Source organism: Aquila chrysaetos, chromosome 7, assembly GCF_900496995.4.
Source record: "Aquila chrysaetos chrysaetos chromosome 7, bAquChr1.4, whole genome shotgun sequence".
In the NCBI taxonomy this organism is placed as follows: Eukaryota; Metazoa; Chordata; class Aves; order Accipitriformes; family Accipitridae; genus Aquila; species Aquila chrysaetos.
In genome coordinates this window covers 28,416,880-28,561,058 of record NC_044010.1, presented here as the reverse complement: position 1 = coordinate 28,561,058, position 144,179 = coordinate 28,416,880, and the positions used below count along the sequence as shown (strand labels likewise).

The window sequence follows — 144,179 nt, the reverse complement described above, 5'->3', positions numbered from 1 at the left end:
CATAAGAAAACTTTCAAGATAATCAACAGGAAAAATATCACCTCTCAAACATAACTTACTAATGGTTAAAATAGGTAGGCTATTTGAATATTTGATGAATAAATTCTACCCTAGAAGGTTCTCCTCCCATTTTTCATTTCCTTCCCTCTCACCACCACCACCACCTTTTCCATACAAAAAAGAGAGTGCTGCAAATAAAATCCTTAAGGTGTTTCCACTATATTCTCTATATATTTCTTATACTTCACATAAACCCTTTAATTGTAGATTATTTTGCATCTTGTCATGTTTTGTCCTGTTTCAGTGCCTTCCACAGCAACTTCTGCATGTAAGAGTTAGAACATGTGATCTGTTTTTCTTTCCATCACAATTTCTTGTGATTAGAAAATGGGATCAGACAATATAATCTGATTAGTACCCTGTCCCCAGTGATTAATTACTGTGTTTCTCTTAACATCTCTTGTCTGTGCAGGCTCCTTACTCCTGAAGTGGAGAGACTGTCATGAGAGAGATTGTTTTACCACTCCTTAAAATTTAACCTGTAGTTAATAATGTACTCCTATGAGAGACCATGAAAATTAGTCTCTACGGTGGGATAAAACTGAAACCAGTTTTGAGTTTCAAAGTTACCAATGAATCAAGAAGAGTGAGAAAATACATTTGAGGAACCATTTCCTTCAAGTCTTATTCTTGTACGGAAACTAGTTTTCTTACAATATATCTGCAAACTTTACTCCCTTGATAAAATTAATCAAAACTTTTCATAGAATTCTTTTTCATGCATTTATAGTTTGGGGGTTTTTTGACTGCAACTTTAAGTGGGAAGAAAAAAAGGGGAGAATAAATTTTCCTCAAAACTTTTAACAAAGTTTTTATTAATATCATTACTTTTATTAATTTTTTTGTCTACAATTTTAACTAAAAACATCTGTGGTAATGGATTCAGTTCAAAACTAACAGAAAGGAAAGTGCTTTAACATATTTTGTTAGCATCTCTAGTTTTGCGCACACTTCAAAAACTTGTGTTGTCTCAAATTAAGCACTGCAATGTTATCTGAGCCTTACATAATACATGTGTTTCTTTCCCAAAAGGGTTTTGGGTTGGTCTTATGGTTTGGGATTATTGATAAAGGAATAGTACTTATTTTGCACAACAGCTGGTGCTGGACTATGTTGATAAGAAGTGTTTGTATAAGGGCAATGTATGATGAGGTTGGGTGGGTTTTTTTTCTTTTCATTTTTAACTGCTTCTTATCCATCTTCTCTAACGATAAGACTTTGTCCATGTTAAATCCCAGAAAAGCATATTTTTGTCCAGGCTTCTTTTCTCTGTTGAGCAACATAGAACAGCTGCTAGGGAATTCTAACCCAGCATAAAAGTGGCTTGCACTCCCTCCTTCTCCCTTATTCCTCCCAAGAAGAATTACTTTTCTTTGAAAGCACACTAATTATTCTGGAATAAAGTAATATATATTCTATGATATTGTGTTCCCATGGGGGTGAGGTTATGCTGAAGTTATTACTGAAGAATACTGCTACAGTTACTCCAGTTAGTTTTCCAATTCAACTTTACTTACTTTGGAAACAAATCATTTCCCCCTTCCTTTTAGAGAAGAAAATAATTATGAGCAGGTGAAGAGGGGGGAAATGGAGGTCCTCCATTTTAACAAGAAGTCTGGCATTTTCATGAGTTACATCTCATAAAAGTGGGAGTTACGAGTTTGCCTCAATCACCAACTTGAAGGGTATTTTTCTTTTCTCAAGAAATATCAGCTCCTTATGATAGAGTAAAGCAGTGCAAGAGTGAGGAAATTAGTTGACCAGGTGAATTGTTGGTCCACAGAACAAGATGAAAGATTTTGTTTCTTTGCAAATGGCTCTAGGTAGGGAAATCCTCTATAAAGTCTTGACCCCTTCTCAACTGATAAGAATTGTTACTGAAGCAATGAAGATGAGTCATGCAAAGCTGCCATATGGCATACTGAGTAGTTTGAGGAAAAGGATTCCTATTATTTTATGAAAAAGTATCTTTTGATTGTCCATGGTATCTTAAGCTCTCCTGAACTGGATCATGTTGATCTGTGCTCCCTGCAACAACCTGGAGTTTTGTAAGACATTGCATTCCAGCTGAAATTAGCAGAGGTGCTACACAGTTTCTACTGATTCAATGTTCAATTCCAAGTTGTTGGGATCTTGGAATTTTCCTAAATGTGGTTTTGGGGAAAAAAGAAAAAATTATATGTAGATGGCACATGTCACCTTGCTGGGATATCAGAGGAGACAGGCTTCCTCCTTAGCACCTGTAACATGTGGATGAAAACCACATCTTACTGGATCATATTTTGCAGGAATACACTGAGCTGGGAGAAACCACTGCCCTAGAAGAAGTTTTCGTTAAGATTTCTCACATCACTTTTATTCTTTTTCTTGTCCATCTTCTTTCTCTCTGCACAAAGTTTAAAGATTTTTCCATTGATGTGAGAAAATGGTGGAACTGCTATGTACAAGCTTATAATATAAATTGAATAGGGATTTTGACACAATGTTTGTGTTAAATCCCACTCCTGAAATTGCTGTCTGATTCTGGTGGTGTGCTGCTATGTGTTTTCCACTAACAGCGCTCCCTCTAAATGAAGCTATCAGTATGAAATTGTGGAAGGGGTATCACAAAACCTTTTATGAGCATGGGTTCAAATTATTTCTCTCTACTACTTCATTTTCACCATTCCATGCCCTGAGGCTGATCCGAAAGATTGGAATAAACCTCATAAATGGCATAATACTGTTTACTGGCAAAACTGTTAAGCTTCGAAGACACATATCCTGCAGAACACTTGATCCCATGGAAGACTTCACAAATCCCATGCTTAGGCTGACATGAGGCCAATGCTTTTGACTTCTAAATGGCAAGTAGCACATGCATTCTCTGAACTGCATAGCAGAACTATGGAAAAATAAAGGAAGCATGTGTGATAGCAGAAATAAATGGAATGAGGGCTCAGACGACTGTGAGGGAAAAATGCCAACTGTATTTTTTTCTTGGTAAAATTAACCTTTTATTATTTTGAAATATGTCAGAGTTTTTATGTAAAGAAACCATGGGACACAGCATTAATAGGGCTGTAGGTCAGTCAGTTTCAAATTCAGAGTGTGATTTTTAGGTGTTGCCTGTTTGACTTTTCAAGGGCTCATCTTCCAGTTTTTGTGCCATGACAGCACTGAAAGGTTTGGTGATGCCAGCACCACAAGATGGTGCTGATGGCTGTCTGTCTGGACATGTTATTTGGCTATGATGGAGATCAGACATGAGGACTTCTTACGCAGTCGGGCATGCAAACTATGCATACTCAGGAAGAGGTCAGCCAGAGGCCTTTAATACCTATGAGACCTTGACTACATGAGCACTGAGGAGAAATTGCCAGGCAGGCTTTGGAAGCAGAACTATAACCTGTAATTTGATGAGTCTAGAAAATCCTGAACATTGGCTCCAACTCAGGTAAGAAGCAGTAAGATATTAAAAAGTTACCAGAGTCAGAGGACTGTTTAATTTCTCCCATTTGGGGGTGGATTTTGATCATGCTGTTGTGATTCTACTGATCTCCATATATTTGCTTCTTTCAGTTCTTCCCAGCCCTCCATAAGCTGGATTAAAGGCTAGTATGATTAATATATGCAAAAGGTTGAATTCATCAAGCACCAGATTGGGGTCAGAAGGAATTTCCATTAAAAGCAAACTGGAACTAACCTGAGGAAGCCTGGAGGAGGAGCTGAGGGGGAAGGAAGAGGGGGCTGAACAATGAAACATTTCTCCAGAGCATTTGGAATGGATCACTCTCATATTCAAACTACAAGCAAACCACTCTGACACTGCAATTTGGATGACTTTATTCCAATACGGTTTCTGAGGTACTCCAGTATTCTTTCTTAAGACATGTAATGCAGCATGGAGAGGCCATAATTTCAGGTCTTATTTTGCTGAGGGAAAGAAAACGTCAGGAACCAGAAATGTGCAGGGGAAATTAAGAGACAAGACACCTATGTTTTATCAATTTCCACAGGAAGTAGAAAGCTCCAACCACTCCTTTTATTGGAAGGTGAAGGGAGGAAGGATTTTTTTTTTCTTTATTTTTAGATAATTGCTTTCATGGGTTTGTTTTTAATGGTTTTCTGTGATGTTTCACAGCTGAGTAAATTACAAATATCCCTCTAGCCAGGTAAGTCTTAAATAAAGATACGGCCTTTAATTGTGATATTATTATATGGCACATTCATTTGAAAGAGTAATGCACAATCCCTTTAAAGCTCACTCACTGCTTAATTTCCTTCACAGAAACAATGCCTTAGACAGGAGACATATGTGGAGTGAGATACTGGACCATATGTTGAGCTGATCTAAACTAACACAACTTCATTTACTAACAATGCTAATGTAGTGTGCAGTAGATGAGAAACCAGCCATCAAATATGACTAAAACATTGTCAGAACTCTTTTCAATTCTCCATAGTCATCCTTACACCAGTTTCATGGCAAACTCTAGCAAATCAACCAAGGAGACGATTTCCCAGTATCGTGATCTAGTGCAGTCATTGTGGTTTAGTATGTGGAAATGCACGAGAACACAGCTGAGAATATAGCCTACATGAGAACAAATAGGGTCTGTTAAGGCTACTGAGTGAAAGAAATCTGTGAAGTTCTTGACGTGGTTCACTTTAAACCATAACCACAAAATATTAAGAATAGATTTTTTCCATTTCCTTTTTCATTGTCATTGGGGAATTTCAACAAGAGTGCTTCCTGGATACTCCAGGGACCAGTTTTTGCTGGAATGTCTATTCTATACTGCACAATACATGGCAAGTACTTTGTATGAACGGCCTTTTGCATCTATAGCATGTGGAAGCAGAGGTTAGAGACAAGTTAATACTTGTTTGATATTATCATTTGTGTTATCACCATCCAGTGTACAGTTAAGAAAGTACCTAAAAGTATTCTCTGTTACCACCTGGCATTTTCTGGCAGAGTAAAATGTTGAATTTGGCCAATATAAGAACTGCACAGAGAGAGTTTAAACACATTCTGAGATTCAACTGATGCTACACAATCTGAAATGTCTTTGGTACTTTATATGCATCCCAAGTGGAAAACCTGGGGGGAGGGGTGGAGAGGAAAGAAAGAAATTTTGAAGAAATAGATTTGGAACTTCAAAGATTATCATTACTGGTTTTAATTTGTCTGCAGAAGGAATTTAAATAAACAGAAACATAATAAAAGTAAGACTTGAAAAAGATGCAGTACATTAAAAAAAAGCAGTATCAAACATTGGCTGTTTTCTCTCAAAAATGCAATAAATCAGTGACTGATGAAACCAAAAAGCTCAGTTTACAGATCAGATTAAGCAGTCAGTACAAATTTATTGCTTTTGGATTAAAAGTAATCATGCAACATTTGTAATCAACAGATGAAAAAGAAAATGTGATGCTTGTGACCAGGAAGGAGCTGAATTAATTGCTACATATGTTTATGCACCCTCAGTGACACTAATCATTCCTGACACACAGGTATCAGGTCACGGATGTTATTTATTTCCAGTATTGCTACCCCCACACACACTTTTGTTTTTCAAATTAAAAACTCCTTTCTGACAAAGTTAGTAGTGAAGAGAAAAAGCATAATGTTTCATTTTAAAGTCTGATAGGAAGCCAGTTTAGGGACATGACTGCAGCACATTATCCTGTGAACTTGGAGACCTCAGCTGTGGAATGAATCAATCTGCATTCCTCATCCCCCTACTCAGCACAGGGGAAGGGTGGGACTCCATTGCTTCACTTTCAGCATCCCTGGCAAAGGGATCCTGGACCAGCCTTCCTTTTGGCTCTGGGGAAAAGGCCCTAGCAGTGTCAGCCTTTGGAGGAGAGGAGCAGTGCTCATCAAAATGCATAAGTTAAATAATCAAGTTAATGAGAAGCAGGGCTAATACAAAATGGGGAGATGGTCACTGGCACAAGCAAGTGGTCATGCTACGCATCTTACATACAAAGTGACACTGTGTGTCTCTTGATGGAGAGAAGTTTTCAAGGAGATTTACAGTCATACACCTTGCTTTCATAACTCAGTAGGTGTGATATTTTGTGTGGTCCTTGCTTGACCTCTGTTACTAGGGACACATGCTGTGTAATAAATAGAGACCAATGTTAAATTTATAGGGGGAAATTTTTTTTTTTTTTTTTTTTTGTTTAGCTCAAAACAAAGGGCAGTGAATGAGGGAATAAGCTTATGTTAATATTGTATTAAGGTTAACTTTTTTCGACTGAGAGACTAGCAGACATAAACAAATGAGTTCTGCCTGAAATGAAATTCAGCAGGTGACTATTAGAGAGTTCAGATTTTTCCTGTTTGGTTGCAACTTCTGCTATGGAAATAGAGAACATAAATTCATAACTACTTCGGAATTCATGAATCTGATTTAACTCTGTGTGATTTATTAAGAGCTGGAAATTGAAACAATTCTGCTGACTGGCTTATTTTGATTGGTACTGTGAAATTCCTTCCCTGGGTTTAAAAAGTATTTGAAAAATGTAAGGTAGAGGAAGAATAGCTCAAGTTTGACATGAAGAAGTCCATTGAACTGTGATTCTGCACTGATAAAATTAGGATACACATCAAAGGCACCAAGTGAATTACCTTTTAAAATCAGTTTAACGTGTGAGAGAATGGCATGTCACTGTCCAGAGGTATGTGACCAGACCACTGGAGCCTGAGGGAAAGCCCTTGCTTGAAATGCTTTCACTGAGGTGCATTACAGATAGCTTGGAGAAAACTATCTGTTGTTTGGGTTTTTTTTTTACTCTGTTTCAATTGAAATTTCTGGCTTCCTTCACAAGGAATAGTAAAAACTCCAGAAAACTCTCATGTGGAATCCAGGGCAACTTTTGAGTTTGTCTTAGTTAATAAACTATCTAAAAACAATACTGCTAGGAAGGAATTATGACCACTGTATAGTACCATGAAGGAGGATTTGAAGAAAAATTGAACCCCGATACTTGGGTATGAACCAGATCCTGTAACCCAAGTTACAGGATTTGCTTATGGACTGAAGTTTAGCTTGATGATGCAGCAGGTTCCTAGGAACCACCCTCTAAAAAGCCAACATGGTCCTCTCTGTACCCCAGGAGCTCAGCAGGCATTTGCAAAACAGCAAAACCAGGAATTATGCTGAAGTTGTAAAAGTGGAAAAGCTACTAAAAAGACCATAAGATGAACAGCAAAGTGCTAGACATGTTTTATTGGTTCCTATTGTCTGAAAATATCACAGAAATAATTTTCAACTGATTTATGGGAGTTCACTGACACAGGCCAGAACAGTTAAGATAAATGTGGACTTGTGGAGTATTGTTCTTTCATTCCTTGGCCTCAAGTATTCTGTCTGTTGATGGGTCCTCCACATGGAGATGGACAGTCCTTGGGTCTTGCAACTCTCTAACTATGGAGCTGGATTCTGCTACTGAAGTAGCACTCTGGAAAAACAGGGAACATAGCATTTTATATATATATATACACATAATATTACATTAAAAAAATCCAGATCAAAACAGATGCAAGAAAATCCGTGCATACATGTCAATTGTTACAGTAGGACTGCTGGCTTGGAAGTAAAATGAAATAACTGACCTTTTCCTTCCACATTTACATTGGTGCCAAGATATTTGTATCAGCAGACGTAAAAGAAAAAGAAACTTTTTTTTATTAATATACTGATTATAGCAAAAAACAGCATTTATTTGTGTTAGTGCAGAGACCCATGCTGACAGCGCATGTTCTGCTGTGCTAGGAGCTGCACAAACACTTACTGAAAATCCCCGAAAGATCTATTTGGAAACATGTGGTTGGGGTTATGTGGTTTTTCACCACAGTTTATTTCAAATAACGGAGAGAAGGCTGGATCTTGCTTCTTTTTTATGTGCTATAACAACCAACATACTTTGGGAGATGTGCTGCTTCAAGTGCATGGTAAGGTTAAGACAGCTTAAGTTGCTCATATAGAGAAGCCCAAGCCCAGTCCTGGATCCACAGACTTTGCAAGCTAAAGGGGTGAGATGGAAGTGGGTGGGACAAAGTGAACAACTGGTATCCATAGTTAACAGTGGAGAGCTGAGGAGACTTGCCCTCAGTCTTTAAGTAGGTTACAGGCTAACCTGTTGAAATGCCGGGACTGCTCACAGCAGTGAAGTTAAAGATTTGCATAAGTGATTTCAGGAACAGGGCCTGAGCTATCTACCCAGCACCACGGAGGAAATCGGTAGCAGTGTTGTGAATTGAACCCAGATTTCCTGAACTTCCACTCAGCCCCTCAAACAGATCACTAGGCCTCCTCCTTCAGAGAGAAAATGTTACTTTAAAATAAATCCAGAATTTATGTCATTTAGTATTATATCAAGAATATTTTGAAAATTTATTGAATCACAATTTTTTTCTTCTGGACACTTTTACACTATTTTCTACCAACAGAACGCTTCTTTAACCCTCCAGTTGCATGGTTTCTGACCTAACATAACAAGAGGCAATATTGCTTGAAACTCTTTCATTAGCAGCTAGAGAGCAATGGCTTGCAGCTCTCAATCTTCTTGAAGAACTACATTCAAGCAAGCTAACAAATAGGCTGAACAAACAAGGGAAACATTTTGAAAGATAAAATATTTTTAATATTAGCAGATGAAACACTTACTGTGAAAACAGAAAAAGCCTTAGGAATAAAAAAAAAAAAATCCAGTTTGTTGTGTCATAATTATATTATTGCCTCAGAACAATCTATCTATTTTCTTTTTGAGAATATTTTCAAGCAGTTGTTTTTGAGCAATTTTCCTCATATGAATAATCAGTCTTTTGAACCATGACTCCAGTGTAAGGTCAAAGTTGTTTTTTATATTCTCCAAGCAGCTGAATTGCTCTCTGCTTATGTAATACAGATGTCAAGCTGCTTGAAATACTTGTGCACTTTTGTGACTGCTAAGAAAAAGCACAAGTACTTTCTACAGCATTTGATTTAGTCAATTTGAAATTTTGTTCCCATTTAAAATGAATTTTTAAGTCTCACCAAGCTCATGCTTGTGCATGAGCTTGTGTATGGCATGAAGGCAGTTTTTACTGCCTTCCTTACAAACAAAATGCGGTAATTGCTAAGCTTTTAGCAATGCCTTTTTGTCAGGATTTAACTGTGCTCACAGTGGGGTGACAACACCCCTCAATTTTTAGTGAGCAAATTTCAGGCAACCTGGAGTCTTACCTGAAATACTTTTGAATCTGGCAGGCAATTAAAAGTTTGGGTTTTGTCTTGTGAAACACGTACAGGTAATTCTGATCTGAGGGAATGAACTTTGGGTCCCACTGAGCCTATGTAGGTTTTGTATCATTGAGGTTATGTAAGTTCTGTCTTTTAAAAGACATAACAATAATAACTATAACAAGATTAGGAGTAACAGGGATAGTGTATAGCATGTTTCAGCTGGGGTGAGTGGGACAGGAGGGTCAGATATGTAGGCTATATGCACTGACTTTGTGTTAAGCTTTGGAGTTTGCCTGTAATAGATCAAGACCAAATTTACAGCACAGCTTTAGAGGTGGGCTTGCACAGCCCATGTATGCTGGGGCAATGCAATGTCTACATGACCAAAAGGCTTAATCTAAGATAATCATTGCTATTGTTAGGGGTCCAGACCCAGCCTCTGGCAAATTGCCATTTAATAGTGGTTAGACTGCTCCCAGTCACACAGGGCTATTCAGGATATCACATGGAATTACTGGCTCAGATTTCCACTAGCTCAAGGATCTTTGCACAGTTGTCTGCTGTTCTGTGTAAATAACTCTAAATTTTGCAGTAAGACAGTAAATATTTTCCCCCCTCTTCCCAAGTAATGAAATTCTAGAAAAACAGAAGTAAGAAGTTTTCCAGAGTCTCATAGATATCACTGGTTAGAGCTGGGAATAGAAAACCAGTTTGTTGGTAGAGCCACCAAGCTTTCAGCTATACAAAAAAAAAAAATTCCGTATTTTTCATGACTAGAAGTCACGTAGTAATGTGTTGTGTGAACTTTACATCCACATTAACAGCACCTTCACCTGTTTCGATGGTAACAATTTGACCTAAGCAACATAATTGTAAATTACACCTTCTCAAGAGGACCTAAGAGTCACCTTTTGTGAGAGATCTGTACATTTAAACTCATCAACAGTCACAGAAATTGAAGTTGCTTTGGTAATCAGTTCTATTCAACTTCACCTCATCTTTGCCTCATCTTCCTTTTACCATGTGTTTGACTTTGACAGGAAACTAAGGAATTTGAATTGGAAATTGCTGCTGCCAAATTTCTGTGTTGTAATTTGGGTGGTTCCTGTCCTCTTTCTAGTTAATATTCAGCTCAAAATGCATCTCTAATGGTACAGAAAATCTCCTTTTTAATTTGGGAAGTAATGCATCAGAAGAGTTTAATTTCATCACAAAGAATCTTATTTAGCAAGGTGTATGCTCACCAAAAAATGTCTACGTTTGGTACCTGAATTGGAGTTAGAATATCTGAACCATCTATCTCCACTTTGGACAAATTATAATCTTTTTCATTTTCTTTAAAGAACATGTCTTTGGGAAAGCAGAATTCTTCATAAACTGAGCTTTCCTATCAAAAGCTTGCAGCTCTCACAGGAAAGCTGTATTTGTATAACAGCCAAAAATATGGCTCATTTCTTAGCAGATGATGTACAGAAGGCAGTATCTGTCCACTCTGGGAAGTCCAAAGAAATAGAATCCACCATAGCTGAAAATAGCCTTCAGGCTGTAGAAGGAAACTAACTTCAGGAATAAAAAGTTGAACCAGGAGGGGCGATGACAGGATTACAGAAGAATCAAACTCACAACTTGAGAATACAGCATTGTTGCCAAAAATAAATTAGAAAAATCAGTTAGATGGAAGGTAGGGACATATGGGTGGATATTCTGAAGGAATATCTAGAGAGATAGGGAGACAATCAAATTGGAAATAGAAAAAGGAGGTGTGATAGTAACACTGCCTTCATTTAGACCTTGAAATGAGATGTGCCCACATTTAAGAGCCTGAATCCTGTATATATCCAATACAAGGAACATTGAAATCAGCTGCCTAGGTAGTTGCCTGAAATAAGACTAAATATAGCCTGAAGTATCTCTGAAAAAGGGTCTTTGGGAGAATCTAGCTGTGAGAAAGAAACATACTTATTCTATCAGCACTAATAGGCCGATAACATAAATTGCTTAATGGTATTTGGTAACTATAATCTTTGCATCTATGGAGGGAAACAGCAGAAGAATAGACTAAATTAAATTGGACAATCAGGAAAGAATTGATGAAAACTAAGGTGATAGAAATTAAAAAGAATATACAGTCAAGAGATTTAAGGGCAACAGAAATGATAGTTTAGGTGCCGGTATGAGAATTGTTGGGTTTAAGAAAGCCATTTGGCTCTATGAAGTGAGAAAGCAGACTCTGATGTTGCCAGAACCAAGAACAGAGAAAGAAGAAAAATTTAGGAGGGTAAAGCGGAGGTTGATATTTGACTCAAACATCTCATTAAAAGAAGACAATTGGGAGGGGAATGGAAACACAGAGAGCGTGTTTTTCTCTTCAAAGCAAACAAAATGTTAATACAATATAAAGGAATAAAAAAAAATGCTGAAGAAAAGCCAAAACTTAAAGGGAACTTATGTTCCCATATTTATGAGATTGTATCATGAATACAATTTGAGCGGGGATATTTCCCACTAAACCCAAAACTTTAAATGATAGTTCTTCAAAATATTTTCCAGTGCTTTACATTTCCTGTAATGGAAAATGTTATCCTTCATTAAAGGCCAGCTAGACTGTCAGTATTTTCCATCATCCTCTATTTTCTACTAGGTCTATATTATAATTTAACAACATTCTTGATCTTCATTTTCTCATCAGTCCTGAAGAACTATACCAATTTTCCCTTCTATGTTTTCATCAATGTGGAAAAGACTCCTTTCCTCTGTGTGGAGTCCAAACCCAGAATACTTGTGAAAAACTCAAAGTACAAAAAGGAGAGGTAAGGAACAGACACAACTCTTCTGTGGTCTTCCCTCCACTCAAGTCAAACTGACAGTAGAAACATGTCTTTCTGAAGTCTTTCCCTCAATATCTCTAGCTGTGACTATCATGTATTCTGTTACTGCTCATTAATCCTGTTAAAGTATCATCTCATAAGCCCTAGTTCATACAAATTCTCCATTGACTTAAGTGCAAAGAGGTGCTTGCTTTGAGAAAGTCCCTTCACCAGACAGTTTTAAGGAAACCAGATACGGAATGAGAGATTAAATTTAAGAGTGACTTAGACTCCCAGGAATTACACTATGTGTGTTGCTTCACAAAACCAGTCCTGATGCTTCAACTACATTAATTCTGGCTTTCCTTGAGCACAACACATTGCATGCAGCATACATGTTCTTCAGTAAACTGCCACTTCTCAGGACACCTCGGCTGCTTAGCCACTGTACGTCATCAGAACAAGTATTTATTTTCCTTTGTCATGCACAGAAAATACATAGCACATGAGAACCACTCTCTCAGCCCTAACAGGGTCCAGAATATTACACACAAGTGGTAAATCATTCCGGCTGTTATACCAGCTCCCTGACATAAGCATCCAGCTTGTATCTCAGTTTGGGCCATGAAGCAAAGGAGCAGTTCTGAATTAAATTCATTAAACCATCCACAGATTTGCCTTTTGAGGGCCATCAGTGGAAAATTCTGCTTGCTTAAGTTTAGGCACCTGTTGTAGGAGAATTGACCTAAACTAACAAGTGGCAGATTCAAACACAAACAAAACAAACCATAGCAAAACAAAACAAAACAAAAATTTTATATTTCTTCAGAAATTACCTAGCTCAGCTGTGGAATCCTTTGTGGATCCTAAGAGTTTATATGGGTTCAGAATGCAACTGAGTAAAGTGCTAGAGTAAAAAGCCCACTGAAGGTCATTAAGCATAAGAACATTAGTGAAGTGTTAGGTGATGTCTCAGCTACAAATTGCCAGAGGCTGAAAAAGAGTCCTGGAGGGAAGTATCCCTACAAACCCATTCTTATGTTCTTTCCTACACATTGGTCAGAATAAAAGAAAGAATTTTGGATAAAGATTTGCTGTCATCTAGGAAGGCAGTTGTTATGTAAGAGAATTTCTCCAAATGGTGAAAATTTGCATGAGGGAAAATGTCTAAATCAAGGAAATTGACCCCCTTCCCATCCTCTACTACATTTTATAATTGGCTGATTTCACAATGTTCAATTTTCTAATACAGTTCCTTTAAAGTAATAAACAACTTTTTGGTAAGGTTTAGAGACAATGAACTGAAAATCATACGGGATTCCTTGTTTCTAGGTCAGTATTTAGATGAAACTTTTAGGGATACAAGCATCAAGCAGATCTATGCCATCTGCTACTCTCTGACCAGCTCCTCTCTTCACTCTCTGGTCTGCTCAGTTGCTCTTATTGCTGTCAAATGCCCACAAGCAAGCTGTCTAAGTGGGTTCAAGTGAGCACAATACGGTATAAAACTACAAGTGACACAATCAGAAACAAATGTAATATCAGCTCAGAAGACAAGGTGCTGATAAAAAGAGATTCTTGCACTCCAATTTTCTTTTCTCTCTTTCTCTCACAGTATCTATAGCCAAAGCTTGAAACAGGAATAGAATTCACGTCTGTTGGATATCCCCTTAATTTCATTCCTAAATTAGCTCAACTGTTTTATATATTATTCACACAGTTAATTGCAGGCATTTCCAAGACTTAGCTGGATTAGTCACCTGTGTTTGTGTGTTTGATTCATTGTCTTTTTTACAGCTTTTACTTAGGTTTTACATAGCAAGATGAAAAACAAAAATTAATATTAGAAAGCATATTCCAGGAACTAAAAATAGGCTACAGCATATATTAAGTTACAAGAACACATCTATGGAGATACAGGATTTCTGTAAGTTGACATACATAAAGTGTGTTTGTCCTTTTGCTTTCTAGAGAGTTAACGTGATTAAACTTTTTATCTGGCATGCCTTTTCACTATTGAATCTGCATGAAATCTGCCTAAATTCTCTTTACGCCTTTCCAAAAAATAATATGAGCTTTCTTAACATAGTCTTTTTTATTGTCTGGAATGTGCTTTCATTTTCTAAGTGCTTTTCAAGGTTGCAATTCATTAACTAAGAAAGTTTCAGTTACAAATACAAATCTCAAGAAATTAACCCAAGTGAGTAGAGTAAGGGTCCACGTATGGCATGTCCTTTTGAAATCTGAGTTCTTTCTAACCAATTTCATTCTAGATGCTGTTTTTGAATCCTATAATGTGAACTTCTTCCCTTTGGCAAAGTCAAACCAAAAAATTATGTCACTGAAATGAAACTCCAGCATGTGTAAGCATGGAATTTCTATTACTGCCCCCTTTAACTCAAAGGGGTTTTTTGCAGCAGAGCCAGGAATGGACCCACACACAGTACAGGGGAAAGTTGAAGCCGTATGTTCTGAATTTTCTCTCATGAGCAGTTTTGTGCATGAAATTTTGTGATTAAAAACCAAATGGAGAATCCAAGTAAAAACTGGATAAGCTGGCCTTTAGCGTATGCAATTCTCTCCTTGCTTGAAGTACTGCCTGTGAGAACTGACAGTGTGGGAACCATCTAGGAACAAACTGGGAATCCTCACTGCAAGACTGGGGCACACCTTGCTGCCCTGCTGTTAGGCACAGTCACTCTAATCTCAGCTGTCCAAGGAATCCTCCCACGGATCCTTTACTGTTGCAGAGTCAGCAGAGAAGAAATATGTGACTGTACTCCTATCTGCACGTATCTATACATGCCCAGTTCACAGTCTAGGATATTCATTTTTGGTAGTGGTAAAGATGTGTTTCAGACAGAGGTGATGGGCAGATATCTGGGAAAGCAGAAGGCCTTCACCTCCTACAGCTCTTTGAATTGCTGAATTCAGGCTGGGGTCTTGAGCTTTTTGTTCCACCACTGTAAGTTCCCATCCAGCCTACCAAGGCAGTAACTGAAGCAGCATGTTGGTTGAAGTGTTTGGACAACAAAGTTCCTTGTGGTACTTGGAAACCTTGTTATCAAGGACTGAACTGAAATTCAAAAATCTGTTAGAGGAACAAGGAAAGAAAACTCCCAGCTTGCTAGTAAATATGTTCCCACTGAAGCAAAGTTGAGCTCCACGGCTGCTGGGGGAAGAGGAAAGCTTAAACCAAGAACAGTGCCTTGAGGTCAAACTGAAGAGAATATTCAGCCACCCTCCTAGTCAAGTGTTGTCTGAACATGTCCAGTACTTTATAATACTGAACACACTATATACTCCCTAAAGCTTAAGCCTATGCATTCAAATGTTTGCTGCACTTTTTATCTTTGCATAGTTTTGAAGAACACCAGCGTTAACTGTATTTCAGTAATGAATTTAGATGTAGCTAATCAGTCCATTATGCAATATAAGCTTGGTGTTTAAAATCCTTAAGTGTGCCAGTCAAATTTTGGCATTTAATTTTCCTCTTTAGTGCATTTTTGCAGTTTCTTTTCAAACCATCTCTCCAGATATACAAGTTCCCCAAATGCTACTTCCAGTGTAAATTATCCACATTTCCACATTTAGGCACTGGAGATCAAGCTTTGCAAAACAGCCGTACATAAAAGAAGGAGAAATAAATCTCTGGGAGCTGCAGAAAAGAAGTGTTTAAACTTTATGTCTTAGCAGCATATTGGGGTTAAGGAAGAAAATATTTTTGGAAACTTTCTTTGCTTGGAAATGGAAAGAAATTGTCGTTTCAGTAATACCTCAGGGAGGAAAAAGGAAAGTTTCTTTCAAATATTCCTTTGGCAATTAGAAAATGCTGTTTTCAACCTGTTCCTTACCATAATCTAATGTCCATAGGAGACAATTTATATGCTGTACTCTAAAACTGTTTTCCCTTTTTTTTGGTGACTAGAAATAATTCCTGTAGCATAAAGATGCTAGAGTTCTCCATGGATGCATCTTGGTGGATGCATTTTCTTATAGACATGGGTGGCATGGTCCACATGAGATACAGATGGGTGTAAAAGGAAGTCAGATTGGCCATGGAGATCCTTTGGACCCAAAAGAATGTTTTCTCATATCCTTGTTTATTATTTGGAGAAAATAAGGAACATCTATGTTTAGAGGAAAGATGATCATTGTTCAATTAGTTCAAATATATATTTTTTATTTATCTTCCACTCTTTCTCCATGTCAGGAATAACATACAGATGCCACAGTGATTGTATAATTCAGCTAAGGTCTAAACTCTCAGAAACATGCTGTAGGGGCTTAGACACTGTATATTTAGCATTATCCTGGTATTTGTCATGGAATATTGTTACTCTGCTGGAAGCACTCAGTAGTAAAATAAAAAGTAAAAATACAGAAATTGTAGTACAGTTCCCTTCTTGGAGAATTTTTTTTCCCCAAAAAAATGCTTTCGGATTTACATTTTATAATTCCACATAATAAGGTTCATCTGAAACTCAGACTGTAAGTGCACTGCTATTTGGAGAACTGATACAAGCATATATCCAGTACCTGAATCATCCCAAACTGGAAGTTATTTGTTGAAAACTTTAGTTTTAGCTATCTACAATATTTATTTCAGGGGCTTGATTCAGTCATCCAGTGCCATTTGAGATGCTGTACAGCATCCATCAGCACTGGGCAGGCAGATGACATATAGGGTTTGCAGGACACCTCTGTCCTCAAGCACAACAGGATGCCATGAAGGACACCCTCTCATACTGGGTAGCCCCCTGTAGGAAAGTGAGTGAAGCCCAGGGCATTATTATCATTAGTAACTCACAGACTTATAAACATATACAGTCAGATGTGAGATTACCCTGTCCAAGCCAAACTGGTCAGATGTAAACAAAAATGTAGCAATGTTAGTAAAAAAAACCCCAAATCATCATTGCAGGTTTCTGCAATAGGTTTCAGTGGCTCTTACAATTTCTGTGATTCCTGAGTCAGAGCGCTTTTTAAAAATTAGCATTTTTCTCTTTGCTGTCTTCCAAGAAAAAGTGATCCTAAATAAATATCTTCAGATTACTTCAAAGTACTGATTTCTGCCGTATCTGAGCAGGTCTAGGGGCACGGAAAAGCACAGCAGGTTTCAATGATAAAATGACTATTAAATTATCAGCACTGAATTTGAGTTATCTCTGTGTCCAAGAACAATTACGAGGAAAATATGACAAGTTGCACGGTTGGATAGTAAGTGTAGTGCTGCATTCATTTCTGTGCTTCTGTATGGGACAAAGTTTGCTTAGGAGTGCAAGTTCTCAAGGTTGGCTGAAATTTCTTCTTGTTCTGAGGGGAAAGTACTTAGGCTAATAAAATAGGCTGGGAGAGGAAATAAGTTACTTTTTCCTATGTAATCACCACAGCCGATCATCAAAACCGATCACCCAAATTTTTAGTGCTTCTGTATCTGTTAGATGACACAGATTTCTGCCATAAAGGCTTCCTGTGCTCTCTGCAGACTTATAATGACTCTGAATTTACCATGTTAATGTCATGGCATTTCTCTGATTTGTGCTGGGAAGATTTTAATGGAAAGAAACAATTATGTATCTGCATAAGATCCTCACCTTAATCTAGATTCAGTATACAAAAGCTTGTACTATAAATTCTGGAACAAAAAGACAATGTTTTATAATGGTGTTTCATCACTCTAAAGTAAGACGTTGCACTTACTCTTAGGTGGTACTGGCAAATGTGAAATCAAAAGTCCAGCTGAAGCACTGGAGCAGTGCATAGAGCCAGACAGACATTTAAACATGCCCTGCTGGAATCAGAGGAAGAAGAAAAGTAGCAGTCTAATACACTGATCCAGTAATTTCCACATTTGGTTTGGCCACTACTTTACCATAGTAGGTTTCTTCTTTGCCTCATAGCTGAGACAATCTTCCACCATCTGTACAAGCATGGAGGCTGTTCAGAAAAGGCAAATATAATTGGGTCAAGAAATCTGAGCCCTAACACAGGATTTAGGCCCAAGTCAAAAGGCAGTTTGGCTGCAGTCCACCACCATGAGGTAACTGCATTTTCAAATTGTAGTACAATTGCCACTGATTTATTATTGATTAGAGTTTTAATGTCTAGAAACAGTTGTATACATGCAGATATACCAGATGAAGCATCATATTCCAAAAGAGCCAATACAGTTGAACTTGACAATGTTCAAAGTCTTAGTACTGCTCAAATATGTATTTCATTAAAGCAGAAAATATTGAAGTAAGCTAAGGAGAATCCATCCAATTCTATAATTTACAGTTTACAGGGGAACAAGGTTGTGAGGGCCTGAGAAAGAGGGCAGGAACTAGCTTGCTCAGAGAGACAAATCAGGCAGGTCTCCACTAGCAGGTTTTGTACTTTGTGGGCTTTGAAGGCTGTTACAGCCTTTGTGCCTGTGCAGTTTCTACAAGGACAAAGATAACTCCTATTCTTTCCATGCAAGGATCATCTTGTCAAGTGCACATCTCATGTTTTTAGGCCCCCATGCATTTTATTCCCATGCAGAGTGTGGGGTCATCTGTTACATGATTCAGATCCCTTTTGTAAGGAAAGCAGGAGCAGTATCTCATGTTGTTTGCAATACTCTGGTTGATCAACTGTTCCTAATTTCGCCAAATTGTTCCTTTTTCTAGGCCTTTTTTCCTTTGTTCTATAATTAGGCCCACATGTTCCTATTTTTAACTCCTCTAGTCCTCAGGCCCAAAACATGTTTCTGATTGCAGATGCTGCCCTTCTTTGAACTTTGCCTCCCTGACTCAGCTGCTGAGTATCTGAGCGCAGAACTACCCCGGTGCCATCAGTGGCTTTGCCACACTCTCTGTGAGCCGAATTCACCATTTCTGTGCTTTGACCACCTCAGCACCCCATCACAGCCAGCAGGAGAGCATGTACATGGGAAGGCAGATGGGACTGCAGTGGTGGAGGCCACTGTGCCCAACTGTCCATCATTTTCATCTCACCAGTAGTTATTGCAGGGCTGATGTGAGCCAGGGCCTTCTCAGGAAGAACAGAGATTCAGATGATTTAAGACCTCTGACTTCATGTAGCATGCAAGTGTTTTTGCTAGTATTTTGCTGTGCGTAGCCATGAAAAGTGACTTTGAAAACAAATAGAACTATTACAGGGTAACTTTGCAAAAACAGAAGCACCACCTGACAGGAATGAGGTGAGGATAACTGAAAAGAGGGAACAGGAGGAATTGCAGCAGAGGTGAAGGAATAAAGCAAAAGGGAGGTAAAAAGAGGAAGTGGGAAAGAGTAGAATGAGGGGAAGAGAGGAAAGTACAGAGGGATGGCAGCACTACAGTGAGCATGGAACAAGCAAAGACATACTGGGAAGAGAAAGGGAAAAGGAAAAACAGAGACAATGGAGGAAAATGAGAGAGAAAAAATCAAGGGGAAATGGATAAAAAGTGAGTGAAAGAAATCACCCTGCATCTTTTCTTTGGAGTAGACAAAATACCTGAAAGATTTTCAGGCTGCTCACAAGGCTGTTCCAACAATGCTGCTAGCAGCACCCTCACAGGCTCTGATGCTCCTCCAGGAGGTGCAGTCCCAGCCATGATCACAGGTTAAATGCATCCTTGTACTGGGACATCTGGCTCAACAGCAGCTGATTTAGGAACCAGCAAGTACGGAACTGCATGGGAATGATCTAACCATATGATTAGAAGTAGGAAAACTGAAAACAAAAGGGAAAGCAGAACAGGAAACCCACAAGACAGTTAATTCAGCATCAGAAACTGCATGGCCCCGTGCTTAGCATTACTCATCAGCCTGTGGGAGGAGTGCTGAAGTTGTATTTTTGTCTGAGAGGTTATTGGCTGGGGATACTGTCACTCCTGTGAGGAGGCTGTGCACGTAGGGAGCGTGGGCTTGGGCCAGACCATGCTGTCCCAACCCATTCCATTCCTGCTGCTCATCCAGCTGCTGTGATCTTCCTCATAAACAAGCTGATTATTTGTTTGGTTTGGGGTTTTTTTTTCACCTCTTGCTTGCTTCCAGATCCACATTTCTTTTAACATAACAGGAAGGATATCAGACACCTTCAAGATTTGCATTTTTTCCAGTTAACATGGTGTTTTTCCTACTTATTTTTCATAGAAGGAATAAGGAAGAAAATTTTCCTACTGCTTTTTCCTATTTCTTTTCATTAGTCACTATGTCATTGCCTGTCTATAGCTGTCCATTACAGCCTTATTACTTGTCTCCAGAAGGGTATAAATAGTCTCTGTTTACTTGTTCCCTACTTTTGTTCCTACTTAAAACATTTCCAGTAACTTGAGGGATGTCTGCATTTCATTGTGGGTATCATACCTGTGTTACAAAGATTACTAATGAAAGACCACATAAAACGAGTCACTTTTGTCTCATCTCGTGGTGGTGTTCTGTAGGCAACCCCCTCATTGCTACTTTTCTAAGATGAGACAGAATATTTGTCATGAATACATGACAGAGGCAGAAAGAACTCATACATTTTTCTTTGAGAGACTGTTTATTAAAAATTGCACGTATCTTTACATTTAGCAAGTCAGGCATATGCTTGATTCTTTTAGAAAAAAAAAGATATTAAATTAGAAAATAATTAAAATTGTAGAAATTCATTAAAAGACAAAGGAAGCGGTAGTGGGGTATTAGTACCAGAGGGCAATTGTGAGGATCTCCATGGGATCTGCATTTTCCATATACATGGTATACACATAAATATACATGAGAAGAAAAACAAGTGTTTGCTTAAGGCAAGCTGCAAGGCATTTTTTTCAATTGTTTAACAGGATAAAACTGTGTTTAATATGGCATCATTTCCATCTTTGCATTTCTGATGTCAAGTTAAGATCATATTGTACTGATGTAACAAGTTGGCTAGAGAGAACAAGGCCTTTATATCATGTGTCTTTGCACTATGATGCAGCATTGCCATGTCATGAAACCTAAAACACAACTGAGGAGGCTAATTTGAACTAAAGAGGTAGGAAATTTTTGTAAGAATTATAGAAATGTTCAGATGCCACTCTGCCACCAGTGATGGAATCAGACCAATTCAAAGAGGATCTAGGGAAATAAGATTTTCAAAGAGACAAATGGCTAATAGTTGTATAATTTCCAGTGTATTTCAGTGATCATTTTGTCCCTTCAAAAATTTTCCTGACTGGATTCTGGAAAGGTACTATACTTCTAAAAGAATGCACAAATTCTTTTGTTAAGGCACATTTTTCTTTGAGGTATGCATAGAACAATTTCTGCATTTATACTTATGATGTTCTTGTGAGGTAGGAAAAATCCTACGTAAAAAAAAGGTCCTGTTTCCCTGTCTATAAATCCAAGGTAAAAAAGTGAGAGTAATAATATATCTGTGCAATGCCATGCAAAGAGAGGAAAAAAGAGATAGTAGTGCAGTGGTTTGCTCAGACTATACAGATATTATCCCCCCAAAAAGTCATCATGTAAAAGTTTAAGACCTGTCTTTTGTTCTAATACTTGGGCATAGTTCTCTATTCATGTTTCCTAAGTTTACTCTAGTATGGTGAAGAAACAGGCCTATGCATGAAATGCTAAATGCAACCATGCACCAACCTACCACTGACTGTGAAAGAATGAACAAATAGAGTATAAGATTTTAAGTAAGTGGAGAAAAACTAGCAGGGTAGAAATGTCATTGAAAATTCTTCCCTTTCTATTTAAAGGGGAGTTATGGAGAAGACAGAACTAAGCTCTTCTCAAGGTGCACAGTGAAAGGGTAAGAGGCAATAGTCACAACTTGCAAGGAAGGAAGTCCTAGCTGGATGTAAGAAAAGACTGCTTCACTATGAGAGTGGCCAAGCACTGGCACAGGTGCCCAGGGAGGCTGTGGAGTCTCCATCCTCGGAGATTTTCAAAATTCAACTGGACAAAGCCATGTGTAAGTCTGCAATTAGCCTTACTTTAGCTGGAGTTTAGACTACAGAGCCTCCAGACGTCCCTTCCAACCTAATTTTTTCTATGGTTTTATGATTCTGGAATTTCTCACTAAAATCAGTTCCCAAAGAATTCAAAGTAGCAGTAGGTACAGGTTAAATCCCACACAGACTACTGGGTGTCCTTTCCTTACACTCCAACAGTGCCATGTAATGGAGGGAGGGCAAGAAAAGTTAATGTTTCACTGCCAGCAGCTGGCATTGTATAATGAATGGCGAAAGTGAATGGTTACTTTGGTTTGCCTAAATGAGCTGTTGGCATATGCAATTTCCCATTTTGAAAAACAGATGTATTTTGTGGACATAATTTAACATCCATCTTATTTCACGTCTGTGTATAATACACTCATGGTCATGCTGTCCCTGAAAAAACCTTTAATGCTGGCAGTCTGTTGCTGAAATACAGTATGGCTACCACAGAGGGACAGAGTCCTTCCTCACCCAGTTCAGGAGGGAGCCATTTTCCAGTGACAGTTGTGCTCTGTAGGGGCCCTCGTTTCCATCTCAGCTCACTGGGACTACTGAGCATTTGCTTCACAGATGGCTTGCACATGCATGACAAATCTAATGTATTCTGGGCATACCGTGCACATGCAGCAGCCATTTGTCCTGGACTTCTGGGTGTCAGGCAGCCTGGTTCAGCTATTGCCCCAGCTGGCCTGCCTGCCATCTGGAAACACCCTGACACACAGCCAGACTCTTTTCCTTCTTTTACCTAACCCCCTACTCCTTCCCTGCCCACCCCTTTCGGTTAGCTGTGCACTGAGGAAGCTTTGGAGGGGTGAGCTCTTCAATTCCAGAACATGAAGAGCCCATGATCTTGGCACACACAGGAGCCAAGCAAGGTTAGGGAAACAGCTCCATGCACCATTTCCTGAAGGCACAGCTGTATAAAGGCTGGGCAAACTTACTTCTGCACCACTGCTTAAAATAAGCAGTAGGCTGCTAGAGTGGCTGTTGGTGTTTTTTATTTAAGGTAAGCGTGATGTGGCTCGACTGTAAGCAGATGGCTGTTTCTTGAAGAGCAGAATTTTTCCAAAGGAGGGAGCTTATCTCTAGTAGACTGGTATGGGTCAACAGTCCATTTTAAGTGAATTTTTCCTTACAGAAAATGATCCTAGTCACATAGTTTCATGAGCATTTTCCGATCTTTTTGCACTAAGCAAAGACCAAGCTTGGATCGCTGCAGTTCTTGACTGTCGGGCTAACAGTGTTACTCTATGATTATACTATTTAATGTAAAATATTGATGACTGAAGGAAGGTTCATTATCAAACCAAGGTCTATGCTGTCTTCTGTCAGCATGTACCCTGGCAAACATCCCAGAGTCAATGTGAATTTCATGCAATTACGTCAAAAACTGGCTAAATCCAAACATGTAGTGCCTTCTCAGCTTTTCTGTTGAGAGGAAGAGACAGAGAGAGGGGTTAAATTTCGAGTCCCAAAATTGTAGGATAAACAAAGCAGGAATCCTCTGATTGACTGTTCCATTTCTGGGGTCTTCTGGCAGCAGGCATAATTTAGAGTATCCTCTGAACTCATCAATGGAAAATTGGCATGTCTGCCATCTAGACTTGTGCATCTGTTATTCCATTTCTTTTGAGATCACTAACCACCATTAGGAATCCTGAATAAATGTGTACCAGAAGAAGTAAGAAAAATTACTTACCAAGTCCTAACTGTTACTTGGAAACCTTTGCAAGTGTAACTAGAGAGAATATTACAAAATGATTGTGGGTTGTTTTACAGATTTTGAAAGTGAAGAAAGCACTTGAGTCACTACCAAGAAGAAAAAAAAAAAAAAAAAAAACCAACCCAAGAGGAAAAGACCACCTACAACTGATGAGGCGCCAGACACCTGCCTTTAATTGAGTGCCTAAAGAAAACAGTATATGGCCACCCTTTAATTTGTAATGAGTTCTGACTTGCTTTGACACAAGCTATGTGAACTGCCATGTGTGCTGTTAGTTGATGGTAAGAAGGAAATTCTTATGCTGGAGCATGTTGTGTATCTGTGCAGACCTGAAGCATGGTCCAAAATGTGAAAATGAGAAAATCCTGCCTGGCTGAACAGAAAATGTGAAAATGTGCAGTACAGGATACACTGGACAGGTATACTAATCCTATTGATTGAAGGATAACAGCATAAGTGCCTTTGTCACAAAACTGCTAATTCTGTCTTTCTCCTCCTTCCCGAAGCTAATGAAGGAGAAGATAGTGATTTTATGATCTAATACAGAAAAATAAATTACTTGCTTACCTGCTTGGAATTGAAGCAAACACAGATACAAGAATAGACAAGGTCAACCTTAGTCCTGATTTTTTTTTTTTTTTTTTTTTTTAACTCAGGCTGTCTCCATTGTTTCCTATGTCATTGTATTTCTGACATTTTCTCCTGAAGAGTTTATTCTAATATATTGTGGCCAAGATCCTAGCCCACTTTGCATTCCTACCTTTCTATCACTGCTAGAAATATTACTGCCTTTCTATCCTACTGAGTTAGAAAAAAGCTATTGTCTGTGACTGCTTTCTCCATCACCCCACACATCCAGCTCTTCTCTGCTCTCCTTTCAAGCTATTTCCAAGATCTTGTTCCACTGCCCAAACAGCTTTTCTCGCTTCCCTCATTTCTCCCCATCACAGCCTTCTCTCTTCTTCTTGCATGCACGAGTGCATACACACTTTCTGCCAAAATCATCTTCATAGCTGCTTATTCTGCCTGTCAAACCTGCCTCCTCAGGGCCTTCTTTGCCTTCCCCTTCACTACCTAATCTGCTCAAGCTCTTACTGAAAGCCAGGAAGTCCTCTCAGCTCTGCCTTCCTGCCCTGCTCCCACAGATTCTCCCCTTGCCAGCCATGTGAACTGCCCTTTTAGCTACTTCTCACACCGGCTCGCCTGTTGCCATTAATGTTGTGCTCCTACACAAGGAATAACATTTTTATACTACTGTACAAAAGCCATGTTCTTGTCCTTCATCTAAAGGGACTAAATAGTAGCTTGACAAATGCTGCCAATATCTGGTCTATTAATTAAATAATTTGCTATGGTATGAAAAGTACATTACTTTTTAAGCCAGTGCCATCACATAACTCAGACAGTGAGCCTACTAATTCACATTAACACCATTACTTCACTCATGGGCCCTTTCCAGTCCTCCTTTCTGCTGTTACTACACATTTGGCATCATGATCTTGAAAATCTTTTTGTGTTATTTTATTGTTGCAGTTATTGTTCTGCAGTATCTGCTACCGGTAGCTCGAGATAAAGACGAGATGCAATTCCTGAGAGAGAAAACCACAACTCTAGAGTGAGCATAGGTCGGTGAGGAAACTTACCATCAGTTAATTGACTTGGGGCCAGATATGCATTTATTTCCTTTGCAGTTTATTTTGTAAACCCAAAATCCCTGAAAGACTACTAGCTTTGATTTGATACAAGGATTTTTAAATCCAGACAATGATGTTACTTTATCATAATTTGTGCTTACAGTCTTGTGTTAAATTGCTTTGGACTTACTTCAGAGAACAAATAATGTCAGCTGTTTATTGTACATCTTGCTTTATATAAGATGGGTCTTGGCTAAATGCCATCATGACATTTCTGGTCTAAAACTGCTCTTCCTTTAAATCAGAATCCATCAGATCATAGTAGTATAGGATCAGGATGAGGAAAAAAAGTAGCCCTAGTTATGCGTAATTTTAGGTGTATAACAGTCACCAAATGACTCACTAGCACGTTGACATTTCTAAGTTAACAAATAAAGCCTTCAGCCTTTCAATTACATCCATTTGGGAAGATCCCTAGGATTGTACAAAGTTGCACTGGAGCTGGAGAAATTATTCTTGTATATATTTAGGTGTAAATTAAAGTGTAGTTCATGTAAGGCTAAGGTTTGTGTGTATTTCCATACCAAGCGAGAAATACAAGCTTAGGTTTTTAGAGTGCTTTGTATTTGCAAGCTGCTTTCATAAAGGTAATTAGTTTGCAAGAGATCTCCAGTGTGCTTGATATGAGAGACACAAACAGGTCTTTCATCATGCTCATTACACAAGAGTAATCTTTATATCAAGTACCCACTGATAATGTTAATAGCTATGATAAAACACAGTATAATGACAAGTGCCTTCCAACAACCTACAGTAAATCATGCAAAGCAATTGACTTAAAAGGGCTATTCCGAATCCTTTCATTATACTTTTACAAAGCAACATCATTGCAAGCTGGATTTTGTAGTAAGTGTACAGTGCAGGAGGCCTTGAGAAGGAGGAAAATTGGGCTTTGCATTCTGCTAGATGAAGACTGCTTAATCTTTCAGAACTTCCCAGCCATGGGCAGAGATATCATGTTACACCGACTATTGTATGAGAAAAAATGCAAAGGCTTTTAGATAGACCTGTGTGTAGCAGTGATGCCAGACGCTATTTTCTTCTCATCTTACAGCATTAAAAGATGATGTAAAACAGGATGTAAATGATCTTAAATCTTCTGAACATACTAGAAGGTAATTTTATTTAAAGAGAAAGCATTATTTTAAAAACAAAGGATAGATTCTTAAGAGTTACATGCAAGATTGGTCTAATTGAAAGACAGGAAAAATATTTTATGTTATCCTTAGTTTGATTCTTTGTTTGACTCTTTCTTAATAAAACATCAGTTTCTTCTGCTGCTGCTTTAGCATCTGGAGAACGGTCTCCAACCATTTCTTCTACGAGTAAAATTGCATAGGAAAGAGTTTGTAGGTTCCGGAATAAGGGTAGAATTATAAAGGAGAGAGCTTGTAGGACAGGTCTACAATTACAAAGTTCTCCCATTTTTGTTTCCATGAAAAAAAGAAAAATACTTTAAAAATGCATTCCATAAACTGAAAAAATAGCAAAAGGGGTTCGGGGCAGATGATTGTCAATGATTCAAAGTCCAGTGAACTCATCTGAGAGACTGCTGCTGACTCCAGCAGACTTATTGTTATCATTTCTTTTGGATTAATTTCACATTTAATTTTCTAATTATTTTGATTTTTTAACTATAAAATATATTTTAACTCAAAATAAACACACTAAATCCCATAAAATTGCTATGCTTTTCTTTTTTTAATTGCCACTGTAGGCTTTGGGTATATGTCATTGTCAAGAGAGGTTATCATTGTTTATTCTGAAAGTTCTGAAAACAGAAAGGATAGGTAAAAAGAAAAGGAATGTACTTTTCTCCAGCTTCCATACTGATGAGTTTTGTTGTACCAGATTCTTTTGTTAATGTTATTCACCTTTGCATTATTTTCCAGTCCCTGTGGCACAAACGCTGTATGGTCCAGATTATCTCCCAAAGAGAAGAATGCTTTCCCACCTTCCAACTATTGAGAAAGAGGTATCGATACACAGAGGAGGGATATACAATAATGAAAGACTCTTAAACTGACACTTCTCAGCAGAAGTATCATAGGAATAACTGAGACAACATGGAGTCCTGAGATACCCTCTTCCTCTGTCCCAGGTTTCTCCAGCATATGCATTTCAGCTATTGTATGTCCGACCCCTCGATTAGTTTCTTAGGATACTCAGACCACGTAGAACTGTCTGGGCCCGGAGGGCACTGTTAGCCCTGCCTGTACCTGCCCAGTCCCCTGGGGCTCCCCCTGCCCTGCCCATGGCCCAGGACCCCATCTCAGCCCCCCGGGGCTGTCAGCCCCTGCCTCAGCAATGCCACAGAAGGGCCAGTCTCCAGCTCCCCACAGCCCTGCCCTGCCCAGCCATGGGTCCTGCTGAACCAGGCCTACGTCCCAGACCACCCCCATCCCCAGGCCCCTGCCCATCAGTCTCTGGACCCGATCCTGGCCCTGACCTCTGGATTGACTTCCCAGCTTGACCCCAGACCTGCCTCATCACCATTGCCTTATGGTCTGGACTCCTGGTCGGATCTGGCCACCGCCTCCGGGTCTGTCCTGCTCCCTTGCTTAGGAGGGACAGGCCCTGCCGGCCCCAGGGTCACTCCTGGCTGCCCTCCCTCAGGGAGCAGCCCTCTCTTACTCCTCCTTGGCAGTAATTCCCACTTCATAAAGCACCTAAATATCCTCTTGCTGCGTGTTGAATTTCCACCTTCCTGAGGTGAGGCACCTACACAGTGACCCACCATCAGCACGGCAGGAGTGGCGGCATGGCAGGCAGCGCAGGGCTTTCAGCACAGCCCGGCAAGCATGAGGCTGCATGTACGCCCTTGTCAGTGCTGGCCAAAGACCTTCAATGCCCATGCACGGTGGGGCAGGTTAAGAGACCCATCCAAATTAAATCACATAGACCTCAAGAGGCAGAACAATAAAGTCCAGGCAATCCTTCAAGGAACATGCTACTGGAATGTTTCATGATGCTAATCTGTTTCACAAAAGGTCCAGGGAGTCACTGTGAGAGGGAGGTATGTGCTTTAATGCCTAATAACCTGTGTTTTCTTCAAATGCACCTGCAAACTGCCAGAAAATCACCAAATATAAAAAATACATATATTCTCATAAAGAAGAGTAGTCATTTGCAGTTGCTGGGGAATGAATTACACTGTCCCATGGGATTGTTTTCCTCAGAAGATGACAGCACTGTTCCTGACCAAGAAGTTGAGTATTGTCTCAAGAAAAGCTATGAAGAAAATGGACCTTTCTCAGAAAACTCTGATGCAGTTACCTTGCCGCTGGGATCCAGACTGTTCTTCTGCAGAGAAAGGAGGTATGATGGGGGACTAGAGCTGCCAAACTGGCTACCTCTGCACCGTGGGGTCTGTTGGACACCTTAACCTGAATTTTTACTGAAAGCAGCTGTAAAAAATGATACTTGCAGGGAAAATAAGATAATCAAGACAACTAAAGCACACTTCTAGACATTTCTAGCTTTCCACGTAAATCGAGCTGACTGCCTTACCAACTACAATTCTCCCAGATTTCTGCTTTGAGTATGTTTCTTTGTCAAAGACTGTTATTGTTAATTACATGTGGAAAGCCTAAAGCTTCAACTTTGAGAAACAGATGAAGTTTGTACCTGACTGAAACAAAATATCTATTCTAAGCAGAACTAAATGAAAATCAGAGAAAACGCATGCATCAACGATGAAGCTACTCCTCCTCTAGCGAGCAGAACATCACTGTTTTTGCAATTATATGGTACCAGAGTTAGGGTTGTCTGCTATAGCCAATTTGTACACAGGATTATTTTTCTTCTTATACCTGTGCTGTGCCGTGTTACATTAAGTGTGTGTAAAATAACTCAGAGATGCAATAGCAAGGTGGCATAATACCCTGCAAAACTTTGAGTAATGGAGTTTTAAAACAGCATGCTAAGTAGTGTCTCCCCTACCTGTAACAAATTTCTTAGATGTTAGCTTTAGAGCCATATTCCTAAGCTTCTGTCTATGCTGAAGGCAAGTGAACCATGTGTGAAGAGTGAGTAAAAGACCATGCAGATATGATGATTTAACTTTTTTATAGCGGTCAGAAATGTGATTCAGTGGTGGCAAGAGCAATAACAAAGTAATGTTACTAACTGTATTGGCTTTGTGTGGCAAGGTTGGGGGGGGGGGGGGGGTTACAGGGGTTGATTCTGTGAGAAGCTGCTGGAAGCTTCCCCTGTGTCCAACAGAGCCAATACCAGCCGGCTCTAAGACAGACCCGCCGCCGGCCAAGGCCGAGCTAATCAATGATAGTGGTAGCGCCTCTGTGATAACATATTTAAGAAGGAAAAAAAAGTTGCTGGGACAGACAGAAATGGCAGCCAGAGAGAGGAGTGAGAACATGTAAGAGAAACAACCCTGCAGACCCCCAGGTCAGTGAAGAAGGAGGGGGAGGAGATGCTCCAGGCGCCGGAGCAGAGATTCCCCTGCAGCCCGTGGGGAAGACCATGGTGAGGCAGGCTGTCCCCCTGCAGTCCATGGAGGTCCATGGTGGAGCAGATATCTACCTGCAGCCCGGGGGGGACCCCACGCCGGAGCAGGTGGGTGCCCGAAGGAGTCTGTGACCCTGTGGGAAGGACCTGAAGGACTGCAAGCAGTGGAAGGGACCCATGCTGGAGCAGTTCATGAAGAACTGCAGCCCGTGGGAAGGACCCACATTGGAGAAGTTCGTGGAGGACTGTCTCCCGTGGGAGGGACCCCACGCTGGAGCAGGGGAAGAGTGTGATGAGTCCTGCCCCTGAGGAGGATGAAGCGGCAGAAATAACATGTAATGAACTGACTGTAAACCCCATTCCCTGTCCCCCTGTGCCACTGGAGGGGGGCGGGTAGGTAGAGAATCTGGGAGTGAAGTTGTGCCCAGGAAGAAGGCGGGGGGGGGGGGGGGGGGGGGGGGGGGGGGGGGAAGGTGTTCTGAGATTTGGGTGTATTTCTCCTTACCCTACTCTGGTTGATTGGTAATAAATTGAGTTAATTTTCCCCAAGTTGAGTCTGTTTTCCCCTTGACGGTAATTGGTGAGTGATCTCTCCTGTCCTTATCTCAACCCAGAGGCTCTTTGTTATATTTTCTCTCCTCTGTCCAGCTGAGGAGGGGGGAGTGACAGAATGGCTTTGGTGGGCACCTGGCATTCAGCTAGGGTCAACCCACTACACTAACTTTCCCAACCCACTGTGCTTGAGAAATCCCACACCCTACACCAATCAACGTTTCTCTTTGCCAGTGTTCCCAAGCCATCCATGGAAAGCATCACAATCAAAAGGAAAAATATTTTCTGCAATAGAAAAGCTGTCAACGCTTCACTGAAAAGTAAGGCAACTCTGATAACTTGCTCTCTTCTTGGAGTTAGGCAGTATCTAGTAAGGCAGGTTGGCAACTTGAGAAATTAATTTTAATGGAAGTTATTTTTTAAACAGTTATCACTGTTTCCAGTGCAGTTTCACATAGCATTTTACCAGAAGATAGATTCTGCTAATTATTGAGTTTTATGAATAGTTCTAAATAGATATTTTTTGTCCCTATTTAATTTTCTCACTGAGAGGTTTTTTGAATAATTCTTATTTTCCCTGCAACTGAAAACACTCTCTCCTTCAGAGATTAGATTACAATCAGGTGACCCTATTTTGTCAGGACCGCCTGCCTGACAAAATGGTTTCTTGCTACAAACACTGGTAGCGAGGTAGAAGTTATAAAGCAAGGGAGTTACTGGGCCTCACTGCCTAACCCTCTGCAGTTTCCATAAAGCCTGTAAATCATCCAGGTTTTCAGTGTTAGTAATTCCGATTCCTCTCTCTGTACTCCAGAAGGCAGGAACCCAAGATCTAACCAAACAGCAGGGGTTCTCAAGCTTAAAACACAAAGCAACTCCTTTAGAGAGCTAGATTACCTGCATCTAGAAAATACCTTTTATTGCCACAAAGGTACACATGTTAGTGCTTGTTCATTTACTCAACTTCTTTCAATGAATTGAAATCAGACGAGAAAGAAAAGTGAACAATGAAGGTTTTAGTAACCAACAATAATTATTAACTTTTTAAATTTTTCCTCATTGAAATACTCTTTCAGATTTTTAGAATGGAATTTTATGTTTTTCTGACTTACCTGCTTCATAAATATCCTTCGTACTTCTGTCACAGAGGTAGTAAATTCAAAGCCAAAAGTGGATGCTGCCAGCCCAAGACTTCTGCAAATTATTCTGCACCTTCTTGAAATAATCAAATCGCAATCAGAAGTCATGCTTAATTAGATCTAATTTCACTCCACTAGAGTCACTTATTTACACTTTACTAATAGCCAATAAAACCTGGAATCTATACAGAGCATAAAGTTTTTGCTAAAACTTCCATAAAACATGCAAGCTTCCCAGAAAACTGTATTCTAACGCATCCAGTTTTTCTAAGACTTGAGCTATACAAAGTCATGTTTAATCAGTATAGCACTAGTAGCTCCAGTGTTGTAAAGACTTGTGGAGTTTTTTTAATATTTCATATTGTAAGTTTTGCAATTTTTCTTTTTTAAACTTGTATCTCCTAAAACCATGTATGTCCTGGAACATCAACAGTGAAAACCAAAAGTTTCCAAACCTTTATAATTATAGAGGGAAGCTGAAAAACACAGTAAGAATCTCTTAATAAATTAGAAAAAAAAATGAGAAGTTAGAACAAGATTGTAAATCACTTTTTATATAGTACAATGATTTCAAAGAAGAAGGGAAGTTGATTTATATATTAAAAAATCTGGTGAGACTTTACCATGGTTTGCCTATTCACTTTTCAGAGTAATCCTTTTCAGCCTGTGGAGTTGAAAAACTGGTCCTTATCTTATTAACTCTATCAGGAGTGGCATCAGTGTAAGTTTAATCAGAATCATACCTCCTGGAATGGGAGTGCTGCATTTCAGTACTAATTCAGTTGCCAAAACACAGGTGTTTAGGGGCATTTAAGATGCCCTAGGGATCCCACCTGGCCTCTAACTGCTGATCCAGAAGGACACACGTTTCCCATAGGACCTTTGTCAGTGCTGCCAGCTCTGCATGGATGTCACAGCTACTCCAAGGCACTTCCAGTGACACAGCATGCTTGTGCTTAGGCAGCTGAATCCTGCTGTTTTGGACTGCCTCTGCACAGCACCAAGCCTTCTGAGTTGCTGTTGTAATCGGCAAGTACAAGTGGAGTTGCTTTTAGCTTTTCTACTTTTTGAGCCTTGAGGTTTTCTTTATGCAGATCACCTGCCTGTTCAGCTACAAGTAAAAAGGTCTCGGTGACCTTCAATGGTGAAAAGAATTAATAGAAGATCTTTAAAATGAAGAAACGTGCGAGCCAACAAAAGATTTTTAAAGTGTGATATATGCTGTATACATCCTTATTTACAGAGGTCTGCATGAGGAAAAAACATGCAAATGTTTTATTGGTGAGGAAAGAAGCTGTTTAAGAAGCTTGACTTCCCACACTTAAGTAAAAGTCAGAAAAGCACAGCTGCTCTGTCTTAAAGGAGAAAAACAGATCCATTTTATTAACATTTCTGAAAGCTTTTAATGAACTTCTTTACGTTAGCACACAAACACAAGTCTTGCACAGTGACTGCACGTACTCAGGAATTGAGGCAGGAACTCCTAAAGGGTTTTTAATTTTTAATGTCATTAATTGGTGTGTGAATTAAAGGAGTGATGTGCATATAGCTTCCAGATATTTTAGTCTCCAGGTTTACATGGTTCTTCTGGGGACCAGCTATTTCTGGGGGGGGAAAAAAAGCTTGGAAGGAGGAGTTCTGTATGACCTTGTTTCACTGAGCCAGTAAACCTCACTGGGACAGTGGCTAATGTTGGCACTCTCCATCACAAGGAGGTATACAATGACATTATAGACTTTTTACTTCACTGGTGGAGGGTGTAACTGCGTAGAAAACCACAGAAGAAAAAGACAAGGAATAACAAGAAAATAACATTTGAAGCTGGAAGGGGTGGTGAGAGGAAAGGCTTCCAAAAGATAGAGACATAAAGCCAGAGAAATTACTCAATTCTTAGGCTGCTCTGGAAGGCATAAAGCAGAGCAAAACTTCCCTCTCAGTCATTACATGCCTGGTGCCACACAACTGCGTTGAGAAGATGTGTTAATGAATTGAAAGCAGTGAAAGGAGACAAGGTTAATTCACAGTAAAATGGACCTGTTGACAAGTACTTTACTTATGACTATGAAAGTGCTTTATAGGGTCATAACTGTTCAGTAGCAAACTTAAAAGAAAAGCAATGGAGGTTTAGTAATAGTAATCATGTCGTTGTTAAAGGTTTTAGCATGTTTTAAATTGAAAGCTTAAACTCCCCAGCAGAGAACAAATTATTTGGCCAATTCTGCAAATACATGTTTAACATTTTCTGGCTACTTTACATTAGTTTGACACTGTAAGGGAAGATGGTGCCCAGTCCCCTCCATGTACATTGTATGCAACACAGTGGTTTTGCCTTGGACTAAATTTAGTGTGGGCTGCTGGACAGACCACCCCCATCGTGTCTGAATCTGCCAAAGGGACACATTGTTGCTCTGGGTTGTTGTCTCCATTAGGAGCTGGAATGTGTTTGGTGTGCAACTGGAACGCATTGGTGTGTAACTGGAACAGACTACCTGCCTTAGATGCCTCTGAAATGAAACCTGTTCACAGGTACTGAAACCACCCTGAGAACAGAAACGAAGTGCAGCAAGTGCTGACAAGCAGGGGAGTTTGCTTCGAAGCTGTACTACTGCTCTGAACCAAAGCAGAGCTGTACAAACCCCTTTGCTCTTTTTCTTTGCTAATTATCTTAAAGTCTGAGCGTGATCCAGTTTAGATTACAAATGATCTGGGGAAAGAGCCATGCAAATTGATGACAATTTAGAATAGTTTAATAGTGTAAGGTACTCAGGATAATGCTTGTGTCTTGTTGCCTTGTGAGATTGGCAGGAACGCATGGAGCTCTGGTCTTCCGCTGGCTACGGGTACAAACAAGCCATGGAGCCTGCTGTGGAAATAAAGATGTGATGGTAAACCAACAGAGGGGAAAGCCACGAGGTGACAGACACTTCGTTAGAGGGGCTAGGTGAGAAGCTGGGATGCGGCAAAGCCATTCTTGCTGCACTGCTTCTGGTTCTCATGTATTTATCCTTACTTCTCCCTTCCTTTTTCCACTGGGAGAGACAAAGATAAATATGGAACAGATATGAGCAGGGCAGGAGAGAAAACTTTTGCTCTCTGCTGAAAACTACTGATGTTCACAAGAAAATTTTTGATTGAAAATGTTAACTTTTCATTAAAAAATCAAATTTAAGCTTTGAAAAATAAATAAAAGCAAGATGCTGGCAGCCATAAAGAAAACATCAATAGTTTAAATTTGTTGAAGCCATGAAAAAAAATTAGTTCTCAGCCGAAATTCTTTGGGCTTTTTCAAATAAATTTTTATTATCCTTTTAAAAGGAAAGCACATGTTCACAGGTTCCAGGTGTGTTCTGTGAAAACTCCCAAGTTTCTGAAGGGATGGAGGTGTGGGAAACCAAAACCAAAATGATGCACTGGTAAATCTTGAGAAATATCTCAGTGACCTATGTCAATGTTATCTTACACAGCTTTGTGACTATGTTAGATGCTTTTGCTACATTTTTTCCCCAAAAAAAGCTTAAGGAAATCATTTCTGAGTCAGATTAAATATCAGGATTTATTCTTTGGTCCTGAACAGCCTCTTGCAAGGCAACAGATTTGTTTGAAACCCACTGCAATGACTGGAAATTTGGAGGGCAAATTCAAGCCAAGATATATGCTTATGTCTGTTTCCATTTAAAATTAAAGATGTATTTCTGTGCTTGCTCTTCCCAGTACTGCGACACTAAGCGGTTCTCCTGTCTACAGATGTCAGGAGTTACTTGATATATTGGGATATTTGTGATGTTCATCTTTAAAGAGTTGGATTCCAGAGCTCTCCCAGTACTTCAAGCAGTGTCACGGCTTCACAGGTACTGCTGCTTCAGCAGATGTCAGGAAGCAGTGTGCTTGTCAGGTACCATATGAAGATTCCCAGAAGAGGCTGAGCACTTTCAACTTTATCGACTTCCTGGAGTTTCAGGTCACTGAGGACCATGAAAAACTGAACCCTTTAGCAGATTTAACAATGATTTTTTTCTTTTTTTTTTTTTTTTTTTAATTATAGAGCCAAAAGAAGTAGTAACACATGTGCTGGCTCCAATATTTCCATTTCAATCCAGTCCAGCTTCTGAGGATGTTAAGACCATGGCCTCTTTTGGACTTTGGAATTAAAAAGAGTATCTGAATAAAGCTTCCTTTTATTTGAGAAGAGAAGCATTCTTTTGAAACTGTCTCAAATATCATACTTGGCTGCCAGCACATTTTAGGAAAGACAGGTGAGAAGTGAAGCACATTCCTTCCAGTATGCCTTTTGCCACAGTGTCCAGCTTTATCATCTAGGCAATCACATGTCTTTGAAAAAAAGCTCAAATACCATTACAGTTTTGACTTAAACCAAGGCAGAAAAAAAAAATTATTTTAAGCTCATTGCATTAAAACTTTATCTCTGCTTCACTTTGGTAAGACTAAATAGTATTTAAGGAAAGCAGCAGATATTTTATCACTATATGGGGCCTGATTTTTTCTTAGACCGTGGGATGACTCTTAACACACCACATTTTCAGTACAAGAGGGTAAGAGATGGGAGCAATTTGTGGGGTTGGTTGAAGGTTGTTTCAATTGTAAATAATTCCTTTAAATTTGTGAGTTACTTTCAACTGGGTTTTGCATGTCAAAGAACCTATTTCCTCTTATTAAAAGTATGAGACAAATACATGTGAAAAACCCCTGCATTGGAACATGCTTTGGAACAATCTGGGCATATAGTGCTCTTCCTTAATTGTTTACATCAGTAACCTATATTGAGTGCTCAGGTACCATAGTTATAGATGATTCCTGAAATGGCAGTAAACCACTGTGCTCAAGCAATATTTCATGTCATCATAACTGCTGCATACACCTGGTCTGATTTTCTTTTCATACATTTAATTGATATTTTTCTTCAACAGTTACACAGTTTTTAATAACTACCTAAATGAACACAGTCTCTATATGAAGTGTCTTGTGCACAAAATACATTAGAGTCAAGCCTGCCTTCGGAGGAGTCTTACAGTCATACGAAGTTTTATCGCAGTGCTCAAGATAGAGACAGCCTTTAAGAGCAGCAGGATGACTCCTACTATTCTACTTCACATATATTGGGCTGGGGGGTTTTTTAGTTTGCTAGGTTTCACTATCACATGTAAGTATTTTCATAGTCCTGTGCATGCTTCAGTTAGTTACCCTGTTTATGGTGCTCATGCTGTTTATGGTGCTTAGTGTCACAGCAGGGATTAACAGGCTCTTCAGGAGGGTGTTCATGTAAGGGGAGCAGACACGGGATTGTTACATGCTGGTTGAACAATGCTTACATTTCATGCCAGCTGTTCCTCAGGCTTTGCAATGAGCTTATACCCATCTTAAACCCCACTTAAGCCCTACTTTGATTTTTTTTGCCTACATCTCCAACTAGTGAAAATTGACAGTGCCATCTCTGTACAATAGCTGAGAAGCTGGTCACTTGATCTGAGAAATGCTAATATCTGTATAAGGAACTAACTTTTTAAGAGTTTGGGAAAGAAATGTAATAACCTCTGGGACACTGAAGTTAAGAACTGTTGTTATTAAAGGTTTTTTCAAAGCAGCCTCGTTGAACAAAATGCAGATAGTCTCCTTCCCTCCTACTTTTGCTAGTCCCACCTCCACTTACATTTGCTGTTCTCCTGCTTATATTACATACCCCTTCCAGAGACAGTAAGTTCCTGACTGCATTCTTCTTAATTACCACTTCATAACACCAGAAGACTCATCTTTTCTGGGGAAAGCTTCTTCTTGAATAAAAAATGAGTATGTGGTGTGGAGTACCTGCTGCTTTTATAGACCTACCCTTGAGAGTTGTTCCTGTTTTGCTTGCAAAACCAAGGCCTTGAACTGGAGAAACTCCTGTGTTGCACGCAACAGATGGAGTCAACATGACGCAAGTAGGGATTGGTGATTATAGTTTTCATAGTAAAATCCAGTTACTGAGTGGCAGTATCCTATATTTTTCATTTTCAAGACAAATATTAACACTTTTTAAAGCTGTAGCTGTGCTAAACATATGCTGTCTTTCCACAAGCTCTCCTCTCCCATCCACACTAGAGGAACTAGTTGTAGATGAAACCAAGGCGATGAAAGGATTATAGGAGGTTGGGGCTATTAGGTTGTTTTCATTTGGCTGGGTTTTTATTTCAATTTACACTTATTCAGAAAAGCAGTTAGACACATACTTAGGGCCTGCCTTTCCTTGAATCAGAACTTTAAAAATATAGTGTTCTTTTAGTCTGTAATTAGCTGTGTCTTCTTTAACTAAACTTTACCAAAGTTCTGTGAGTAATTTTGGAGGATGACACCCTGGGTCTGTAGGATTTCTCCTTATTGTTGACAGATATTCTTGGTATAGTGTAATAATATCTCCTGGAATTTTCAAACCTCTACCTCCTTATGTCTGTCAACAAGTAGCTTGCGCACAAAAGCCCTTTGGCACATGCAAACTTGTAACAAAATAGGGAGTTTGAATGCCCAACTTTCAGTCACGCCCACGTATGCAGCTGTGTTCATTCTGTCCATAGACAATGAATGGAAAACTTGGAAAAAATTGCCATAATAAGGGAAAAAGTTTCCCTGACAGATTCAATTTAAGGTGAGAATGAATGAGAACAAACGGCAGGTCTACATTAGTCATGCCAGGCTGGATACAAAGAGATAGTGTTATTTCACCAAAGCACAGCATAGCCACATAACTGGCTACTAGACAGATAACAGAAGCAGGAGAAGTTCAAGTTTTACTGAATTTTATCAGTACACAGCAGAAGACCTTACTTCTTGTGCAATTAACCGAAAGAATATTCTCCTGCGCACACCTCAAGACTCAGCTTGACACAGCCAGCCTTGAAAGAGAATCCTTTTGAAGAGACTTTGCTGAGAGGAGTTTATATTAGCTCCCACTTGAATTGAAAACTATTCCACCTGCTATCTGGCAGAAAGGCAATGTGCATAATTAAAAGCAGACATTTCAAAGACTATGAGTACTCAGCAGGGTTTTGAATACTGAGAGTAGTGAAGGGTTCTACCTCATCTACACACTGTTTCCAGCCTTTAAGGACTCTGGAGAAATTAGCTAGTGATATTTGGCTATTATTAATCCTTTTTACAATGGAAAGAGCATCTCAAAAAATTTTTGGTGCCAAGAATCTGTTGTTTCAAGCAAGTCACTAGGCGGGCTCAGACACTGTGAGCCCTCCCTAGTTAAATCTTCTATGGTTTAATTTGTTCCAGAGACGGGATCAGCAGTGGTGGGAAGGTGAAAATTCTGTGTTTCAGTATTGTTTGGTGGGACTGAGAAACTGTTTTTCTTTCCAGGCTCAGAAGAGAAGCTGATTGCCATAGAACAAGCTCATCCTAGGGAAAACGTTTTATTGGTATCAGAGACAAATTTGGTTTTAAGGTTACTAATTCCAAATTACTTTTTCTTCAACAAAGGCGGGTTATTAGATACTATAGATTTATAATTATTTCATCCCAAATATAATCTGTGCTTGATCATAAATTATCTGCTCCAAATAACTGATAACATTGCTGCGTGAGGGAGTGTAACTTTTTAATAGAATAAGTAGTGGCAATTAAACGCAAATGAAAATATAATTGCCTGCCCACTGTAGGTTTTCGGTACTAGGATACCCAATCAACAAAAATTTTATTTGGTTAAGAAATGGAAAAGCATTGTATACATTGAAAAAAACCAAGTATTCAAAGAAACCACGTGCTGATGACATCCTGTATCAGCCATATAGTAACAGAGCTGTCTTTTTCTCCTAAGAATGTGAGAACTAATTACCAACTAGTAAAAGTATATTTTATGTTAATAAATTTAATACCAGAGAAAGTTTTTCTTTCATTCTTTCTCATTACAAGCCAGTCCCCAACAGAGACATGGACTAGATGACCACTTTACACCTCTCCAAGGCTTATTTTTATGCCTCTAAATTAAAGTTACCAATTTTTTTAAAGTATTCTCCTCTGACCTTAGAAATATTATATTTGCACTGTTTTCCCTATATGAGAGAAATTCATACATAGTCTCCCATTTGGTCATTTGAGTGTAAGTAATACTTTGCTGTCTTGACTATTTTGTCTGAAAACAATACTGTCTTTTTCTCAGAAGGTCTGATTCTAAAATGTATAAACCATATAATAAAATAGCATTGATTTTAAACAGTTATTCATATGAACATATGTATTTCCATATGAATAGGGTTTAGAATCAGACCAGAATCATGCAAGTCACCACGTAAGGACGGATTATAGGATTGGAGATGGATAACCATATGAACCTGTAAACCCCATTGTATTCTTGATTGTATTTTGAATCTCCTTTTGTATTAAAGCTTTACAAGTTATAAAGACACCCTATGAGAATTGCCAGACAGTGCTTTAATAAACATAGATCCTGCCTGAGCAACCCTTCTACGCACACATAAATCCAATTCATTTCCTCTAGTATCTGATTTCAGATGAAGTTGAAACCTGTCAGTACAAGGAACTAGCTAGCCCCCTACACAACCAGGACAAGAGCAATGAAACAGATTTGAGTTACTCTGTAAATGAATAAATATAACTATGCATGTAATAATAGTGGATTAAATGGGTGACATACCAGAACAGGACTTCCCTACTTCATCCTTTTTTCCTCCACCACCCTAGGTCCCTTTCTACTACAACCTTGTTTTTCTCCCTACTGCCAACTTGGAAATCTCGAATGCCAGAATACTCCCCTAAAAGCAGCACAACTTTCAAACTTGCAGTGGTTCATTCCCTGCTCAACTACTAGGGAGCTATGTAAGAGTGGTCAGTGGCAATGGAAAGAGAAGAGTTTATCCTGGCAATTCAGGGTTGCAGTAAGAACGTAACCACTTGCAGAGGCTCTCCAGCCTTGTTAGCTCTGCTGTACGGTGCAACAGCGCCAGGCAATCAGCAGCCAGAGTAACTTTTGGCAGCCTAAATGCTCTTAGACATATACAAATGAGAGACAAGGTTTATGTAGCTGCACAAGTGGGGAGAGTCCTGATGTTTCTTTTATGGAGTACTTTAAATGCTGGGGCTTATTGAAAAAGTACTCTATGTCTTTAGATATGTGAATAGTAGAATAGTTGTTTGTATATGGCAGTCAAAAATAGGTGGCTGGCTAACAGAAAAGTTCCTGAGTTTTATGAGATCAATAAAACTTGTTGTACAGAGTACTTGGCTTTCACTAGTAGTCTCTTACATCAGCTTTAATCATGTTTCTCCCTGCATCATTGTGGGGGAGGCAGTACTATGAGTTTGTTCAGCAGCTGTTACAGAAAGTCTAATCTAAGTCCAAGCTTAATGGCCCACTGGAGTGAACGGGGCTTATGGATGCACTTGAGTGCTTTGCTGAACCAGGGCCAGCCTGGGTGACAATACCTCACCAAGGAGCCAGGCACCCGGTCTCACTTTCTTTGGAGACATTTCCATGGTGTGAGATTTTTTTTTCCCTTTCATGTGTTGTTTTTTGTTGGGTTTTTTGGTTTGGGTTTGTTTTTTTTTTAAATCAGGAATAAGCTCTCCAGAATGAAAATGTGTGATACCCTCTTGTATATGGAAAACTGCATAAATAAGAACAGATGCTTCTAGTGCAGAGGCATTAGAAAGGCATTTCTTTTGAATATAGCAGTTAGAGACTCTTCATAACTCTCCTCCTTTTCTTGGATGATGAAATGGTTGAGCACTGAGACCTGAGGTGGGAAGGCCCACTAACCAGTTCCTTCCTCTATAAAACAGACACTAAAGAGGAATTTGATCCAGATCCTCTCTTCTGCACATTCCACCACACACCTTGGGTCTGAGCTCAAAACCACTGGGGTCAGCTGGATGACTCCTCTGCAGTTCAGGGAATATTATATCTGGTGTAGACTTGGAAAATGTCAAGGAGGCATTCCTGGTTTTGCTAAGGACATGGGATGCTCTCATTACTCATGGCCTTTGAAACAGACAATCAGTGCTACATTTAAACTAAAAATTTAGAGAAAAATAGAAAAGAAGGTCAGAATAAACAATGGGCCCATTTGCATTCAGATCCCATTTTTCACCTCACCAAAATATAAAGCAGGGCCTAGGAGGAAGAAAGATTTAGTGCTGGCTTCCTTCTAACAAAGCTGTGACTAATGGTATTATACCTTTTTATTTTATTTTTTAAAACAAAGCTAAAATGAGGCAGCAGCAGAAGAAAAATCCTTACAAACAGAGCTTACATTATTCTCACAGCCTCCCAGGCAGCCTGCACAATGGGTACCTCCCTCACCCCTTCCTCCTGTGGGATGGATCTCCTCCAGTTTCCCTGGTTGCTTGTTGTTAAAACAAAGACTGCTGTATGCTGTGCATCTTTTCACTGATGAGGTTGTATTTTTGCATTATTTGGGAACATGGATACAAGTCCACACCTCCAGCAAAACAAACAAACAAATTAAAAAGAAACCCACAATGCTCATTTTGCAGTGTCAGCCTACATAAAACACCCTTTAGAGACATTTTATTCATCCTTTTACTCTGAACAAAAACAGCAGAATGAGGTTCTGAACAGGCTGATCATATACCAATGTCATTTTAATCAGGTTTGTGTTGATAGGTAATAAAATTAATTTATTTACTGCATTATAAAATAAAGCATAGTTCAACACTGAATATAGCAAATTACCCTCCCTTTAACCAAAAGTAAAGCTTATGTTTTGAAGTATGTGAAAATTCTTCTTTTCAATGGTATATGAACACTTAAATTACCTTATTTAGCTGGATAAAAACTGTTTTAGTTGAAACCCTGGCTTAGGTGAGTCAGTAAATATTTGTACAGCTAACATCAGTAAAGGAAAAATTATGCAAGGCAAGTTTGCTTTTGTTTAGGCAAACAGAATGATAAAAATAAAATTGTGCCATGTAAAATTAATGTTTAGTGAAATCTTGCTTTTTCAAGTACTGTTATTAGGCAAAGCTGTAGATCTGTCAGCACAGTCCTAATATCAAATGCATGAAATAGAACATTTTCAGTATCATAGCAATAATATTAACAAATTCAAGAGGCACATGCTTTCAGACATATAATTTTGTATGTAAGAAAACTGTTCTTGAATTGGTTGGGTACCAAAGAGTTCTTTTGTTCCAAGATTTGAGAACAAATTGAGGTAGAGATGCAGAAGAAGAAGATAAAATATGCTAGCTGAGGTCTTCCAGGACAACTAAAAAGAGTCACCTTTTCACAGGTTTTCCACAATCATCTCTGATTTCAAATGATAAATCCACATTGATGGGATTTTCCAAAGTATACCATTCCAAGGAATTACTAAACTTATTCCTAAATTATTTGGGATTTTAGAAAACTCCATAGCCATTTCTCAGTGATTTTCAATAGCATTTAGGATTTCCAGAAAGGCCTCAGGCACTTATCTGGAATGTCAATGTGAGATCCTGCGGAGAAGGTTTTGATGCTATTTCCCAAAAGCTCTCTTATAGGTAATTTGTAGGTGCTGCAACTCCAGCTCATTGCAAGTTTGGATGCTTATGGAGTTTGGTTAAGTGTCTGCCATATTCAACACGTCCTGAATAAGCCTGAGAACTAAAATAAAGAAAAGAAAATCTGAATTCTGAAAGATTCCTCATTTCTCTCAGTTTCAAGGCCCCTCAGCATGGTTCAGCCAGGATGTCCAGCTGACTTGACACCAGCCTGGCACTCACTTCTTTTTGTGTGCTTTGATCACCTGTGAATCTGCAAGCCAAACAGCTGAATACCTGACTCCAAACACAGTAAAAAAAAGAGAAGGACAAGGCCCTGAGTGGTAGGAAGTAACAGGGGTATTCAATCAGGGGTTAATGAGGGGGCCAGAAGATCCTTAGAGGCATCAACATTGTCCCCTTCCCTGCTGACAGGCAGCTGCCCCGCATCTGCCCCTGGGTCTGTGCAGTGGGCAGGGTGACTGGAGGGGCCAAGGCAGCTTCTCGCCAGCCCCAGCCTCGAGGACAGTGTTCCCAACTCTCGCACCTGCCGCGTCCGGGATGGCAGCCCAGCCTTCTGTTTTACAGGCCATCAGTAAGACTCAGAGGAAACAATTTATTATAATGGGAGTCACCGTATTCCCAGTTCAGTCTGACAAATCCATCCTTGGCTATTCACAGAGGTGACTTTCTGTCCCTGCTGAAACGAAAACAGCTTCGTTACCAGGCTCGTCTGGGCTCTAGGGCTTTGTTCCTCCAGCCCAGGCTCTCCGCGTGACTCCGGCCACAACACCTGATGTTACAATACCAGCTTTTCTCAGCTGCTTGACTTGGAAAGAAGAGTAAGATGAACTTCTCTGTGCTGCGGCACCATGCAGCAAATGACTGCGAGAGTCTCAAATCCTCTGATAAGAGGACCTTGGAGAAATAGATACCATCCAGGCTCCTTGCCTGGTGTACGTGCCTTCATGAATAATTTCAACTGTTATTAGCCTGATTTCATGTTTATCTACTGAATCTGTGTAGCTTTCTGCTGTGACTACTTGGTGGGCAGAGAAGGAGTAGAGAAATTTGCAGTAAAAAAGCATAGCAGTGGCAGGGTGTAAAACCTAGCTTTTGAAAGTGCTTATTTACCAAGCACAGTGCTAAAACCAAAATGTCTACAGATTTTTATGTATGGACAAGAGGCACTGGATATTGCAAGACCAATTTCCTGTGGGCCTTCAGCTTGGAGAATTGTCTGGCTTCCAAAAAACCTCTGATCAAGAGTTGCAGTCTCTTAAATCTATGAAAGCAGAAATTAGCCTTTCCAGATAACCAAATCTGTATTTATTTTTAATTTAGGAACTTATATTGTTGTCATGCTAAACAAGAAGAAAAGGTCCCAGTCTTTCAAAAAAACAAATGAGCTGTAGCCATTAAGCTGAAGGCAACTTCTTTATTTAGTGAAATTATTTTTCAGCAATTGGTCTCCTGCTTTCCAACAACATGTAGGTCCCATCTCATCCCTGCTCCCTCCACAGCTTTGTGGCAGTGAAGACTTCCACGTAGAGCAACAAGTCAAACACGTCGTTCCCCGTGGGATGCTGCTGGAGGCAAACAGCTTCTTGGGCATTGGAAAGAGGTGGAAAGAACCAGCCAACCCACACAGCCAGGGCAGCAGGACGCCATGCTACCTGTGCTGCCTGAGCAGAGGATGCTATATGCCTGCGATGGAGAGAAATGGGAATCCAGAGGCAGCACGTTAGTGACATTTTAAGAAAACAGCAGCCAGCTGGAGGTAGGAGAGCTGGAAAGGGCAGAGTGTAACAAACGCTCTGAAAGGTCTCAAAAATCTACCAGCCTTTTTGCAAACGTTTTGCAAAAAAGATCTTGCAGCCTTTCAGAAGGGTTTTCTTGCCTTCTTTAGTGGAGGCAGAGGTAAAACAGAAAGCAAAACAAATACAGGCTGAACATTCACAGACACTAGATAATGTTAACAATCATTAAGCACAGCCACCTGAGTCAGTAAAATACCAGTTGTCTCAGCCCCAGATCAAAACACTACCTAACAACCTTTTGGAGTACACCCTTTTATAGAAAAGAGGTTTCATTATTTCTGTTTTCATTTTGGGGTGGGTTTTTCAAAGGTACAGACAGTATCAGTGTAATGTGAGAGACACAGTCATCCATGGGTCTGACTTTTCAGAAAAAAAAAAAGCAGAATGATTATTCTGCACTTAAAGTGTAACAAAAGTTTCATAATCATTCAGCAAAGCTCCCATAGAAAGACTTCTCACTACCACTTTCCTCCTATTTCTGTAAAAATGTTGTGAAAAAAGCTGGTAAATGATAACTTTAAATTGCACTTCAGCAAGGTAAGTAGGCCACCAACAACAAGGAACTTTACCTGGAGTATCTTTCTGAGTCTCAACCAAAACAAAGCCTATCTTATCCCCACATCAGTTTACATGCTGTAATCCAGAATGCTTCCACGTTTCATTTTGTTTGAAGAAGTAAAACAAAGTTTTACAGGAATTTCCCTTATTTTAAAATGACCTAATTAGTCCCAAAGTTTGCACAGATTTCAAACAAAAAATCAAGTGCAGTGAGACACAGCCGTTCTTTTGCTTTGTTTACCCATCTGTTCCTCTGCATTTGGAGCATGGAGGAAATGTGGCAGAACTATTTAATGCAAATGGTACTGAGAATATGGAACAAGTTACCAGTGTTGGGAGTTAGTGAAGAGCATACATGTGTTCAAATTACCGGAGATTTGTTTCTCTGGTAGGGAGGATTGAGGGATGAAAATGCAAAACCATGGGATTCAGCTAAAGTAAACAAAGGAATTGATACTATATTTTGAACCGGATGCCTTTTTCCTGAAAAGATTTTGCTTCCAAATGGTTCAAGTGCAAACTTCTTGTCTGCCGAGACTGAAAGCCAAGAGCCCTTGATATTGCTTCTGTGTGTGACATGTGACTGCAGGCAAGGGGTTTCTGGTTGTTTTTCTTCTGATGCAAGTATTACTTTTTTTATCTGTAAAGTATGTGCACTAGGAAAGGAGTCCTACAGGCTTTGGCTGAGGACTGGATTTTGGCCAGGCCTGAGTGGGTACAAAGGAAGGGAGAGAAAGATGGGCCAGGGATGGGGGTTGTTGGTGAGCTCCTTCTTGTTCAACAGGGAGGCTGCTGGGTGCAAGGAGGCTTCCTGAAACTGGCTGTAGACTAAGCATCGGTTCTGTAGAAAAATCTGTTGGGCAAGAGCAATGGTTATGCCACATGCATAACAGACAGCAGAAAAACACGTACTCCCTTACATGTTTTTCTTCTGAGGCAAAATTCCTCTGACATCCACGGAGGCAACACAACTCTGAATCACCTGAGGACTGAGGTTTACCTGCAAGGCATCATCTCAACCCAGATGATTGCAAGGGCTTTGATAGTAGCTCAAACACAGAACTGAGCTAACATGTCTGCAGGACTTCTAAATTAGAGCTGGCACACGTCCAGGCTGTTCGAGGCATAAGCAAAGGAGCCTCAGGTCTCTCTGAAATGTCCGTATAGATGGATTCTCGGATAGGATGCTCTGAAGTGTTGCCTCTTGTGGTTACAGTTACCGTGTGGGTGGCTGAGTTCTCTGAATCACACATTGTAAAAACAGCAGTTTGACAGTTCCATTAACAATATAGATGGGTTTGGTTTCAGTATGAAAACCCTTCTTTTTGGAATTCCCCAGATCTGAGGAATGGGTTGTAGAAAAAAAAATAATCTGATTCAGAACATGAAAGGAATTAATGTCTTTCCCACAACATTTACTACTGGGAAACATTACTAACTTTTACTATAAGAGCTATTGACCAATAACTCTCCTAGTGTTTCCTTGGTAGCCCAGCAAAGTGGAAGTAAAGAGGCTGGAGAATGAGAGTGTTTTGCTTTCCAACATTAAAAAGTAAAACCAAATCCCCACCTCATGCAGGCAAACATACATGCACACAGAGTGCCTTCAAATCTGCAGAAAGAGTCTGAAACTCAAAATAATGGCAGAGCTTACTAAAATTCATCAGGCCATGTGAACGCAGGGTACTCACACCACAACATAATGAAAGGCATCAGAGCTCCAACTTCATGTGGCTTTCACGGACCCACAGCGTCTGCTTGCTTTGTTTTGGAATTTTGCCTCTGCCCCATGCAAGTCACTGCTTCAAGAGAAGTATGTAAAGGAGTCACTCTGGGTTTACAGAGCAGCAACAGCAGGAGCATCTGAGCTGAACCATTCCAGGTGCTTGTTAAAACAGGTTTAGCCAAATAAGAGAGGAGAAAAGTCCATGAGGGTTATACTGCAGAGAACAGACAGTCTGATATGCCACTGCCTTGCATTTTGTGCAGTAATTAATTTCCACATGTGCAAACTGGGAGCAAGACTCTACTGCATCATAATACCTTGGCTAGTTATAATGGGGGCTACTCCATATCACTGTAAATGGACATACAAATAAGAAAAAACAAAAAAACAACAACACAACAGAATATAGGGCCCCACTTAGCCTTTACTTCCAAGGAAAAGTACAGCTTATGCACAATGATATGCATTAAGGCTTTTTGTCAAGGATATGCAGATTTTCCTCACCCACTAAATGTTTTCTCCTTAACACTTAAAACCCAACAGTAAGTTACATTGCTATATTACTCTTCACTAGAAATTGGTCTGACCTGGACCAATGAGTGCAGTGATGAGTTAAAGATCACACAAAGGTGTAGACAGATGTTCTAAGTAAGACCAAAAAAAAAAACCTGCAATGAGAATTTACCAAGAAGAGTTCTTCACAAGATGCAAACAGGAAAGGACAGGGTTTTATATGTCTCTGTGAAGTATAGGAGGGAGGTACTATCTAAGCCCTGTAAGTAGAAATGTGTACAAGCAGAAAAAACAGAGCTGGAGTGAGGTCACGTCTTTGTCAGTGCCACTCAGGAAGCCTGACTTTGCTCTGTGGGACCCCAGCAACGACATTCTAGACGGCAGCCCTGGGCCTGAATGACAAACGCTCCAGCAGACAGAGGATAAGGAGAAGGAAGTGACTGTATGACAGAGAACTATTATTCAGCCTTATTACAGTGTAGTTGCTCAGTGTGGTTCATGTGGATTTGCCTAGGCGTAGAAAATATGCAGCAAACATTGACTATATGTGAAACTGATAGACCTCAAAATGTGATTGTAAAGAAGCACTTATTATCAAGAAAGACTTTTCTGCATACCAAAGAACACAATTCTTGGCGCAACACAATTTAATATTTTTATCAGTGACCTGGAAATAGACATAAAATCATAAAATAAGTTTGGGAAGCAGTCTAAGCTTTAAAATGGGCTGGACACTGACATGAAGAATTTAGGATCCTGCAGAATAAGTATTGAGCAGAGCAGCACATCTGGAAAAAAAGACTGTAAGCCATCACCTTAGAAGAGGAGCATTCTCTCCAGAGAAGTAGGGACCCTGCAAAAGCAAAGGGAGAAGCTGCTGCTGTTAATCAGCTAATGTGAGTTCCTGGTGTGGTGTTCTGCCCAACAGAGTTATGGCAAGTCAATTTGTACATGTATTTTACACTGGCATGAGCAGCATTGCTTTGTCCAGCTGCAATATCCACAGCTTAGAGAGAATTTTGATAAACTGAAGGATGCTAAGACAAGGACCCTGAGAATGACTGAAATATTGAAAAATAGATCTTTGCATAGGCATAAAGTCCTTATTGTGTTTTAGCCTCCCAATGAAAATGTTAGAGTGACATGGGTATTATCTATAATTTTACTAACTAGGAAAAAGAAGTAGCAGATTCTTCAGACTAGCAGGCAAAAGTTTAACAAGGTGTGATGCCTGGGCACTGTGGCTAAATGAATTCAGATTAGAAGTCAGATGCAACTTTTTAACAGTTAAAGTTAATAAGCATTGGAACATCTTACCAAAGGCTGTCACTTCTTCCCTGGAAATACCAAAATCCTGGTTTTAATGGGTCAAGTGGGTCAAGCTGAATTTTGGGGTGTGAACAGACGGCCCTTCTTGAGCCCAAACATACATTGACTCCAAACTTAATGTACACACTCCTGCACATACACCTGGAGGCTCAGGTTTGAGAACTTCCCAGCCACAGAAAGGGAAGAGGCTCACACACAAACTATCCCTTAATGTCCTCTGCCTTCCCTCTGCTTTGGGCATAAGTCAGTGACCAAAGAAGAAGGTGGCAAGGCTGACAACAGCCTGACTTACAGCCGGCAAACACAAACATGGTGCTAAGACTCATCCTTCCTCACACAACAGCAGCTGGAACTTCGTGGTAGGCCAGGTGATTGCACTGGTCAGTTTTCCGGGGTGAAAAGGGTGGGGTTTTGTTGGGAAGGGTCATTATGTTTTCTTTTAAAACATGTCACCATATGGTTTCCGTGTTTTGAAGTAGTGAACTCCTGCTCTGTGCAAAGGAGAATGGTTTTCCTACACAGGGGATGGGTGAGTTTTTATGAACCGTGGAAAGTCATGCTGTTCACTGGCAAGGGCTTGAGTACACACATTTTTCAGTTCATATTGGAGAATATAAAACCCAGTAAACATCAGGGAGGAAAGAAGGTTGCCTGATGTGGTTATGATCTGGACCATGACATGCACATTTCAAAATGTCCTCTTGGGAGAAAAAAAATCTGAAAATATTGCAGACAAGGGAGCAGAGAAGCGGAAGGGTTCTGAGAAAGGGTAGGTAATTTGGGAAACAGCCTTGAGGCTATGATGAAATCTCTGTAACTCAGACTACATAGGAAAGCAAAAGTTTGGGTTGATTTGGAGGTTTCTTGCCCTGTTCTCCTAACACTTTGAAAGGTAGGCTGCCTTCATGGGTGCTTGTGTTTTGTATACTGCTTTGTAATTCTATTCCAGGTCACAAGAGATAGGAAAGACATTTTGTAGCATGATGTGTAGTGGAGGTAGTGGTGCTGTCTAGTGGACCTGCTCTGATTTTTCTTTTGCTGAAGATCACGATAAATTGATTTTGAAAGGACCAGTTGTTCAGATCAACTTAAGATCAAGCTATTCTCTGCTCTGTCCATATGTTATATCTGCTAGGCACTTCATTTGTTTATTTCTTTGCAAATTTCTTTGGAACATGGCTGCTGAAGATTTTCAAGACTCGTATTTGATGATATTCTGGGTGTCCAGTAAAGAGGGAAGTAATTTCCTGTGGTACATTGCAGTATCATGTAATAGAGCTCCAGGGACATTTACCCATTCCTTTTAAACACATCCCCTCCCAGAACAATGGTGAAAATGGAGTCATGATACTTAGCGATTTCCACCATTTAACTTCCTGAAATGGAAACCATAATGAAATACCATGCACGCTATAGTACCGTATGGTCAGGAAAACTAGACAAAGTCTTCCATTGTACCAGTCTGCTTGTTACAGGAGAGGATCTGCCTACTTTGGTGTAACAGGATGTACTGCATATTTTGTAGTTTTGCCCAGTGCTCCAATCCCTTTGGGCTAAACCTTTTCAACAACAGCAATAAAAGAAGAAAAAGACTGAGGCCCTTCTCTTATACCACTTTTATTTTAGGGGGATATTAAATACAAAGACTTTCACTCTCAGTGGAAATTGTCCAACTGACTCCAGGATACTGTGTAATCATTAGGAACTGGAAAAACTCAAACTGCCTGTCTGTAGTGGCTTGGATAAGACCTGCTGGGTGCATTCCAGAAATGAATATTGCAGCTGTGATGAGACTTATGTTTGGTCTCTTCTTTCAGGGTGAATCGTGCCCTTATGCCCAAGGCCAGCATAAGCCTTATGCACTATTTGAGACCCATTTAAGCCCTTAAAATAAGACTAACATAGCATTTAAATGTTACATGGAGCTCCTGGCCCTTTTGACGGAAGTGCATGCGTTACAAGATATGTGCTAATCATTAAAATGTATGCTTTCCACTGTTAAAGAAAGTAAAATATATTCAGAAAACTACCTCCCTGTCTTACATATGCATTCTCTTATCATTTCTTCATACAGCATCCTAGCCTGCAAAAGTGTCTAAAACATTTGCATCTGAAAAGGAGTATCATGTAACCTTCAGCTGACACTGAAGCCTGTGTGTATCCTTCTGATGTTCCTCAACAGCAGTAGCAGGACTCTCTGCTCTAGGAAGTAGTGCAGCTGGATAGGAGATCTGGACGGCAGAACAGTTGTTGCTAAGGACGTGACATCCACTCAGTATGCCTTTAGGCGGATTTATTTGGTCTAGCTCTAGTCTAGTCCTGTGCCTTGTATGCCCATAGGAACATATCTTCTGGCTTAGTTTCATCCCAAAGGAATCCCGTTTGTGTGCTCCATGACCCCTACCTGGTGCAAATCAAAGCACAGTAAGTGGAGATGATAGGGAGAGTCACTCAAAAGCACATGCATGATCCTACCCTAGATGCACCCTGTATGCACCTACATGCCTTCTTAGACAATGTACAAGACAAAGAAGTGCTCTCAAAAAGATCCTACCTGTGGATTAATGTTACAGAAGTATCTGTGGCGAGAGCAAGTTGCAGGGTCTCCACATTTCCCTTTCATGGCAAAGATTTCTATTTCAAGTGAGGACAAGCCAGACGAAGCTTTGTGCCAGGCAGTGGTGCCACTTGACAGCACTCCCCCCGGCTCCTGCCTCAGAGGACCTGCAAAGTTCTCTCTCCCTGAGTTTCAGGGCAACCTGGATTCAGATGGAAAAATCTGGCACACGGCAACCAGAACTTGATATCTTAAGTGGTGCAGCGTGTGTATTAATGCCAGGTGAGATCTGGCAAGTGAATGTTTGTTTTAAATTTCTCTTTAATCACTCTTACAGTTTTAACTTTGAAGTCTAGGGAAGTACATTTTCTGGTTTATGCCTCAGATGACATGGAAAAAGATATTCCACCTACAGTACTGGAATATCATTTATAGATGTGTAAATTCATAAAGCTATGCCTCTAACAGTTTGCCCACATGGAACTATCCCAACTTGCATCAACTGAGAACTTGACTGAAGAAAAAAAAAAAAAGAACAACATTTGAGGCATTTCTTTCATTATAATTGCCCTGGTATTTCTGATCCAGCTATTCCAGAGTATATGCAAGAACATATATCCAGCCTATGTGCAAAAAAGAACAAACAAGATTTGGGTAGAAGTGAGGGGAGGCTAGTCGCCTGCTAAATCAGTATTGAATTAGTTTTTGTTTAGACATGGCTCATTAAAAATTTTAAGGCACATAGCTGGCTGAAAGGGTAGATTGACAAATAGAGCTGGGAGGACAGGGAGAAGCTGAACATACAAATTGTTGGAAAAATATTTAAAGAAATAATGATAAAAAGTGGTAAGGTTTGGAGGGGTACAAGAATACTTGGATTTATCCAAGTTCTGTTTTCCTACTACAGATGTTCTGCTAACTAGAGCAGAGATGTTCAGAGACCACATATTGGCTGTAAAATTCTAGGACTGAGATTAATTAAATGTCTGCTGCTCCTCATACAAACTAGACTCCAGAGTTTTTCAGGCCTTCTAGTCTTCTAGAAGAACAGCTGTAGAATACATCAGGTGTGTATCTTGCACTCTTAAAATGTATTTTTATAACAAGTGTCATTTTTTTATAAGAAAAGTTTAACATCTTACCCTTCCTCTGATAATCTTGCTGCTGTTCAGGAAAAAAAAAGGATAAGGGTCTGATACTTACTACACTAACATCTGATACTTCCTGCAGAGCACTGCCTCCACCCAACATGTGTTTTTAAACAAAATTCATAGTAGGTTCAATGGTCACAATTATTCACCTATGTTATGGTTTATGTGAGTTCATTCCTTGCAACAGTTGTAGAAAGGTGAGGACCCCATTCTGGTCTATTCTCTAGGTCAATAGCTAGGAAATATAATTCGTCATTTGCATCTCCTTTTCCTCCTGACTGGACAATGTCATAGCTTCTTTTGATCAGTAAACACCCCTCCTCTGGATACTGCTATGCAGGCAGGAGGTATATTTTATTATGTGACATATTTTTATGTATGATTAATCTTGCAGAAATCTCTTTTCCTCCTCCATAAGTGGATACCCTAACAAATTGATTTCTAGCCAGGCCTCAGACAGTTTCCTATTTTAATTTGATATGGTACCCACAAATTCACAATATTCTTGTGTTGTTACACTGAAACAATACCGCTATTTCAACACTGCCCAACCCAGCTTTAAGACTATAACCCTTGCGGCTGCCCCCTTAGCTCTTACAGAAAAATGAAGCTGATGTCAAATGTAAAATTTTCAGCCTGCTGGAACTGTTATATACTTGATACATTACTTACACATGCCACTTATAAAAACATAAACTCCAAGCCAAAGGCGTCTCCTTCGCTCCCACATGGCTGTAGTTGAGGAAGATGTCATTGACCGTAAAGAAGCAAGTAAAACATTTTGCCTTAAAGCTACAGTGCTTCACACCAAAAAAAGACTTACATTTCTTACCGAATATGACTGCTTTAACTTCATGATTTTATTGTAACTGAAGATATTTTTATTCTAAACGTGGCCAATTACAACAGCTATGGGTGGTGGTCATATGCAGTGGTGGCCTGTGAGGGGCACAAAGGCACAACCTGACTAATGCCATCCAGGAACTTGTGCACTGAGGAACACCAGCCTCAGTGTCTTCATTGTGAAAATACTTTTTAATTGTTTTTCTGAGGTAGATGTTACTTGACCTTTAAATTCAGGGCCTACAAAAACTTTGCACTGGACTCCTTAGAAATGCCAGCTGTGTGTGGAAGAAACGCCAGCGGTGGAAATGAGAGAACATGCAGTGCACAGCAAGCTTCCTGCTACTGCGTTTGCTATATGCAATATGAGAAAGATGAAGAAGTTAGCTCAGTCTCCAGAAGCTCTCAGTTCCCAAAGCATCTGGTAAGACTGGCAGGAAGGATACACCAGTAATGGTGATGTTGGCTTATTTATCAACCACAAACCCATTCAATATCAACAAGCAAGTTAGAGTCAGTCAAAACAATTGCCAGGAGGTCTCCATCTGAATGGGTTTTCATAGCATTCAAGCCACGTAAAGACACATAGTCCAAATAAGGGACAATGTTGACTATGCCGCTGTCCTAGGGTGGGGGTCAAAGGCTGCATAACTTCTTCCAAATGCCGGTATATCTACTCCTTCCCAGAATGTTAACCAAATTCACCTTTAAGAGTTCTTTGCAAAATTACTTATAATGAGTATTTTATTTAATAATGAGCACTTTAGAAATAAATGTCTTCAGTGGTTTTAATGCATCACCATAGGAAAGCTTTAAAACCAATAGACTTGAACATTATAGTCATAAAATCGTATTGTTAAAATTGCTGACAAGACCAATAAACTATGGTGAATTTGAAAGGCAGCAAAGTATCACTGATAGATTTGTGGGGAATAAAGATTCAAACAGCCTCCTGTTGCAGGCAAACTTGATCTTGTTGATAAGCATATTAAAAATGTTCCATAAAGTTAACAGAGGCTTTCAATTCTCAGGAGGGACAAACCTGTCCCATGTTAAGAAGTGTGTTGCTACACGTAGATTCTCGGATAGGAACTTACTTACCCAAACCTGAGTCCAGTTCCCAGCTATAGGCCTGTGTTGATCACAAGTCTATCAAATGTTGTTTGGCTGATATTACTTTAGAACATGTTGAGCAGGCAATTTTCTTGGGTTTGATTGGATCTTCCTATAATTTTACAGAAAAAACTAGTATCTCCCATAGTAATTGCTATCTCCCCTGTGCAATTACATAGAAATGTCAGACAGTCCTAACACCAGAAAAATAAAAGCTGAACAGAATATTTTTTAATTTCCAAGGAGGATGAGTTAATTTAATGGTGAAAAGACAGGCACTGTTGTGTAGGACATCTATGCTAGGCCTTGACTACTATCAGGGGGCTGTAGGCAGACACAGGACTCATTTGTTGACACCCTGGATTCAAGGTTTTCTATCCCTAGTAATGTGACTGAGAACTGAAAAAGAGGTGATGTAAAACAGGACCCTTCTATAAGACAGTTTGAAGGACACGTGGATAAAATGATTAGCAACTTTGTCGGTATCTCTGTGTCTCTCAAGCTATTCCTCCATATGAGTGTTTATAATGCTTACAGCAATATTTGGTATGTGGCTAAAATACTATTTAATCAGGAATCCCCAGCTACCGAGGCTGTTACTTGAAGGTTCCTAAACGGTTTCAAGAACAAACCCAGGGGGTGAAACACAACCTTAATGAAAGGAGCTCGCAGTCCAGAGACTCAAGAGGACTGTGTCTTTTTACATCGGGGTTGAATTTGGTCCTAAGTGTACAAAACTTGTGTTGTGCCTTAAAGCTAATTGAGGATTTGTGGCTCTCTATCTCTCAGCTGGGAAAGGTCAGCTCTGAGATTTCCAGGTCAGAACTGTTTGACAAGGATTTAGTGTCATCTACAACTTGGGACATGCTAACAGGCTTTCTTGTTTAAAGGCAATGCTGTTAACTGTAAAAAGAGGCTAAGACTAAGAGGGCAAAACTGGGAGGAAAAAGAAGATGATTTGTTTAAGTCATTTATCCTTATACTTCAAGACTCTCAGACTAGAAGAGGGTTCCTCTTGTTGCGTGAGGCATGACTTACCTATCTTTCCATTACTACACTGCTGAGCTATTAGAGTTTTGATACGTAAATAGGAAATATCATAATCTATGGGGTAATCTGCACAGGCTAATTTGTACCTTCCTGGAAAGCCTAGATCCTTGCTCAGTAAAACAGGGCATTGTGGAAGCTTAGCCAACTTTTCCTGTCATTTGGGAAATCAAAGACAACACAAGAGACGAGCAGTAAGATGCACCATATAATTACCGCTAACCTTTCTAAGCACTCCTGTTTTTCCTAGGCTATATGGCCAGACAGTTGGAATTATGTTGTAGCATGGGAGAACATTACACTGGCCTCTTGTGCACCATATGCCTTTTCATTGACAAACTAACACTTTTTTAATGAGAGTTTCTGAGGTTGTTATCCAAATTACATTCCTTATCCCAGATCTCATCTTTAGCACCTCTCCCAGAGGTATCTGGGAGTTTGGACCCAGATATATATGCAAATCCAGGGCTTGATCAGGTCACAGTGAAGTCAATAAAAATATTGTTGGTGCTGAACAGACATCTACTAGGCTCAAATGAAAAGTAAAAGCCATCCCAGAAAAAGTGGAAGACAAATTACAGGTTCTTTTTTAAATCAAAATATGCCTTCTTCTTGCGTCTCCCTCCCTTTAAAATTTTGACTGTCTTTTTGACTTTGTAACTAGTTTAAAGTAACTGAGAAAATGTCTAAATTTGAAAATGTTGAATAGTCCTGGACCAATGCCCCAAAAATGTCATGTGACCTTCCTGATACAGAACTCTTAATTTTGGAACTTACTGACTCCAGTCAAGAATTTTTGGTGATGATAACATACTGAAATGTAGAAAAAGAAATACCAGGAGTTTGAGAAATGAACTTTTGTTTGCAGGTATCACCATTTCCGGAAAAATGGAAAAAGAACACCTGCAAAACTTTGGTGCATAAGCATAACCTCAGGGTTATTTATGTTAATGTAATCGTTTACATGGGAATATTAATTTTTGAAACGTTTGTTGCGCTAGTTAACCTGTTCTTTGCAGAAGTGTTAGACTCTCGAAGCAGCTCTGGAAGCTACAGAGGCGGGTGCTGGTCCGCCGTGCTTTGCGCATCGCACCACCACGGTCCTGGTTCTGCGAAGTATTACAGATGTGCACATCGTTCCCTCGCAGACAGAGGGGTCGGGCTGCGATGCTGTTTGCAGGCTGGGACGAGACCGGAGAGCTGCATCCCCTTTGGAGTCGTGCAGCTAGAGAGCACCTGTTCCTGGCACCCGTCTTGGAACGCGGAGAGGAAACACGAGATAACCAGCAATTTTGTTCCCCATGCGTCCGTGCCCGACTCGATGCAAGTAGCGCACCCCGCGATGCCGGGTCGCGTACCGCAGCAGGAGGGAAGCCGGCGGGGTCGGACTCCTCCGGGGTCCCGCTCCTCTCGCCTTCCCGGACCCCAGGCTGCCTTCCAGCCCTCCATCTCGGCAGAGAGCGAGCTGTTTGCCTATCTCCCCTCACTCTCCGGGCAGTGTTAAGGTGGAAAGGACAGACGAAAAGTCAGTGCAGACATCTGCCCTTTGTGGTGTCCCCGGCGAGGCAGGAAGCGGGGGACAGACGAGGGGAGAGGGTGAGTGGATGTGCGTGTCAGTCAGCGGGGGGATGATCTAAGTATCTGAAGTCATTCAAAAGGTCAAAGCGAGCATTAACTCTTCCCCGCCCTCCCTCCTCCTCGGGGGCTCGGAGGAAATCACAGTCCGCCCAAACTAGATGACAGCTTGCCGGGACTTAATGACAGGCTGGGTGCAGACGAGTCGCGGCCGCCCAGACAAAGGGAGGAAGTTTGGTGCTGCCGCCGGCCCGAGTCTAGAGAGGCAGGGTCAGGGGACGAGCCAGGACGCGGCGGGGGCGCACCCCCCCGCCCGGCGCAGCCACCCCGCCCGCCCCACCGGCGCTCCGCAGCACCGGCGCTCTCGGAAAAGCCCCGGCCGCTTCCCTCCCCTCGGAGAGCCAGGCGTAAATCTGCCTCCTCCGCCGAACAGGGCGAAATGAGCGGCAGCGTCAGGCAGCAGAGAGGGCGAAGCGGGCAGGACGTGAGGTAAGCGCAGCTTCGCCGTCCCCGGCCAGCGGTGACATCTCCAACCCCGGGTGACTCTGTGTCTTTAAGCGATGCGAGGGAAATCTTGCGTTTTTCACACACAAACATTGTTTCTCCCGGCCTCTCTCCCCTCCCCGGCTTCCTCCCGCTCTTTCCCTCTCCTGCCTCCCTCTCTCCCGCTCCCTCTCCCTCCCTTTCTCCTCCCCCCGCAGCCCCCCCCCCTTTCCCCCACCCCTCAAGTTTCTCCCTCTGTCTGATTAAATGAGAAGGAAGTGTGGGAGTGGTGGTTTTGAAGCTCTCCCTTTAAGAGGCAGCCTGCAGTGACGAATTGTTGAAATTGCCATTGCAGGATGGCATTCCGCTATAAATTCATTGTTCCACCTCCTCTCATCTTCACATTTCTCTCCCTTCTCCTCTTGTTCACATCGACAGACTGGGGATAACAACAACAACAACAGAAAAGATACAGGGAGGGGGCTTTTACAAAAATCCGGGACGTTTTCCGCTTCTTGGGCTTTTTTTTTTTTTTTTTCCTTTTTAACCATCTCACCGGAGACGATCGAGGCGGGTTTTGGTGCCTGAATTTCTTCTCTCCCCTTCTCCTCCTTCTCTGCAAAACAAAAGGGGGCAAAAGAAGGAAAGGGAGCCCACTGGAGCCCGAGAAAGTGCCGAGTCGCAGCAGACCTGCCCCCTGCCCCGGCTGCTGCTGCTGCTGCTGCTGCTGCTGCTGCTGCTGCTGCTGGTGATGATCCGGTGACTACAGCAGAGAAGTGGAAGAGGTGTGGGAAGTGCTCAAACTTCTCTACTTGCAGGGTCCGAGCCTCCTCTCCTCCTTTTTCTCTCTCCCCCCCTTGCCTCCCCAGCAGCAGTGATTTGGGATTTTTTGCTTCTCTCTCCTTCCATGTGCTCCCGGCTCTTCCCTGCAGAGAAACACAAAGTTCACACGCGAGCGGCTTTTGTTGACATTTTTTTCTCTCCCACTCACACTTGACTCGAGTTTGAGAGGGAGAACTTTCTTTTTCTTTTTGTTTTTCTTTTTTTTTGTTTTTCTCCCCTCCTTCCCCCTTCTCTCCTTCCCTTCACTACGTTGCTGCACACCGCCGACCGGCTCTTCCCACCCCCCTCCCCAACTCTTGTTGTTATTATTACTACTACTAATTATCACCACCACTGTGGCCGCTCCTGACGGCGAGGCAAGCATGCTCCTCAAGCTGCTCTCCCTGCTGCTGGCTGCCGAGCTGCACCTCGCTCTGGCCCAGCCGCCGGCACCTGCCGACGACGGAGCGCCGCCGCCCCCCGCCGCCGCCGCCCCGCCGCCGCCCCGGCCCCGGCCCCGGCCCCGGCCCGGCCCTCCCCCCGGGCCGCCCCGCCGCCCCCCGCCGCCCCGCGGGGCCAGCGGCGTCGTGCGGCGCCTCGACCCGACCTACGCGGGGGGCGGCAAGGCGGGCTACGTCCTCTACGCCGGCGGCCACCGCTTCCTCCTCGACCTGGAGCGCGACGAGGCGGTGGGGGCGCGGGCGCCGCGGGCCGGCGGGCCGCCGCGCTGCTACTACCGCGGCACGGTGGACGGCAGCCCGCGCTCCCTGGCCGTCTTCAACCTCTGCGGCGGCCTCGACGGCTTCTTCGCCGTGGGCCGCTCCCGCTACACCGTCAGGCCGGCGCGGCGCGGCGGGGAGGCGGCCGGCCCGCGGATCTACGGGGAGGGCCCGGCCCGCGCCCCGCACCTCTTCCGCAGGGACCGCTTCAGCTTCGAGACGGTGCCGGCCCGCACCAGCTGCGAGACCCGCGACCCGGCCGGGGCGGCGGCCGGGGACGGCCGGCGGCGGCGGCGGCGGCGTCGCTCCGTCTCCCGGGCCCGGCAGGTGGAGCTGCTGCTGGTGGCCGACGCCTCCATGGTCCGCAAGTACGGGAAGGGACTGCAGCACTACCTGCTCACCTTGGCCTCCATCGCCTCCCGGCTCTACGCCCACGCCAGCCTGGAGAACCACGTGCGGCTGGCCGTGGTGAAGGTGGTGGCCCTGGGGGAGAAGGAGAAAGGGCTGGAGGTCAACAGGAACGCCGCCACCACCCTCAAGAACTTCTGCAAGTGGCAGCACCAGCACAACCGCCTCGACGATGACCACGATGAGCACTACGACGCTGCCATCCTCTTCACCCGCGAGGTAGGCATCACCCCGACCGACAGCGACTTCGTGTCCCTTGAATGATGCGTGGTGGGGTGGCTGGGCTGCAGTGAGGCCAGCCCCGCAGCCCTCCAGCCACATTGCCCTGCTTTGCCTGGCGGTTGCCTCCCCGCTCATGTCTTCGGCCTTTCCGTTGGGCTGCGCTGCGTTTCAGGGACTGGCACGCTCGCGCACAGCTGCCGGGGATGGAAGAGGGGTTGAAAACCTGTTTGCGTGTGCCCCCTCCCCTGCAAGGTCATCCCCATGGTGGGGGGACAGTCATTCGTGCCAGTACGGCGCTGGGACCCCTGCCAGGGCAGAGAGGTGGTAATTTGCCTGATCGGGGGACTCGGCTGGGGCCGCCTAACTTAGCTCTGCTTGAGAGATGACGCTGTTCCATCTTTCCCAGTGAGATGTTTCACACACAGCCCCTCTCTTTCTGGGGAGGTGGTCCAGGCAAAAAGGGCTGATAGCACTTCCCAGCCTAAATTAGTCCCCAAACAAACCTGCTAGTGAAAATGGTAGAGAACACCTTAAAAGTACACGCGACTTCCTTGTGGAGTGAGTTGAGATGCTATTTCCAGCAAGAATAGCTCCACCACACTGGAAGCCAGCAGCACTTGTGGTTCAAGGGTAGGACGTAAATGCAAACCGCAGGTAAACAGAGCTGCAAATGTTGAGTGAGTTGGGCTGGTGGTAAGGGGATGCAGTCTCTTTCTCGTTCCCCAAGTGAAAAATGGGTGTCCTGATCAACTGTGGGTCAGATCCAGACGGTATTACCAATGCAGAGCTGTGCCTTGCTCCTTGCCTGGTTGTTAATTAATTGCATTGCCAGAGGTCGTTAAGGGACATTGCTGTAGTAGACATGTGGCCGAGTTTATGCAATGAAGTTCTGTAAGAATATCCCTTCAGCGGCTTGGGTTTGGTGTTTTCTTTTTTTCCCTTCCCCAAGTACGAAAAAAATAACTGCATGACTTTCCGTTCATTTGAGTTCTCCTGCTTTTCTACATCATAGGAGCCTGCCAAAAAGGATGCTTTGGATGGTTTGTGGAAGGAGTTGCTCCAGAAGGGGGAAAAAAAGCGCCTGGCTTGCTTTTATAGCTGTAAATAGTTGAAACATTAGGTTTTATGTCAGTCAGGCATCACTTGTACAGCAGGAGCCTTTTTTTGCAGTTTAAAGCCCATCGGTCCAATTTGCAAGCTTTCATTTTTTTATCATTATAATCTGAATCAAAGCAGGTTACCTAGGATGGGTCAGAATGCTCTTGCTTTTTGCTATAAACATCCTTTCTAATGGCTTATTAATTAAGCCTAGGCCAGAATCCATCACTTTTCACTGAAGACTGTTTTTCTCTGCCAGTATTCCCATGTATTTCCCTGGGATTTATTACAATTCAGAAACTCTTAGGGTGGCAGACTGTGAATCTTAACATCAATTATTAAGTTAATTTGGATTGAGATAGGATGTGAATTTAAAGTGCACTTGCTTTACAGATTCTTATCTGTAATTCTTTGCATGGATGACCTCCTGCCAGAATAAGAGTGTGCTGCTGCTAATCAGTAATCAACTTCCACAGATTCCTGAGGAGTGCATCTTCCATGCATAGAGTTACTTCTTTTGGATGTAAGTAGTACCTAAACTAAACAAAATGTCACAGTTCTTGTGTTTTCCTTCTACTCTTAAGATGCAAATATTGCTTGCACTGTTACTTAGGGATGTAAATGCTTTGCAAGAAGAAAGCACAGGGTTCCGTTTTCTTGGTTTACATTTCAACACGTTTAACTATGGAATTAGCTCTTCAGTGCAGTTCAGTATAACTTAATCTGCTTTAATGATTTGCTGTGTGCACACGCACATTGTTTGGCATTACATTTCAGTATTTGACTCAATAGGAACAAGACTGTAGTTTCTTGCTACATGTGTTCATGATGTTCTTTGCAGGGACTGTGTGTGAGTCCACACGATTTTTATATGCTTACACTTGAAATGCCAACATGAATCTATTTACTCCTCTTGGAATGTAAACACAAAAAGGGTTAAAGGATGAAAAAGCAGTAGAGATGTTTCCTGGAGAAAACAGCCCCAATTTGAACTAAAGAGAGATTTTTTCCAGTTTAGCTTTTCAATGAGAGTGGCAGGAATTGGCAGGAGGATCCAACTTTTACAACTGTGTTTTGAATGTATGAAGTACGTTGCTTAGCTACTAGACGCCAAGCCATGGCTGCATGTTTTGATGGGCTCTGAATACCGTCATGCTAATTTTTGAACATCCAGATGTCTTTTAAATGGCTTGGTTTTTAGGCATGGGGTAAATGTGTGAGGTACATTTTCCATCTTTGTTTACTAACTGAGGCCACCTTGAACTTTGTGTCTCTGCGTCAACAGAATAATATTTGCAAATCATCTGTCAGCTGAATGCATGTCCTCAGCCACATGTAACTGTTTATGTGTAGTTAGAATCTAAATTATGCATGCCTGATGCCATACAAGTCTCTAATATAATAATTATCTTCGTTCTGGAGCGACATTTACTTGGATGTTATTTTTGACACCAAAAGAGGCTCTCTGAAAACTCAAGCTTTACTTGAGTTCCTTATAAAGGAAGAATCCCGTCAGAATTCAGCAGCATTGCTTCCTCCTCTAATGTTGTCATTACTTGTTTGAAGATAAATTACTAACCACTGATGGACTAAGAGTGTGCTGGCAGCTCTCCCTTACTATAAAATTAGTACTGGCGGTTCAAATTATGATCATCATCGTCATTCATATTAGCAAGTACTTCCCATGCAAAAAGATTTTTAGAAGGATATTTACTGATTCTGGATTAAAACATCCACTCACTTTCGGTCATAATCTGTATTTCATTTGATAAGGGCTTTAAAGCAATCATGCTGCAGGGCATAGTAAATAGTAAATAAATATGAACATGAGTTCAGTTTTGGGTGATACAGACAGCGTGTTAAAGCTGTTTTAAGGCTCTGTATTGCTTATCAGTGGTGGCAAGGACCATGTAACTATCCATTAGCTGCACTGAACCCTACTTTTACTCTGTAACTGCAAGGAAAACTACAGTAACGTGTCTGATCATTATTATCACCTATGTAGGAGATTGTGAAAACCTTTGGCGACACAGAAATTATCTACCACTAAATATTGCAGAACCTTAGTTGGGTTCCACAGTGATTATTTAAATTCCCAACATCTAATAAGTATATTTTCCCAGTGGTCTCAATCTCTCATTTTGACCCATGATGGCCAGTATCAAGCCTGACAGAGGTCTGACTTGTCAGTACCAAAAGGTGATCATTTTCTAATAAATCCCGTGAGAGCTCTCATTAAGGCAGCTTGGCCTTAACAACCTTAGAGAATACATGGGTCCCCTGCTGTTTGACTACTTTGTGGTTGAGTCCTTGATAGCAGCTGTAAATTTTTGGGCCGCAGGCATCCTCAGAGCATCCTTCGTGGAATATAGTGATGCAAGGATTCCATTATTTGGTGTCCAGGTGAGTCCTCTGCCCCATGCAGCAGTAGAGAAGTGGCTGTGTGGTGGGAAGGAGGAAGAGCTTGTAAAGCCGCCTTCTCTTGGAGATTAGCTCACTTGGTTCTCAATGGCAGTGAAGTCAACAGCAAATTTAGAATTTCAGACTTTTTTATTGTGAACAGGTTTCGGAAGCTGGAAGCAAGTTATCTTCAGTCTTCAGGTTTTCATGGGTGCAACAAAATACTTGCCAGATTATTCGTCACAGTAGAAAAACATATCAGACATGACTTGCAAACTGCACTTGAACTCAGGCTGTTCTTTTCCGAGGTCTAGCCTGCTCTGCAATTACCCTCTAGTATTCATCCAATCTATTTCATTAGTGACTCCTAGTTAAATTTCAAGTGAACTGTTGAATGCATTTGGACAAAATCCAGTTCTCTTCCTTTCCTTTCCCCCCAATTCTGAATCATGTGAAAATTAAAACAGACACTTCTCACAGTAGATACAAGCAACAAGAGAAAGAAAAAATACTTTCCTAAGTGCTTGTTAGCATCATCCATGATAGTACCATCATGCCTGGCTCTAACAAAAAGTTCATATTAGAGCCAAAGGCCACTGTCCTGCCTTTTTCCACACAGTAATTATATGGGTCTTGTGTGTGTGATTTAGTTTAACTGTCAATCTGACAGTGCAGTTGAAATTAACAGCAAGCTTTGGATTATCTTAGCTCTATAGATGATAATGTCATTGCATGGAGCACATGCTTTCTTTGGCTTTAGTTCCTTCTTTTTTTCTTTTATGTATTACCAACTTCACACAATTATTATCCCATATTAGTAAAAAAGGTCACTGTACCAATGGTCAATAGAGTATATTTCACTAATGTTTATTATTATTATTTTGAAGAAATTATAATGTGATGTGTCTACCAGTTTTGTAGTGTTTTCACCAATTTTGTTGCAAATCTAATACATTTAGATAATGTCCCTGGGGAAAATAAAGTGGGACATAATTTGTGCAGGAGAAGTAGCGTGATTCATGCTAATCTACAGATATGGCGTGGTTTCCCCACAGAGGAACTATGGGTTAGGCAAGTTAAATCGAACATTTTTCCTTGTTCACCTATCACCAGTTTCATGACTGAAACTTTGCCCTTCCCCTCCCCATGCAGAATTCAAAAGCTTTATGTGCGTTTTTTCAGTATTTTTAAATAATCTTTGGTTTGCATAATGCTGTATTTTTTTACGTGCTTTAGGAAAGAAAGAAGTTTTGTTAATATGTACGTTCAGAGTATAAAAGCTTAATCCAGTTTAGGCTCTGTTTCTAATAGTTTGTTGCAGAGTGTCCTGGGATAATGAGTTCCTACGGTCCTCATACCATATAAGGGGAGAATAAGAACATGCCTAAATATCCAGTCTGGTGAGGAGGTGGTTTCTGAAGCCAACAAATGTAGCATGCTGTGCTAAAGTTAGCCCAAGAGGACGACACCCATGCATTGGGTTTTCTTGCATTTCACCTTACCTAGAATTCAGAGAGACAGCTCTGTACATTTGAGATTCAAATGCCCAAAACTCAGTCCTGAATTTAGCATATTAACCTGAAAGGAAGATGACCTCAATTTTTAAGTTAAACTACTGGAGTAAAATATGTGACTTTTGTTTTGGTCAGTATGGCAGGTATCACCACTCCTGTTTTCCCAGAAAGATAACCAGGCTTTGGTCTTTTCTCTCAAAATACAGCCATGGGAGGACAAAGCAGTAACCCAGTGAGTCTGATGGGGGTCCTTCCTCGCTTCAGAGCAATGGCAAAGCCCTCTCCCTGGTGCCCTAACCTGGACATCCCCATGAGCGAGACCCACCAGTATCTCAGGAAGAGGACTTTTCACAGCAGTCTTCCTCCAGGGCAGCCTTCCACCATTTTGGCTTGTAAAGTCTCTTTTTAAGTGTCGTAGTATCGGTTGAGGGGTAAAGTAGACGATTCTCTAATTACTTTGTTCACCAGTTAGCCCTTATTTTTAATACCTTTTGTGGTCTTTTGTCTTACATCTTGTGCTCTTTTTGACTTCCAGACATCGTGTGCTCCTGGGGTGATACCCGTAATACTGTTCGTGTCAACCTTACTTTTCTCCACGTGTGCCGTTCGGCGTTGCTGTGACATTAATAAACTTTCACCCACTTTGCAGAGTGGGGTGCAGGAAGGTGGATGTGTGGGTCCCAAATCACACCTGACTCTGCCTTCCCTTCACAGGGCTGCAGTGGGAACGCTGCTGCAGGAAGTCGGAAAGTCATATTTAATTCCTTCCTCTGCTTGAGGGATTTTAGGTCTGTATTGCCCGCCTCCCAGGAGAGGTCCTTAACCGGTATGTTGTAAGCTGTTCCAGGTGTTAAGGAAACTTTCCACCTCTCTGACCAAAGCTATGTCACTGTTTAGCAAGTAATTTAAGATTCATATGGTGAGAAGGAGAGAAATCATGACCTGAAGCCACTGACTGGAGCACACCGCTTAGAGGAAGGGAGTCTGGGTTCCCAAAGCACGGAGAGAAGACTGTTTCTGTAATTTACTAAAGGACTGTTCAGTGTAAAATACGGAAGCAGGCTGAGGAATAGGGACCAAAAATTAGGTCTCTTCATCAAGTGCCGTAAGCACTAACTGCAGCCTGGGCTAGGGAAACCTTTGGCACATGGGCTGCAACAGGAGGAGCCACAACTGCCTGCGTGCAAGGACACGGCCAGACCTTCATTGTAGACCATAGTCTGGCATAGACCATAGGGAACTCTACTGAGAAACGTGCTTCTAAGTATCCTCATCCCTGAAAGGAATTTGAAGCGGGATCACCTTCTTATTGGGCAAAGGCTTTAACTGATGAGCCATTGTAAAGAAACCAGAAAAGCAAGTGAATAAACACACAGAGATGTAAAAGCTGTTGGCTGTACTTTAAAAAGGTGATGTGCAGCTGAGCCTGATAGAAAGCCTATTCCTGTTGGTTTCTCATATGTGTGATCTGAGAACGTATGTAGGCTTAGCTTCCCTTAGGGGCAAAGATGGAGAAACATTAAGCATCTCAACCCCAATCAAGCTTTAGTATAAACTAAGTGTTAAGCTGCCTAGGACTGTAAAACTGTGGCACTTTGGAGCCCATAAGGTCACAAACTGCAAGCCCTATGAAGGGTATGTAACTCAAAGACCAGAGGACGTGTGAGCCAATTTTGTTCTTCTGCCCTTGCATTCCACCAAACTGTCTGTGTTGGTGCTTAAATGCTGTTTTGGAGTCAGTCCACAGGGTCTGGCCTAATATCAGGTTTCACTAAACAGTTTATTGTTGTTTTTAAGCCTACTGCACAAATCAAAGAATTTCAGGTAAAATAAGTTAACTGCTCCAGCAGGGAGCCGCGACAGTTATCTTCATTCACAACAACGCCACGTATACGTGGCAAACAGCCAGCTGCTCTTGATGTACTTATGAATGCCAAGAAAACTTGGCCTTTAATAAGCTGTCTAATTAACTACTAGTCTTATGATGTACAGCTCAGTTTTCCGAAGTCACTCCTTTGCCAAAGCTTAAGGCTTAACATCTATTGCCTCCTGTGTAGCAAATGAATTTCTTAGTCGTTCTTCTATTTTGAAACTACTGTAATGCAGATCAAGGGCCAGACTCTGCATTCCTTCTTTAGAAATATCAAGAAACACGTAGTCTTCAAAGCTTCTGTTGCTATTTGGAGGCAATTACATGAGTATACAGATCTGAGTAAGCTATTAACTTTTTAAATAGAAGCCACACACCAGAGCGAAATAATCACTGGAAAGTGATTTTAAGTATCATATGAGTCCCCGCTTTCTTAGTGCTTTAGTGGGAGTATGAAAAGTTGAGGAGACCCATGCAGATTTTTTAGATTGCATCATTCCATCAGGGCCTGTTTTTTAACAAAAAAAGATGATTTTCAAGGGAAATAAAAACTTTTAATGTATTCCCAGAAACTTTACTTCATAGAAGTCTGAGACCGCTTTCCAAGACAGCCCAGGAAACCTAAAAATATGGCTGTTGATGCTGGTAACAAATAATCCATGGCCAGTACAGCTACAGGAGGTTTAAGTCAAAAGAAATTTTGCCGTAAATACTTAAATCAGTGGAGGTGTAAACAGGCGTGATTTTCAGTAACGTCACTCAAAATCATGCTGTTAGGAAGGTCCATGTAGCTAGGGAATGGTGAGTTGACCTGATAGCAAACTTTTCAGAATATTTGTCTCAGAGATGCCACTTGATAGGCGTCAATTATGTATATAGTATATACTATGTAATGCTATGAATAGAAATATATTAAAATTCAAATCATGCAGAGGCAAGAGAATAAAGAATAAATGAGACTGTGAGTTGAGAACATAATGGAGCTGAGTCTTCAAGTAATCTGCCGAATTGACAAACTGATTATTGACAATGTCAGCAGCTTAAAAAAAGCATCCTCATGCAGTCACTGAGGACTGAACTCTGCAAGGAAAACCAGAAGGCTCAGCACATGCTCTCTCTTCAAAGCGTAGCCAACGCATGCCCTGCTCTAGCAGCAGATAGGCAACCCGTAGACATCCCTCCCCAATAACAGCTTCGTACAAAGAAGCTAACGCCAGAAAATATTTCCTGTCCTTGTTTCCAAGATCCTTTACAAGCCTCCTCCACCGCTGCCCAGCTGGGATTTGCTAGGTGGCTGCAGGGCTCCCCACATCGCCTTGCTCAGACTGGGGAGGCAGTGCGGATGTCGTCGCAGAGCTGGCTGAAAGGAATGGGGCTTTACTGCATCACTGTCCACCGCGTTCTGACCGCAGTGCAGTCACTCTCCTCTCTTCTTTACAGGGACTGTTGGTCCCACACCATCTGAGGACAGCTGTTTTCCAGCTGTCCGTGGGGTGTTGGAGGAGCTTGGTAATTTTACAGAAAAGCAATTTTCTGTTTTCTGCTGTGGGATTTCCTAGGAGCAACCTTGAAGTAATACAGCCCTTCAAGAAATTCATTTTATCTGACCCAAAGTTAAGGTATTTCATAAAGAAAGCATAAAGCCTGCTTTGTTTTGTCTAGACAACTGTCATGCAAATGAGCACTGCCTTGAAAGTTACTAGTGGGGTGCTGAGATGTGTGGCTATGTGTCATACTCCGGGAAATGAAGGAAATGGAGGAACAGCGGTTTGATGAAGTGACTGGATTTCTGAGGAAAACCCAGGCATGCACTGTGGTGCAATGTCAGTAACATGTAACATATGAAAGATAACCAAACATTGCTATGTCCATTAGTGCTTGCATATGTACGTAGCTATTTTTTTGATGTCTAATGAAGGTTGTGTAATGCAGTCCTGTGCATAGCTTTCAAAATTTTGAGGGTGGGATTACTAACCAGCCAAGAGTCAGAAGAGCTGCTTGCAGTTAACATCCCTGTCGTAATTTTCCATACTCGATGCATCCCATCAGAAGTAACTCTAAGGAAGTTTATGAGGTTGCCTGCGTAGAAAGATTGTATTCTTTTAATTATGCTTGCGTCATCAAATCTGGAGAATCATTGTAAGGTCTGGTCGCGTCTGCTGGTATAGCTTCATAGCCATATCACTGGCGTAGCTTCCTCTTGTATGCAAATGGAAATAAATCATGCACTGGCATAAAACATCTGTGTGCTGATATAAATGTGCCCACACTGGGAGCAGTACTGATGTAAGTATCTACGTAATAATGACAACCAAATACAAGAAAAGACCAAACGACACAGGATCTTCATGCAGCAACAAGGCCTGAATTAATGCATTTTATACTACTACTGGCACTGTCAACCTGAGAGTAATTTAGACCTCCTCCAGTAAGCTGCTTTCTGTCTGATTTATGTGCTTTTTGGTACTTGTGTAAGAATTTCAGTTCAACTGCTCGTGTGGATTCAGTTCAAATTGCACTAGTATAAAGGTATCTTACTTCCTACACAGCTTACAATCATTTATTTAGACTGATTATAGAAAAGGTATTTTTATTGGTACTACGCACATGCATTTTTTCTGAGTTTTCTTACTCATGCTGCTGTAGGTAAACCACTTACAGTTACATTTACATAGAGTTTATGTAAAATGTACCCTTAGACTGAAAGGGTGAGATTCAGAAGTGATACATAAAGGGCTCAATGGATATGAACCCAAGCAAAAGTAATAGGAGTTTAAGGATTGTATCTTCCTTGTTGAATCTGCCCCAGATGTTGTTTGATGCTATAATAACATGACCTCACTTAGGACCTCTTCCAACATTGGTCCAGAGATGCTGAAAATGATATAAAGTTTATTTGCCTAAATACAACTGGAAAAAAATTTAATTTCTTTTAAAGTACTTGAAAATGAGCATCCTTATTCTGTACCTTCCTGTAAGCCATGCAGAGCCAGAAGCAAAGTCGGGAGAACTAATTGGATGTCAAGGGTGGGAGGCAGTGGGTTTAGAGAGAAAATTGTCTGCATATTATCTGCATTACTACAGAACAGAAGTTTTTCTTAAACCATGGATTATACCTGTGAAAATCTGGGACTCGAAATACTTCTGAACTTTATTCCTTCTCTTCTTGTGAGGCTGTTTTGTTCATTGGTACTGCGGCATTTAAATCCTGACATTAAGTAGCACCAAGAGTGTGCTCACCAAAAAGAGTTCCCAGACACCTGGAAACCAGAACTGATCCTGAAATTCTTGCTCCATATATGTAATATTGCTATGTAATTTCAGCTTGAAAATTTATTTATTTCATCTTGGGGAAAAAAAATACACTTTTTTTTGTAAAGAGATGCTCTGTCACATTATCTGTGAACTCCATGTGTTTTTCTTTGACTTCAGTGGGATTTGAATCCTGTGCATTTTCAAGTTTGCCTAAATTTGAAACTGTCATAATCAGTGAACATTGTTGACCTGAAGCTTCATATGGGATATCTGTTATTCAGATGGATTAATTATGAAAGGCTTCATAAAAGAAAGTCATTATAAAAGGAGATCTGAAGGGAAGAAAAGTCTTGAAAATGAAAGGAAAAAAGGTTCTCTTTGATCATTTTGATAATAACATTTGATAATACTGTCATGCCTTGAAAATGACGATTTCATTCAACCACAATGAAATGTTGAAGTGTTCCAAATAGCATGGTACCTACTTTTCCTTCTCAACCACAAGATCATGTATATGTACATTCAGACTAGTATTCTTCCCTCTACTTCAGCAGAAGCACTGAAAAGTTACTGCTGATGATTAAAACACTATGTCTGACCAAAGCTGCCTTCATCATTATCATCATTATCATTATCGTTATAATTATCATTATCATTCTGGAACGGAAAGAAAAAACCTAACGATACCTGCATGGTTTTTGGAGACACCCCATATCTACAAGTAGGAAACATGGTCAAGTTGTTGCACTAGTAAGACTAGGAATCAAGGGATTTTACACTCTGTCATATCACTGACTTTTTAAGCAACCTCTGAGAATTGCTTAAATACTTGGTATATTGGGTAATACGTCATTGTACTACTTGACAGATGTGACATGAGGTTTAATATATAACAATCTCATTTCTTTTAAGAGCAAGTATAAGACTTGCCTTTGGAAAAGGAAGGTGATCTCTGGTTCAAGGACTGATCAGGAATCTGAAGCTTTCTCTCTGTGCCTTGGTTCACCTGTAAATAAAGACAGTATTCTGTTTTTGTTGTCAGTGAAGAAATGCTTCTACAGCGTGTGTTTTGAATACCTAACTCAATGCAAGTTTGAGCCTCTGTATGCATTGCAGAAATACAAATTGAAAAATAATTAATTACAGAACGTATCCAAATCCTGTTAAAGTCAATGAAAATGCTCCCACTGACTTTACCGGGGTGGGATTGGGCCATTGTGCTTTTAAACTGCATTGTCATCTTTAGATGGAAACTTATAATGATGTTTTTATGCAGGTTCTCCTGTTTGTAAAGGGCTGGTGACTTTAACCTGTTGTTACCTATGGGTGTAAAAATTTATTTTAATGATTTTTTTTTTCTTTCCTTCCTGGGCAGGATTTATGTGGGCATCATTCATGTGATACTCTGGGAATGGCAGACGTTGGGACCATATGCTCTCCTGAGCGCAGCTGTGCAGTGATTGAAGATGACGGCCTCCATGCAGCTTTTACAGTGGCTCACGAAATTGGTATGCAGTGCCTTTTCTGTTCCCTTGCCAAATCAAACACTTGTAACAGCTGCATTAGTAACCAAAATACTTCACAATTAATTCCAGATTTCCCCTGGTCCAGATACTCACTTGGGGATTAAGGCTGTATACATACGCACTTCAGGGTTAACTAATAAGGGATCAGAAGGCAAGTGAAGGCGCACAGTAGGTGTTTCCTTTCTGACAATGTCGTTTCTAAGCAGTAGTTGAAGTGAAAATTCAAAGGCTACTGCTACTGTCCAAAGATGTTAATATGTGTCCTTCCTGAGAAAGCATTTGGCCCATCTATTGTAATTCATATGCATTTAGTGCATACACAGTGGAAAATAACTCACCTTTTTGAACTACTTGCATGCTCTACTTTTACAAAACTTTTTCTTGGGAGAATGTATTACCTGCAGAGGAAGGCTTTTGTGGAAAAAAACAGAATTCTGATCTTTTTCTAAGTATATGGAAATTCCACCTTTATGGTAAAATATTGTACTAATGTGAATCCTGAAATAAGTGAAATAGTATTTAGGTGATAAAGGTTTGATCAAAAAAATTCTAACTGTGTTACAGTTTCCACCTCAGTGGACAGCAATTTAATGTAGGACCCTTACATGTACCCTTTTCAAGATTTAAGGATTTAAGGTAGAATTAGTGACAGAAGAAAGTCCGTATTCTGGGAGATTACATCTGTCATGATATATTCCTTCAGAGAGACTGCTGCCATCTTTATTGTTTTTAATTTACTAATGTTTTGTGAGCTGTGTTCACTGGAAATACATTCGGTATGAGGGCTATTCACTTTGGTGAGTGAACAGCGATTTAAAAGTGGAGAATGTGCTTTTTTTTTTTTTTCTTAACATTCTTGGAAGGCAATAACAAGGAAAGGAGAACATTCAGAGAGAGCCAATTGCTGAATTGCCTTGTATCTCATGCCAAACCAAAGTAAAGTTTGCTTTGGGAGTATCATTGCAGTAGTTCAATTTTCAAGTAGCTAGCAGGTACAGCCCAAGAGTTGTGTGCCTTATATATACATCTGGCTCAGCAGCCAGAGGTCACCAAGTATGAAAAAGCTGCTGGCATGTCAGTGATCTGACCCTTCAATGAGTAGTGAACCTAACCCTACTGCTCTTATGGTGCTACAAATAAATGAAATCAGTAATGGCTGGAGAGGAATCATGTTGCATGGAAACATAAAATGTTGTGGTAGAATGAGTCCCCAAAACAGAAATTTTATTTTAATAAACAAGAATGTAATTATAAAAGAAAAAGCCCTCTGAATCACTAATTCAGAGCATTTGGAGATAAGTACAGCAATACATCAAATACAACTTTACATCAGATGAATTTAGTGGCATCAAACCTGGATGCTGTGAAGCTAATGACCCATCACGAACCTAGTCTAGAAATGGGACAAGCAGATAGATTGGCAAACTTAGCCTGTCACTCAAAGGCCAGTCTGCTAGAGGGGCTGTTTGTCTCTTCTTGCATCCAGAAGTGACGCTTACTGCTGAAGGTTAGTGGGCATTGGTGAGGTTGGATGAAGGAGCTTCTTGTGATGCCAGTGTTAATATATCTGGTGTGTGAAGAGGTAAGTAATGTGTCTTGACTACCATTTATCAGCAATAAATACATGTTTAGATAGGTTAAAAATGAAAGAACATAGATTAGTAAAGATAGGGATGAACAGTAAATATACATATTATTACCTTAAATTCCACACAAAGAAAATGTAAACAAAAGTGAATTATTTTTAGTGATCTAGAAGCACATTTTTGAAAAAGAGCCATTTTCATACCTAGACATTTACAGGAATCTGTAAAAGCTATAATTTTCAATGTAAAAAAGGCATGAATTGAAATGAATAAATAAGTACCCTAATGGACAAAAAAACCTCTAGTTTGAGGTTGTTTAAAATAACATCCTTTTTTTTTTCTCCTCACCATAAGATTTTAGGAAAGGAGGGGTGTCAAGTCACAGAATGATCTTTGTGTGTGTGGCCTGAAGTGGGAGAAGTTGAGAAGAAAACACAGCTAAAATTGCTTGAGTACTTACATTAAATTAAAGGTCAAAAAAGGATGAAAAATAAAAGTGTGGCATGGGTACCCTTTAGTTAAGCACTTTGGGGAAAACCTTGCTTTATTTTATTTGGAGACCAGATTTCTTCCTACAATTCAGAAGTCTTAAAGTTCCCCCTGTCCTGTGGGTAGGGTATAGCTTTAATTTTACAGCGGCTTGGTTATTTGGCGGAATTCACCTGGCAACAGAGGAGATGCCCTGCAAGACAGAGGGGATGCTAAGGGCTCTAAGCCTAAGATGCTCCTTTCTGTCAGTAGGAAGAGCAAGGTGAGCCACTAAGTAAATCAGAGTCACCATCTGCAGTTTTTTAAATAACCCTGCTGCATGTGCATGGGTAGCAGATGCAGCATCATTAACATGGACTTGATCTGGAGAATGGCTGTGTCCTCACTTTGACTTCCAAGGGGATCTGAATGCTCTTGTTTCCTCTCTGAAGGATCCAAGAGCATTTTTGAGGATCAGATTCTTTCTCTGGAAGACAACCAAAGTAAATGGAACTGCAGCTCAACCAAACAGGACGATGCACAACCTAGGAGCTCAGGTTGGATATGTGCATAGGAAGCTAAAAAGCAGCCTGCTACAGAATAAAGCCTGCCACTTCTGTTGCCAGGGTTTCTACTACATTATGTCTTAGATGTTTATTTTATTTCTTTCAGATAAAATAGATGGATTTTGACCAGTGGTTTTTGAGGGGGAGAGTATGAATGAGCAGCAATAACAGGCAAAATCTCCAAAGAGCTGTAAACGAGAGCACAGAAAGAAATAGATGCAACCAAATTCTTAGTACAACTGATGAGCTGACAATAAGAGGTGGAGATCCATATGTAAAGATTGATGAGGTAGGACCTGAATCTTGTCCTACTTGTATGCAGGAAAATCAGGAATCATTTGTCTCCAATGTCAAATGCAGAAAATGAGGATAAAGCAACAAAAAACAGGAGGAAACCTTGTAACTTTGAATGTGATAATCCAGTTTCTCCTCAGAATAAAGGGAAGCAGTGCATAAATGTTATTTTTAAATCATAGCCTGTCAAGACATCCAGCCGCTAATGGTAAATCCATATATGGTTATTTTCTAGCAGGGAACATGTTGCTATCAGTTTGGATAGCAGTAGCTTTGCTGTCATAAAAATAGCCTGCTGGATTCTTGCCTGAAATCATCAGTTCAGCTCCATGTTGTGGCATACGGGTGTCTTTTTTGACTTTAAGAAACTCCTTCAGCTATGCCTCCATAGCTTTGCAGGGATATCTGAGCTAGTTGAGGCACAGTATGTAGACATTATCTAAGTCTTTGTTATCATCAGCCTACTGTTGGTAAAAAAATGATTTTTCCTTACTTCATGCACTGCTTCACAGAGATATCTGGAGAAAAGCATTGAAGAACCTATGATTGCTCATAATCTCAATGTTTATTTAATGTTTTTCATAGGTCATCACTAACATATTGCTTCTCCATATATCTTTATTAAAATAACCATCAGGAAACAAAAACAACTAGATTCTTACTCTAATACTCTGTACTTTTGGGTTGGAGATTTGTTGCTTTTACAGTGTTGAATTATAAGCCAACCTGTGCATCCCATGAAGATAAGCATGATCCAACATCACCAGCAGGCAGAGTCAATCAATTTGAGGTTACGTTTAACATCTCTTGCAATGGGATATATCCAGTACATGACAATTCCTTGGTTAGTAGCCTGGTGTTGCATTTTGTGATGCAGTCATGGTCAGAAGTTTCTGCTGTCTTTGGCTCCTCCTATGCTGGAGTCCCGCATGCTTCAGTACAGACAGCCCACCATCCTAAAGGGTTTGTCATCTACAAAAACAAAATGAGAAGAGTTCAAGAGGAAATAAGTGGAGGTACTACTCGTTTTATCAATAGGTAATTTCCCCAAATCATAAAGGAAGTCTCAGGGAAAGCCAAGGATTAAACTTGTCTCTTGAGTTTCAATCTAGTCCTTAAATACAAAAGCATCCTTCCTTAAGTCTTTAAGCAGTCAAAGCTCCAGTTTAGTTCAGTGAGAGTTACATGGGTCTAATAACTTAAATTATATGTATCTTTATTCTTTCCATCAATCTTGAAGAACTTTTCTTTTTTTTAAGAGGAGGTGCAGAGAACACACTGCCTTTTTGCTCAGTGGTAATGTTCATTTGACCTTTTGCAAAGTTCTTAGTTCTCTGTTATGCAGCCATGCTGGCATGCTATTACTCTTTCTATCCTCCTGAGTAATATGGTTTACTGATGTTCTTTCCAAGTATTTTATTTTTAGAATATAGCTTTAAAATTGCTACATGGAACTAATTAAACCTCTGTTCATTAGTTTTCTTTTATCTTTTACATGTGACTTTAGAGAAGGGAAGGCCAAAGTGGGGCATAAAAGCAGTCTTCAAATATATTAAAAAAATCGTTGCAAAAATTTACGTAATAAATCATTCTCCATGTCCACCTGGGACAGCACAAGGGGTAATGGCCTTAAATTGCAGCAAGGGAGATTTACTTTAAGCATTAGCCAAGATCATCTAACCAGAAGGACAGTTAAGGGCAGGAATGAATTGCTTGGGGAGGCTGTGAAATCTCCATTACTGGAGGTTCGCAGGACCTGGCTTGCTAAAACAGCTGTGGCTTAGGGGATGCTGATCCTACCCTAGGGCAGAGGGATGCACAAGATGGCTTTTCAAGGTCTCCTCTCAGCCTCATTTTCTATGGTTATGTGAAGTTATCAGAACTTCTTCCACAGCTATACTGTGTAACACCTAAAATCAAGGAACTGTACAGAAAACAAAACTAGAAAATAGCGTGTTTGATACCAAATCTTTTTCAGCATGCCATCATTCAGTGGCATCTGCCACCACTGAGGACAAAAGTATCACATGGGCTGTCAGCAAAGTGTAGTGCTTTATTAGAGAGCATAATTTTATGTAAAGAAGCCATTTTAGAAGTAAGGTACCACTCCTGGGGTCCCTACTCAGGTGGTTCACTGAAATACATCAAAATACAATTTTGCTGAATCTGAGTGGATTGAAAGTATTTATTCAGAGCCTGAGCCTGTATTTGAGTTGTAGGCCTCTGTAGAAAGAGGGCCATGTCTACCAGGTCTAACCTATGTAACCTTTATAGCAAACTGTATGATTCTGACCCTTCTTCAGAAAAAACTGAAACCAAGAACAGTGTGTATGATATTTAAATGGTAGTCTTGCTTTTGATGTCCATAGAAGAGTCAAAAAGTACTCTCATTCCATATTTTACCACATATTCATTTTGTATACACTCAAAGGTAACTAATAGTCATCTTTTCCACTGCTGTACATGTAGCCCTTTGATTTCAAGGCTGTCAAGATAAAGCAGATAAAGACAAGCTTCAGACTTGACAGGTACAAATCTCTTGTAGCCTTTCATTTAAAGGGGGATACATTGCCAAGGGCACAGAATCTCATAGGCACATGAAAAAATAGTGAACGTTGTCTGACTTTCATATTATGTTTCCCTCATGACAGACAAAGTTTAGGCAAATATCCAGGTAATCATAATTAGGCAGATTTGCTTTCTTAAAACAACAAAAAAGAGAGAGAGACAGTACACTCATCCAAGTCTTCTCTGATGACATACATTAGCAAAATTGCTTGATTCCTTCTCTTTGAACCTTTTTCAAAGTTCTATCTAAACTTCCGCTTGCAAAAGCTCTTAAATTAAGCCCTCTTGAATGTAATCCCCTTTGGTTAAGAGAAAAGATGGGCAGTCAAAGCTAAGCCTTCACAAGAGGTGAAGAGTGGGGCAGAAAATTTAACTGATGCTTCAACAAACAAACGTCAGCTGTACAAAAGGTTGCTGGTTAAAATTTTGGGTAAAAATTCTTGGCTTGCCCAACAATATTTTTATTAATTTATAATGTTATGTGTAATATGTAATTGTTCCACCTGCAGCACAGATGGTGCTTAAAACAAACCTTTTTTATTGAAGCCGAGACAGTTAGTATGGAAGAGTGGAGAGATGGAAGCAGGAAATTGATATGATGTAGAAAAATTGAATCCTCAGTTTCTGAATATGCTTGAGCTTTTCTTTATCTACCACGTACTTTCAAGTCTGAGTAGACTGGGCATCTTTGCCTTCTTAACATGAAGTGATTCTGACAGAGCAGTGAGGAGATGGAGGGCTAAATTCTCAACCAGAGAATTCAGGAAGTGACTCAGACACAGCCTGAGTTTTCAGAAGTTTTCTGGAGTTGTGCTGATCTTTGTGTACATGTAACCTCATGAAGAATTAGATTAAACAAGCGCTATACTTTGAAAAACTGCTATGGATCCTGAAACATCATAACTTAAAGCCAAATACATAGAGTGAAATAGTAGTATCTCTGCAACCATAAGGGAATTGAGAATGAAATTGTGTTTTGCCTTTGTTTCAGAACAATCATTATAAAAAATTATTTTAGGGACATGGTGTAGTGGTGGACTTGGCAATTTTAGGTTTATGGTTGGACTCAATGATCTTTAAGGTCTTTTCCAACCTAAATGATTCTATGATTCTATGATTCTAAAAGAAGTCTACTTCAGCTGTGCGTGCCCGAACCCCCAGTCTTCTAGATCGCAGGGGAAAGTAGGGATTACTTTTCCACCTTGGCAGGTAAATACTACCGATACGATCATGTAGTTTTTGTGTGGAAAGTACCTGCGGTACAGAGAGGAAGGCAGAATTACCCAATAAACAGGCAGCAGGCAATGCAATTTTTCATTCTTGCTCTATCTATTCTCCCAGAGTTCGTTTATTTACCATGAGCTGCCATGAACTCTGTTCTCTACAAGTTCCTCTGAGTTGGACAGATGTGAAATGGGTGTCACCATCTCCCACTTTTTCATTAAAATTAATATTTATCTTCTACATGCCCCATTAATTAGCACAGCACATATAGCGTGGACCTCCAAGACCTCATCTTTTTAATGATTATTTGAGTCTATGTGGACATAGTGGTTTCTGATTGCCTAGTCCGTATTGCCTGGACAGAATCTTGCCTGCAAATTGTCTGTCTGACGGGGGTTGATATATCTGTGATCTCCCACAGAAGTCTGTTATAACAAGCCGTTTCAGCAGAAGTTTGTTTTATGTAAAGTCTGCAGGACTGGTGTATGAATGTCTGATTGTGGCTTTTTTTTATGTCTGCTTCTGAAAAGAAGCTGCACTTCAGACTATTGTTTCATTCAGTCTGAAGAACTCTTTTAAGCCAGAAATATTAAAAACAGCCTCTGGGCTGGAGATTGAGAAGAGAGAGTGATTTTTTTTTTTTCCTTTTTCTTTCATAAGTGATGGATAGCAGTCAAAGAAAAGAAAATTGGAAGGAAAGTTCAAGTATGAAGAAAGAGGAATAGCCAGTTTTATATTCTATGCATGTTTTTTGTAAGCTTGTGTGTTTCAAAACACTTCTGTTTTATAAAAAAACAACTTTATTAATCATTATTGCTTAGGTCCATCATTTTTAATGCAAAATTCCCATGACTTCAAGAGGATTTCTGAGTGATATCAGTATGCAGTTCTTAACGAGGAGTCAAGTACTCTCACAAGTTAGAAAAACAGTACATGCAGAAAGAAACGGTTTTATTTTAAAAAAGTTACTGCATGCAATCTTTGTTTAGCAAAGGAGAGACTGAGAGGCTCGTGCAGAAGGTATGGGCTGGTGATTAGACCAAGGAATGTTGAGCCATTCAGGAGCTTTGTGAATCCTGATCCTGTGAGAGCCAGTGACTCGCTGGGTAACCTTGGGCAACTCACTTGACCTTCTTTTGTACCCCAGTCATCCCCACTGAAAATAGGTGAAAGGCATGAGCTCACTGAAAAACACATGCTTCATCGGAGCTGAGCTTTTCTAAGAAAACAAATTACAATGCTTGCAGCATTTTTTAGCATGCTGTGTCACTTTGCATGTGTCCTGTGGTCAAATTCAGTGCAAGAGCTGTACTTTGACACGCTCTTCAGTTCAAGCACTAGACATCTGTGTATGTCCATAAACACGGTTGTTGGGGTTTTTTCTAGAACAGCCACCATGATTTGTGTTTTAGCAAAAGCTGGGTTTTACTTGTTGTACACTGGGGATGCTTTTTGTTTTCTTTATTCCTATGCTTGAGATACCAGTGGAAAATAAATTAGATTAGAGTAATTTTTGCATGCTGTTCACTCAGAGAACCTCTACAGATAGTCTGGCAACATATTTTAAGAAAATCCAGAAATATCCAAACTTCTGTTTTGCTTCCCAGCGCTCCTGGGGGGAAAATAGCTGCAGTGCAGTGTGCTTCACCACACATCCAACATAGCTCTGATGCACTCCTGATTTGCCTTCAGATCTCTTTGTGTCCTGATATTTAGAGAGGATGTAAATTTTAGCTGACTTGTCATAATTGCTTTGGAGTATTCCCACCTTGTATTAGGAATATTCACCCCATTTCTACAAGGTGTAGGAATTCTTTTTGAATCCATTTGGGGTATTATTTCCTGTTGGGCTGTAACAGGTGTTGGCCTTCAGTAGTTGTTGGGGTAGGGAAGCTTGTGCATTGCAAGGTCCACTATCAGGAATGCAGACAGTGCAGGTGAGCTGGGATCCAGGGGCTGATGACTGCTGTTGACTCCTTCATTTCTTGCTTCAGCATCTAAACAAACTGAGCTGTGCTGAGAGCCCCTTGTAGATGATGTTCCAAAATATACTAGGGTCCAAAGTCTGCAGGTTGCTTTCATACTGCTTTCAACAGTTTACTGATGTAATCACTCTGTCTCACCTCAAGGGGAGAGGCAAGGCTGTGAGAAAAGGCTGTCAGTCCATTTAGGTGGTTGGTCTTTTTGCTGTTTGGGAAGAAACCAATTTACAAGAAGGCTAGCTCCTCTTCACTTGCATGAGGGTAAACCCTGCCTCCTCACCATCTGTTTCTTTTACCATTTTGTGCATTCCTACAGCATAACTTAACTAAACACCATCCTGCTGGTAAAATTATATTATGTCATTTTCACTCAGTGGGAACTGTCAACACCAGTAAGATGCTTCATTAAGTAGAAAACATCAGATGATCTACTAACCCATTCTCAATCAGTCATCATTTTACACAGCTGCTGGTAGCCTTTTTTTTTCTTTTTTCAATAGCCTGGTTTGAAGTTCATAGTAGTACAAAATGGTGTGGTGCTAAAATTTGCATTGTTTTTAAAAGCCTTCTTTATAAGATTTGTGTTCCTTAAGTCTTTGCTTTTGCCCAAAGCTTTCTCTGGAATTACGCTTACATACAGGATGTATGTACATACCCCACCAGTAAATGCCAGAAACCACCTTAATGTCCTGAGCAATATGTGATAATACCAGCATGTTCATGCATGCAAGGGGGGGAGCAGACTTTTCAAGTAGGAAGGGAAGTGTTTTAATTCTTTAAATTTAAATTTTTTTATTAATTCTTTTTATTAATTCTTTTTATTAACTCTTTAATTCCTTCTTTAATTCTTGAGGCAAAAGGACAAAGGCCACAGGTGTAGAAGTACTTTGTTGCTCTCACTTCTGTGCTAAAAAGAGCATACCTTAGCTAGGCAGTACTTAGAGACTACAGATTGCTGTGATATTTTGAATTTTGATTATGTTAATGAAATGCAAAAACAGTTTTAAGAGTCATTGGAAGTTTCTCATATGCTTTTATCTGTTTTAAGTCTGGTCAGAATGCCTTAAAAGGCAAAGTTAGGACAGAGAGAGATTTAGGTTGTGATAAGAATTAGGAATTTTAGTTCCATAAAATTCTTTGAAAGTTGTATTCACAGTGTTTGTAAGCACGCATACAAAGTTAACTGGCAAATCGGTATAACTGGCAAATCGGTATGGAGAGCTAAAATCCATATATTTAATGCTATAAACAGCTATTATCCTCACTAATGTCACTGGTGGCTAATTTGGAAGCTCAGATACCAACAATCAGAACTATATGTTTTGGAAATTATTGCTACTTACTACTTCTTTCCTTGTCATGACTTTTTAAAATTATTTTTGAAAAATTTAAAAACAACAAGAGAGATTCACAAATACTTGGGGAAGCTTCTCCTCAAAAACCTGAAGGCTGCCAAGTAACTGACTTAGTTCTCATCCTGCATTAGAACAATGGCCTGATTTAATATGACAAAGTAGACACTGTTAATGAGGTATGTCCTCAGTTCACCCCGCTTATCACTGTAAAGTGTAGAAGTTATGCTGCACTCTAATTAATGGTGAAGCCAGTAGCTTGACACTTTCCAGAAGATGACCCTGTTTCAGTTTCCTGTGCTTTTGCCAAAGCATTTGGGATGAAATGTTCTGTGCTGAATAGTTGCCTGAGAAGCATTTCATTTATTTACTCTGAACTTCTCCACAGAGACTGTCCAGCCATTTCTGAGAGGGAGAGTAATTTGCAATCATCTTATGGAAAAACTTTTCAGTCAATGTGCTCAAAGTGAAGAGCTTGAAATTTGTCTGCAAGCTTTCTCATATCTGAAGGATATTTTTTTTTTTTTTTGGTCTATATGAAGGAGGAAAAAGAAAGGAAGAAAAACAATTTCAGTCCACAGTTCAGCAGTTACATTCTCTGCGGAGTCAGCGCGTCTGTCAGAGTAGAGAGGGAAGGAAACTACACCATCTTTAGGCAGGGAAGCCAGGAGCAAGCTAAAGCACAATATACTCCCTGGACTGCTCCAGGGGCATTCACATTGCTTGGCTGTAGGATTTCCGTAGTTTGATGTGGGGTGACCACATTGCTCTGACAGTAGGTAGTCTAAGCTCAGGTTGCTTACAGATTGCACTGCAGGAGGAGCCAGGGCTGAAAAACACACATAGGAAATGCAGAGAGGTCTTTGCAAAGCCAGGGCCGATGAAGTTGCTGCAAGTTGGAACTTATACACACAAAACCTGTGTTAAAAGAATGTCATAGGTAGCAGAGAAACTCAGAAGTGTCCAAGTTGCACATTCAGAAGCATCAGAGTTAACGGGACCTGTACGTATCTACACTGTATTAAGTCTTTTATTATGTGCTCACACAGGATGTCTGTCATGTAAGATGAAGAAGTTGTGAAAGGTGAAGTATGGTTATGCAAGAAAGGGATGTATAGAGAGCAAAGTTGTGTCCTAAATGGGTGGAGTGTTGCAGAGCGGTATCAGAGGGTGTTAAGGTTAAGAAACCTGAATTCTGAACTACAGTACTGAATCCTTCATATGACAAGAGTTTTGGGTAGTTCTGAATGGTGCTATAAAACGTTGACCAGTCTGAAAAATTAAGTTCTCAAATTGCTGGTTTGCACCCAACAATTATTCATACCCTGCACTGAACGTGCATTGTGTGCCATGTGGTGTTATTCAGCCAAACTTTTTGACCAATTCTCCAGCTTTTCTTATTTACCCAGAGCTGTTTAGTACCAAGTCCAATGACTTAGAAATGAAACTACTTTTTCATTGACAGAACCTCGTTATCTTATTTCACAAGCATGCTGCAGTGAAGTAATTTCTTGCAGTGTTACGACTATGAGCAGTCTTGGGACATTGAATACAAAAGCATTCTTCCTGCAACCTTTAAGCGTACAAGTTGTCTCAGAGAAGATTGCTATAGTGAGGCTTAGGTCTAACCAGCATGGTGTTTTCTTGTTTGCTGGGCTAATTTTTTGCAAATATTTCTGTTTGATTGATTGGTAGTATATGCATATTCAAGTGCACAGATACAAGTAAAATAGAAGAAACTGGCTGAAACTCCTGAACAGCTCCCCAAAGCAGAGTGCGTGCAGTCCTGATTTAAATGGGGAGCTGCGCTGCATATTGAGGGGTCCATCAACAAAAGCTAGAGGAAAGGCCTTAAGCCCTCTGTAGTAAATGTTTGCTTAAGTTAGCAGAACACGGGTGAAACATGCTACAATGAGTTATTTAATGTCAGCATAAAATGGGTCTAGTTATATTACTACTAGGCATGTGTTGAGGTTCATTAACCTGTCAGCTCTGCTCATAGTTGTCAGACACGAGGTGTGACCTGGTGCCATTCAGTGCTTAGCATGAATACAAGCTTAGCAATAACACTGTATAGAACGGCAGCCAAAATAACGTCATCTTTGCTTTTCCTGAAGACACTCATCATCGGTGTCTAGGACTTTGGCAAAGTCAGAGGTAGTCCTCATTGGCACAGTAGCTGCTGATTTATTAAACGCTGAGCCTGTGACACTTCCACAGAATTTGCTCTATAGGTTAGAAGTGATGCACTGATTATTTGGTTACTCTGTCAGAGAAATGTGTCTGTTTGAAATAATAATCTTACTAGTGAATTATTTTGCTCAACACCAGCATTTGGCTTAAATAAAACAAAGGTGTTGTCATCTCTTCAGAGCAAGTATTTATGCAGTGCTATATCAGATTGAAACTTGACATGTACCTACTGATACTCAGCTGTGTCTCAGTGCAGAGTAAGAATAACATTACTGGCCCATATATAATAAGTATTGCCAAAGGAAAGTGGTTTTACCTATCAGAAAAAAATAAGCCCAAATCATGAATGTAAAACACACCAGTAATTTAGACATGACTTCAATAAGAAAGTTTGATTCATTATGTTTTTGCAGCAATGTACTTTTGATATAGCATTGCAATAGCAATTAGCAACAGTAGTAAGAGGGAAAGGAGTATTAACTCCCATCACTGTTAAATCAGCTTCCTTGAATAAATTCTTACTAGCATTTATAATACTTATAAATATAAGGCCTTATACAGGGCCTTTTATTCAAATAGTAGCTGTATTTGAATGATGTTGGTAAATGTGTGCACATCAGGGGAAGGGAGGAAAAAAGAGAAATGCCCTCTTCATTCTCCTTCCCACCTCCCCTCCCATGGAGATTCAGTGTCTGCAGAAGACAGACTGGCTGTTGTCAGTCATCACTGGTACAACTAGAAGTGACAGATCAAGGTCCCCTTGTCACTTTTACTGTAGCTCCATCCTTAGGTCAGGAACCCAGCATGTGAGTAAGGCTGCCAGGTGATACCTTGGCTTCTCTCACGGGACAGAAATCCTGATTTCTGATCTCCTGCAGCCTTAACACAGACTTCTGGTCAGATAGCTACTTTTCTAATCTCAGATGCAGCTCGGCAGTGAGTGCTGCGATGAAAACAACGTAACAGCAAGTTTATATAAGGCAAATAGGTAAAAGCTGCTGATTTTCTTCTTTCCCAGCCTGTATTGTAGGTATTATTATTGTTATTGCTGTTGTCATGCCTATTACTATGGATATCAGACTATGATATCCTGCCATCGGTGTCCCTACTTGTGTCACTTTACACACCTTACTGCTAGTCTACAGCAGTTATACCAAAACATGAAGCCGATGGTACATAGAAGGCTTTTAGTTATTGCAGAATAATACAATGTGTCTCTTCAGCTGCTATTTGAGGGTATCAGGTTTATTTCTCTGCAATGGCTCTGATGGGTGGTCTTTCTCCTTATCATTAAAACACTCTTGGTCTAGCCCTGGATGTCTGATTAATCGTGTTCTGGCCTAGGATGAAGACTGTGAGTGTTAAGTTCAGGCTTGAGCTCCCTGCAGGTTTGGTTCCCATTCAGTCTTCTACCTCTTGCATAGTAAGTTGGCTGTGAAATAATCAAGTGTGGGCATGGAAATTAAAGTTAAACCTGATGTTTACAGAGGGAACAAAGTGTGTTGCCTGCAATCTATTATTGTTGCCCAGAGACTAGAGAAGGTGGGGATCACTGATCTACAGAAAAAGTTGCTGTCACATTTAAAAGAACTCATCTAGCACCGGACTGAACTCCCCTGGTCATTAAGGATTTTTACAAGTTCCATCATGTGCTGCTTTGTGTGCACATTATTTTGTGTTCTGGAGTATAAATATCCAATACCATATACATTTAAAAATAAAAACCAGGAAAACTAAAACCCTAACCAAAACAATACTAAAAAGCATCCTCCCACAAAACAAGACTCTTTACATGGAACAGAAATATTTGAAAACATTATTCAGATTGTTTGATGTATTGTAGAGGGTACTCGCACTTCAGCGAGGAGTGCATCTTAAGAATTTACATACAGTTTGTTTAGTTGCTCCATAAATACTAGCATTTTTGTCCATTTAGAAAGACATTGTAGCACCTTTCTAGGCAGTTGCAGAACATCTTTAAAGAGTGAAGTATTAGTCTTTCTTGCTGAAGATGATTTGGAAAAACAGTAAGAACTAAATTGTTGACTAACACAAATGAGTACAGTTCACTTTAATCTTCATCAGGTTTCAGTTAGCACAGTTCAATGACATGTCAGCTGATGGCATTACTTCCTTGCTATATGTAATGGTGTGAACTGTCACAGCTTTTTTGCCTGCAAGCAGAGATACCATGTTTCAAGTGGGCTGCTTTGGGCTACTGTTCAAAATTTGAGAGTGAATTATACAATTCATTTATTTTGACTGTGAGCTCCAGCTGGTAAACTCTTGTGGATAGTCATATCATTTTATTTATTTGTTTCATTTCTATAGGGCACTTGCTTGGGCTTTCCCATGATGACTCCAAATTTTGTGAGGAGAACTTTGGCTCCATGGAAGATAAGCGCCTGATGTCCTCCATTCTGACTAGCATCGATGCTTCAAAACCCTGGTCCAAATGCACTTCAGCAACTATAACAGAATTTTTCGATGATGGTCATGGTATGTATTATCACACCTTGTGTCAGCTACATGTTAGTTTTTACTGTGATCTGTTTCTTTTAATAAGAACATTTCATACCAGTTTGTTCATTCATTGCTCATCTTCAGGACTATCTTGGAAGTGCTTGCAAAAAAAGGCAAAGGTCTAAAAAGCTGGCAGAGTCTTACCCTCCCTTTGCATGGGTCAAATGCAAGAGAAAAGAAAGAGTTGATGGAGAGTGTGTTGGCATTAATTTGGTTTGGAACATGGAGAGGTTTTTATAAAAGCATGAAATTAGTCTTGTCTTCCCAAATGTCACAGATATGAGCTCAGAGAGTACTTTAAACAGAGGACACAAGGAAATGGCTTTTTCCTTACAGAAATTAAAATTGGTGATATGGTCTACTTAACATTAGACTACAGATGTGAGCAGAGAATATGTGTTCTTGTTACTATTAATGACATTTATTATGTTTATAATGCCATTATATTTATTACATTTCTAAGGCCATTGTATTTATTGTGTTTATGTAGAGGGGCTGTAAGCAAGAATTAAGACTCCTCTGTGCTGTATATAATAAAAGATTACTTCTGCCCCAGGAGCTTATCTTCCTGTAAGTCATGTAATTAATATTTGTTAAATATGTTATTTACCCTTTGGAGAATAAGTGCAAAACTTGCATTTTCCAAAAGTAATAATAAAAAAGCATAGTCTTCACTCTTTAATGAATTTTAAAGTCTTCATTATGCTCCCAAAGCAACTGCGGTTCTTAAACAAACCATTCAAATTCCAAAATGCTGAGATAAAAATGACATAACTGAGTGAATGGATCAAGTTGTTATGGTAACTGAAATGCTTATGGATAAAAAGTATGGTATGTCTGCTGAATGTAAAGGTTTTTTTGCTTTTAAATGTTTTGTTGCCTAATTTCAGTGCGCTCTGAAATATTTTCTCCTGTTTCCTCTATTGGAGAATGACTTCATTTTTTCTCTCAACTTTATTAGATCCATTAATCTGTACTGTCATGTTTTATGGTCCATATTGCTCTGGCATTGACTTAATATTACCAAGTTAGTTTCCACATATGAAGAGAACTTTCCTTTTTGAGTTTAGTTACTGAGGTACAGTACAGTTCACTGGGGTAAAAAAAAGGGACCTCCCTCGCCATCCACGAGTGACCTCTTAGAGAGCGCAAGGAACTCTGAGCTATGTTTCTTCTTCTGTTCCTCTCCTGCTGCAGGCAAGTAGAAAGGTCATTCTCATTTTCTCCCTTTTTTTGTGACCCGACTTCTCTTTACTATGCATCCAGCTAGCTACTTCCTCCAACAATAAAGAAAGCAAAAAGATAATTTCTCCCACCCACCTCACCTTTGACTTGGTTGTACGTGGGGGGATGCTTGAAATTTGGACCCTTATCCATGAGCTGCACCCAGTCTCAATGTGGAAGTGATGGGGGGCTGTGACAGTCAGTCCTACAGGTCTAAGAATATAACTCTGCCAGGTTTTTTTCAGTAAAAGTAGGTAGGAGCTTCACATCACTCAGAGATGCATTATGATCTCCTTGTTCATCATGAGTGCTGACTTCCTGTACAAGAAGTCTGGCAATCCTCAACTGCTGACACTTTTCACAAAGTCATGTATTCTTTGCTGCACGTAAAGTGCATAGGATCTGTCAATCTGTTAATGCATGAGTTAGGGTACATTGTCCTTTCTGATACTCATGAGTAGCTATCACTCGGGCATGTAGTCTCAAAGAATTATTGGTATGATGAAATAATTCATAGAAGATTTGAACCTCTCATCATAGAGGTCCATAGTCCTCTGGGAATTAATTTTTTACTGGTGCTATTCGTATGATTTCAAATATACAATGTTTAGGGAATCTCTTTTCCTGATAGATCAGGCCTTCATAGACCTTTTCTAAGTAACAGTCTTCTTTTTGTGTTGAAGTTTGTAATTTTTCACTTATTTATTTTTAATCAAAGATTTGTCTTAACACAAACACTATCTATGAAGTAAAAATGGAAGAGAATGATTTAAACTGCAGTTTCTTCAAATTACTGTGCTGAAAGGACATGAGTTATTTTGGGAAGGGAACTTCTGGTTTTATTTTCTTCTTCCAGCCAGTGAATGAATCCATAGCTCCATAATTCCCATTTGTAATGTACTCTGAGTGTACCAGAAACCACAGGATCCTAGTAGGGCATGATGCTGCTTGTCAGACTGCTTTGGGCTGATGATAAAGCAGTGCAAACATGCCATATTTCTGTGTTTCCTTCAGAATAAGCATGTGTCTGCTTTTTGGGTTGCTCATTTTTTTCCTTAGCTGGGGCAGATGTACTGTCGTGTAGTTGCAGTGTTTTCCCTCCCTTTTTGTTTTCAAGAAGGAGCTCTCCTGCAATCTTCCCATAGAAAGAAGAAAATCCTCTCTCTCTCAGGTGCTGCTAGGCAGAGGAAAAAAACCTTAACCATTCAGGTGTAATTTTTAGCAGTGCTGCAGGCATAATGTAGATAAGGAAGGCACAAAATAGCAGTTGCAACAAAAGAATACAGATATTCAGATATCAGGCTTTCTTTTAGGCTGTTTGTGACCAGACTTTGCATAGTCACAGGAAGGTTATGTAGGAAACACTGAACAAGAGGACACTCTCCCATTCTCGGATAGGCAGCGTAAGCAGTTTGCACTGGGCTTTTGGTCTGAATGGGCTTAAGCGTATGAATTCTGCTTTGTGACAAACAGGACATGGCAGCATTGGTGTGAGGAAATAAATAAAGTGCTTCATCTGCTGCTCCTTATGGGTAAGCATAATGAAATGTGAATGAAGTCCAGAAGTTTGGATCTGTGAGCAGTATTCCATTACAAAAGAACAGTCAATGTCTTATCAAAGCTCTAAGTAACTTTCCCATCTAGATTTAGATATTCACCCCATGCTGCTGTAATAGAAAACATCACAGTCTTGACTCTCTAATTCCTTAACATCACTTTGTCAGGTACTAATGTTCCTATTTTCTAAATTTGGAAAGTGATGTTGGGGAGCAGACTCATCTTATAAAATGTGGGTATTTACTATGTAGGTAGTTACTCCTAAACTGGGTATTTAAGTTCCCATCATAGCGCAGAGGGGTCTAATCAATGGCATCAGTGGTTTGACTGATCTCATCGGTTACATTAATGGTGCTGAATTAAACCATAAACTCATTTGCCTGAGTTGTGAAACATCTGACAGCTGACTGAATTGCAGATACCAGCATTACATACAGTTAAAGTCAGCTAAATAAATCCCCATATAAATGTCTTGTCCAAGGTCAACCAGGAGGTCTGGGGAGGATCAAGGTGCTGATTCCCTGTCTCCTGAGGCCCATGCTGAGAATTGTAAGCATATATTGTCAGGATATCACCATTCGTTTTACACCCATGAGATGACCCCAGACAGCAGTTTGACATTTAGGAAGAAAAGGCTCAGTTAGTGTCCAGAAGACAGTGACATTTATTTCCATCTGCTTTTAGCCAACCCTCTCCTAAGGTACTAATTGCCTTTATTGTCATGCCAACCACTAGGCTGTGGTATGATTGCTTGCGATTTATTGTGTTTAGTCAGAGTGCTCAGTGCTCTGTGCAACCTGAAACAAGGACTATTTCTATTTTAATTAATTTATATCCTGGTTATCTGCTTCCTGCACAGATCTTATTCTGCCTTTTTTTCTTCCAAGATAGATTACACATAGCATTGAGGAGAGATAATGAGATGGCTTAATTAACACTGTCACCAGCCAACAATGTTGCTCTGTTCCAGGACACACAGATGTTCTTTGGTACTCAGGACAAAAAATGGGAATAGCAGTATATACGTGCTCTGTATGTTGCAATGTAATGTAGTGAATTGAAGCCCTCTTGGCCCTCTCAGCCAGGGGCCCAGGGCAAACCATTCTCCAACTTCTTAACTCTGTCTTTTCTGACTGTTGCAAGTAGGAGATTGGAGCAGCTGGTGCTAAAAACTTCATTGCACTGCACTTCATTGCAACCTGTCTAAACATAGACACTGCTACTATCTATAAAGACTTTTTTTTTTTTTTCTGTGGGGAATCCTTAGGGGCCTTTACTATCTTCAGTTTTGAATATATCATGTGAGATCTGCTGGAACACCTGGCTTTATAGAAATTTTATGTGTTTCCTCAGAGCAGTATTGGTTAAGGAGAAGTTTGGATCTCATTCCCCCGTGTTCTCAAGGGGAAAAAATGCTATATTTTCTATGTAAGCTTGTGAAACCTGTTTGTTATTCACATGTGAAAGGTATTCAAATGGGTGTTAACTAAAATGATTGACAGATCAAGTATATGCAAGGATGTGACTTTTTTTTTCTTTTTTCTCTAAATTTATATTTCCAGTCATGTCAGTCATGGTAGATCTCAGTGATGGGCAGCAGTGTATGTCATGGTGAAATTAAGTGTTATTACCATGTTTTAAAATACTGAATAACAGTTCTACTTGGGAGTTTGATAAACTGCAGTATATACACAACAGTAGTTTATACTAGTGACTGTTGACATGCTAGTGCCTTCCCATCACTGCCCTAACACTGTACTAGCTTCCTCCCTCATCACAAGGTATATGAAGTAGGGCTTCCACTGTTATTTCCTTTTACAAAGGGTATTTTTGACAGCAACTTTTGCCAATTATGTCCTTTTCAGAAACTCCAGGAAAAAAATCTGTGCTTCCTCACTCCTTACCATGTCTCTAGTATTTTACACTACAACAGGCTTCGAATGCTAGGGTACTTTTAATTATCTTTATCTCATAGCACTCAGCTCCTCAGTTAGCATTGGCACACCTTGTCTGCATTAAAAAAGTCAGTATAATCCAGATTAAAGATAAGGCTAAGGTAAATCAGGGTCAGCAAAGGACAAATAGAACAGGTTTAACAAGACGGAGAATTTTTTGGTAGTAAGTGATGATGCAGAAAGAATTTTTGGCTGTTTTGGCTAATTGGCCTTAGTCTTTAGAGAAAAAAAAGAACAGCTGCAGTAAGTGTGTGTTCTGGAGGGAAAACCCAAGCCATTGAGAGATGGGGTATTTGGTTTGTCTAAATTTACTGCCATAGCTTGAAATTCTATTCCATTTTGTGTAAATAGTGAGCTTTTTATAGATAGCCTTTTTTCACCTGTGATCCAGCTGAAGAATACTGGTGTAGGTTCCAAAGTGAGGTAAATTGTGGTAAGCTATTTTGGCCAAGGATAAGTGAGACCACATATCCCTTTCATGAAGTGTAAAAGAGGTTACACTGAATAAATAGTTCTGCATGTCAACAAGAGAGGTTTTCAATACTAAAAAAAAAAAACTCTATCAGTAGATCCTCTAGAACCTAAATGTGAATTCTCATTTTTCATGTGCCAGACAAATCTTGACCTCTGCAATATATCTCAAAACACATATACAATTATTTATGTTTATGCTACTTTTTTCTTTTCTTTCTGTTACTTACGTATTTTTCATAAAAGGGATAGCCCTCTTCAAACTAATTCCAGAAGCGGCCAAGTGTCATTCCTTACAAGGAAAGCCCAGTCCAGATTTACCACCAACATTAGGTTTGATGTACAGCTTATATTTTTCCTTTGATCTGTTGGGGTTTTTTTCTTTCTTTTTTTTTTTCAAGTGCCTCATTGGCTACATGTCTGATTTTTGTGATTTTTCTGGCACCTTTTTAGAAGCTTTACCATTTCTGACGTTCTGTCTCAAAATTCAAATGACAACTTTGCTTACTTTGCCATGAGGCTTGGTCATTCCTTAAATCACAAACTGATAAATAGAGTGGAATGTGTTCAGAGTCAGTTCAAATAAAGGAAACCATTTACACCCTCGGACTGGAAATAGGCAGCTGAACACCTGGTGTGTTGTGGGGTGAGAACACAGTTGCGATAGTATGACCTTGTCCAAAACCCTATGATGCCTCAGACAGCCTTTCCGTTCACATCAGCATCCTTTGAGGTTCGCTGTCATTATCGGTCTTCCTAACTTGAATGACAGATTTGCAGCACTGCACGGAAAACTAGGAAATGAGTAATAATAGGTTGGTTTGCTCTTTTAGGTAACTGTTTGCTGGACCAGCCGAGAAAGCAGATCCTGGGCCCCGAGGAGCTTCCGGGACAAACCTACGATGCCATTCGTCAGTGCAAACTGGCGTTTGGACCTGAATACACAGTGTGTCCCGGTATGGATGTGTGCTCTCGCCTCTGGTGTGCAGTTGTGCGCCAAGGTCAGATGGTTTGTCTGACTAAGAAGCTGCCTGCTGTGGAGGGAACACCATGTGGGAAAGGGAGGATCTGCCTCCAGGGAAAATGCGTTGACAAAACCAAGAAGAAATACTACTCAGTAAGTTACCAGCTGTGACCCTAGGGAATTTTAGAAGGCATGACCCTCAAAGGCGCTGATTTTTGTGGGAGTGAAAGGGACTTTATGGAAGTCAGATTGAAAGCTGCCTTATTTTTAAGATGTAATTGGAGTGTTATTGGTGAGGGATATAGGAAAAATACTGCTGAGTTTCAGGAAGCATGTTTTCTTCTAGAAGTATGAAAGCCTTCATTCCTGGAAAACTGGGAACATCCCTTCAGAGTAGAGGATTTGCCCCTTCAATAAGTCAGGTCTCAGGACATACGGAAAGATTGTCAAGGACCTATTCTTAGCTTCCTGACTTCTTGGCAATGGACTGTGAGCTAAATTAAATCTGTGAATTTAATTTAGAGCCCTCTTCTGAAATGCCCCAGGGCCCTAACTCTAGCAAAGAGAAAGGTGGATGAAGTTCATCCAGAATATAATTTCTGGAGCAGAAAAGTTTGTACCTCCAGTGACAGAGTCCCCTTTGTCAACTTTATACATCTGAAGAGTCCCCAGGCTCATGAGAACTGTCAGCTGCACAGTTCAGATACTTCTAAATTTACTGGGTAGACAGTAGCACTGCCCCTTCTGTTATACCCACAGAAGAGATATGGATTTGTAGAGCTTTGTGAAGGTATTTGCAAACTATGAGAGTCATTCAAATCAAGCTGCAGTCCTTATAATGCCCTTTTTTTATGGAATTATACACTTCTACATGCTGTTGCAATACTTCTTCTAGGTAGCCAATTTAGCGGAGTTGCAATCTATATCTGACAACTCCATCTCTTGCCAGTAATTCAGAGCAATACCTACACATCACAATAATTGCATTTAATTAACCATAGATTAGCCTTATGAACAAATTCTGGGAGCCTGATCCCCTGGAGCTGGTTTAAGGGGCTCTATTGGTAGGAATAGCAAAAAATAAGAGACCAGCACATGAGACTGTGGGTGCTATTTCTGGTGCATGGGTGTCTTCCATGAAACAGGCTGAAGGTGGCTGTGCAGAGCAAGGCCTAGTATTGCCTTTGCATGTGCAGTGCCAAATGAGATGACAGTAATGTGCAGATAAAAAACAGAAGTTAACTCTGTTGGGAGAAAGAAGGCTCCTAAGACCCGTTATCCCTGATTGAAAGGACCAAGGAATTGCCTTCAATTGAGGAGAACATTAGCAGTGTCTTTGAGACGTAGCACCTTTATTTACAGTTGGATGATGTCCTCACCTCACACTGTTCCATATATTTCAGGCTTCAAGCCATGGTAACTGGGGGTCCTGGGGTCCTTGGGGACAGTGCTCCCGCACCTGTGGTGGAGGAGTGCAGTTTGCTTATCGTCACTGCAATAACCCAGCTCCTAGAAACAACGGCCGGTACTGCACCGGCAAGAGGGCCATCTACCGCTCCTGCAATGTCGCACCCTGCCCAGCAAACGGTAAGTGCCTTCGTGCCAAAGTGCCTTCATGCTCCAGCCTCTGTGTTCATAGATAGTAAATATTGAACATCAACTATGAAAGGAAACAACAAAGGTTTCTCCAAAATGTATTTACAAAGGCAAGACATTCATCATTAATACAATACTGTAATTCTTCCCCCATCCCCACCCTGATGCCATACAGAAAGGACACTTGAATGAAAAGAAATTTCAGTCCTGGAAAATGAACTGTAATGCAAACTTTAGTCCTTTAATGCTTATTATGTCATGGGAAGATTTCCAAGCTAAAACAGTTGAAGGATTTGAAGGCCAGTTCTAAGTAAAGAGGTGAAGTGACATAACTTAAAAATTATGTAAAAAAGAAATTGGAATAATAGATGTGCATAATGATATTTGCAGCATGGTCTGAAATAGTCACTAATGATGTGAATAATTCTACAGCTAAATCTTTTCGACAAGAGCAGTGTGAAGCAAGGAATGGCTATCAGTCTGATGCAAAGGGTGTCAAGACATTTGTTGAATGGGTCCCCAAGTATGCTGGAGTACTTCCTGGAGATGTTTGCAAGCTCACCTGCCGAGCCAAAGGAACTGGCTATTACGTGGTATTTTCACAGAAGGTAATGGCATCTCCAGTCATGATTTCATGCTCCAGTTTAGAAGTGCCCTGTATCTTAGAAATCTTTCCCTACAACAAGGGAAAAGAAGTAAATCATTTGATTCAAAGATTTAACTGTGTGATTACATTTAATGGTTTGATCCACTGGTTAAACATTAGGACCAGAACTGGCCTCTAAAACGTGGTAAGTTGTTCCACATCTCAGTATATGGATACATTAAAAATATGGGCCTCTTAGTGCACTCTGCACTAGCTTGTTTTCAGTAGTGAATAAAGGGGTTTCTGCCTGGAGAGTTGTCTGTAGTTGTGGGGTTTTCTGGAGGAGAAAGAGTACTATGAGTAACAGAATAAGTTTTACCCTGAATTATGTTAAGGGAGTCCAGAGTAACTCTTATGGAGCCAATTAATACAGAATAATTAGACAATTAGTATAGATGTGACTTCTAGTCAGTTTGTTATATCAGATGCAGTTTGAACTGAAATGTCTTCCACGCTTATACTTGCAGTTTTCTGCCTCTAAATGTTATGAAGGTAACATTTAGATGTAGATAGCTCAAATGGAAGGATATCTACAAGTACTATTACTGATACTATTAATAAGTTGTGAGATCATCATTAAAGCCAGGGGCATTTTAGTGTCTTATGGTGGAGTTATCTGTCATTGCTTTCAGCCCTTTGCTAAATTTCATCTGCTTTTGTGCTGGAAATATTAGAGTAACTCAGTCTGGTCTGTCAGGGTAGGCACTCTGTTCTGAGTAGGTGACATAAATAAGTAACTGGGTTTTGCCAGTCAGATTCACAAAAGCACATCTTTTCCCTGGTAGTTTTAACTAACGGTCATTTGATTGCCTAGGTAACTGATGGTACTGAATGTCGACCGTACAGTAATTCAGTCTGTGTCCGGGGAAAGTGCATCCGAACTGGTTGCGATGGCATCATTGGTTCAAAGCTCCAGTATGACAAATGTGGGGTGTGTGGAGGAGACAATTCCAGCTGCACAAAAGTCATGGGAACCTTTACCAAAAAGAGGTATTGATCTTGAGTATTAGTAAGTGTATCTTGTTGTGCAAATGGTAACTCTGCTATGTGCTTGCTTTCTTTCCGTCTCTAAATGCAATTTACTTTCATACGAAGACTGAGCAAAAAAGTACATTGCTTGTGCTTTATTGCACTTTCCAGATGTTTACAGCTGGCCTTTTAACGTTAACCCTAAACTGGCAAATAATCAACTGGCAAAACACTGTACCCAGTTCATTTCTGACACAAAGTGCCAGTGATACAGGTGAACACCCCATTAATAGGAAGTCTGCCTAGAATAAGGCATACCATCTTGTGCTACTTGCTAATCTTGCTGTGTCAGATGGCTTGTGGTTTCTAGAGGAGAGAGGAAAGGGAAGAGAGGAGTGAATCAGAAAGTTGTTGGGATCAGAATAATCTGGCTATCTCTGAAACTGCATTTCCCAGATGATGCTGTGTTAGCAAGTTACATGCTGAGAATGTGTTTCATCTCATCTAACTTCAAATGACAATGAGGACATCCCACCTGATTTAGTGACACGGATTCCTTGTGTAGTTAGTGGAGAGAAGCAGACAGCATTAGAGCACAGCTGTAACAGTCTTCCTTAATAGCTGAGAGGGATTGTACCCTAAAAATACCTTTTCACACTGCTGAATATTTGTGGAGCTTACATGACTAGATGAGATGTTAGAAGTAAACATAGACTTAAGCATGGCATTTGCTATATCCCTTCATGTCCATTGGCATAATATCGATCTCCAGATGGATTTTTTTTTTAAGTCAAAATATTTATAGCAGTTATCCATAAGACATTTTTCTGTCAGAGTTCAGCTTTTAACTATAATAAAACTTAATACAAGTAAAATAAAAGGAACTGCCCCTGTGGTTTTCCCTGACCACACTGAGGGCAGCAGTAAGCTTTGTACTGAGATACCAATGTCAAGTAAGTCTGCTTTCTGTCTGAACTCATTTGCCTCCCTCTTCAAGTCTTAAGATTCATAGAAAAACAAGGATTTTTAATTATCATTTATATATATTCCAAGGTCCCAAAGGACTGCTGTAGTGATCTACGCTTTCAGTTGACAGTTTCTACTCAGTATCTGTGACTGCATTAGTGTACCATCTTTTAAAAAGTTCATACCTGATTTTGTTTTATATCTTCCAAATTCTTACATAGCATATTGAAAGCTACCAGAAGTTGAAATCTGACTCCTGGAATGACCTTTTATTTCTATACATTTTGACATACTGATTAATAGCAGTCAAAAATGGCTTTGAGAGTGAATTTATTCTAAAAATAAACATAACTTATGTTCTTCCTGGTAAACCAATGATTACTCACCTAAGGATGCCAAAACACCTCTGTCAAAAAGAATGACTTTCCATCCAAATTAGAAATTTTATAAACCAAATCTTTTCCAATTTGTAAATATTGAAATGTCTGGGATGTCTAAATGAAGACAACAGTGTGAGATATAGTTCCTGTGATTCAGTAATGAACCTTGTGCTGTAATCCAGGCTCCAGCAAAAATGTTAAAGGGACTCCATGAATTTCAGCGAGGCCAGATTTGTAGCATAGATATATTTGGAAATTGAGAGATTCTATTATAATTATTCCTGTGAGGTTACCATCTTACTCCTCAAATCATGCCTTTAACTGAAGTGAGACTGGTCAGAGAGTAAAATATTAATTCAGCCTCAATGCATTCAAAAAGTTGCCACATTTAGAAAGTAATAGTCAACCTGTCAGTAACAAGTATGTTCTAACTTGATTTTGATTGAATTTTGGGTTGACGAGGATTTATTTTTTACTGGACGTATTGTTTAAGACAATTCCCTTATGCAAGTAGTTGACTTTAATATAAACCCCTCATTGAAATGGTGAAATCTAAATTGTCTGTAAACTGTTTTTACATATGAAGGGGCAGTGGCTGTAGTAACATTATCTTTCCTTCACTGAAAAATAGCAGCTCCTGCGTTGCTGTCCATTGTAAGCCAAACTGTAGCAATCTGTACATTGAATGTACAGGGGAACTATTACATGTACAAGGGGAAACTAGTATTTCCCATTGCAGACAATTGCCATAACAACATTTGTTTGTACTTTTTTCTTTTAAAGCAGTCAAAACATGATCTTCTGGAAAACTTGCTTCTTAAGAACTTTTTTTAAAAGGCTGTAAAGCCAAATTGTCAGAAATTGGGAAAGAGGAGAATTAAGGCTGCATGTGCTTCTTTGTGCACATGGAGTGTTACAGCTCTTTGTGCAGGAAGACTTGAATTCTCCAGCATTGCTTTTAGTTTTTGAACAAGTGATTTTGTAACTTTAATAACATGTTTTAACAGAGTTACTTTGGCAACTGTTACGTAAAAATATTTGTGCAGTGCTGTAGAGCAGAGTCCCCCACAGCCTGTTTTTCGCACCATATTCCTTCAGCTTTATGGAGGTGCTAAATCAATAGAGTTTTAGTTGTTGTCCCATAACTGCTGGAAATAGCAGGGGAATAGCACAAGCGTTTAATCTGTAGTCTGTGCAGTCTCTACTTGTGCAGCCAAAAATTCTCAAAATTAGCAGTCTGTTCTTTAAGCAATCCCAAAGGAGACCCCTTCACTTTTATATATTTTTAGTATATTTTCTCATTCTTTTTTTTCTAGAAGTTTCAGCACTAAACTTTTCAGATATGAGATACTTGCAGAATGGTTTTGTCACAGGTTTAGAAATGAAAATACATGTCTCCAAAGTCCACCTGGTAGCTTATAGCTATGTATAGTCTTTAGATTTTTTCTATATATCAGTAAAGTTAAAATAAATAACATTCTTGAGATAGTGATAAGTTTCAGCACACTTGCAGGTTTTGAATGCTTGTCACTTTCAGTAGAAGAGTTAAATATCTTTTTCTAAATCTGAATTCAGATACTTCATAAGTAGCAACAGAGAGAACTCTGTGATGGTACAAATTAAAACATTTGGGTGCACCTCGTATTAGACACTTGACAATTTATCTTTGGCTTTGTGAATTTCAAAGTAAACAAATTTTTTCTCGGTGATTAAGATTATTTTTAAATGTTCCCAAGGTACCTCTGCCCAGCTGTTACTCCGCTCATGCTTTCCTTAATCATCATTATAGCAAAGACAGCAAGAAACAGCTGTAACCAATGCGTATCTCATTATCTTTTCCTTGGCAGGCAAAGCATGCATCATATTTCATATCTCCCACCCTTTGCTGAAAAATATAATCTATCTGTTATTTTTCATTCCTCTTGTATCTGACTCACGTGAAAGTCATTACTAAAGCTAAAGATTAAGCAATTTGAAATAAGTGCAGTAGAAATTTCTTCAAGAACATAAAGAACAATACAACAGACAAACAGTGGAACCTGGTTAAATTAATCTTAGATGAGCCTTAAGCCAGATGGATTCAGGGCCTGAACTAAAACGGAGCAAGATGTGTCATGCCAGTGACTTCATTAGGCGTTGCTAAGACTTGAGGCTTATTTCACGCTAGCTACTGAGTACTCTTTTTTTTTTCCCTTCATTCAGCAAAGGCTACACAGATGTAGTGAAAATCCCAGAAGGGGCAACCCACATCAAAGTTCGGCAGTTCAAGACTAAGGACCAGAGCAGGTTCACTGCCTACCTGGCCCTGAAAAAGAAAAACGGTGAGTACCTTGTCAATGGAAAATATATGATCTCCACTTCAGAAACAATCATTGACATCAATGGGACTGTCATGAACTACAGCGGCTGGAGTCACAAAGATGATTTCTTGCACGCAATGGGACACTCTGCCACAAAAGAGGTTCTTATTGTGCAGATACTTGCGACTGATCCAACTCAACCAGTGGATGTCCGCTATAGTTTCTTCGTGCCAAAGAAGCAAGGGCAAATGACTAACTCTGTCACCAGCAGTGGCAGCAGCAGCAGCAGCAAAGTAACTCCACAGCTCATGCAACCCCGCTGGGTTACGGGGCCGTGGCTTTCTTGTTCTCGAACGTGTGACACAGGATGGCACACCAGGACTGTCCAGTGCAAAGACGGGCATGGAAAATTAGCTAAGGGATGTCTTCTCTCTCAGAGACCATCAGCATTTAAACAGTGCTTGTTGAAAAAGTGTTAACCTGTGGTTGTGATCTTCTTTAAAAGAGGTCGAATAAGCCATTGTTGACATACTGGTATTAGGTCTCCCCAGACAGAGAGAAGCAAAGGCTTCAATGTACTTACATACAGTCTCAAATTATGGGCAGAATCTGCCTATTTGGACCAAATGAAGATGTGCACTGCTTTAAATAATAGTAGGGTGATCTTAATATGTCAAAAAACTAAGCATTAAAGTTGTTATCAGCCCTCTGTGTCTGCAAAAATATAAAATAAAATAATGCAAAAGAAGAAAAACTAGTGAATGGAGGATCCTGGGATATTTGAAGGTTACAGAATCATCTCCCCTTTTTCACCTACCTCTAATACAGTATGTCCTTAGAAAACGTCACGTGTATCCATGATACCACAGTAGCTTATTTTATACTGTTTTGTAAATATCTTTCATTTGATATGTCACTTTATATCACTCGGTTCTGTTAAAAAATCAAAAGACAAACTACGTAAGCAAAGTGATCGACCAAAGTATATCTGCAGCCCTTGTGGACTTGGTCCATTCTTCAGAAAGGGCCGCAGATGTTTTACTGGAAAATGAAGAGCTTGCTGCTGGTTTTAAAAAGTAATACCTTTTGGTTTTGACAAAAGGAAACACATTTTCATGCTAGGAATTTCCTGACAGCAGATCATTATTCTATGACAAATACTGTGTTTCCACCAAGACTTCTCAGAAGGAGCATTGCAGCAGCTTGCAGACCAAGGATCCCCACATGTACATTGCTCAAATACCAGCACCATCGGCAACTCCTCAACATGTGTATGTCAGACACACACAGAAGGAGGATTTGGCTGCTAGGAGGAATTTGTGTACACTTTGCTTGTAAACCTTCCACAATTTCCAGCTGTGTCACAGCTTGGGGTCCTTGTTTTTGATGAACAATAGCTGCTAGCTTCTTCCTTCCATAAAATAAAGGCATACTGTATTTTGTAGAAACTAGTTAGAGAACCAAAAATTACAGGTAAGATAATCAAGTGTCTTCTAACTCAGATATTCTGAGGCTGTGTACAACTGCTTTCTCTGTTATTTTCTCTATAGCTTCCACCTTGAATCTAACAATGTGTAATGTACCTACATCTTTTGAAGAGGCTATAAAGGTCAAAAAAACACAGCAAGCAGTTAATATTTTATCACTGTTTTGTCCGTCATGCCTAACTCTGGTATTCATCTTACCAGCAAAAGTTTGTAACTATTTGTCTTTTTTGGTTGTTTTGTGTGTGTTTTGGGATTTTTTTAAAGCTACAGAAGGCATTCATGTTTTGTATATCTACCACATTTGGGAGGAAGAGGGGTCACTAGGAAGTCAAACCACATCAGGATGTGGAGGACTTGCCCAATATCAATAAGACTGTTTCCACAGTACAGGCAGTAGCTGGTAATAGTTTTCATTGGCAGCAACTTCTGAATCCCGTTGTTGTCTGGTAGAAGTTCTGTGACCGAGGATGGGCATTTCACGTTATGCAGGTAACAGGTGGAGGCCTAATAGCAACCCTGTTAAAATTGCTTCCTTTCATATCAGCAAACTTTGAATTAAGCCCTAGGAAAACAGGTACCAAAAGAAATGGTTAAAATACACTGATGAAAATAGAATCCCAGCTGTCTTTTATTCCCTCGTTCATCCACACAGGAGAGTATGAGACTGCAGGAGGATTTTCAGACAAGCCTTACAGTTATAAGTCAGTGGTATTCAAGCACTGAAATACCCCAGGGTCTTCTGAAAATCCCAATGATGATGAAATCAGTAGAGAAAACTTGTTGGCATGTGTTGCAAGAAGGGCAGGTCTCACTCCAGGCTGACACAAACATGTTTTTGCAACTGTGGCATGTTTGTGTGTACTCTTAGAAAGCATGTGATGATTTCAAAACAGCATAGAATTGCTACATCTACAAGTGTGAAACCTGGAGAAGTACCTGTTTTTGTACCCTGTTCTAAATAAACAGTAAGAGGGGCAGGGCCTCCTCCTCTGTCAAAATGTATTACCAATGAATGTTACTAGTCATCTTCAGCTTTCAAAAATGGTGTGGCCTTCTTATTAGGAGTAGTCCTATGCAAAACTGCGGATCTTGAGGAAAATTCCCCACTTAATCTGTGATCCCACTCTAAGAACTGAGATCAAGGCTCTGAATATTTGCAGAATTCTGGAAAGTTACAATTTATGCCTTCTCTGCCTATTAACATAAGATCACTTTGAAGTGTCTTAATTTTTATACTTATATATGTATTGCAGGTGTTCTAGAACCTCTCAAAAAAGTTCATAACATAGAACACATCATGAGAGGAAAAATAAGGAGACTTAACATTTGTCTCAGCATACAGTTGCTGTATTAAGTGGCATTTGTTTTTCCTGTGTTTTGTCATGATAGAGACAGAATGTGTGAGTATTTGTGTTTGCATCGTAGTAATAATTTATTATATATTCAGCAGGATGAGTAAGGCTTTTGGATGCTATTCAGGCTCCAGAAGAGCAATACATACGCGGGTATAAATTTAAAGCTTCCTTAGATCAAGAGTATCTTTTTCATAGAAAAAGTTTATTTATAAAAAGTAAATAAATATGAGAACAAACCACTATAGTGATTTTTCCCTTTTCACTAGCGCAGTAATGGAGCAAATTAACATGTGAAAAAAGCAGTTGCCTTTATATGGTGAGAGAGCAAAGGGGACAGACCAAGGAAGCAACCCTGAAGGTGTAAGATAAACTAGGTCAGCCTGCTCTAGTTAACACTTGCTTTTTAGCTGCTTTTTGTAATCAGACTCCAATTGCAAACCTTGCTTTTGTCAGTCGTAGCTATTTCATGTAGCTGCTGAATGAAAAGTTGGTGCAAGGTATGTGACTGCATCATTTCAACTTCTGTTCTCAACTAAATTCCTTGTCTCTCACACTGTTATGTCATTGTTTACATTACCACCAATCGTTGGCAAACAGGATTCATAAAATGCATCTAGGGGATAGAAACCTGGAGTATTGCTCTTTCGACAGAAATCAGCAATCCTCAGTGTTAAATTCACTGATGACTTTTTGGGACACATCTCCAGTGCCATTAGGTGGAGTTGCACCCCTAAGCGTTAGTGGTTTTTAGAGCATCTGCTTCTCAAATAAGACAGTCTCACTAGGAAAAAGCCTGTCATCATTGGTTTGACTGTGTACAAGAAATTAAATTTAGCTGCCCTCCTGTGGAAACAGTTTTATCACAAGAGGGAGAGGGAATAATCTTGTGGATTAATCACAATGGTAAAAAAAAAAAAAAAGCAACACAGCACTGAAAAAATAAAATAATTTATTGTTTTTACAACTGGTATGTGAACGGATGTAATGAATTTATTTATTCTTATTTAACAAAAATACCAATTGTGCAAATTCTATATTTAAAATGTTTTGCTATCGTCTCTGTCTCTCTCTTTCTCGCTCTCTTAATTTATGCTTCAAATTTATGTTGAAAATACGCCTTGTGAGTTTACATAATGTATGGCACTGGTTATTTTTTGTATGTTTTTATTTAGAAAGCTTTCTGCATGAAACAGGAGTATATGTGTATACATGTGTGCACACTGTATAGATGTATATTCTTTTTCTGCTACTATCTTTTTCTTAGAGAAGTTGTTGATTTTTAATTTTGTGACACCTCATGCTCAAAGCTCCTTGTTATGCTTTACTTCTAAAAATCTCTCAACTAGCAAGTCATAAAGGTCTCTGGACCAAAAAAAACCCATACCAGCTCCTAAAGAATTCAGACAACAGACTCGCTTTGCACAGGTGCATGCAGTTCATGCTGCATGCCTCAATGATTTACCACCAAAGCTGGTAGGAGTCTTACCCTTTGCTTCAATGGGAGCAAGTTCAGGCTTCTAGTAAATGGGAGTCCTCTCTATGCAAATGAAGTTTCTCTGAGTTGTCAGGGTGGCAAGTGAGTCTTCTGTCATGCAGTTTCTTGTGTTTAGGTGAAATCGCTACAAAGAAACTCTTGTGTGCCTCTTTAAAACATAGCTGAAACAATGTATGATTTAGTTTATGAAGACTGAAACATTAAAAAAGCTACTTTTTCAGTCTTTCCACCATTTATATACATATATAAATATGTATATATGGCTATAAAAAGTCAAAAGCCCAATTTGGAAGGCTTTGCAATATTTTACTTCATTGTATTTTAGCTCTTTGCACCACATCAGGCAAAATTAGACACAGAAAAGACAGCAAAGCATGCGTTCCCAGTGTTTCCTTGAAAATAACAATACCTGTTTGCTTCTGCTTTTCATCCAGTCCAACTACTGCTGAATTCAAGGCAACTTGTATTGGGCCCAGTGTAAGGAAAAAAACGCAATATAGACAAACCTACAACTTTTCTACAGTCAGTTTATTTAACAATACAGATTACTTCTGTACACTTCACCATAAGGGCAGTACTACAGACCACAAATAATCTATTTCCAACTGTTGAAAGTTATGTTGCCTATCAGGGCCCACATTCACAGAAGTTAAATTCCAGCTCAGCCTCTCTGCTCAGTGCTTGCTGCCATCCAGGCACTCCTGAAGACCCAGAGCCAGCCACAAGGCTTTAGATGAAATTGTGATGGCCAGTGGGTGATGTTTGCTCACTTAAGACCCACTCCAAAATGCCAGGAAATTGCTATAAGCCTTGACTTTGACAATCTTTAGGGCAGGCTTTATACAGGATTTGTAAGGATGAAGCATTAATAATTATGGGGTTTCAGCAAGGTGTTCAGGTGAGTGTTTCTTTTTCAAGAGGGTTTTTTTACTGTGGGTACACTGCTACTAGCTTGTATAGTAAAGCTAGTTCAACATTCTTGTTTCGAATAACGTTGCAAATGCAGATATTTCTGGTTTATCATGTGTACTGGTAATGACTCTTAATGTAAGAGAAATTGTCAGGACCTCAGCTGGCACTACAAAATGTAGCTTTGGGGTTTAGAAGGTTCTATTACAAGTGCAAGTTTTCAGTGATAGCGTACAAAATTTGAAATGCCCAAACATATTCTTAGTCTTCCAAGTGAGTGGTGTAAGAACTTCTCTCCAGACACACTGTACCAAACATCTTGATACTGTCCTGCTGCTCTGCACACTGCAGAGCTGCAGGTCAAAAACAAAACTCACAATGTCGTTTGCCCTGGAAGTTGTCTGTAGAGGCTCACGGTCACTGTAAGGACACTAAAATCATTTCCATGTACATCAGCCTTGCATAGTCCATGTTGAAACACATACATGGACACATGTATAACTTCACTGTGGCTAAATGCAAATGCATATTTTTTGTGTGTGCATGTGTATACTTATGTATATATGAACACATACTTGTACATATATACACAAATGAGTATTTGGGTCTCCATTACTCCCACTCACAGGGTGAAATAGTTACACTGATTTTAGTTATACCTATGTAAATTCAGAGTAACTTCATTACATCATTTGGCTTTGCAGGAGCTGCTTCAGACTTATACCACTTTAAGTGACAGCAAAATTTGTCTTTTAATTTATAGGAACTGGTTTATACAATTTATCATATGAACTGTGAAATTTTCAGATAGTTTATCATATGAAACATACTCATTGACAGTCAAGCCTATATGCATTGTTAAAACCCCATCAGATACAGGAAATAATATAATGAATTCAAATAAGTTGGAGACAGTGTAATACTCCTGTATAGCAGTAAATCCATTTAATTTTTATTGTCAGGTCATCTGCCTAACAGATAAAATAAAATGAGAGCCATTGTAGGGAAGACTAACAGGAAAGTGCAGTGTTTGGTTTTGCTTAGTTTATTTCATTGTGCCACTTTATGTCCTCTGTTGGTGTCAGCATATTCTGGAAAGTGTCGCTTTGTGCATTACAGATAACTCGGCTGAAATACCAATACCCTTTGAAAAACCAGGATGTGTCACAAAATTTTTTTCATCCTACTATGTGTCTAATTGAATAGAGTTAACATTTTTAGAGCACTACTATGTCAGCCAGTTTACATCATAATGTTATACGAAATATAAATTCATTTGAACTGAATTGTACAAGGTCTACACTGTACTATGACACATTGAAGGCCAATATTTTGTTTTGTAAACCATTACATATGTATAATTTACCAGTTGTAATCTTAAAACATTTGATTCTGTGATTTCAGTAAAAGTAATAAATATAAACTGTATCATAGGTCCAAAATATTTGTTCTTTATGGTATATTTGTGGGCTACTGTTTGCCATTTGTGCCCTACTAGAGACAGATGAGCAAAAGAGATTGAGCTGATCCCTACATTAAGGCATCAATATTCTTCCTATATGTAAACACTGCACTTCAGTTGTGGTGGGGTGGAGTTCTGTCAAAGTGTTTTTGTGAGTCATGAAATATAACAGGAAAGTGCAGAAAGCAGCATTCAGTGCCTCTCCAGAGCCTTAGACAAAGTTCCTGTTTGCTGCAGTTCAGAAAGATGGTATGTACCAGTGATCTCCTGAGCCTTCCCAAAGCCCCTGTGAAGTCCATGGGTTCTGTCCAAAAGCAACATCTTGCAGAATTAGTGGATTAAGATATTCAGAATGAGATTCATAATTAGCCATAGAAACCAATCTAAAAGTAGTAAAAACCTGCCAGAATGGGTAATGGCAGTGTACAATGTGTGCAGAAGTGGTGGTACAGCTTATGTGTCAAAGGAACGATAAGAGCAGTAACTAGGGATTGGGCTGGTGCGACAGTTGTATACACACTCCAACTGAAGTGTGGCTCTTAAGATGAGTTACTACCAAGATATACTTTTCTAACAAACAGAACGGTATTATTATGCATTATGATTCAGTTTTCATGCTGATTTCTTGCTTATCCTTTCTGATTCCACAACACTAAGTTGGAGTTTTTCTTGTTCCTGAAAATGATGCTTTCTTTCCAAAAGTGAAAGCAAACTCATCCTGTCTAAATCTTACCCCATGTGCATGTCTAATCTTTTGATCGCTGGCATTTTTATGAAATTTGAATTTTGCCTTTTTTTGATGTGGAGATTTTGTTTTACAAATTGTAAATTAAATTGATTCTTACTTACAGAAACTTTATATGCCTAGGAATAACTTTTCTTCCTAGGTTGTTCAAAGAACGGCAGCAAATCTTTACAGAGCTGCCAGTACCTATAGAGAGGCCCAAGGTCTTCAGAAAAATGTGTCTAGTAATCTGTTACACTGCATATAAATCAGCTTGAACCACATTACAAGAGAGCTGTCCTGCTAGTGCTTGGTACAGTATATGTGGTACAGTATATGTCTATATATGTGCAATATTACATATTTGTAATATTACTATTGCCTAGTCTGTATGTATATAAAGATGTTTCAGAGTGTTGCTAATACATTTACACTAGATGGTTATAAGACGGGTCACTGCCCATCAGAAAGAATGCAGTGGTCAACATCAGTGAAGGGTGCAGTGAAAAACCTGTGCTAGAAGGCAGTTTTACCATTTACCCTGCCTAAGGGGTTTAGGGAGATGAGTCATCTGCTACACTCTTCAGTAAAAATTGACTAACAGGTTTTCATCCCTCTCTGCATCTTTCCTTAGCCAGGATGCTGGGGCGGAGCAAAATTTCCACCAATTCCTTGTCTCCTGCCCACCTGCAGGTAGAAATGGCAGATATGCAAACTATGCCACAACTTTGTCCTCTACTGTTAGATATTTTTTGTCTCTTAGAGAACTCCACAAGTGTTACCACCCAGTACCTCCTCTGTATTTTTGTCTGCATAGCAAGCTGCAATGTCACCGAGTGATTATGGCAGGTCCTATCTTCCCCAAATTCCATTTTTATTTCCCTTTTTAGAATTTGCAGTAGCTCAGAGAAAGCCATTACTGGGAACGGAAATCCATTCGTATACAAATCAAATAGAGCAGAGACAGCAGTATAGATGTTCTCAAATGTCCAACGCTGTCATAATCCCATTACTGTGCAGGGACTGTTCTGTATCAGGAAGATGAACTCATTCTCTCTTAATGTATTTTCCATCTCTTCATAATGTGACATTTCACCTCTTCAGAAACTATATGTAATTATGTATGAGGAGGGAGACTTCTATCCCCAAGACTCTGAACTTGTAGACCCAATTCTCATTTTTTAGGTGGGGATGCAAGATGGATTTGATCCAATTTCAGTCCTCTAGCCAAACTGATCCTTTTTAAAAAAACATAAGTTTTGGAAACCTCAAAATATATCGAATAATTAAACTAGAAAATGTTCAAGTCTTTCCACATTGCTTACACCATTACCTCACTCTCCTTATGCTCTGCTCTGCAAGGTTTAAAGTAATAAATTCATCATACTTAGACCACTCAACATTCTAAGCTGACCCAAGGATAGGATTGAACAGTAAATGCGTGGGAAAACTAATTTAACAAAAGCCAAGGAAAAATTATTATTTTCCATGCTTGGAGGACCAGGGTGGCAATCTCTGCTTTCCCTTGATTATTCTGGGAAAAGTATGTCTAAGTGAAAGCGCACAGACATTTTTTTGAGCAGTTGCTCAAGAAAGCTTTTTTGTTGTAGCAATCATGTGCAACCTAAGGATGAGCTTATTAAAACTGCCATTGTGGCCATTGTCACCATAGCCTCACTGCTCCAAGTGTTGCTAAACAAATACAGTAAGACAGGATAGTTGGATGAAATTCTGGGGAATGCATGTGCTTATAGGTATGGGGGAGAGGGGTGCCTCAGAAGGCAGAAGGGTTAAGAAGTGTTGCATTCTGTAATCTTTATCAGCTTTAATGCATTTTGCCACAGGAAGCTCATAAGCATGTATTTTTGCCTACCTGTAATTTCGTTCCCTGGTGTGTCCTTATTTTACTTCTTCCATCTATTCTTCTGTCTCAGTAAGACTTTATCTAAAGGACCCGAATCTGCCAAACCCTCCAGCACATCTCTGACTGCATAAGCCTGAGTTCTGCTAAACAGACTCATGTTAGCAGCAATGCTTCCCAGTAAGTCGTGACTGCGGCCAGATGGGCACTAAAGGAATGGTCCCCCGCCCTTGCAGCTGCCAGAAGAGGAGGGCAGGGGCATGAGCCCGGCAGCGCCGCAAGGGAGCCCTGCTGGCATCAACTCTTGGACTGTCTCGAGCCAGCTGAACTTCAGATCCTGTGTATGTGCAAGGACGTGCCTATCTCTAGCTCATCTGAGTGCTTCACACAGGTTCACATCATAAATTAATTCTTTTTATAGCGCCAGCTCTGCTAGTCACCTTTTATCCCCCTTACACATTTGTGGTGTTATTTTGAGACAGCACAGTGAAAATGAATTTTCAATCTTTTTGCTCTGGAGGCACTTACTCCTTTTAAGCTGCTGCGGTAGCAGGTGTTGTGCCCAGGCCCTCTGCTGATGGGAGCTGGGTGTTGATAATTTTGCTTATCATCTGCTGTAATGATCAAAGGCCATACACCCTGGTGAGGTTTGCAGATGTAAATTCTGCTCTAGCCGTGCTGGTAGCCACAGAAGGGCTGTACGCATGGGTTAGTGCACATCCTTACAAAAAAAAAAAAAATGCAAATTGCACTCCACTGGCAATCCAGCAGAGAGGCCCATTGGAAACCAATCCCGTGCAGCCATAAAGCCGTAAAGGTACCACAGAGAAACATCTGCTTGGTAAGCAGGAAGGCACCAGCGCAGTGAACATTGCTATGGTCCCGTAGTGCCTGAGAGCATCAGGTAACTCGCATCTTGAAATAGTTGAAAGCTGGCAGGAGGCCACCTAGGCAATTGCTTAGATGGCAGCTACCCAACAGGTTGGCAAACAAGCTTGGTTACCTAGTAAAGGTGGTCTGTAACTAAAGGGTAACGAAAATGATACTGGAAACTTTGAGAGCACTTTAAAGTGGTCAATTTAAGACAGGGCCCTGCCCACTGGAAGTGGTCCTTCGCTGAAGGCCTCGCTGTACTAGGGCTGGTTTTGTCCAGAAAAAACAGTGTTGCATGCTGTGTGGTCTGGGAGGAATGTTTTCACACTGATATTTATGTGGCATGCTAAGATCTGACAGCCATCCAGAGGGGTTTCAGCCAATATTTCATTTTAAATATATGCTGCCCACAACTGAAGAAAAGCACGTGAAATGGCATTGCTTCTGAGGGGTAAACCCAATGGCAGAGTCGCCACAGATAGCGGAGGCAGACTCCGTATGGTAAACCAGCGGCTACAGAGATATAGGTTCTTTTGACAGGAATTTGAGCTATGAAAGGATTTAAGGGGAAATTACCAACCAGTCTGGTATTCAAATGCCAAAATACACAGTCAGACTCTTGGCCATACAGGCACACTGTAATGCTCTTCAGCTTCACTTCAAAGAGAGAAGGAAAGTTGCAGGATTTCTCTGTGTAAACCTCAGCCTCTTCATGTATGCAGGAAATCACCACCAAAATGCTAGCCCTTCATCAGGTTAAAATGAAACGGTGAACTGAAGTACTATATACGAAGAACTTTTCCTCCAGAGGAGAGGAGAAAGAAGCAAAGGATGTTTTGTTTCCCTCTCCATCAAAATAATTATTATTTTGGGATGAGTTCATTGTGTATTTTTAGCTATTTTTTTCCCCAAGATAGTTTCTTAAGGCAAGGCAGAGACAGAGCCAGAACCTAAGACAAGTTGGGAGGTTACTGTGGAACAACTTTGCCTCCAAAAGGTCTCTGCCTGCCTCAGCCTGCTGAAGGCCTTTCCAGTATGGCTCCAGTCTTGGGCTCCTGTTCCCCAGAGCCTGCACCTTCTGCACCAGGAGCCATTCTCTTTGGCTGCATTCGTAATGTTTATTTAAATCATCACCTGGTTTGTTTTCAGAGCTAGTCAAGTTTCTAGAAATATGTAAAAGAGGATGTTAAAGACCTAGTAGATTAAGAACAAAAAAAAAAAGACATTGGCAAAAAAAATTAGGAGACGTAGTTACTTTTCATTTTACAAAAGAAAAAAGAAGGGGAAAAGCTCCAGGAAGGAGGAGTATCTATGAACAGTATGTCTTCTATCTTGAATCTGGATGTAAGCCATAACCAAGCAGCATCCAAAAACTCTGGAAAACTCGGGGAGTTAATTTAGATCTCATAGCAATCCATATATTGGGGTAAACCCACCACAAATACAAAGCAGAACAGCTAAAATAAGAGAATGGAGTAGCGATAGAGGAAAAATGCTTTACTCTTCCTACCTAACTCTAGTTAGGTACAGCGAAGGACAAGAAGTAACTAAGAAGGGAGCTTGGACAGTTTAAGATAATTTCATACAAGATTAAATTAATCAGATAAATGTAAGGAACAAAAATTTTTTATTCTATAAGGATAAATATGGATTTCCATTAGAAGTAGTAGCTGAAGACTTCATAGTCCAATTATTTATGAGAATGTGGATATTATTACTAAAAAACCTGAAGACTGCAGCGCAGATGGGTTTAACATTTTAAGCCTTTTTAAAGCTTGAAATAAAGTCTTAGTTGATTTATTTAATTAGATATGCCAGGAAGTTACTACTCTTGCATGGAAGCAATTGTAGCTATAATATACATTACAACTCACAAAGGGGTGGGAGTAAATCAGTCATTCCTAATGTACTTCCTAATGTAACACTTGCTTTTAAAGCAAAGGGTTAGTAGGTAGACTAGAAAGTTTCTTCGATATACGTGCTCAGACCAGTAAAATGTACCATAGGAAAAGCACCTCACAGACAAGGGATTTAGACTTAATCTTGATTAAGGAATACCCCAAGGGCTCTTGGTGTCATTGCACAAGAGAAAGCCGCTAGCTGAATGGAACGGGAACATGGGAGCACGTCTCCTTTCCGTGGGACCAGAGTAAGGGTCCTGGCTGAAGGTGCACCATGAACGTGGGTTGCAAAGGCTCGTTGAGGGATAGTCTCATAGGTGCTGACCCCAGAAATTTGTGAGAATGAAGGGATAAAGCCTGCCTGGGAGCCACTGTTTAAGCAGGGGTATGAGTCCAATTCACCTGACTAGTTCAGTAAATGTCCCGTGAGTAAATAAATAGCTTGGTCATTTGGGACATATCTCAAAGCACTGCAGGAAAGTAGCTAGAGGACCACAAAAACTATGTTGGTATCCATATGGCAATAGACAGAGGTTATTTTAGCAGTGTGAAATGTTTTCTGATTCCAACAGCACACAGAAAAAGTGCCAAAGCAATTTGCCAGTGACAATAATGTGTGGTGTAATGTTGAGGATGAAAAACCTTTTGCTGGGCTTGACCCAGTATAAACCATCCCTGGGTCTACTCCAGTAATATTCAGTGTTAACCAACTATATCTGGGCTTTCTATCTGAGTAGTATCTGTCACTTGAATATAGATAAATATTAAATTATGTCTACACTTAAGGCAGAGTCCTTAGTGTTGACTTAAAAGGTAACTCATGTTTCTAAATCATTTCAGTGAATTTGTAAATCCCATCCTTAAAGTTTTTGAAAACCATATATTATTTTTTTTTTAGTCTGCTATTTAACACCATAGTGTGATTCTAGCCAAGCCCTGAAATCCCACGCAAGGCAGATTATGTTCAGTTCTCTGGCTGTCTACATATTTTCCTCCCCTGTGTGCCTTACAAGCCAATGCCTGAATATAGTCCTAAAAGTATATCCTTAGCATACACCCAAGAGACCACATTCAGTATCCTGTCACCCATCATATTGAACTGATTGATTCTACCAGGATTGTTAATAAAAGCATAATTTCAAAAGTGTCTCTTTACTTAAAGCCTTTTTTTTTTTAATAGTATAGTAGTTATGGCAACTGCTTCCTGCCACCTCTGCTGCCAAAAGCTACAATCCATCCATGAAAAAGAGCTCCTCCATCCAAACACATTTTTCAGTGGACAGCAGCATTCCCTGGCTGGAGCACACTCTTCCCTTCCCTTCTGGCAAATTGGAAGCCAAACAAAATCTGTAATAAATGTGAGCTGAGAATGAGGAATTAAGTGAACTTCTTACAAATGACTTTATTTTTACACGTACATGCAAGAAAAAAGGAAAAAAAAACCTCTCGGGGAGGGGTGGAGGGGAGAAAAAGCCAGCCACCCCCCCAAGGCTGTTCAATGAAAGAAAATGTTTTCCTTTCTTAGAATGCACATTTGGGATTCAGACTCTCTTAAAAGTCTTGGTATAATAGTAATTAAAAAATTGGTGAGTTATTTCCCCTTCTCTCTTAGTTTTATTCTACCATAGAGGTCAGTGGCATGTTTTCTTAAGTCTAGTGTATTTCCTGCATGATGATAAACGTTTGCTTTATGAATTTGAAAATAAACTGTTCATATTCTTTGCTAGTACCAAAATTCTGCTTCTATGAGCAGGCCTTTCTGGTCTTGACACAAAATAATTCTTAAATTTTCTGTTTGACAACATGATAAAGCTTTTAGAAAAGCTTTACAATTATTTTTATAGACTGTATTTATAAATATTATTTTCCCTCCCTAGGCATAATTCCAATGCAGTTATGTGGAGCTTGCTTTTCTTTCCCTTGCCCTGTTGGCTGTGACCTTTTACTCACTCAGAAAACAATTAGTACATTTTCCAGCAGATAGTTGGATGATTTCATGCTCTCTTATTATAAGAAAACATTGTAACAGACCACTTGAGCAAACAGTTTAATGTGCTTTCTTTGAAGCCCCTGTATAGTGAACAAATACAAATGTACAAGAATGTCAAAAAATTGAATGAATCAAGAATAATGATAACAATGAGATGAACAGCCACTTATAAAGCAGGAATTCTCTTATAGACTGAATTTGAAAGTTTTATTAAAATACACCACCACCATGATACAAGTCACTTTGAGATTTTTGGCTGTGTGTGAGAAGAAGATAAGGCTCGAGTTCCAGTACTAATTAGGCATTGCACACATTGTGATCATTAATAATTTCCACCACAGTAGCTTCAGCCTACAAGATACTTTGCAAACAAATTGCAGAAACACAGTGTAGACAGTGTAAGCGCTCAAAAGCACATACAGTACACAAGCCTGAAATTATGAAAAAAGGAGGGGAAGGAAAAGTAACAGCAGAGACACAGGTCCAATCCAAAATTGTGAGGCCAGTATTACTACAGTTTTGTTTCCAAGCTCAGCAACAGGATGGCATTGCCTGGTGTTCTGTGTTAATGAAGTGCTCACTGATTAAAACCCTTTTTCTCCCCATGAAGTACCTACCTTACTGAGATTTTTACCTTCAAAATTATTTTCACTGCCTCCATGCAAGTGATGTATTATATAGCTATGTTGGGCATTTTAGCTTCTTTTATATAATAAACATAGAGAACTATTGCAATAGGACTTCAGAGTATTTAGAAATCCCTCCCCACTGGTCAGCTTAATGGCAGGACTCATGGAGCGGCCCCCTCATGCATGTTCTTAGTGTGCAAGTAATGGTGGAGTTACACGAGCCCTCTCTGTGGAGTAGTTCCAAAAAAGAAGGCAGCTGTACACCAACATGGATGTCTACTCCCTGCTTTGTCTCCAGTTCCCAAACTTGAGCCAGCATGCATTGCAGCAACAGGAGAATGAAAACAAATGAGAAGAAAAGGCAAAGCATATGCATACGATGCCACAAAATAAAAGGAAGTTTGTTATCTCCAAGGATTCACTAATTCATTGCTTGGATTTTCTCCCAAATAAGTTATGTTGGATTGATCCAGGACTAAGCTAGCTAAAAGGAAGTGTCACCATTCGAAGCACAATCCTAATCAAATATCCCCAAGTTTTGCTTAACATGAAGTTGAGCTGCAAAATTTCAGAATTTGCCTATGCTTACACAGGTCAAATGAAGTGGTGGCAAAGAGGCACCAGAAGATATCCTTACCCCTGTTTTCCCAGCTGAAGCAACTGGAAGAAATAAAAGGCATAATTATCCTGTTTTAAGTCACACAGTGAGCAGAAGCACAGCCAGGAACGTACTGTGGGCTTCTAGGCTCCAAAATAGCGATATAAAACAACTGTTCCTCTTTTACCAGGATTTTTTACAGCTGCTTTCGGCATCAGGTTGATGTTCTCAGTTATTTTTTTCATTCAAGTCCCGTCTTGCAGCTGCATCCACAGAAGCAGTTCTCCACTCAAGACAGGAGCACTGGTCTTGCCTACAGCAACTCTTGAAGCACCTTTAATGAGTCAACCCAGGCACCTTTGCTAGTTGACAAAGTAGGCACCTGAAAGGTACAAGACTTGTGGCTTTTGCCACTGACTTTAGGATAAGACGAACGGCGCCCCCCAGGCTCTTGTTTCTCTCCATTGGTCTGGCTTATTAGATGTGGAGAAGGCTTCCACCTTTCACCAGACAAATCCATGCCTGGCCTCAGACTGCTCTACAGTCTGCTTTAGGGTACAATGGTTGACTACTATGCAAGTTGGTCTATGAAGAGAAACACTGCTGTCATAAATTATTCCAGTGGCATGTTGTCTGCCAAGACTGTATTACACTATTCCTCTTATTAATTTTTTTTAAGTCTAAATACATAAAACTGTAGCAACTGTTACATAGTCTTTCAAAAATTTAAAAAAAATATTTTGACACTGGGGAGGGGCTTCCTCTCATGGACTTTCAAATCTCCATCTGAAACACTCTTTATAGGTGCCTTTTAGATTCAACAGAGAAAAAATGGGCACTTCACACATGCTATTCATTTCACCCAACAGCAGACATCCATAATAGGTTAGATGAATTGCACATTACAAATGTGTATTTCTTTCCAGTGACAAAGGGACATAGGGTTCAGATGTAGACAGCTACAGTGCAGATGTCTGAAGCTGAGTGAGATGAATCTCATTCCAGGTCTCAAAAGGGCTGAAAGTGCTTGGGAGCAGTATCCTGTTTCCAAAGAGTTTTCAAGTAAAAACTCAGTTCCAAATGGCTATAATTCTTTCCAAAAATTGACTGGATGAAGGCAGGTTTGTTCTGCACCGTTTTTTTCACTGAGCTACCACTGGGAGAATTAGTAATGTTCCAGTTCAGACTCTCTCCCTCCCTATCATCCCTCCCCCTTACGTCCTCCAGCTCCTACTTCATTGCAAAGTTCTCTTTAAGCTTGTGTAAGAAACTACACATCCTCTTTGATACAGAAAAATATCTGCAGTGAATTCAAAACCCCTCAGAATGTGAAGGTTATATGCATTGCAATGATTGTCAGAAAAATGCTTTTCTCCCCTCCCCCTGCCTAAAATATATTCCTGTGGAGCGATCTAATTTTTATGCTAAGACTTATTTGCAGATTTTTTTACTAATATGAAGTTGTTTAAAATCAAATTATAAAGGCCTTGGAGAGATGCAAAAGTATTTGTTTCACGTAGCCTTGATATACAATCTTAAAATTGTATGTTACTACAGAGCTTTTAAAGTCAATTATTGAATTATCTATTAGTACTAGTTATTACAGCTCAGTATCCCTATTACACATCTAATATTGCTAAGCCTTTAGCTTCAACAAGCTGTGACAATGAGATCCAAAATGTAACCAGGAAATATATGATGGCTTTGAATGCTATGTGTTGTGCAGAATCTCTCAATAAGTAGATCTCGTTGCTGTGCTACAAGCACAAAAGAGAACCAAGCTCCTCACCCATTCATTGTGTGTATACTTCCACTATCTCTTTTGGCTTCTTTACCCCATGGTGAATAAATGTAATCAAACCAGCTGCTGCTTCCATGTCTGTGTGCAGTTTTTCCGCAGGTGCCACTAAATTCTCTTGAATATGCTCCAGCTCATTCCCTGAAGAAAACCCTGACGTTCAAGTTTCTCTTTTTTTTATTATAACCAAATAGTGGTTCTAATTTAACCATATTAGAAACAAATTATTAATGAGCCAAATGCCTTACCTGAGCTATCAAAAAAAAAACCCAAACCAAAAAACCCTCCCCAAATGTAAAACCTTGACTCCCTTTTCTGAGCTGATACAGTTGATTTCAATGCTTTCAATTTCATGAGTGCATAGAGCTATGGAGAGCTCAACACTCCCGCCTGCATCCATGCTGACTGTGGCAGTAAGAAAGGCAGAAGTGAGCAAAATACCAGACTCGTTGGGGGGGCAAGTTTTGGAGAAAGTGGTTGTCCTGGTTTCAGCTGGGATAGAGTTAATTGTCTTCCTAGTAGCTGGTACAGTGCTATGTTTTGAGTTCAGTATGAGAAGAATGTTGATAACACTGATGTTTTCAGTTGTTGCTAAGTAGTGTTTAGACTAAAGTCAAGGATTTTTCAGCTTCTCATGCCCAGCCAGCGAGAAAGCTGGAGGGACACAAGAAGTTGGCACAGGACAGAGCCAGGGCACCTGACCCAAACTGGCCAACGGGGTATTCCATACCATGGGACGTCCCATCTAGTATAGGAACTGGGAAGTGGGGGCGGGGAATCGCCGCTCGGGGACTAGCTGGGTGCCGGTCGGCGGCTGGTGAGCAACTGCACTGCGCATCATTTGTACATTCCAATCCTTTCATTATTGCTGTTGTCATTTTATTAGTGTTATCATTATCATTATTAGTTTCTTTTTTTCTGTTCTATTAAACCGTTCTTATCTCAACCCACGGGTTTTGCTGCTTTTCCCGATTTTCTCCCCCATCCCACTGGGTGGGGGGGGAGTGAGTGAGCGGCTGCGTGGTGCTTAGTTGCTGGCTGGGGTTAAACCACGACAGTCCATTTTGGCGCCCAATATGGGGCACGAAGGGTTGAGATAATGACAAACCTGACCAGACCTTGTTAAAACAAATTTGTTATAAGCATTCATTATATTGGTCTAATAGTCGCTGATCATTATGTTGATTTATGTGTTCTTAGAGTTGTTGCTCTGGTTTTTAAAGTTCTGTTATGTATCACCTCGCTTGCTGTATATAGTCTCTCTTCTGCTGCTTATCATCCGTGGGAGGTGGATTAAGGTTTTTGCTTTGATATATTGTGTAACACTGGTTTATGGTATGATAAAGTCATCGACTGTGGGATTTATCCAGTACTTGCACTCAGCATTGTCACCTTTATACTTCGGGAGCCATGTGTGGGAAACTATTAATAATTACACCATTTACCTTTCCTCCTTGGAAAGCCAGTCTATGGGTGGGGTACCTTTCTTCCCCTCTCCTTTCCCCTTCAGTCCAGTTACAATGGTGTTTGAGAATTTTGAAAAATTTGAATACTCTTGGGATGTTGAGACCAGCACGGTCCTAGCCCTACTGCTAGGAATTAGCATGCTCCTGAATGTGGTTCAGCTCTTGTTTAAGGTTAAACAACTATTTAAGAAGATCACCCAGAGATCTGCCCCGAGGCTGGATAATTATGAGTGGCGGGGTGTGTGGGGTAGTATGGGCAAGTACCTAGAAAAGTGGGCACCTCCAGTGTTTTGGAAATTCACCCCTGAACAAGTGCAGAATCCAGAAGAACTAGTAAAATATTTGGAAAAGGTATGCTGTCACCCCAGCACCTCCAGAGAGATACAAATCACTGCAACGTGCTGGGGCCTGGCCCATGCCTATCGAGCCCTGTTCGACACCACTCAGTACCCTCAAGGGGAAGAGAAGGTCTCTGGACCTAACAACAAAACGATGAGCACTGCAGTCACTCAAACCTCAGCAATGGGCGCTGCGGCCCCTCCAGCCCCGGCGACGAGCACTGTGGCTACCCAAACCTCAGCGACAGACACTGCAGCCCCTCCAGCCGCAGCAACGAGCACGGCAGCTACCCAAACCTCCGCAACGGGCACTGAGGTCCCTCCAGCCCCGGCGATGAGCACTGCTGCTACCCAAACCTTGGCAACAGACACCGCGGTTATCCAAAACCCGGCAAGCGGTACTGCAGCTGAACCAGCGGATCAACCTGCACCAGTATCAGTTGCCCCCGTACAGAAAAAGTAGTATACAAAAAAATCAGTTCGCTTAGCAAAGGATGAAGGTGAGCCAGGGTCATCACAGGAACAGGAGGAAGAGGCAGAACCAGAGTTAATAACTCGGTCCCTGTCCTTGAGTGAGCTGCAGGATATGCGAAAAGATTTTGGCCGCCGTATAGGTGAGCATATTATCACCTGGCTCCTCCGATGCTGGGACGATGGGGCTAATAGCTTGGAATTAGAAGGTAGGGAAGCCAAGCAGCTGGGATCGCTTGCCAGGGAAGGTGGCATTGACAAGGCAATTGGAAAAGGGACGCAAGCCATCAGCCTCTGGAGGCGACTCCTGTCAAGTGTGAAGGCAAGGTACCCCTTTAAGGAAGATGTTATATGTCAATCAAGCAAGTGGACCACCATGGAAAGAGGTGTCCAATATCTGAGGGAATTAGCCATGCTAGAGACGATTCATTATGACCCGGACAGCCCACAATTACCCAAAGATCCAGACGAAGTCCAATGCACACGACCCATGTGGCAGAAGTTTGTACGGAGCGCACCATCGTCCTATGCCAACTCACTGGCGATAATGACCTGGAACGGTGAAGAGGCACTGACAGTGGATGAAGTGGCTCGCCAACTCCGTCAATACGAAGAAAATCTCTCCTCCTCCCTACAAGGCTGCATTTCGGCTGTGGAGAAGCTGTCTGAGCATTTCCAGCAATTCAAAGAGGGTATGTCCTGTTCCCCACCTGTAAGGACCAATGTCTCAGCTCTTAGGAGTGAGCGCTCCTCTGCCCAAGAGAGAGAATATAGAAGGTACACACCATGAGGTGCCCTGTGGTTTTACCTATGTGATCATGGAGAGGACATGAGGAAATGGGATGGAAAACCTACCTCGGTCCTAAATGCACGGGTACGTGAGTTGCGAGGAAAAACCATCACAAAAGGGGATTCTACCAGGAAAAATGCCGCTTCAGTTTCCAGAGTAGAAGGGCTGATCTTATTTCTGATCCTCTTGAAGGGAATTCTGAGCCAATTTTATGAGAAGTGAGTACTGGATACTCTGACCAGAATTAGAGGGGCCCTGCCTCCAGCCAGGTGGAGGAAAGGGATAACTGGGTCTATTGGACTGTGTGGATTCGATGGCCTGGCACGTTAGACCCACAGGAGTATAAGGCTCTAGTAGACACCGGCACACAGTGTACTCTAATGCCATCAAGTTATAAAGGGGCAGAACCCATTTGTATTTCTGATGTGACAGGGGGATCCCAAGAGTTAACTGTATTGGAAGCTAAATTAAGCCTAACTGGGAATGAATGGCAGAAACACCCCATTGTGACTGGTGCAGAGGCTCCATGTATCCTTGGCATAGACTATCTCAGGAGAGGGTATTTTAAGGACCCAAATGGATATCGATGGGCTTTTGGTATAGCTGCATTGGAGACGGAGGGCACTGAACAGCTGTCTACCCTGCCTGGTCTCTCTCAAGACCCTTCGATTGTGGGGTTGCTGAGGGCTGAAGAACAACAAGTGCCAACTGCTACCACGACGGTGCACCGGCGGCAATATTGCACCAACCGAGACTCTCTGATTCCCATCCACAAGCTGATTCATCAAGTGGAGAGCCAAGGAGTGATCAGCAAATCTCACTCACCCTTTAATAGTCCCATATGGCCAGTGCGAAAGTCTAATGGGGAGTGGAGACTAACAGTTGACTATCGTGGCCTGAATGAAGTTACACCACCGCTGATTGCTGCCGTTCCAGGTATGCTAGAACTTCAATACGAACTAGAGTCAAAGGCAGCCAAGTGGTATGCCACAATTGACATTGCTAATGCGTTTTTCTCAATCCCTCTGGCAGCAGAGTGTCATCCACAATTTGCCTTTACTTGGAGGGGTGTCCAGTACACTTGGAATCGATTGCCCCAGGGGTGGAAACAGAGCCCCACCATTTGCCATGGACTAATCCAGACTGCACTGGAAAAAGGTGAAGCTCCGGAACACCTGCAATACATTGATAACATCATCGTATGGGGCAACACGGCAGAAGAAGTCTTTGAGAAAGGGAAGAAAATAATCCAAATCCTTCTGAAAGCCGGTTTTGCCATAAAAGAAAGTAAGGTCAAGGGACCTGCACAGGAGATCCAGTTTTTAGGAATAAAATGGCAAGATGGATGTCATCAGATCCCAATGGACATGATCAACAAAATAGCAGCTATGTCTCCACCAACTAATAAAAAGGAAACACAGGCTTTCTTAGGTGTCATGGGTTTTTGGAGAATGCATATTCCAAATTACAGTCTGATTGTAAGCCCTCTCTATCAAGTGACATGGAAGAAGAATGATTTTAAATGGGGGCCTGAGCAACAACAAGCCTTTGAACAAATTAAACAGGAGATTGTTCATGCAGTAGCCCTTGGACCAGTCCGGGCAGGACAAGATGTTAAAAATGTGCTCTACACTGCAGCTGGGGAGAATGGCCCTACCTGGAGCCTCTGGCAGAAAGCACCTAGGGAGACCCAAGGCTGACCCCTGGGGTTTTGGAGTCGAGGATATCGAGGATCCGAGGCTCGCTATACTCCAACTGAAAAAGAGATATTGGCAGCATACGAAGGAGTTTGAGCTGCCTCAGAAGTGGTTGGTACTGAAACACAGCTCCTCTTAGCACCCCGACTGCCAGTGCTGGGCTGGATGTTCAAAGGGAGGGTCTCCTCTACACATCACGCAACTGATGCCACGTGGAGTAAGTGGATTGCACTGATCACACAATGAGCTCACATAGGAAACCCCAGTCACCCAGGAATTTTAGAAGTGATCACGGACTGGCCAGAAGGCAAAGATTTTGGAATGTCGCCAGAGGAGGAGGTGACACGGGCTGAAGAGGCCCTGCTGTATAATAAACTGTCAGAAAGTGAGAGGCAATATGCTCTGTTCACTGATGGATCCTGTCGCATTGTGTGAAAGCATCAGAGGTGGAAGGCTGCTGTATGGAGTCCTACACAACAAGTCGCAGAAACTGCTGAAGGAGAAGGTGAATCGAGTCAGTTTGCAGACGTGAAAGCCATCCAGCTAGCGTTAGACATTGCTGAAAGAGAAAAGTGGCCAGTGCTCTATCTCTATACTGACTCATGGATGGTGGCAAATGCCCTGTGGGGGTGGTTACAGCAATGGAGGCAGAGCAACTGGCAGCGCAGAGGTAAACCCATTTGGGCTGCCGCACTGTGGCAAGATATTGCATCCCGGCTAGAGAATCTGGTTGTAAAAGTAAGTCATAAAGATGCTCACGTACCCAAGGGTCGGGCCACTGAAGAACATCAAAATAACCAACAGGTGGATCAGGCTGCCAAGATTGAAGTGGCTCAGGTGGACCTGGACTGGCAACATAAGGGTGAGCTATTTATGGTTCGGTGGGCCCATGATACCTCGGGCCATCAGGGAAGAGATGCAACATATAGATGGGCTCGTGACCGAGGGGTGGACTTGACCATGGACACTATCGCACAGGTTATCCATGAATGTGAAACATGTGCTGCAATTAAGCAAGCCAAGCGGTTAAAGCCCCTGTGGTATGGAGGGCGATGGCTGAAATATAAACAGTGGGAGGCCTGGCAGATTGACTATGTCACACTCCCACAAACTCGCCAAGGCAAGCGCTATGTGCTTACAATGGTGGAAGCAACCACCGGATGGCTGGAAACATATTCTGTACCCCATGCCACCACCTGGAACACTATCCTGGGCCTTGAAAAGCAGGTCTTGTGGCGACATGGCACCCCAGAAAGAATTGAGTCAGACAATGGGACTCATTTCCGAAACAACCTCATAGACACCTGGGCCAAAGAGCATGGCATTGAGTGGGTGTATCATATCCCCTATCACGCACTGGCCTCTGGGAAAATTGAGTGATACAATGGACTGTTAAAGACTACATTGAGAGCAATGGGGGGTGGAACTTTCAAACATTGGGATACACATTTAGCAAAAGCCACCTGGTTAGTCAACACCGGAGGATCTGTCAATCGGGGTGGCTCCGCCCAGTCAGAATTTTTACGTACTGTAGAAGGGGATAAAGTCCCTGTAGTGCACATAAAAAATATGTTAGGGAAGACAGTCTGGGTTACTCCTGCCTCAGGCAAAGGTAAACCCATTCATTGGATTGCTTTTGCTCAAGGACCTGGGTGCACTTGGTGGGTGATGCAAAAAGATGGGGAAGTCTGATGTGTGCCTCAAGGGGATTTGGTTTTAGGTGAGAATAGCCAGAATTAACCTGTATGATATTAGTTGCTATATAACCCTGCTACTGTATGTTATCATTACTATAATTGTTATTTGCTATATCCATAGTACTATAGTAAGAATCACTTAGATCAAGCAAGAAAGAACTGTGATAAAACTGAGCAAAGTGCAGTAGTGATGGAACCAGAACTGACTCCAGCATGCAACAATCCAACAGTGCACACACCATCCTCCTGCTGCACCCAATGTCACCTGTTCATCACACTGCACTGAAGCCCAATCCTGCTCTACCAACTGAGAGGACTTTGCACCATCCCTCCTGCCCAGAAAGACTGGTATGACAGATGGAGCCCAGAGTCGGGAACTAAATGAACTCAACGAACATTTTATGAACATGACCCATAAACTAAAGGAATGATATCTCTCTGTGTGTATACATATATATATATATATATGTATCATTGTTCATATGTCTCAAAGGGACAGAAAAGGTGATGATGATTGACCAGGATGTAACTAAAGGTATGGGAACTGACCATGATGTCAATGGTATCGAATAAGGGGTGGATACTGTCCTGGTTTCAGCTGGGATAGAGTTAATTGTCTTCCTAGTAGCTGGTACAGTGCTATGTTTTGAGTTCAGTATGTGAAGAATGTTGATAACACTGATGTTTTCAGTTGTCGCTAAGTAGTGTTTAGTCTAAAGTCAAGGATTTTTCAGCTTCTCATGCCCAGCCAGCGAGAAAGCTGGAGGGGCACAAGAAGTTGGCACAGGACAGAGCCAGGGCACCTGACCCAAACTGGCCAACGGGGTATTCCATACCATGTGACATCACATCTAGTATAGGAACTGGGGGAGTGGGGGCAGGGGATCGCCGCTCAGGGACTAACTGGGTGTCGGTCAGCGGGTGGTGAGCAATTGCACTGCACATCATTTGTACATTCCAATCCTTTCATTATTGCTGTTGTCATTTTATTAGTGTTATCATTATCATTATTAGTTTCTTCTTTTCTGTTCTATTAAACCATTCGTATCTCAACCCATGAGTTTTACTTCTTTTCCCAATTTTCTCCCCCATCCCACTGGGGGGGGGGGGGGGGGGGGGCGAGTGAGCAGCTGCGTGGTGCTTAGTTGCTGGGGTTAAACCATGACAGTGGTGAAAGAAGTGTTTGTATCTGTGCAGACGTTACACTGCTCAATTCCCACTACATCTCTCCTGGTTCCTGGGAAGTTTCTTTTTATCCTTCTAATTTAGCTGTAGGTTTACAGGCAACCACATTCAAAAGAGAAGCCTCATAATACAGGAGAATCAAACATTTGTGGAAGGCATCGGATCTCTCAACTCCTTTTGGTACCCAAATGATTTCTGCTCTGAGCAAAGGTGGTATTCTTTCATTGGTATCATTTATTATTAACGTGGTACTTGATTAAAATCATGAAACTGAAGTCATAGTAAAATATTACTCCTACAGGATGTGAGGATTCCTTCTCCAGAACTTTTTGTGAGTACTCACATCTTTAGGGTTTATTATAAATTAGATCCTATTACCGAGTTTTCAGAGGTTATAAATATGAAAGGGAATTTTTTTCCTCCTTTGTCGTGGTTTAACCCCAGCCAGCAACTAAGCACCACGCAGCCGCTCACTCACTCCCCCCCCCACCCAGTGGGATGGGGGAGAAAATCGGGAAAAAGAAGCAAAACCCACGGGTTGAGATAAGAACAGTTTAATAGAACAGAAAAGAAGAAACGGATAATGATAATGATAACACTAATAAAATGACAACAGCAATAATGAAAGGATTGGAATGTACAAATGATGCGCAGTGCAATTGCTCACCACCCGCCGACCGGCACCCAGCTAGTCCCCCGAGCGGCGATTCCCCGCCCCCACTTCCCAGTTCCTATACTAGATGGGACGTCACATGGTATGGAATACCCTGTTGGCCAGTTTGGGTCAGGTGCCCTGGCTGTGTCCTGTGCCAACTTCTTGTGCCCCTCCAGCTTTCTCGCTGGCTGGGCATGAGAAGCTGAAAAATCCTTGACATTAGTCTAAACACTACTAGCAGCAACTGAAAACATCAGTGTTATCAACATTCTTCTCATACTGAACTCAAAACATAGCACCGTACCAGCTACTAGGAAGACAGTTAACTCTATCCCAGCTGAAACTAGGACAGTATCCACCCCTTATTCTATACCATTGACGTCATGCTCAGTTCCCATACCTTTAGTTACATCCTGGTCAATCATCAACACCTTATCTATCACTTTGAGACATATGAACAATGATATATATAGATAGATATATACATATACAGAGATATCATTCCTTCAGTTTATGGGCTATGTTCATTAAATGTTCATTGAGTTCATTTAGTTCCTGACTCTGGGCTCCATCCGTCATACCAGTCTTTCTGGGCAGAAGGGATGGTGCAAAGTCCTCTCAGTCGGTAGAGCAGAGTTGGGCTTCAGTGCAGTATGACGAGCAGTTGACATTGGACGCAGCAGGAGGATGGTGTGCACCGTTGGATTGTTGCATGCTGGAGTCAGTTCTGGTTCCATCACTACTGCGCTTCGCTCAGTTTTATCACAGTTTTTCTTGCTTGATCTAAGTGATTCTTACTATAGTACTATGGATATAGCATATAACAATTATAGTAGTGATAACATACAGTAGCAGGGTTATATAGCAACTAGTATCATACAGTTTAATTCTGGCTATTCTCACCTAAAATTAAATCCCCTTGAGGCACACATCGGACTTTCCCATCTTTTCGCATCACCCACCAAGTGCACCCAGGTCCTTGAGCAAAAGCAATCCCACGAATGGGTTTACCTTTGCCTGAGGCAGGAGTAACCCAGACTGTCTTCCCTAACATATTTTTTGTGTGCACTACAGGGACTTTATCCCCTTCTACAGTACGTAAAAATTCTGACTGGGCAGGGCCACCCCGATTGGCAGATCCTCTGGTGTTGACTAACCAGGTGGCTTTTGCTAAATGTGTATCCCAATGTTTGAAAGTTCCACCCCCCATTGCTCTCAATGTAGTCTTTAACAGTCCATTGTATCGCTCAATTTTCCCAGAGGCTGGTGCATGATAGGGGATGTGATACACCCACTCAATGCCATGCTCTTTGGCCCAGGTGTCTATGAGGTTGTTTCGGAAATGAGTCCCGTTGTCTGACTCAATTCTCTCTGGGGTGCCATGTCGCCACAAGACCTGCTTTTCAAGGCCCAGGATAGTGTTCCGGGCAGTGGCATGGGGTACAGAATATGTTTCCAGCCATCCGGTGGTTGCTTCCACCATTGTGAGCACATAGCGCTTGCCTTGGCGAGTTTGTGGAAGTGTGATATAGTCAATCTGCCAGGCTTCCCCAAATTTATATTTCAGCCATCGTCCTCCATACCACAGGGGTTTTAACCGTTTGGCTTGCTTAATTGCAGCACATGTTTCACATTCATGGATAACCTGTGCAATAGTGTCCATGCTCAAGTCCACCCCTCGGTCACGAGCCCATCTATATGTTGCATCTCTTCCCTGATGGCCTGAAGCATCATGGGCCCATCGAGCCATAAATAGCTCACCCTTATGTTGCCAGTCCAAGTCCACCTGAGCCACTTCAATCTTGGCAGCCTGATCCACCTGTTGGTTATTTTGATGTTCTTCAGTGGCCCGACTCTTGGGTACGTGAGCATCTACGTGACGTACTTTTACAACCAGATTCTCTAGCCGGGATGCGATATCTTGCCACAGTGCGGCAGCCCAAATGGGTTTACCTCTGCGCTGCCAGTTGCTCTGCTTCCACTGCTGTAACCACCCCCACAGGGCATTTGCCACCATCCATGAGTCAGTATAGAGATAGAGCACTGGCCACTTTTCTCTTTCAGCAATGTCTAACGCTAGCTGGATGGCTTTCACCTCTGCAAACTGACTCGATTCACCTTCTCCTTCAGCAGTTTCTGCGACTTGTCGTGTAGGACTCCATACAGCAGCCTTCCACCTCCGATGCTTTCCCACAATGCGACAGGACCCATCAGTGAACAGAGCATATTGCTTCTCATTTTCTGGCAGTTTATTATACAGCGGGGCTTCTTCAGCACGCGTTACCTCCTCCTCTGGCGACATTCCAAAATCTTTGCCTTCTGGCCAGTCCGTGATCACTTCTAAAATTCCTGGGCGACTGGGGTTTCCTATGCGAGCCCGTTGTGTGATCAGTGCAATCCACTTACTCCACGTGGCATCAGTTGCATGATGTGTAGAGGAGACCCTCCCTTTGAACATCCAGCCCAGCACTGGCAGTCGGGGTGCTAAGAGGAGCTGTGTTTCAGTACCAACCACTTCTGAGGCAGCTCGAACTCCTTCATATGCTGCCAATATCTCTTTTTCAGTTGGAGTATAGCGAGCCTCGGATCCTCGATATCCTCGACTCCAAAACCCCAGGGGTCGACCTCGGGTCTCCCCGGGTGCTTTCTGCCAGAGGCTCCAGGTAGGGCCATTCTCCCCGGCTGCAGTATAAAGCACATTTTTAACATCTTGTCCTGCCCGGACTGGTCCAAGGGCTACTGCATGAACAATCTCCTGTTTAATTTGTTCAAAGGCTTGTTGTTGCTCAGGCCCCCATTTAAAATCATTCTTCTTCCATGTCACTTGATAGAGAGGGCTTACAATCAGACTGTAATTTGGAATATGCATTCTCCAAAAACCCACAACACCTAAGAAAGCCTGTGTTTCCTTTTTATTAGTCGGTGGAGACATAGCTGCTATTTTGTTGATCACATCCATTGGGATCTGACGACGTCCATCTTGCCATTTTATTCCTAAAAACTGGATCTCCTGTGCAGGTCCCTTGACCTTACTTTCTTTTATGGCAAAACCGGCTTTCAGAAGGATTTGGATTATCTTCTTCCCTTTCTCAAAGACTTCTTCTGCCGTGTTGCCCCATACAATGATGTCATCAATGTATTGCAGGTGTTCCGGAGCTTCACCTTTTTCCAGTGCAGTCTGGATTAGTCCATGGCAAATGGTGGGGCTGTGTTTCCACCCCTGGGGCAATCGATTCCAAGTGTACTGGACACCCCTCCAAGTAAAGGCAAACTGTGGACGACACTCTGCTGCCAGAGGGATTGAGAAAAACGCATTAGCAATGTCAATTGTAGCATACCACTTGGCTGCCTTTGACTCTAGTTCGTATTGAAGTTCTAGCATATCTGGAACGGCAGCACTCAGCGGTGGCGTAACTTCATTCAGGCCACGATAGTCAACTGTTAGTCTCCACTCCCCATTAGACTTTCGCACTGGCCATATGGGACTATTAAAGGGTGAGCGAGTTTTGCTGATCACTCCTTGGCTCTCCAGTTGGCGAATCAACTTGTGGATGGGAATCAGAGAGTCTCGGTTGGTGCGATATTGCCGCCGGTGCACCGTCGTGGTAGCAATTGGCACTTGTTGTTCTTCAACCCTCAGCAACCCCACAATCGAAGGGTCTTGAGAGAGACCAGGCAGGGTAGACAGCTGTTCAGTGCCCTCCGTCTCCAAGGCAGCTATACCAAAAGCCCATCGATACCCCTTCGGATCCTTAAAATACCCTCTCCTGAGATAGTCTATGCCAAGGATACACGGAGCCTCCGGACCAGTCACAATGGGGTGTTTCTGCCATTCATTCCCAGTTAGGCTTACTTCAGCTTCCAATACAGTTAACTCTTGGGATCCCCCTGTCACACCAGAAATACAGATGGGTTCTGCCCCTTTATAACTTGATGGCATTAGAGTGCACTGTGCGCCGGTGTCTACTAGAGCCTTATACTCCTGTGGGTCTAACGTGCCAGGCCATCGAATCCACACAGTCCAATAGACCCGGTTATCCCTTTCCTCCACCTGGCTGGAGGCAGGGCCCCTCTAATTCTGGCCAGAGTATCCGGTATTCACTTCTCGTAAAATTGGCTCAGAAGTCCCTTCAAGAGGATCAGAAATAAGATCAGCCCTTCTGCTCTGTTTGGAAACTGGAGCGGCATTTTTCCTAGTAGAATCCCCTTTTGTGGTGGTTTTTCCTCGCAGCTCACGTACCCGTGCATTTAGGACCGAGGTAGGTTTTCCATCCCATTTCCTCATGTCCTCTCCATGATCACATAGGTAAAACCACAGGGCACCTCGCGGTGTGTACCTTCTATATTCTCTCTCTTGGGCAGAGGAGCGCTCACTCCTAATAGCTGAGACATTGGTCCTTACAGGTGGGCAATAGGACATATCCTCTTTGAATTGTTGGAAATCCTCGGACAGCTTCTCCACAGCCGAAATGCAGGCTTGTAGGGAGGAGGAGAGATTTTCTTCGTATTGACGGAGTTGGCGAGCCACTTCATCCACTGTCGGTGCCTCTTCGTCTTTCCAGGTCATTATTGCCAGTGAGTTGGCATAGGACGATGGTGCGCTCCGTACAAATTTCCGCCACATGGGTCGTGTGCATTGGACTTCGTCTGGATCTTTGGGTAATTGTGGGTTGTCCGGGTCATGATGAATTGTCTCTAGCACAGCTAATTCCCTCAGATATTGGATACCTTTTTCCATGGTGGTCCACTTGCTTGATTGACATATAACATCTTCCTTAAAGGGGTACCTTTCCTTCACACTTGACAAGAGTCGCCTCCAGAGGCTGATGGCTTGTGTTCCTCTTCCAATTGCCTTGTCAATGCCACCTTCCCTGGCAAGCGATCCCAGCTGCTTGGCTTCCCTACCTTCTAATTCCAAGCTATTAGCCCCATTGTCCCAGCATCGGAGAAGCCAGGTGATAATATGCTCACCTATACGGCGGCCAAAATCTTTTCGCATATCTCGCAGCTCACTCAAGGATAGGGACCGGGTTATTACCTCTGGTTCTGCCTCTTCCTCCTGTTCCCGTGATGGCCCTGGTTCACCTTCATCCTTTGCTAAGCGAGCTGATTTTTTATATTTCTTTTTCTGTACGGGGGCAACTGATACTGGTGCAGGTTGATCCGCTGGTTCAGTTGCAGTATCACTCGCCGGGTTTTGGATATCCGCAGCGTCTGTCGCCAAGGTTTGGGTAGCAGCATCTGTTGCCAAGGTTTGGGTAGCAGCAGTGCTCGTCGCTGGGGCTGGAGGGACCGCAGTGCCTGTTGCCAGGGTTTGGGTAGCTGCTGTGCTCGTTGCTGCGGCTGGAGGGGCTGCAGTGCCTGTTGCTGAGGTTTGGGTAGCCACAGTTCTCATTGCCAGGGCTGGAGGGGTCACGGTACCTGTCACCAAGGTCTGGGTGGCCGCAATGCTCGTCGCCGGGGCTGGAGGGGCCGCAGCGCCCATTGCCGGGGTTTGGGTGACCGCAGTGCTCATTGCTTTGTTGTTAGGTCCAGAGACCTTCTCTTCCCCTTGGGGGTGCTGAGTTGTGTCGAACAGGGCTCGATAGGCATGGGCCAGGCCCCAGCACGTTGCAGTGATTTGTATCTCTCTGGAGCTGCCGGGGTGACAGCATACCTTTTCCAAATATTTTACTAGTTCTTCTGGATTCTGCATTTGTTCAGGGGTGAATTTCCAAAACACTGGAGGTGCCCACTTTTCTAGGTACTTGCCCATACTACCCCACACACCCTGCCACTCATAATTATCCAGCCTCGGGGCAGACCTCTGGGTGATCTTCTTAAATAGTTGTTTAACCTTAAACAAGAGCTGAACCACATTCAGAAGCATGCTAATTCCCAGCAGTAGGGCTAGGACCGTGCTGGTATCAACATCCCAAGAGTATTCAAATTTTTCAAAATTCCCAAACACCATTGTAACTGGACTGAAGGAGAAAGGAGAGGGGAAAAAAGGTATCCCACTCATAGACTGGTTTTCCAAGGAGGAAAGGTAAATGGTATAATTATTAATAGTTTCCCACAGATGGCTCCCGCAGTATAAAGGTGACAATGCTGAGTGCAAATACCGGATTAATTCCACAACTGATGACTTTATCATACCATAAACCAGTGTTATACAATACATCAAAGCAAAAACCTTAATCCACCTCCCACGGATGATAAGCAGGAGAAGAGGGACTACATACAGCAAGCGAGGTGATGCATAACAGAACTTTAAAAACCAGAGCAACAACTCTAAGAACACATAAATCAACATAATGACCAGCGACTATAAGACCAATATAATGAATGCTTATAACAAATTTGTTTTAACGAGCTCTGGTCAGGTTTGTCGTTATCTCAACCCTTCGGGCCCCACGTTGGGCGCCAAAATGGACTGTCGTGGTTTAACCCCAGCCAGCAACTAAGCACCACGCAGCCGCTCACTCACTCCCCCCCCCACCCAGTGGGATGGGGGAGAAAATCGGGAAAAAGAAGCAAAACCCACGGGTTGAGATAAGAACAGTTTAATAGAACAGAAAAGAAGAAACGGATAATGATAATGATAACACTAATAAAATGACAACAGCAATAATGAAAGGATTGGAATGTACAAATGATGCGCAGTGCAATTGCTCACCACCCGCCGACCGGCACCCAGCTAGTCCCCCGAGCGGCGATTCCCCGCCCCCACTTCCCAGTTCCTATACTAGATGGGACGTCACATGGTATGGAATACCCTGTTGGCCAGTTTGGGTCAGGTGCCCTGGCTGTGTCCTGTGCCAACTTCTTGTGCCCCTCCAGCTTTCTCGCTGGCTGGGCATGAGAAGCTGAAAAATCCTTGACATTAGTCTAAACACTACTAGCAGCAACTGAAAACATCAGTGTTATCAACATTCTTCTCATACTGAACTCAAAACATAGCACCGTACCAGCTACTAGGAAGACAGTTAACTCTATCCCAGCTGAAACTAGGACACTCCTTCAACTATTCCATCACAAAATGTCAGGTGACTAGTGGAAACATGTCTTGTTCTTCCCATTGCAGACATCTAAGCTAATTTAAAAAGTCAAAATAATCAGCCCTACCTATTAAAAAAGGTAGTGTCAATAGGCTGGAGGTTCCCCTTGCTAACACTTGTCATTCCATGTAGCTCTGTGGGCATTAGTGGAATGACTCCACATTGCACCCACACAAATAAAAGCACTTTTGGCCCAATAACCACAGATTTACAAAGGTCAATGTACAGCAATGGCATCAGTAGCTTCTAAAGAAACAAATATTTTAAGTGCAGTGCCTAACTCCTGACTAATTTTAACACAGTTGCGCTGCTCACCAAATGGCACTTTGTCATGTTTACAAAAATATGAATGCTTTCATGTGGGTCTAGAAAAGTAATATTTACAGTACAAAGTTTATCTGCTTATATAAAAGTGTTTGTCCTCAATTTTCCTTTTGGTCTAACATAGAATTATCTAAGATGACTTCTACTTTTGCACACAACATTACAGAATTAAGTGAATAGTGAGCTATTTCTTTGAGTGTTATTAGCAAATTTCATGTGTGTGTGACTAAAGGTTGTTTAGTGCCATCTTTTGGGTGGTCCTAATACTACAGAACAGCTTCATCAAATCAATTACACATTTGCCATCATTCACATGGGTAGGAAGCCATGTGTTACTAGTTCCCTAAACTTGCTTCTAGAGAGTTTGGGGGTTTTATCCTAGATTACAGCTGTCTGTAAGATTTTGCTTTCTAATGTGTATGAGCTCTCTAAAGAACACATGGGCAGAGATGAAGGAGCCTGCACTGGTTTCAGGCAGTGCTAGTGGGGGCTGCAGGAGCAGGGGCACTATTTGCCACCATGGGACCAGCCTAGCAGAATCAGTGAAATGAAGGCAAGGAGGTACAACCAGTGACAGCAGGTGTAATTACACCATAGATGCAGACGCATGCTCGACAGCTGGGTGAGAAAACAGATGTTTAGGCCTCTTGCTTGGCGCAAGGCTGTTGTGGAGCTGCAGGGGATAGGAAGTGCCTGTAGCAATCTCACACCTGCTTTGAGAATTGAAGAGAAAATGGGTCAGAGGAGCCTCCCCCGCAGTAGCTCTTTGAAACAGGGCAGACACTGCAGTTTCTACAAGCTCCTTTAGGGCACTCCTATGGTGTGGGAGTTCTGTGCACCCTTGTAAAATCAAATTTCACTCTCTGCTTACACTGTTCGGTTCATGGTAAATGCAAATTACCTTGATTGATAGGCAGGAGACACCTATGTAACAGCTCAAGTCTGCTGTATGTTTTTTAATTATTTTGGCGGGGATTTTTTTAAAAAAGTATGTGCCTTTAATTATGAAATTTCAGTCTTCTTCCAGCATCAGAATACCTCCAGCCCTCCCCACAGCCACAGTTACATGAAGACCATACACGGCTGAGTGGCAGTAGTCAGATGACAAAGAAACTCAATGTGAGGATGAATTGCTGGGAGTGTTTCCATGCTGCATAAAGAAATCATAGAATCATAGAATCATTTAGGTTGGAAAAGACCTTCAAGATCATCAAGTCCAACCATTAACCATGCCCACTAAACCATGTCCTGAAGTACCTTGTCCACTCGCTTTTTGAATACCTCCAGGGATGGTGACTCAACCACTTCCCTGGGCAGCCTATTCCAATGTCTGACAACCCTCTCAGTAAAGAAATTCTTCCTAATATCTAACCTAAATCTCCCTTGCCGCAACTTGAGGCCACTTCCTCTTGTCCTATCTCCAGCCACCTGACAGAAGAGACCAGCACCCACCTCACTACAACCCCCTTTCAGGTAGGTGTAGAGAGCTATAAGGTCTCCCCTCAGCCTCCTCTTCTCTAAACAGCCCCAGTTCCCTCAGCCGCTCCTCATAAGACTTGTGCTCCAGGCCCCTCACCAACTTGGTTGCCCTCCTCTGAACACACTCCAGCAACTCAATGGCTTTCTTGTAGTGAGGGGCCCAAAACTGAACACAGTACTTCAAGGTGCGTTCTCACCAGTGCCGAGTACAGGGGAACAATCACCTCCCTGCTCCTGCTGGCCACACCATTTCTGATGCAGGCCAGGATGCCGTTGGCCTTCTTGGCCACCTGGGCACACTGCTGGCTCATATTCAGCCGGCTGTCAACCAGCACCCCCAGGTCTTTCTCTGCTGGGCAGCTTTCCAGCCACTCTTCCCCAAGACTGTAGCGCTGCATGGGGTCACCATGACCAAAGTGCAGGACCCGGCACTTGGCCTTGTTGAACTTCATACAATTGGCCTCAGCCCATCGATCCAGCCTGTCCAGATCTCTCTGTAGAGCCTCCCTACCCTCAAGCAGATCGACCCTTCCCCCCAACTTGGTGTCGTCTGCAAACTTGCTGAGGGTGCACTCGATCCCCTCATCCAAATCATCAATAAAGATATTAAACAGAACAGGGCCCAACACCGAGCCCTGGGGAACACCACTTGTGACCTGCCGCCAACTGGATTTCACCCCATTCACCACAACCCTCTGGGCTCGTCCATCCAGCCAGTTTTTCACCCAGCGAAGAGTACACTTGTCCAAGCCATGAGTCGCCAGCTTCCTAAGGAGTATGCCATGAGAGACAGTGTCAAAGGCCTTGCTGAAGTCAAGGAAGATAACATCCACAGCCTTTCCCTCATCCACTAGGCGGGTCACCTGGTCATAGAAGGAGATCAGGTTGGTCAAGCAGGACCTGCCTTTTGTAAACCCATGCTGACTGGGCCTGATCCCCTGCTTATCCTGGACTTGCCATGTGAGTGCTCTCAAGACAAACCGTTCCATAATCTTCCCCGGTACCGAGGTCAGGCTGACAGGCCTGTAGTTCCCCAGATCCTCCCTCCGACCCTTCTTGTAAATGGGGGTCACATTGGCAAGCCTCCAGTCCTCTGGAACCTCCCCTGTTGACCAGGATTGCTGATAGATGATGGAGAGTGGCTTGGCAAGGACCTCTGCCAGTTCCCTCAGTACTCTTGGATGGATCCCATCAGGTCCCATAGATTTCTGAGTGTCCAGATGGCGTAGTAGGTCACTAACTATTTCCTCCTGGATTAAGGGGGTTATGTTCTGCTCTTCATCCTCACCTTCCAGCTCAAGGGGTGGAGTACCCTGAGGATAACTGGTCTCCCTGTTAAAGACTGAGGCAAAGAAGGCATTAAGTACCTCGGCCTTTTCCTCATCACTGGTTGCTACGTTCCCTTCTGTATCCATTAAAGGAAAGATATTCTCCTTGGGATTCTTTTTACTGTTAATATATTTGTAAAAACATTTTTTGTTGTCCCTTACAATAGTGGCCAGATTTAGTTCTAGCTGAGCTTTTGCCTTTCTAATTTTCTCTCTGTATGATCTAACAAGATCCCTGTACTCCTCCCAAGTTGCACGCCCTTTCCTCCAGAGATGATAAACCCTCCTTTTTTTCTTGAGTCCTAGCAAAAGCTCCCCGTTCAGCCAGGCCAGTCGTTTTCCTCGGCGGTTCGACTTGTGGCACATGGGAATAGCCTGGTCCTGAGCCATTAAATCCCCCAGCCCTTTCTTAGCACACAAATCCCCAAATCCCCAGCAGCAAAATATTTTCCTATTTAGAAACACTGTTTTTTTCCAACTTTGGCCAATGTTCATGCTATTTTATAAGATAATTATCTATGTATCCCAGTCACACCCTATATCACCAAATTTCTTTCTTCTGACTCCTAACATAAGACCAACAGTAAACTCATTAAATTAATTGGTTTTATTCTGTCTTTATTCCGTATTCCCTGCTAGCTCTAAAAACAGGTCACATGTCAAAAATAAAAAACCCACAAGCATCCAAAAATCTAACTTAACATCTACAGTGAAGCCATAGAATTAAAAGCATACATGAAATATTATGCCCATGGTACTTAGTATGTGGTAACTAATAACCAAATCTAGCCATAAAACACCACCTTTTCCACAGATGGTCTAAAATACGATTAGATGACAATGTCCCTTTGAAAAGGTCAGCGGTCAACTGGTTTCCTCTTAGGCAAGGACAAATTCAGGGTAGTGAAGTAGATAACACTTTCAGCAGGGTTTCCTTTTCCCTTAATAAGATGAGAGGCCTTTCTACCTTATCCCATTCTACCCCAGGACAAACGAGCTACTTCCCATAGCAAAGCCTAATGTCACATGCGATAGGGAGAGTACAGGGCTTGGAGGTAGCTGGGCTTTGGATATCCCCTTGCCAGCAATATAGGCCCACAAAGAGCAGGTCAAGGTTCATACCGTGCTCCCTGACTCATGGTCCCAGGGACAGCACAGACAGAGCCAAAGGAATTACTCATGTGTGGAACAGCATTTATTGTAGATATTTACAGCATTTGGCCTAGGAGTCTAGAGCACCAGCTGATCCCTTTTTGCTAGCTGTTAGGATTGAAATGACATATGCACACAAAGCAAAATTTTGGACAAAGCAGCCTCCCCAACACAAAATGCTGATGTCTGCAGTTAAACTTATCTCTGTGTGGAAATGTTCTCCAGGCACCACTTCCTAGTCCAAGTGCTTGTTGGAGGCTTTTTGGAGGTGTCAAAATGTTTGCATTCTCCTACTTTTGGATAATCAAACACTGCTCACAAGCTTGTTTGGATGTTGAAATAAGCCCAAACTTAGGGAGTTTATGCACATATGGTTAGTAGCATTTTAGGGACATGAGTCTGGAAGGTACTTCTTTCATCAGTGTATCCCTTGCTCTGCTGTGGTAGGAGATAGATAGATACATGTAATTCAGTTCAGAAATTCATCAAGTTCAATTTTACAGCCATTGCGCCCTTTGTCTCCATCCCTCCTGTTGGAAGGCAGGTCTACCTCTGGGCATCTACAGCTGGCCTTATCATGAAACTGCACCCACGAAAGGCCACATAGGCTACGGATGCAGCAGTCTCCAACATCAATAATCTGGTGTCTTTTCATTGCACTAATAATTAAATGTCTGGCTTGTGGACAACCACCACTTATATTGCTCACAGCTAGAACTTTTGGTACTTCTCACATCATAACTGTATAATTAAATGATCTAATGGAAGTGAAAATAACGCACAATGTATTTCCATAGTTCTTTGCAGAGTTGCAGTAGACAAGAAGAATTGCACTGTGCTAAGAAAGTGGTGGGTGTATGCCAGGACACTGCTGTAGATGGAAGCTAAGAAGAGACTTCCAGCTACACAGGTCAAAGCCCTCGAACGTAAAAGAGATGCTCAAATGACATGAAGTCAATGGGCCTCTGTTCAAGCGCAGCTGTCCACCAGTATTTGAAAAATACTGTGGGATTGGGGCCACAGAGATTAACATAAAGCAACAAATGCTGGCAGTTTTAGCAGTGGATGCCCTCACCTTAAGTGACTTTTGCTTTTCTGCCCTCCCTGAAGCAAACAGCACGAGTCAATGTTGTCACTTCTTACAGTTTCTGAGCTTTTTAGTGTCTTATGTCATAGCTTGAGTGTTTATAGTTTTTCAGCTTGTTTCCGATACTATGTTTGAGTTTGAACTCTTTTGAAAAGGTAAAAAGAGAACATTTTTCTTGGACAGCTTTGAAATCCAAATCAATAATGCTGGCAGGACCCTCTCAGTTAAATTTGGTTTCGCCTTTTTGTCTTATTAGCAATTTCTTTACACAACCTATTTTAGCTCATGTATTTACCATATAAAGCAATGACAGCTCAGCTGGCATCACTAGAATTATATAAATGTATCGTTTTATAAAGTGGAATTTTTTTACCTCTCTGCTAAAATACCTGATGCTGCTTTGGTTTTAAAAGGTGTATTACATGTGACAGCTGTGCATATTTGCCCTGTAGCTCGGATTTTTGTACTACACCCAGTTCATAAATGTTATTGAGCAACAACCTGTGAGATTTTTAAATAATTAAGAAAGAAAATGTTGGTGAGAGAAGCAGCACAGAATAACACTGACTTTCTTCTTCCCAGCTGATTAGGAATTGTGCTGTTCTACTTTGTAAGTGTAAGAACAAGTCCAGGCTCAGGGAGCCCTCCTAGGGGACCTTGGAGGTCTCAGGGAAAGGGTTTCCCTGGCTGCTTTCATTTATGCCTTTGAAGCTACATAGTATGTAACCAGACCATGCTTCCCCTTGGGACGTCAGCCTCAGAAGCCCAAAAAGTCTCTTCCAGTCCATATCCCTCATTAACTCCCATGGGATTATCCCAGGCTGCCCCTGGACCAGCTCAGCGCTGCCCTGCTCTTGCCAATGCACCACTGAAGAGCAGCCCACCAGTGGTCATGTGACTTTGGCCAGCAGCTCTACCGAGCCCGAAACAGCCTGGATCGGCCACAAGCAGCCAGAGGACACTCTTGCGCCTCTTCACCCACTTGCATTTCACAAGGGGCATGCAGATGCCCCTCTGCCCAGGCTTCAGCATGCAGCTGAGGCAGGCAGAGGCGACTGCAACCCAAAGAATTTGGGGTTGGCTCAGCTATGCTCCCCGTGGATCCTAGGGAGCCAGTGGCCAAACTAGGCATCAGATCCAGGCCTCTTTCACAACAGGAGAGGGCATTGCCAGCGGGTAAGAGCATATGACACCTGCCTTCCAGTTATGCCCAGCTTATGAGCAGAAATTAAAGCTGAGTTTGTGCAGGCAATAAAATTAATTATTCTGCTAAAAAAATTTATTCCATGTGAAACTATAATGAATTTTTCTGTCCGCAATATTTTAATCACATATTTAAATATATTTTGACATAAAACTTATAATCCTCTAAGCAAACAGAAGGTGGAACTCAACAATAAGAGAATGAGACAAAATACTGAGATTAATTGGTAGATATAATAATATCGGGAAAAGCTTTCTCCATGCCTACTTTACCCCTTCCCTCTCTTCTTAGGCCCACATACTCCTGGAAGTCTTGAGACATTTCAAAACCTGTAATTTTTTTTTCCTTGATCAACCTTGATCATATATCCAAACCTCTACTTTTGCCTTAACTATAGCTTTTAACTTTAAAGCATGCATTTGGCAATCTGAACCATTCAGTCGAATATGCTGTGATGTCCCCATGGCACTCATGGAAATAAGACTGAATGAAAAGGTTTCGTGAACATCCCATGTTCCCTGATTTTAGTTTTGTACCACCCAAAACAATAACATATCTTGTGCCACACTATGCAAAAAAGAGTTGGTGGCATAGTGAAGGCAGCACATCAACAGGGGTCCCAAGCACCTCTTGCAAACGTGTTCACATGCTTAGCTTTATACCCATTGGAAATCAAGGAGCCTGTCTACACCACGACAATGAAAGCTTTGCATAAGAGTTTGTATGTTAAAGCCATGAGGAGAAATTTAGCAATGCTAAATGGAAGTTAAAAGAGAAAGTTTTGTTGACTGGCTTTTTGGTGTTTGGTCTTAAGCAGGAATTATGTTTTTCCAGCAGACCTACTGGTAACAAGAGTGAAAATACAAATCTGGGTACTGGTTTACTAGCATCTGTTTATTTCTTGCTGTGCTCATCTATGGTATAAACTGACACAGAGGATGGATGGAAGGGTGGTTTGTTTTAAAAACTTCATTTCTTGTATAAACCATTGCACATGCTTCCTCTTGATACCATTTGTAAACAGAATATTTTAGCCAACATTTTATTAAGTTTCAATCCTGCAAACACTCGAGGGGTTAGCAAGATGCTAGAAGTTAAGTCTAACTATAAATATTTCCAGGATTGGGGTCTACGTGTCTGCTCCAGTTCTCTTTGTTAACATTATGTGATTGAGCTACGTGTTACATTGCTGCAACGAGGGTTGCTCACGTGGGCAAAATGTATTAATAGTTTTAATATGGAGTTGTGCAAGCGAGGTAATATGCCAGAGGAGTTGCTCACATGAGCTGCTCCAGATCGGTCAGGGAGCACAACTCTGCAATGAACTACGACAGCGATTTAAAACCTTCCAAAAACTGGAAGGAGCAGCAAAGGGAGGCCCACTCTGCCCCCGTAGTCACTCCTCCAGCTGATGGCTACGGGTCTGATCCAGCCCCTTGGTGGCAGAAAGCAGCAGATGCATATGCAGGGAGGGAAGCAGAGGGCAGCAAGAGGCCTCCTCACCTTCTCTGCCCTCCTCAGAGAGGAGCAGAGGAAGGGTCAGCAAGGGACAGCCAAAAATGGGATATCATCAATCCAAGTCTAGTAAAAACGGTTTGATCTATTTTGTCAAGCATTTAATTCCTGAACAGAGAGCCTGGTATTAGATTTTTGCATGGCTTGGGAAAGTCTTGCACTGTGAATAGGCAGACAAGAAAAGCTGAGGATATTAGTTTCTGTGACAGTGGCAAACATGACACCATTGCAGTGATCTTTCTCCTTGTTCCTGCTGCCTGCTCCCTGGTGCCCCGCGCTAGAAGGGGACTTGTCAGAGGGAAAAGGCAAAGGGGAAGGGCAGCAGGTGACAGTGACAGTGAAGTCAGGCAAAAAGACAGTGGGTTAGAAAGTGAAAACTACAGGGTATCATTCTGCATCGCCTTTCTGCAGTGGTTTTAATCTGAGTACCTGTAACGGGTGCAGGTGCCCAGGCTCTGGCAGTGGGGGCTGCAGGGCGGCCTCTGTGAGGAGAGGCCGGGGCTGCCCCGAGCCGGACACAGCCGGTTCCAGCCGGCTCCGACCGACCCACCGCAGGGCACGGCTGAGCCCCGCAGCCACCACGGCGGAGCCGCGGGGAAAGCCTGTGTAAGAAAGGGCACAACGCTGCCCAGCTGTGAGGGGAAAAGTGTGAGAAACAGCCCTGCGGGCACCGGGGGGAGAGGGGGAGGAGGTGCTCCAGGTGCCCCAGCAGGGATCCCCTGGAGCCCCTGGAGAGACCAGCTGGAGCAGGGACAGTATCTGAGCAGGAAGAAGCAACAGAGAGCAGCTGTCATGGACTTACCACAACTTCCCATTCCCCATCCTCCTGTGCTGCTTAGCGGGGAGGCAGAGAAGTCGGGAATTAAGGAGCGACATTGAGCCTAGGAAAAAAATGGGGGGGGGGGGGGGCAGGGAGTAGGTTTTGTGTTTGTTTCTCACCATCCAACTCTATTTTAACTGGCAATAAATTAAATTAATTTTTCCCAAGTCAAGTCTGTTTTGCCCATGACAATAACTTACAAGTGATCTGCCTGTCTTTATCTCAACCTATGAGTTTTCAATCTTATTTTCTTCCCCCTGTCCTGTTGAGGAGGAGGAATGAGGGAGCAGCTGGGTGGGCGTCTGGTAGCCAGCCAAGGTCAACCCACCAAAATACCCTATAGTTATTTGCCTAAGATTAGCGTTACAACCTTGTATTTTAGCCATTTCATTGATAAAAGGAGCATCCCAATGTGTTAGACAAAATCTGTGACAAAGTCTTGCCTCCAGCTCAGCTGAGCTTGTGATTAAAACAGCATGTAAGCATCGACATATAGATATATCCAGAACTGAGGGAGACCTTTTAGGTGTGTGTTCTATCCCAAGACATCTAAACAAGTCTTACTGACTTACGTGCCCTTGTACCTGAGAGCAAATAAGGATTTCTGGTTTACTTTTTCCCTAACATTAAAGAAGTGTAAAGAAGCATCTGAAGTTCCAGTCTAATACTAGAAAACAAAGGGGACTGAAAGCAGAAAAAAATAAGAGGTAGCTATCCCCTGTCCTGTTCAAATAAGGATAAAACTGTCAAAAAGCAAGAACAGATTAGCAACATCATGAGCCCTGTCCTGAAATAGCTGGAACAAGTTATGTCAAAGCTAGAGGCTCTGCAAATGTCTGTGAATTGCATTGATGTACCAAAGGTATCTTGTCTTATTGCTAATGAATTGCTGAATGTCTTTGTACCTCAGTTTTCTACCTGTTAAATAAAGATAATGCTCACTGGGGGCTTTTGAGGAGATACTCCTTAATGACTGTGAATTCTCCATTTGAGAGCCATGAGCACAATGAGGGAGTCAAAAATACAACATTTAGAAGTAGGTAATTAATGAGGGCTCCTGAAAGCCAACAAGCTTTTAAAAATCAGAGTTGACCCAGCTACTGAATTCAGTAACTGATTCTTACACATTTACGGCTTTTGTTGGACTAAGCTTAGGTGATTTGCTCCTCATCTCAAAAGGAGACTGTAGCACAGCTAGATCTCCCAAAAGCTACAAAGATATCTTACCCTATTTTGGTATAGAGCAAACATTAAAGAAAGACACAGAACTGTACTTAAAACCATGACTTTGCATTATAATCTCTTGGAGCATTTCTGAAATATTTGCTTAGGTCACAGGATAAATTGATGAATGCCTGGATTAAAGCATCTAAATAAAGATCCTGATGCAAATCCCCAAATTTGCTGTAAAGTGAAGCTGCTGCCTTTTAAAGTTCTCTCTCTTGAGGTATGTGTTGCTGAGATTTTTACTTGCTTACATGTTACTTCCATCAGTTCTGAATAAAAGAGATGCAGGTGAGTATTTCATGCTTGGCTGGCTAGCACTTCCTCCACTTGTGATACAGGTCCAGCTTGGCAGCAAGATAGAAGCTAAGAGACGATCTCCATTACAATTGCTTGCAGGTAGTGCAGAGATTAGTGAAAACAGTGGAACTAGCAACTCTTTCGGCATTAAAAAAGTTGCACTGACATATCAAAGTTCCTCTCATTACAAGAGGAAAGCTCAGAGCTGTTGAGGCTTATTATTCAACTGCTGGATGCAGAAATGCGTAACTGTTGCTCGATTCTGTCCCTTTTTTCCCCGAAGTTTCACTCTACTTTCTGAGTAATAAAGGCATTTCCCCATTTACTTCTCAAATGGCTACTGTTGCATGTTGGTTTGAAGCCTCAGACTTCAGAGAAAGAACCCCAACAGTAAGCTGAGGAGACTATAAATGTTGTTTTCTATTTGTGATGCAAGTCTCATGGAAGTCAGTGGCTGCTCAGCCAATACAGGCTTTTATTTAAAATCAAAACAGGATTTAAGATGGAAAATACCAACCACGACCTAATATCTAAGAGTAGGTACTAAAATACATGTAAAAAAAGGTTAAAACTGCTCATAACGTCCACCTCTGTGCCAATGCTGACAGAAAGAGAAGCATCTACTGGTCTCACACAGTCTACAGATATTCTGGTCTTAGCAATCCAGATGTCAGACCACAGACAGGAAGACATTGTCATTTTATCAAAAGGCAAAGGAAGCAAGCTCAGTACCTCAATAAATTCAAGGACCGTGTCCTCAGCATACCAAGGACCACAGAGGTGGCTCACGTATTTGAAACAACTGAAATTCTTCTTCTTTTTCACCCTTTCCAGAAGGTGGTGGAGGGCTTCTGGCCTGCTCATATAGCGAAATCTACTCTTGGCTGTACTGAGCAGGGCTTTAACTGTGTGTCAGACATCAATGTGGCATAAGTTGGGCATTATTTAGTATCAGCAAAGGTGACAGAGTGATCTAAGGTACTTGGAGGTTAAAATGCAAGATATCTAATTATAAAGGATACCAAATACCCCTGGGACTGGTGTCTGGGAATTCCCTTTCATTATATTAGGTGCAAAAGAACATCTCACAAGGTGTAGAAAGCCAAGACCCATGTCTAAAGAAAAAGAAAAGGGGGGAAATTGCAATCTAACATTTTGAACACTACCTTGATTATTTCAATTAGTGTAATATCTCATCTCCATCATAGGTGATGGAGAACCTGACAATGAATACAAGTCTGTACTTGAAACTGTGTTTTTAGGTAACCTCAAGCAGTCTGTTGGACTATAATAGAGAGCAGACAATACAGTGACCCGCCCATACATGAATTTATAACCACAGTTAGAAAGGGTCTAACTTTCTTCCCTAGATGTCATGGTTGTTCAAGAGGAAAAAAGCTGTGCCAGACAAAAAGTAAGTTTTCACACGAATCCTACAACAAAGGCCATTTATCCAGCAGCAGCCATCTTCAGACACACATAGGAGAGGTGAGGCTTTTTGGAAAGGGAGAGGGAGGAAAAGAGGAACCCTCTCAGAACAAGTAAACAACCTGAAACCAAGAGGAACCCCAAGAACTGCAGTTCGAGAGGGTCAGCCCCATCCCGGCAAACAAACCAAGAGGAAAACCCACCTAATCCAGCTTTTAGCAAAGCATGGATTAGATGAGTCTAAACATGTATATAAATTGTTCGGGGAGTAGAGGGTGGTTAATCGCTCTCCTTAATGTTTTTTGCCCTTTGTTAAATACACTTACTGCCAACTCTTGATTATCCAGCATAACAGGGAGGAAGGGTGGGGTAAGAGGTGATGAAACAAAAATACGGATAAGGTAAAGCATGTAAATGAGGCTATTAAAATGATACAGGGAGAATGTGAAGAAGAAAAGG

The 144,179-nt window shown here is 41.3% G+C and overlaps 2 protein-coding genes and 1 long non-coding RNA gene across 3 annotated transcripts; 2 read left to right on the top strand and 1 right to left on the bottom strand.

Annotated features, from left to right (window-relative positions):
- The first annotated feature begins 3,306 nt into the window (after positions 1-3,306).
- On the top strand, positions 3,307-28,176 carry LOC115343801. The gene is made up of 4 exons (XR_003924284.2): positions 3,307-3,496; positions 3,622-3,906; positions 11,971-12,091; positions 23,814-28,176. It is a non-coding gene; the product is annotated as an uncharacterized LOC115343801 (long non-coding RNA).
- A 29,750-nt stretch (positions 28,177-57,926) lies between these two features.
- On the bottom strand, positions 57,927-59,876 carry LOC115343630. Its single transcript, XM_030019836.2, has 2 exons — positions 59,763-59,876; positions 57,927-58,746 (listed from the first exon to the last, which is right to left on the bottom strand). Exons 1-2 carry the CDS (start codon positions 59,772-59,774, stop codon positions 58,084-58,086), a joined length of 675 nt encoding a protein of 224 aa, XP_029875696.1. The 5' UTR covers positions 59,775-59,876; the 3' UTR covers positions 57,927-58,083.
- ADAMTS5 (ADAM metallopeptidase with thrombospondin type 1 motif 5) lies at positions 58,746-106,126 on the top strand. Its single transcript, XM_030019835.1, has 8 exons — positions 58,746-59,988; positions 71,504-71,636; positions 86,219-86,386; positions 92,451-92,734; positions 93,985-94,168; positions 94,610-94,785; positions 95,638-95,813; positions 99,341-106,126. The coding sequence occupies exons 1-8, from the start codon at positions 59,026-59,028 to the stop codon at positions 99,915-99,917; spliced, it is 2,661 nt and encodes an 886-aa protein (XP_029875695.1). The 5' UTR covers positions 58,746-59,025; the 3' UTR covers positions 99,918-106,126.
- Positions 106,127-144,179: the final 38,053 nt, after the last annotated feature.

Coding starts and splice junctions, on each gene's coding strand:
- ADAMTS5 (XM_030019835.1), top strand. CDS start 59,026: ATGCTCCTCAAGCTGCTCTCCCTGCTGCTGGCTGCCGAGCTGCACCTC. Junction 94,169..94,609: donor CGCACCCTGCCCAGCAAACG/GTAAGTGCCTTC, acceptor ATAATTCTACAG/CTAAATCTTTTCGACAAGAG. Junction 95,814..99,340: donor GGAACCTTTACCAAAAAGAG/GTATTGATCTTG, acceptor CCCTTCATTCAG/CAAAGGCTACACAGATGTAG.